This window comes from Ixodes scapularis, unplaced genomic scaffold, assembly GCF_016920785.2.
Source record: "Ixodes scapularis isolate PalLabHiFi unplaced genomic scaffold, ASM1692078v2 PGA_scaffold13__105_contigs__length_92229423, whole genome shotgun sequence".
Classification (NCBI taxonomy): domain Eukaryota; kingdom Metazoa; phylum Arthropoda; class Arachnida; order Ixodida; family Ixodidae; genus Ixodes; species Ixodes scapularis.
Window position 1 is genome coordinate 1,972,092 of NW_024609839.1, and position 144,179 is coordinate 2,116,270.

A 144,179-nucleotide genomic window follows, 5' to 3' on the forward strand; every position below is an offset into this window, starting at 1 on the left:
CAAATGCGCACTGGTGAGCCCCTTCTTTTTAGGGTACCATTTTGTGGTACCAATATGGTAGCACAGAATCGGCTCCAGATTACATAGCCATTTTTTTCGGCCGCAAGTTGAAGAGGTAAATGCGGCTCATACTTAAAAGAACCCCGAGTGTTTGTCCCTTCCTTTTTTTTTGTCTCGGTTTTTCTTAAGTATGAACGTTCACCAGTTAGCCTGCGCCACAACCCTTAATTCTGCAATACGGCTCGTTCTTATCGAGCTTTTTCCGTGACTTCCACTGCGCAGAAAAACATTAACAACCTAACGCGTGTTTTATAGACCTACACACTGTTGACAAAAAAGTTAATATTTTGCCAAAACCAGGTTGCTGTCTGCTTCAATATGCAACAGCGCCTGAACCTATAGCGAATATTGTAATATATCCATGCTGTAAACGAAAGGCATAGCATACCAGACACTGTCTCCTCGCCAGCTTTTTGTTTTTTGTATTCGCTTCTGCAGAACTTTTTTTCTTCGCTTACTCTCTATTTGTTGATTTGTTTGCTGGCGTGCTTGCCAATTTGTTGTTTTGTCGCAAATTTTATATTATGTCATTATTTTTATACCTAATGTCATATGAACTTTTTTCGAATCATACGCATATGTTCGATGTATGTTTTATATTTTATTCGCCTTTTTGGTATTGTCTTCGCCCTACAATAATGCCCGGGTAAGGGAGATGTAGATAATGGAATAAATCAATCAATCGCCGATCTTTGCGACCAATTAACCTAAATTTAGCAACGTCATGTTTTGTCGGGAAGAAACGTTTCTGATTTCATGGAACAACTCGCAGCAGAAACGGACTCGCTGGAAAATATTATCACATGTGAAGAGGCGGAAATTTTAGAGTACGACGTGAAACAAAGCTACAATCGATGCTATGAGAAAGTCCCGCATCGCCCAAAAAAAAAATGGCAAGACAAGAACTATGAACGAGACAAAAGAGGAAAAGGGCGGCGCTGCTGAAGGGCTGTGCCGGAGCTGCAGCATTGTTTCTAACGAAAAAACATTTTGCGTATCGTTGTGCACCCCCCCCCCCCCCACACACACACACACATTTCTTCTTGTTTTTTTAACCGCGAAAACGAATTATGAACGAAAACGAACTATTCTACGCCCAGATGTAGCGCTAGGGGTATGAACTGGTTTGAACCAGGTGTCAGCGTTTCAGAACTCCGCGACAACTCTTTCGAAATTTATTACTAACGAGAACCAGCGCAAAAAAGCGACGGAGGACAGTTAAAATGAGGGGACGCTTCTCGTGTCCATCTGTTGGTTCGGACCGCTAGGGTTACACCTGAGCGGAGAGTGAGTGTTCAGCCACGCGTTGTTTAACAGCCACGCCTCGTAAGTCATGACCAGGAGGTTCCTTTACAGCGCAGACAGATGCGGCTCCAGAGGCCCCTGCCTAAACACATCTCTCGTTTCCATACTCTGGAACAATGTTCATTAGGCTTCGAGTAAGTCGGCGCCAACGGTGCGCAGTTGGGGAGTTTAAGCCGCTCTCACACTGCTCATACGTCATAGAACCGACGCGGGCTGCAGACACGATTTCGCTGCGTTCACGCCTAAATCAGGTTTCAAGCGTGTGTGCTTCGTGCATATGTATGCTTTTAGCATGTCTAAAATGGGTTTTTATATGAGCAGTGTGACTGGACCCTCATATACAAGGAAGGCCTCAGAGGGTGTCTGCAGCGTCTCTTTCGTAAGATGTATAGGGAGTGGGACCGCCGGTTCAGAGTTAGACCTTGGCGGTATTTCCGGGAGAGCCACTGCAAGCGAATTGTGTTCTCTAGAAGTGGTATTTTATTTCCAAAGTTTGCAGAGAGAAGTCACGAAGAGAGAAATTCACAGAGCGTATAGTAAATCACAACATCCACGTGATCTAGTGCTTTTATTGTTTTTGCACCGAAGCAGAGATTAGAAATTAGATACCTTTGGATTTAAAAGCGCCCGTGCAGAAACCATAGTCGTAGTCCCTGATCTTCATCTCCACCTTCTCGTAGATGTACTTGTAGGACTCTTCGTTGTCTTTGATGTGCCAAGTAATACCGAGGACCTTTATTGGCGAAGGGGAGGTGAATTTACGTCCATTAAGGTTTGCCTCGTTGCATTCCTTGAACCACCAGCCACCACTTAGTCTTGCGGAGCACTTGTCTCTGTCGGGTGTCTGTGTCATGCTCTTCTTGATGGTGAACTTCTCTCCGTTGTGGTAGGACAACGCGTCGTAACCTGTGCATGCCAAATACCGGCGTGAATCAAGCAAGGTTATTGACCGCTCTCGCACTACATTATGCTCACAAGCGGCAAATATAAAATATGTTCTCTTAAAGGCAGACATGTATAAACGTTTTACTGCGCCAGTAGATGCAACATGCTTTCCTTCGCTTCCAAAGTGGCAAAGCTTCCAATTTTGCCTCAAAATTGGTTCAACACATCAATTGACACGACCGAACTAGTAGTCTAAATTACGAGTCTCATTAATTGTTTGTAGAGGTATCGAAATTTTAAAATTTGGTCTGAAAGGCTCTATAGCAACACTGACAACACTTAAACCGTGACGTGAAAATTATGACGCTAGTTGCAGCAGGCTACCGCCCGTTGCAAAGGTATACGACCGTTACCATCCATCCATTCATCCATTGCTGTTATATGGGGGCAGCACAGTTTGTTCCCGTTCGGTAATGTTGAATGAATTCTGCAAAAACTCACGCCGGCAAACAAAAAAAAATAAAACGCTTAAAGCAGTGTGTCGTTTTAGACTGTCTGCTCGACTTCCAAGTTATATGTGACATCGCATTGCTGGACATCGCATTGCGTGAAAATTTTAATGTTGGCTTTTGCACAACCGTCATTTGCTGGTCTTTCAATAGCCAATCTAAATTGAGAGATAATAAATAGCCTGCTCAGAAGACTAAACTCTGGTTATTCCGAAAAGGCGTTTAGTCTGGCTAGGTCAAAAACCACTTAAAGCGTCAATAATTTACGTCCAGAATCGAAGTGGAGCTTCGCTGTACCAGCCACTATGAATGTCTGTGGTTGAACGGAATGGCAAACACAATCTGGAAGGAATCAACAGCCAAGACTTAACATTATAGCAAAGGAGTGCCCAAACTGCGGCTCGCGACTCCCTGATAAGCCTGGTGCCCCCCCCCCCCCCTCCCCTTTTCTCCTCATGTGTCCCCGCATCAAAAAAAAAAAAGTTCTGCAATTTAAAAAAAAGAAAACCTCATTGTCTTGGCAGTCTTGTACTACTCTGCCTACATACAGTTGGACTGCTTTTTGACACACAGATATGTCCAGCGACCCTGTTTTTTTTTATTGTTCTAGAAAAAAAATCGAATACGAATAACGGGCGTCGGGGGCAGCGGCTGATTGCTTTAGCAACCGTAAAGCAAAAATGACTGCACGGTTTAGTATTGCAAAGGGGTTGAAGAAAGGTACTGCTGCCTGGTGTTATTGGTTGTAGTCGACTATTATAATTGGCCCCTTTCGAAAGGGCTGTTTTCTCGATATCATCATCATCATCAATGTTTATTCACGTAAAGATGTGCAAAGAAATGTCTGATTAGTCATCTGGATCCATAGCCTAGATGGCTAGTAATGGATCCATTAAAAAAACATTCACATTTAAAACAATCCTATAGGCATTCACACAATCTATACATAGCTGTTTTCTGTTAAAAGTAGCCCCCGTTTCTTTTTCTTTTTTTTGCAGCTCTCTGAACTTTTGCAGTGTTGTCTGCATCTCTATCCCCATGTCACTCTGGCCACCTGTGTCATAGCACACTTTTTTTTACGATTTCACAAAAGGTAGAATATGCCTGCGTGTTTCACGGAACAACGGCGAAATTGTTCATGCGAAACTGCGTGTGACACAGAAGAGTTTGATGACGTACTGGTCTCTTTAAAGGGTGCACCCAAAATAATTATTAACGTCTGTGATAACCAGGTTCCTAATTATTTTTAGGTAATTAAATTTCAAACTATCAAATTTAAACATTGCTTCAATTAGAGAATTGCTAAGCATCGTCTGAAATCACAAAATCAGCCCGCTTAAAGAGCTAGATAGCACGCGCAGATTTTACCGCCTTTCAAAAACACACAGTTTGGACTCGTTTCCAGTTTTCGGTTTCCTGTCGGCAGAGCCGAAGAAGTCCTGCTCACAGCGGACAAAGCGCTCACTAACAAATGGAATCGCACATTCTTGGCATGATATGTTGAAAGAGGCAAGCCGGCAAAACCGATACCTACCGTCAGGACCCTCGTATTCGCCGATGGTCAGCTTGTACTTCTCCTCTTTGGAGCCAACATGAAATTTGTGATAGAGCACAACTGTCGGTTTTTTTTCTCCTGTTCTTGTCAGTTCGATTCTGAGAGATTGTTGGTTGTTCGGAAAACTTGTAAGTGCATGAAGATTTTTGTTGCCTTTAGCGGAAGGTAAAAATGCGTTTAGAATTAAAACATGAACGCCATCTCCAAAGTTAAGACTGAGTCATAAATTCTCCATGACGTGAGGCTTCACTCCTAACATGAGCTGCAGGAATGAGCATTGCGCTGACTAAAACCATAGGTGAAAGCGACCTAACGATAGTAAATTCAGAACATGAAATTCATAGAAGAGATAGCGATTCACATTTTTCGTTTCGCAATACTATCTAATCACATGGTTTAATAACATAGGGTAAAATAGTTTATTATTATAATTGTTTTCAGGAGCAAGCTGAAATGCTGGCAAAATACCATTACTTGTGAGAGCTTGTTTCGAATGGTGAGTATCAGTGCTAATCGCAAAGCAAATAAATACATATAGGCTACGTCACCTGAGGGTTCCTTTATTGACTGGTTTTATTTTACGGGTGGACCAAAATTAATATTCTTACTACAGGTGTTTTTTGTTTAACGCGAAAATGTGTTTTTTGTGTGTCTTTTCTTGTTTTGGTTTGAGGAAGATTTTAAAAGGAGATTTAACCTCACTCGCAGAAGTGCGTGGCGCACTGTGCATGTAGACCCACTAAAGTTTCCGGGAAAGTTTACCATGTGACGTGACGTTGCCACGTGACGTGATGCCAAGGTGTCACGTGACACGAGCGACGCCAGCTGTTTATAGGTGGCGCCATTCGTTTATCGAAATAGCGGGTATAGTGAGGGTCGGAGATACGTGATGGGTGTACCAGTTGCTGGGCCTGTCTCCTGGTGTGCTGGCTTCACTGAGCTACACGAATTATTCCCGCTTCTACGAGGAAGCTGGAGTAGTACGCAAGCAGGTCAAACTTTCCCCCCAAAACAACAAATATGTTTAGCGTAATATTGACTCCTTGATTCAGTTCTTTTTTTTTTTTTTTAAGAATGAAGCAAAGCAGAAATCAAATTTATAAAGCAGGCGAGCTCGTTAAGGTTACACTTGACTCTAAACCGGAGACGAACAGACGACAAGGGGACAGACACACACGTCTCAAAGCTCATCACTTTGCTTCAGTCAGGAAGATTGAGACGTGTGTGTTTGTCCCCTTGTCCGTTTGTCTTCGGTTTAGTATCGTGTGTACCCAAACTAACTTCTGTTTTGGAGTCAACGCATCTGTATAGACGTTTATGTCGGTTTCACTCCTGCCGACACATGTGCCTCACAACGTAGTTAGTAAGTTAAATAAAAATTTCAGGCACTAAAAGATGTGATTTTGAGAGCCATGTTCCATTCGATGGGTTAAACGGGTAGATTATTCTTGAAATTAAATGCTCGTACGCTACTTAGGAGACACATCAAGTTTCGCTATTTTTAGAGCTCTAATTCTACTAAAAACACAGTTTGACGTTTCGTCATTTAGATTATGAAAGTGGGAATCTATCTAGATTCTATCTGGATTTCATGTTTTCAAAAATTATTTGCTTGGCATCACGCTGCGGACACTTGACTACTTTATGGCCACCTTTCGGGCACGGCAACTACGCCGCTTGCTTTTCAAGCACTGTGACAGGTGAGGCCGTCCTAGAGGTATAGGACGACATCTAGGATGACCGCAAGGACGACGCCAAGGTAATGGCACAAGCAGGGTCGCCCGTTGAGCGACGCAAGACACTGAATTGTATTTTTATTGGTTTATATGATGCTTTTTTGCTGAATGGATCAAGTAAGGTTTTCGCCTTAAAGCATGCTTTACGAATGCCGTTATTAAATATTCTAAAAATGTCGTTTACAAAGCTTCCAAATTTCAATTTCTGAGCTATCGGAAAATTGCGACCATAGCTCTATGCAAGACATCTTGAAGTGGTCACCGACCACCACTCTTTGTTCTGGCTTGCTTCCCTCAAGGACCTAACCGTACTTCTCGGGCAATGGGCGCTAAACCTTCAGGAGTATGATTTTAATATCGTCTATAAAGGTGGTCATAAACATCAAGACGCTGGTGGCCTCTCTCGATGTCCACTTCTCCTTAACTCTACTACATTTGCTCCTTACAAAGACACCAGATATTCAATAGCTCCTATTTCCCGTGAGGCTTTACCTTCCGAGCGGCGTGCAAATCCGTGGATAAATCAGATAACAGCTTCCTCTTGAATGGCAGAAATCCGCCCAAAAATGAACGCTTTATCATACAACTCAACAGTTTTCCAGTATTGATAGGATTCTGATGTTAGCCTGAGACTGAGGCAGGAAAAGAGGAATTTTCAAAGTAGAAGAAAAAGGAACAGTCGAGGATACGTCTCTATCCTCGACTCGAATAGAGACGTATCCTCGACTGTTCCTTTTTCTTCTACTTTGAAAATTCCTCTTTTCCTGCCTCAGACTCAGGCTAACATCAGAATGGTTAATTTCCACCAGCTCGCCTGCGCACTCACTACAATATCATTGATAGGATGTTGTTTGGTCGAAGTTATGATCCACGAGGCAAGCGTTTGTACGTTTCTTGTCATATCTCAACATTTCCGACAATAAATATTACAACATTTACAAGACGACCCCACTGCCGGCCATCTCAGATTACGATTGAAAAGGTTTACTCCGATTTAACATAACAAATTAATAACAAAAGGTACAGACGTTCCGCCACCTATGCAGGTGGCATCTTCAGTGTACACTGACGCAAATGAGGTGAGGTCGACCAGTCTACTTATCACATACGTCCCCGTAAACGTCCGGCAGGGGGCCACGGTTGGTGTTGCACACCGATGCGTCACGGCGAATGAACCAGGACTCGACGGATTTTCTTTGCCCCCACCTTTGTTCTCGGGCCAGCGTCGTCGCATTGTCCAGGTCGAAACTGTGTCCTGTCGTCCAGCAGTGTTCGACAAGTTCCGTCTTGGACCGCGTGGCATGGGTGGCCTTGGCAACGTCCCTTATGTGTTCATTCAATCTCGTTGCCCTCTTTCTGCCCGTTTCGCCGGTGTAGGTCGCGTCACACTCCCCGCACTGCACTTTGTATACGACCCCACTCTGACGGTCTGCAGAGGTGCGGTCCTTCGGTTTCGGGAACACATTCGCCAAGGTATAATCTGGTTTAAAAACAGTTTGTACGCTTAGCGGGCGCAAAGCTCTCCGAGTAGCATCTGACACGCCCTGGACATAGGGAATAGATACAATAGACGTTGCCCGCATCGTGACTCACTCCCCCTTCCCGTCTGCATTCGCCTCTGGGTATCGTTAATAAACGTCCTGGGATAATGGCGCCGCTCTAACGCACCAACCGCATTTTCTACCCCTTGCAACCGTAGCTGCTTGTTAGAGCACACTGCATCACAACGTGATAAAAAGGTTCTTACAACGGACCGTTTGTGTTCGGTCGGGTGATGCGAATCAAAGGACAAACATTTTCCGGTGTCACACTGCTTACGGTACACCGTCGTTTCCACACTGCCATTACTGGCTCGGCGTACCAGCACATCCAAAAAAAGGCAACACATTATTTCTCTCTGTTTCGTACGTGAACTGAATGGCGTGGTGTACGCTGTTCAGCGCCACGTGGAAAGCATCCAGGTTAATTCTTTTCAAAATTACAAAAGTGTCATCTACGTACCTACAATACATTTTCACCGGAAAGGGTACTGAGTTTAGCACCCGTGTTTCGACGTGCTCCATCATTAAGTTTGCTACGGTAACAGAAATAGGACTTCCCATAGGGCACCCTTCGATTTGATGGTAAATCGTGTTGGCGAAACTGAAGTACGTTTGATTCAAGCAAAACCCCTACGGCCGCACGCTCGCACGGAACTTCAGCACAACTGCCTGAAAGCCAGAATACAGGATAACCAGCAACAAATACAGCAAGTAAGACGTCGTGTGTACGCGGCGGAAACCTGTCTCCGCTCTAGGCTTTGTCCCAATGATGTCCACGACATCATCAGGGCGCGCAAACAAGCTGAAGATTTGGAAAGAGGCAAGTGCACCGAAGTCCATCGCCAGAAGTTGTTCCGGTTGTTACCTTGCCATCGGCCAGAACAGGATAGTTTAGAAGCAGTGCTTAACTTTTCCTCGAAACGTCTATCGGACAACCACATGAGCTTATTGTCGAAGGGCCTGAATTTCGCAATCGCCCCACGGAAAGTGCCATCATCAACTTCCGGCGGCTAGGCACGACATACACTCTTCTCCTCACGGTAGAAGGCCCTACGATCCCGAGGTACGCCATATTTTCCTCCAGCGTCTACAAGCTTTACCCTCCGAAACCACTGAACAAGCTATGTCTTTACTGCTTTAGCCTGCAACATCGCTCAGATGTGTGCCCAAACCGAACTGAATATGTGTGCTGCGCCAATTGCTGCCAAAAGTTTCCACCCTCCCAGAACCCGTCCGAGACCCCCCACGAGTGTGACACCAAGTGCATAAACTCTCAGGGTGAACACGCTGCCACAGACCCTCGATGCCCTCGCGGAACAGAAATTAACAATAACGCGGGGCGGAGAGCTGAACCACGCCGATTACAGCCACCCCGGCCACCCCCCCCCCCCCCCCAGCGTGACTCATTGACAGACTGGCCGGACCTGCCCACAAGCAATCGCTACGCACTGCTGGCATCTCACCATCGGAGCAGAAGCAGGAGTCGGAGCTTCAGTCGCAATCGCAGCCAGAGCAGGACCAGCGGTGTGCAAGACAGGCATACCCCCAAGAAAAAGATACCACCACTTTTAAAACCTAAAGTTACGTTCGCCGAAGCCATGAATCTATCCTGGGAAAAACCAGCCGCCCGGGTGGCGTCGGCACCATTCCGGCGTACCCGCAACAACTCTCAAGAATCAGTAACGGAGACCCCAATATTTGAAACTTTGCGGAAGGAATGGCCACCCCTGTCGGTCATCGAATCTCATTCGTCGCAGTCAACAGCGACAGATCCTGTGAGTGGTCCGGCTCTCCCACCTCTCAACCCAATACCCACTCCCTCCCACCCACCCACCTCCATCTCTTCTCTACTCTGAAACTTTCACCGCCCAGCTCAAACAGATAATCCAGCAAACAGTAGAGCAGACTCTTGAACGCATAATCAGGGAGCAGCTTACACATGTCATAAGCACAACACTTGCCCCTTACACTCAACAATTTGAGGCACTTCAAAGTCGTATACAGGCCCTAGAAGAGAAGGCGCAACCACACAAAAGCCCCGAGATACATCCCGTAGAACACCAGAATGACAACTAACCCTACACAAGCGACACCACCTCAGCACACAACAGTACCACAGACACTCATAATCTGGCAATGGAACTGCAGAGGCTTGCGTCGAAAGAAGGAGCTCTTGCTACAACACATGATTATCACGGCGACTGAGCCCGATATCATCGTACGCCAGGAAACTAAGGGAATTTTCCCAATACGTGGCTACAACCACTTTGTGGAACCAAGTATCCATCAAAAGCAAAGAGGCACAATCGTACCCAACATCCTAACCATGACAACCACATACGTGAGAAAATCCATTCCAACCATCCAAATAGAGACGGCACACATCAATACCCACACCGCGGAGCTCGTTGCCACATGGTCAGACATCGGTCAACACACGCTAGATTTTGTCAACTGTTACTGGATTCCAAATCAACAGGACTTCACCGTGGCACAACTGAGATCTATATATGCCAGGCCCAGCAGGCAGCGTTCCACACTTCTGTTGGGGGACTTTAACAGCCACCACGTCGCATGGGGATATACTCAAACAACTTCACTAGGCCGTAAATTAGACAACCTCACAAGCAATCGGCACTTCACGCTACTGAACGATACTACCCAAGCTACAAGAATTTGCACGGCAGAAGAACAAGATACAATACCCGATCTCACGTGGATCAGGAGCCATCTCCCGGCGACATGGGAAAACACCCAAGATTCTCTGGGAAGTGACCATTATATCCTGGAGATCCAAATGCAACTGCGTAAGAAACGCGGAGCACCGAGTGCCAAGTACAACCGGACAAAAATCGTGAACTGGCCCAAAGCCCGCAGGGAACTTGAGGACTGCAATGATCCCGTCGACGACCCGGAGGAATGGACGCGACTTATCCACACTACTATCCAGAAACATACGAAGACGATATGCAAAACTGAAGACCACCCCCATGTCGACAACTATCTTCTAGCCCTTTGGACTAAACGACGATGCTTAGTCCAACGTTGGAAAAAGAACAAGCATAACCAAAACATACAGCTAAGAAAGTCAACAATACGCAGAGCATTTAGCAATGCAATATTGGAACCAATTATGTGACGAAATGAACGGGCAACTGCATACCGCAAGGGTGTGGCACATGTTTCGAGCATTGCTTGGCCAACCGAAGCCACGACACGCCCTGCAACGCTACCGGCTACAAACAGGCTGTACGATGAAAGATTTGATCAAGAAGATCCGGGACACTTTCTATCCTGCTTTTGACCCACAGCCCATCGACATTCCAGCTGCGAATACTTCAGAGGACACGGGCATAAACTCTTCATTTACCCAAGCGGAACTTCAAATGGCCCTACAGCTGCTACGGCGCAACACTGCCCCGGGACCTGACAAAATCAAATATGGCATCCTACGCAATCTACCGGGCAACCACCAAACAGAACTTCTAAAGATCTTGAACCAAGTATGGGAGACTGGCCAAATACCGCTTGCATGGAAGGAAGCGCATGCAACCATGCTGCTCAAGCCGGGAAAAACGCTCAACAACCCAGGGAACTTACGCCCCATCTCCATGACGTCATGCGGAGGCAAACTCATGAAAAAAATGGTCCTCACAAGACTAGAATGGCATCTCGAGAACACGGATCAACTGGCTCACACTCTCATAGGCTTTCGGAAACACGTCAGTACCCAGGACGTGGCCCTGATGATACACGAAGAAGTCTATGCTACACCCAGCGCGGTACAACTCCGGACCATAGTAGGGGTAGATATCAAAAAGGCCTTCGACAACGTTCTTCACAACGCCATCTTACAAAATTTGGCAGAGACTACCCCCGGATCGCGAATGCTTCATTACGTCAAAAATTTTCTCTCTGACAGAACTATCCGCATTCTGGGGCCGGACAACCAACCATCCGATGCGTTTCCAGTACATCGCGGGACACCCCAGGTTGCGGTACTCTCGCCGACGCTCTTTAATCTCGCAATGAAGAACCTTCCTAACAAGCTCAATCAGGTCTCAAACCTTCGCCATGCTATCTACGCGGACGACATCACTCTCTGGTGTACCAAAGGAAACGCCGGGGAGCAAGAATCGACCGTGCAAGAGGGCCTCGACATCATTTCAGCACATGCACGAAGTATTGGCCTACATTGCTCCCCGGAGAAATCCGAATGCGTTGTAGTCCTCAACTCCTACCACAAGATGGCTGAATCCACCAGAAACCTCATCAAGCTACATCTTGACGGACTTGACATCCCACGGAGACGTGTCATAAAAATTCTAGGTTTTTATTGGCAACAAGATGGAGGCAGTACAGAATGGATGAAGCGCACTACGCAGCAGGTACACCAGATCGTACACATGATAAACAGAATCACTAAGCGCAAGTCGGGCCTTAAAGAATACGAAATCGGCAAAATCATGGAGGCAACTATTTACTCGAGAATCATGTCCGCATACCCCTACATTCGCCTCAATAAAACGCAGCAGAAGAAACTCGAAGCCATGGTACCTAGATGCGAGCGAGTACAGCTCGGAGTCCCACCGTATGCCAAAAACACAGATATTGAAGCAGCCGCGATGCAAAACACGCTAGACGAAAAGACTACCACCCATAATGAAGCTCAACACCATCGATTAACAATGTCTACTCAAGGCCGGGCCATTCTACGAGATCTGGGATACGACATTAAGCACCTACCAGACATTCCGCCAGTACCCCCGCCCTGGGATTCTATCCCGAACATAAAGGTTTTACCTGTACCCAAGAATATGAATGTGGACAGTTACCCAGGCAGACGACAAGCACGTGCTAACCATCTAGTCACGCCTGACAACGACACCTACTATGTGGACGCCGCACATACTTCAGAGAAGATCACCACAGCTGTTGTGGGACCGAGGAACGAGATTATCCGCAGTCACGCAGCAGTACCTTCTCCTATCGACGCCGAGATACAGGCCATTACAGAAGCCGCTTGCCTACATACACACAACACTGACACCATCACAATACGCACAGATTGTCAGGGAGCGCTACGAGCTTTCACACAAAACATACTCCCAGATCACACTCGCACAACACTCACTAAATACATGCACAAACATCCTACGCCTCATGTCCTCCTCTAGTGGATCCCGGGTCACAGGGGATAGAGGGCAATGAACGAGCTCATGCCCTAGCTCGCGACCATTTAACACCGAGCAACCCACTAGGTGGCCAGAGACCTACTGTCCCAGAGAGGCCAGAGCCGAACACCGGAAACAACGCCGCTCCCGGCTCAAAGAAGCCAAAGTTAACAGGCTTCTTCTTCCTTCACCATCCCACACACACACTAGAGAGGACGCAGCCCTAATCCGTGTGGCACAGACACTTACGCTACCCGACGACGCCATACAGCACCACATTGAAAACAGGTCGGGCAAACCGGCGTGTCAGGTATGCGGCGGTTACCCCAACGCCTTACACACTTACTGGGAATGTCCTAGAGCCCTTTCTTTCCCCCACATTCTTACCCGATCTCACATCCCACCTTCCATCCCCTATTCCTGGGAGAGCTGGACCGTTCCACCCCAGGAACTCCGCCCGACCCTGTGGCCATTGCTGGCGGTCCACATCAAACACATAAGAGGATCCTGTCAACCGGACCCAGCACCACAGCCAGGGGTCCAGCCAGGCTCCTTAGGTAGCGACGACTCGGGCTAAGAGTATGTTTTAGAATAAAGTATTTCTCTCTCTCTCTTAAAGATGACCTACAGATGCAGCAGCACTGGCATCAAGTTTTAATATGGTGGCCCCCTTCGGAGCGCCGTAAATTGTGAGGAGGGTGCATGGGAAGTGGCGGCACCTTCCCCCCTCCCCCCTCCAACCCCCGGCCCCTCCCCCCTCCCCTTCTCCTCGAGTCACGCATGTGCGCGCCCGCTGGCTGGGAGCAGGCCCTACTTGAACCAAGGGGAACGGATCTGATTCACTCATCACCTCGCGGTTCCAGTCAGTTGCGTCTCACTGGGTCCTCCTGGTTACACCCAGAACTGCGCGGTACCAGATCGGATTCGCGCGGATCTGAACTGTCCACAAGTTTAGAACCGCGCTGCTCCGCGCGGATTCAAACTGGAACCACTCCGATCCGACATTTTCGTCCGGGAAAGCTCTCGTTCTCAACGCCCTCACCAAGGAAATAAAAAAAAATTACGAAACGTATTGCTACATATTACAACGAACTAGATTTCAGCAGTGTCCTTTGAGTGGTCCACTCATAATGTCATGCTTAAAACGAGGAAAGCTCTTGCGTGTACAGTGTCATCAATTTTCTTTTGTGTATGCTGTATGCGACCGAGACCACCGGGACGCGGGGACGCCGGCGTCCCCGCGTCCCGGTGGTCCCGGTGGCAACGACGGCGGTGGCGGAAGATATAACTCGGCCGCAACGCATGGCACCGCCATGTTGTAAAAGATTAACTTCGCACCGGTCCAAAGCGAAGATTTTGGGCTCAAACCACGGCTCTCGCAAAGTTCTGAAACGTCACGTTGACGTCAGCGACAACTTCGACAAATGAGGTTCCTAATTACTTTTTTTTTACACCAACTTTGAAGGAATTTGGAGCGTCAACAGGTAGCCTAGGGACAATCTACAAAGCATTAAGTTGAGCTTGGCGTGGGTATGTAGGGAGAAACGGGCCCTACGTCATCGGCGCAGCCGTTCAATCAGCGAGCCTCGATAAGTTGGCTACATTCTGCCGATTTTGGAGAAAAGAGCGTTGTAATGATTGAGACCTCGCTCGGTGCGACGTCAGCGTCGCGAGAGTCCAATTAGCGTATTCCGCAAACTTCGGGCCCAACTTTGTGTTCGACAGGTTTAGCGACCCCGGAGATAAGAAGTTAAAGTTGACGTTTAGTTTTTATGCAACGTGAGGTCGGTCTGCCAGGATGGGGCGACACTGGTCTATACTGTAAATGAGCAATTTTGCCAGTGCAGTACAACTGCTAACCTGAGCTCTTTAACATGCTCACGCAGTAGTGATACACGACCAGACGCCGGTACGATGCTCATCCAGATTGGAACGGCAGGGGTGGGGCTCGAACCTAGGTCCCCTGGGTTCTGCAGCGCGAGCTTTCGCTCCACGCGCATCGAGCCGGGTGTGCGCTTTAGCCCACTCGGCCTTTATTGGAGAGAGAGGGGCTTTAGGCACTTGATGCTGTTGTCGCCATCTCATCGAACTTATTGAAAATAAGTCTGGCCTGTCAAGTTTATTTACACAAATACGCAAATGTTACACTGTTAGCAAGTACCGAGTATTTAGCGAATATTTGGGGTGAAAAACACGCAAGTTACACAAATTACCATAAATATACACGTTGAGTAACGGATCATTCGTTCAAAAATCATGCGAGGTTGTAAAAAACGTGTTTTGGTTCGGTCACACACGCATAGCCGTGTAGCCGACCTCGAAAACACGCATCACCCCCACGACGACCGCCGCACTGCCGGCTATCCAAGCACCGGAATGCTTGGGGACACACCTAGAAAGGACCGTTGAGACAAGTGCCGCCGAAAGAAACATGTCTCGGAGACAGATATGCACCGGAAACAATTACGCCATATCGCGGGACGTGGCGAACCCCGCGCTCAACGCGCTCGCTGCCATTCCTGCCATTGATTCTGGTCGATGGCAATGCGGCTTCCCTCTGTCGCCCATGTTTGTATTTATTTTAGGGGTCTTGATTATAGTTTCTTACATACGACAAATAAAATTATGGACCTAATTACTCGTTCTAAAAGTGAAAATGGATATAAAAAACGTGCCCTCGATCTGAACACGTGATATTGCAGTTGGTTTCGTTTTGGCTTCAACCCTTCAACTGCAAGCGAAGGTGCCGCCGCTTCTTATGCAATCTCCTCAGCATTTACGGCGCTCCGTGGTGGCCGCCGAATTAAAAATGTATACCAGTTGCTGCATCTGTAGGTCACGTTTAAGTTAGAGCTAACAGAGAACATCTGGCCACTGCGCAACACCGATGTACGCTGGAAGCTAGAGCCGGTTTGCTTTCGTTACTTTTGTTTGGTCGGTAAAAATATGGCAACAACGCACGTTTAGCTTGACCAGTGTTGCCAGGTCTACTGATTTATCAGTAGATCTACTGATTTCGTTCCGGGTCTACTGATTCACTGAAAAAGAAGAAAATCTACTAACTTTTTTTTAGTAAACATATTAAAAATATATTATATGGCCCCTTCAGTTCCCAGTATCGCCCATCAAAGGAAACTCATAATGTTCCAGAATTAAATACGAAGCACTGGCTAGATGGCCCAGAAGCCCGTCCTATTCGAGTGACGTAGCCATATATTCATCTATCTATTCACTCAGAGCAGGTTCGGCAGGTTCGACGGTGAAATCCGGGCGAGAGCCATATATGGAGAGAGTTTGGCTAGTCTATGATCTCGCCGTAACGTCCCTCTCCCGAGTGAGCCAATCAGCCCGCGGCGCAGAGCGAGAGGTGTTTGCGCATGCGCCTGAACTCTCGGCTGCTCCGATACTATCTACTAGAAAAGCTCCGACTTGAGCGGAGAGAGCCGCAATTTTGATTCATTCGTTCGGCGGAATGCATGGGATCGACATCCAAATTTCAGTTATTTTCTTTTATTTGGCAGGCTGTGGCAAGAAAATGATATAATTCTATTCCTCGGTGGCTTAAGAAGCTAACGAATGAAGTTTCTCCACGTTTGAACGCAAACTTTGGGTCAGGCGAAAAAGAAATAAGCCCGTAGCAGACGACGGGTAGCCTCAACAGTGCTCCGGACCAACAGCGTTGCTTCAAAAACCTTCCACAGCCCAGTAAGGAAAGATGGCAGCATGCAGAGGACTTCCATTGGATATGTTCGCGCGCACTTGCCGGAGCGTCTCGTTTCGGTTTCGTTTCAATAATAGCGACAGGTGAACGTCGCACTGTCGCCTTCATCTGTGATCCCAAAAGTGCCTCAGTCTCGCTTTTAAAGAATAATGCTCGAAATAGTCAATAATGACTAAAACAAAAACATTTATGGTGCCATTTTAATCTGTCCTTCATATAAAGTTACTCGAGAACTGGTCTTGTTTTTTTCTTTCATTTTTATTTGTGTTTATTACCATGTTATTTGTTACTCTATACTATTTCTTCGAAGTGTGTATTAATGGAGATAGCAAAACATGGCAAAACACATATTTCGTGGAATCTACTGATTTTTGTGCAAATCTACTGACTTTTTGGGGATCAATCTGCTGACTTTTTTTTTCTCCATCTGGCAACACTGAGCTTGACTCCGGTATTGTTTTGGTTCGTCAGGACGCTAGAAGCTCGTATGTTTGCAAGCACATGTAGCCAAGACGTGACCGGAGAGGTGCCCCTGTGATGTTCCCACAAGACGGAAAGTATCAATCGTAATCGTCGTGTGCGCTTTGAAAGCGAAGGGAGCCACAGGGCACACGAGTGCGCAACCACAAGCCAAGGTTCACGACAGCGCAGCGTTGACTTCGGCGATCTCGTCCTGTTTGGTGCAACATGGCGATGCGAAAAAGAGCTGAAACGTCCGTTGTGTGTGGTGCGGTGCTTGGAGGTAGAAACGCACACTGACACGGAGCGCAAATTGGTTGTTGCGAGGTGGAGGTGCAACGGGTTCAGTCCCGTTGTCGCCAGCTGATCCGGTCCAGGTGGTTCGGGACGACGCAACGAGCGTTTTTAAAAGTTAATCTTCCTTCGTTCCGTTTCAAACTGTGGAAGTATCCCGACACATACCGTGAGTAAGAAGCAGCGGGCGTTTTCAACAAAATTACGTCGTTTTCACTGAATAATGCAATCCGGATTGTTGTCCTAATTCTGACGTTTTTATGCTTCGTGTTGGACTGCGTTTGCACAGCGACGTACACCACTCGAGTAGATGATTCGGTCCTGCAACGAGTTTGTTGCGCCCATCATGCGGCGTGAATAAATTAGGGCAAGGTTTCCGACCTGCCCACAGATGCATGTACTGAGACCGTTTTTTATGTAGTGAACGTTGTGCTTTTTCTTTATTTTGGGAAGAGGCACTTGAGAGTTGAGAAATTGGAGAGCGAGCAAGCTTTCCCAACTTTGTCTCTTTCTCTCTGGCACTGCCCGGTTTTAGTTTCAGTAGGCATATATACTAGCAAGTACAAACTGCTCTAAAGCAGGTAAAAAACGGGAAGCTTAGGACGGTGCGGACTCAGTGTTTCGCACTTTTTGCAAGGTGTCGGAGTCAATGCTTTTGTGAGGTATGCGGAATATGCAAGCGATTTTGTTAGGCCCGTCGTTTGTCTCTCTGCAGCAAAACGAATAAGATGATCTACAAAGGCGCAATCACAATCCGAGATTTACGATAGCAGTGTGCTTGCTTCGGTGATCCGTGTAGTTGTATTTTACCCTGCTCTCTGCAACACCGTGTCATGACGAAGAGCTGGAACGGTCACGGTTTGTGCTGGCCTCCCGGTTAACAGAAACCCGCGTCGCCCGCATTGGCACCTAGTGCGCTTGGGCTGTTGATGCACAAGCCTTTCATCCGCGGCTTGTCGCCAGCTGATCCTGCTGCTCAACGGTAAGGAAGCGGCGAGAGTAACCTCTGAAGTGAATGTAATCCTCGTTCATTCAGTTATCCGGTGTCAAAGTGTGGCAGATGTCCAACGTGTACTGAGGTCGGGAACTGCGAGCGTTTTGCCTTTTTTTTATAACCGAAACCGGACCAACGAAATAAGTGCCTTGCGTACTTTAAAATGACGGAAGCAATAAGTTTCAACAGGTCGAGTACGTCACCGGGGATGTAGGCAAGACGGTACACACTGTTTAAACGCTTGCATTATCCACGAGTGGTACCAGGAAAGCGACGTCAACAGAGAAGGAGCTCGCAATTCAGCATAATGCAGTGCTACGGGCCCGTGTACCTTCAAAGTTCGGGGTGGTGGCAGTATAAAAAAAACGACGCATCAGCGCCACACCAGTGATCACAAATAACACCGGTCACAAACTCCTGAGCCCCACCGCTCCACTCGACACCGACACGACATACGACAATAGACTGCATCAAAACGTCCCAGAAGTAAAGGCGTCTGCTCCCGTACTGCAACTAGCGGAAGTGAAGTGTTGGGCACAAAAATATATAAAAAATGATTTGCGCAAGGATCATTTTCGTTTATTATTGTATACGTAATGACAAAATCCCAATAATTAGTTTTCCTATCTGATTCAAGCTAGTCGGAGTGCTCATAACACTGGACAAGCAAAAAAAAAAAAATTTGAACTTTTTCATGACCGGTTCAACGGACTAACATTATAGATTTTGCCTCCATACTTTTTAAATGCAAACAGTTCTAACACACGGCTGTCCGTTTCGCCGTGTTTTGTGTCTTCTTTATAAATATGTAATTGTCAGCGACCAAAGAGCTCACCCGCACATGTCAAGCTTATATGCGCCGCGGGGAGAAATGAATACTGAGTAGGAAGTGTCGGGCGTAGTGTCGGTTGTTGTGTTCGTGTTCATGTCGGTGCTGTGTAGTACGTGGTACTGGTGTTGCTTGCGTTGTATGTAGGGTTGCTGTCTGGTCGTGGTCGTTCGCAGTGTGTTAACAGACTCGTCTTTTTCTTTTAAATATAGACTGCTAGAAATGTCGATAGGTGGCGCAAGTTACCGCCCAATTCTAAATAGTATGCTCAAGTTATTTATCTATGTAAGTTCGGCACTTGTTTTTTGTGTTTTTTTTTTTTTTTTGTCTAGCGGTTTTGTTGAAGCTACCGACGCCGCCGACGACGCACGTACAGTCGGCCGCAAAATTTTGCGGGACATGGGAGCGCCAGCCAAACTGCATTGCCGCGCCGTCTCGTGGCCCGCTGCCTGGTGTCAAGACCCGCGCATTGCGCATGCGCAGTCTTTCATACTAGGAGGCTTGTCCTGTTCCCTGGCTTCCGTCCGACGCGCTCCCGATTACTGCGACCGGCGCAAGGTGCCGCTTCGCAACCGCTATGCATAGAGTTCCTGTATATGCTACCTTCGGTAGCATTCCAGCGAAATGTTATCTGGGCTTCTAAACTCGTCATGCACAAAGTTGGGGCCGAAGTTGACGGAGCGCACCGATGGGCTCATCACGACGATGACTTCGCGCTTTTTGCGCCGACGTCCAATGGGCGCGCTCCGCGAACTTTGGGCTCATACTTTGTGTTTGACGAGTTTAGGGCCCTTAGAAAGTGCACCGCGACGCGAAGAGGGTTCAAGCGAGCTTGGCTGCCCGTCGCGCCGGCTGAAGCAGACTCGCTGCACAGCGGTTGCGAAGCGGCATCTTGCGCCGGTCGCAGTAATCGGGAGCGCGTCGGACGGAAGCCAGTGAACAGGACAATCCTCCTAGTATGAAAGGCCGCGCATGCGCAATGCGCTGGTCTTGACACCAGGCAGCAGGCCACGAGACGGCGCGGCAAGGCAGTTTGGCTGGCGCTCCCATGTCCCGCAAAATTTTGCGGCCGACTGTACGTACTGTACCTTTGCACGTAGCTACGTCCGCCGCTTGGAGACTGTTTACTGTGCGTAAAAGACATCGAACGAGAACTAACGCGCCCTGTGTGCTTTCCATTCGGCTGAAAGGCGCGCGGCTCCCTGGGCTCGTCTCTCGCCCGTTCTCGGCCGCTGGCCGCCATGTTTCTTAAGGAACACGCTCGAAACGTGTTTTGTGGAAGGCAGACACGGTGTAGCGTGTTACATTTACACAGCACCTCATGTGTAGACGAATAACGCAGATGGCTCCGTGTAAAACGTACACGTTTCGACACGTCCACTATGGGACAACGGTTTACACGTGTGGGCGTGTTAATTTTGCTAACAGTGTACAATATATAGCCTTCTCACCTATTGAAAATTCCATCAAGCTACGTAATTTGGGACACTGACTGCCAGTCAGCAGCGTTGGTGGAACGTGATGGAGCATCAGACGTCATCTGATGGTCCATCAGATGACGTCTGACTGCCACTGCCAAGGGAATTTCATCAACAAGGGCAGCATTTATATAAGAGTAAAGCTATACGCACTCATAAATATCGCCAAATGCCTCGGCAGAGCCCGGGCAGGATCGACAGGTTGGAGCGAGCGGGCAAACAAAACGAGTCGAGAGCGATCGTTCATGGAAGCTCGGCGAACCCTCTATGGGCGAAGCGAAGTGCGAAGTGTCGTGTTCGACGCTTCGGCGGGCTTCTGATCAAGGTTGTCGGTCGGTTGCGTGTCACATCTCTAACGTCAGCGGTTTTATGGGCTCACGTCCCGAAATCGTTTTCTCGTGCATAGATTACTTTTCGTATTCATAGATTTGACGAAATAGTGGTATCCGAACGAACTTTACGTCCTTTGACCGTACTTCTGTCTGCACGTCAAAGCTTTCTGACGTACTGTCAGAGACAATCGATGTACAGTCAGAATCACCACCAGGACATCCTGATGGCATTTCGCGGCGGCCAACTGCCACCAGGAAACCATCAAAAGCCGACAAGCGGGGTCTGACTGGAGTTTGACTGTCGGTCAGAGTAACTTGTTGCCCAATCAGACATGCTTGACGTACAGTCAGGCACAGTCAGCGGTCCACTAGAAAACATTGACTGCCAAACAGCGTTACACTGATGGATTTTTCCTTCGGGTCACCATGGTCTTAAAACTAAGGTTCGAGAAACCTCTAGTATCCCGAAGGAAAAATCCATCAATGTAACCCTGTTCGGCAGTCAATGTTTTCTCGTGGACCGCTGACTGTACCTGACAGTACGTCAAACATGTCTGATTGGCCATCAAGTTACTCTGACCGACAGTCAAACTCCAGTCAGACCCCGCTTGTCGGCTTTCTGATGGTTTCCTGGTGGCAGTCGGCCGCCGCGAAATGCCATCAGGATATCTTGGTGGTGATTGTGACTGTACATCGATTGTCTCTGACTGTACGTCAGAGAGCTTTGACGTGCAGACAGAAGTACGGTCAAAGGACGTAAAGTTCGTTCGGATACCACTATTTTGTCAAATCTATGAATACGAAAAGTAATCTATGCACGAGAAAACGATTTTGGGACGTGAGCCCATAAAACCGCTGACGTTAGAGATATGACACGCAACCGACCGACAACCTTGATCAGAAGCCCGCCGAAGCACCGAACACGACACTTCGCACTTCGCTTCGCCTATAGAGGCTTCGCCGAGCTTTCATGAACGATCGCTCTCGACTCGTTTTGTTTGCCCGCTCGCTCCAACCTGTCGATCCTGCCCGGGCTCTACCATGTCTTATGTTTTAGTAGAATTTCTACTCGACAAGACCCAGCCTGTTGTGAGTTCCGACGATGTAAGGGACTTTAGCGGTGTAGCTGAGGGCGACAGGGTGTACCAGGTCTACTGGGCCGGTGATGCGCGAACAAAAGGATCGTTCTACGACGCGAAAGTAGTCTACATGGCAGGTGAGTAGAACTGAAGTACGGCGAGTGATGGACGAGTGCTTTGCATAACATGCTGACGGCTTAACTGCATTTGCAGGCAAAGCATTTCGTATAAAAAGAATAGTCAAATCGAATTTCTCTAGCGGAGGGGTAGCATAGCGGTTAAGGTTTCCGGTTTGTATGCATGTGGTCGCGGGATCAATGCGCGGTGGTGCTGCTTTTTTTTTTTTTCTCGAACATTTTGTTTTATCGAGGCATTTGGCGATATTTATGAGTGCGTATAGCTTTACTCTTATATAAATGCTGCCCTTGTTGATGAAATTCCCTTGGCAGTGGCAGTCAGACGTCATCTGATGGACCATCAGATGACGTCTGATGGTCCATCACGTTCCACCAACGCTGCTGACTGGCAGTCAGTGTCCCAAATTACGTAGCTTGATGGAATTTTCAATAGGGGTCTTCGTAATGAACCTCCGAAAGAATCAACACTCTCGTGCATTCCTGGAACCCAGGTTTGTGTAGCGAAATTCGCCCATTTAGTGACGAGCGGGTGATCCTACTTAAGGGTGAACGGAGTATAGCGTGATCGCTAGAGCGCTTCGTGTTCCTACCTCGAGAGGGCGAGCAAGGAGCTGGAGTAACGAGTCCAAATGCCCGCATGAGCGTTTACACCTGCGAATGCCAGTCGCGCAACACACTAGTGACACGTGACAAGCGAGAACCGACGTTCACACGGCAGGCGATCGGCGAGCCGCTTCCGTGAGTTGCTCCTCGGGAACTCTCGGGAGCCGCCGTCGATACCGCCCTGTCCACTACAACTCCCCTATCCGCAACTTCCTATGACAGTGCGCCCTGGAGCCTGTGAAAATGGCCGTCATTTGGATGATCATCGTAGAAGAGCAGCACATCATCAGTCTGCGACGTCTAAGTAAGTCTAGTTTTGCTATATACGAGCAGTATTAGAGGCTCCCTAGTGAAAAAGCCATTTGTATGAGAAATTCCTTGTGTCCAATAACATATAAGAACCATATAAATCATATGTAGAGCATATAAGAACCATATAAGAACTGTATAAGATATATAAGTACTATACAAGAACCATATAAGAAACTTCTCAGAAGTTTCTTTAACGGATCTTATATTATTAATATTATCATTATTGTTATTACTATTATTATTATTTAATCATAATTATCTCATATATTTCTTGTATGTTCTCATATAATCTTATTTGATCCTAGACGTTTAATGGACATAGAAATCTTTAACATATAATATTTTTTTTACTAGGGGTAGAAAATTATTATTATTAAGGGATCCTGTCCAAATGTCAGGTCATGTTATTGATACGGGATCTTGATAAGGCACATGGAACCCATACCCACACAGGGGAGCCTGTATAAATATACCCGTTCCTTAACCACATAAAGGATCTTGTATAGGTATACAGGGCCCACATACCTCCTAAAGGATCCTGCAGACAGGGTGTCGAACCGGAACCGAACCGAACCAAAAACCGGAACAGAACCGTTATTTTAAGCCGAACCGGAACTGAACCGAACCGAAATCTTCGCCGCCATCTTGCAACTGAACCGGAACCGAACCAAAAAAAATATAACTGTAACCGGTTCAAAACGGTTCAAGGTAATATTTCTTTTTTTTTTCTTTTTTGTTAGTATCACAAAATGGACATGTGGGAATAAAAAATTGGCGGCTGTATTTTTATCTATGGATCAAATCGTCATATACAGAATTGAAAAGTATGGTAAGTTGTGGGTTTTCATGGCAATATGATTAACCATGTGTCACGTTGTCACGTGACATCATGGTGTCAATACATGTTGTCACGTGACCTCGTGACGTCACGTGACTCACTGCGTCAACTCGATTTAATTTGAGGAAGTCACTAAATGTATTAACATTGTTGACAGCATGACGTAACATGACACCACAATTTCGCACAGAGAGTCACGTGACACCGTGACGTAAGCGATTTACATAACCCCTGGTCGAGTGCTCGGGTTCATGACAATGAGCACCGCCAAACATTCGGGTAACGGCTCATGTCAATTACATATGATAATAGCCCAACTCTAACAGTATCTCAAGCTCAGCGCAAGCTTTTGCTTTCGAAACCCTAGCCGCCTAGAACATGACTGTGATGAACACTGGCGGTATCAGATCACGTGGCCGCTTGTTTATAGTGCGAGTTGAGGAGATATCGAGAGCTGGTCTCTTTCCTTTATTTTTTCTGCATCTGCTATTAGGGGGAAACTAATCGATGTTTCCGCAAGCTATCAACGTTAGGGGTTATTTCTTAACACTATTTATTGAAAGTACAAGAAAAATTGTTGCAAGACCCATTTTACATTATTGAGCACCCAAATATTTTTTCGTTGTTGCTGAACTGCATCCAAAAGATGTCTCTGAGAATAGAAGTACTGAAATTACTAAATGCGACTTATTAATATGACGTTACATAGAACTACATGTGTGTACGGGAGGAGTACTAAAAAAAAAGATATTTTAGTGACCTCAGACAGACAGCCGAACGTCGGCGGTCGCTGTAAGTCTCACACGAGCGTCGTTCTCAAGGTATTGCCCAAGTTTAGACTCCCTCTGTACTTTGCTTAAAGGAGCTATAAAAATATTTCTATACATCACTAAATACTATTCAGGATCACTCCCGAACGTTAATAACTGCTTGAACTTGGCTTTGCTCTTTTTTGTAGGCAATGGCAGTCGCCAAAAAATTCGAGAAATATGAGCATCGTTCATCCCCTCAACTCGGAGCCAAAAGCGGCCATGTGGCCTGGTGCCTATCTTATGCCGCCAACGTTAATCATACCCCCGCGCTTGGGTTTTAAACGAACAAAACGCGTGCTTAGCTCCAGGCATTGTTAAAGTTCGGCTATTCTCATCACCGCACTGGTTGGACACGAACCACTACCCAAGTGTCTGCCAAGACATTGATTGTTACGAGCCGATGTACGATGCTCACGCAGTCCTCCTGTCCAATTCATGAGCCGTGCTCGACTGTCGTCAGGCAGGTGGTTTTGATCCTACAATTGCTACATCAATCTTTGGGAAGGCAAGACTAAAAGACATAGTCTCATTTGATCCTCGCAATTTCACCGCCACAAAGAAGCTTCTGAATTAGTGGCGGTCTGTGCGAGTAAACTTGGGCCAGACTAGGATCAATACGCCTCGGAAGAGTCATGAACATTCCAACCCGATGTCGTTTTATGACCCATCTAAACTTCACGGGGTGCAAAATAAAAGCAATGAAGGGTTGCCGTTAACAAGTGTCAAATAAAATTGTCGAATCAACACACACCAACGGAGGAGGCAACACGTCAGGAATGCTTTCAGCCTTTCCACTCTGGTGAAGAAGGAAGACCAGCGAAGCTGTATTATGGTGGAAATGAAGTAATGGCCGGCCGCAAGTCGGCAAGTCAGAGTGGAAAGTCTGGAGAGCTTGCCGCCATCTATGCGCGACGGCGGCAACCAGACAACCGGCAAGCCGGTTGTCTGGTAGTCGTCGTCATTTATAGATGGCGGTAGCTGTCCAGAGTTTAGTGTCATCATTTGTTTGCTGACGGACATGACACTGGGGAAACTAGCCCTTAGCAGCTCCGCTGTATAAAGAAGTGCGCGTGTGTGTGGGGGGGGGGGGGGGGGGGACGGGGGAGGGGGGAGGGGGAGGGGGGAGTTTCAAAAACATACTGTGTTGTAAAGGTTCCTCTTCCCTGCATCTTTGGCGCAGACCAAAAAGCGTGACTCCGGAAACTACTTTGCTTGCAAAAACGCTCTTACCAAAAAGCACGTTTTCGTCGTGTCAGACGCTCGCGCCGTTCCTAGTGAAAAGCATCTGACTCGCAACTAAAGGGTCGTGGGTTCGAAACCCCCCTAAAGTTCTTAATTTTTTTCCTTTAAGGCAAAATAATTACTTTTAAAAGTGAAATCATTTGAGACATACGGTGACCTTTAATTCGCATTACATGTCATGTTTTAATCACTCTCATTCCACGCGTTATGTCGCGTTTCACGTGAGCATTGTGGGTTGCTTGAACTTCTTGCGCGAGGGTATGTAGCTCTGACGTATGAACCTATCGACCAATCAGGATTTTCCAGTCACGCCACTGACATCGGCTATTCTGCGACAAGAGTTCCTTAACGCTATCGAGTAAAAATCATCAGTTAGCAACGGTGATGCTCATTTGCAAATTAAATTGACCGGCATCTTGTCAAGAACAAACCTCAACAGCCAGACTATGCCAGCTTATTCTGCATAAGAAAATGTTCACTTGGGCAAGCGCTATTTTCGGCCAGATTCGATCTGAGTGCGAAGGTGCATATAGATTAGAGTGAACAATTGCGACTACTTCTTGCTGCATGATTAGTGGCATGCATGCGGTGCTGAGTGTAAACAATGTTGGGTTAGAACAACAAGCTTTTGAATTGCCGCTCGGTGTCTCGATAAAAAATAGACTGAAAGGAATTATCCTAAAACTTTTGTTAAATTCTGAAAATTTCATTGCTTTAGCTCAGTTGTGTCATCATCATAAACATATATATTGTGAAGTGTATTTCGTAAACCTTATTTCATAATTAGCATGAGCACCGAGGAGCTCACTTCATAATTTTATGTGATGTAATTAATTCCTTAGTTCAAGGACACAATCACGATTTCATTTTTAACACTGCGACACAAAGTTGTACCAAACACGGGTATTTTAGGCGACCTACCACACTTTGCGACAACATTTTATACCGTGTAAATAGATCAGCTTGAATTTTAGAATTTTACTTAAACACGAAGAAAGCACAATAAAACACAGTATAGTTCTAAATTTGAAGCTGATCTAATTACAGGTATTTACCAACCAGCTCAACTCTTTACTCTTGTACTTAAACATTTTGATTCAGGTAAAATATATGTTACTGGTAAACAAAGGGATGTGGAGTCGTATGAACACGACGTTATGTATGTTAAAGTAAATTTTTTTTTACCTTTGCGTCAAAATTATAGCTGAATTTAATATTTTTGGTACCTAAGAAACAAAAGTAAATTGCACAGACGATCGAAGAAACTATATAGTTCATCGTTTCACGGCGTAAATTGTGTATATTGCCAGAAGAACGCGAAAAATATATTCTCAATTTAGCGGTTCCAACCGGTTCGAACCGGTTCGAACCGGTTTGAACCGTTATTTTTTGCTTCCCGGAACTGAACTGGAACCGAACCGAAAGCCGTGAACCCGAACCGGAACCGAACCGATAAAATTTTCGGTTCGACACTCTGCCTGCAGAGGCATACGGGGCCCATAACAGCGATAGCCGTCATGGGCTCTTCCCCCCAGTGGAAATGACATCCGTCGTTGATGTATCACCTGTCGGTACTGATGTTGCAGTTGGCGGTGTAAGGCGTCCGTCGTCCATGTTGCCAAATCATTGAAAGGAATCGTCCGCCACAGCGTTAATAACCCGCTCTGTACTTCGAACTTGTTAGTGCCGGGTGCCCACTCAAAACGAAGTGAATTGGAGCTTTGTATGTATATATGTGAAAATAGGCTAGGGCTTATTTTATAGAGGCTAAGATTGTGCTTCTAATGGCTGTTACAAGAACTACCATTCAGTACCAGTTTGAATGCCCGTAAGAAGGCATACAGGAATTAGCTACCCATTTCGGATTCCTATAGGCAAGTGTATAGAAAATACTTTCCTGTAAGGCTTCCTGTATTAAAACCAAACAGGAAGTTCCTTCCTGGAAGACGTCCTGTATAAAAATTTACAGAAAATGAGTTCCTGTGTGACTTCCCACAAAAATGTATGCAGGAAATGGCTTCCCGTATGCCTTCCCACAAAAGGGTATACAGGAAATGCCTTTTTGTAAAATTTTCTGTATGAATGTAAATGGAAATTTCCAATGGGGTCGGGTTCCTGTTTCGCGGCTTTCTAATTTTTGTTGTCGCACACCTCCTCGTGCGTAATTCTCGTCCAAGAGAAAAAAAAATTGAGATATTGGCCTGGATCTTTCGGAATTAAGCGTACAATGAAAGAACAACCGCTACATTGGGGCTCACTCACTCGAGATTTTGCGATACAATATTACCTACGAAGTCGAAAGTCACAGATTTGCTATCAAACCGGGTTCATTTTGGGCGCTCGTTCAGACAGGAATGCTTCTTTGCATAGAGGAATGAATACAATCTAATAGCGTCGATCAGATCCACCGTAGAGAATTCCGTGGCTCTTTCTCCATGGCCTCTGCCGCGAACCGACGTTACTTATAGCAGATCTAGTAAGGGTGCCGCGAATGAACGGGCATGTATGTTGCAACACCCACAGAAGTGCCAGATGTCCCAGGCGCCGCTGACTAGTTCAGTTGCCAGGTGACTCTGCGACCGATCCGAAATATTGTCTGAAAACGACTGCCCCGAACCGTTCGCTTGTGTGACAAAAAGCTGTCGCGCGACCGTTCAAATTTGCAAGAGCGCCATTTAAATGCACTTGTTTTGTGCTCCAGATGCGGGTTGCCTTCTCTGAGAGGTAAATACACTAGGATGCATATACTTGTACTTGCCTATCCAGTAACTGCTCCCGCTTGCTCCAAATCTAAGCTCATAATCTCGTTCGTGTTTCTCGAAGTTGTTGTCGTTGACTTCATATTTGGTTCGTTGTTGAATCACCTGTAAGTCGATAGATGAGTCAGCGCGAAGGAAGTGAGAATGTACCCGCTTTTGTCCCGCCGGTTTTGGGCACCAGCTATTCTCCGTTTCACTAAAACCGTGCAGTACATGGAGAGAGTGTATCCTGACCTGGCCAAGAGGAGAGAAAGGAGGGACGGAGGAATCCGAGCTCTCCTCTACCGCTCCTCCTTTCCCTTCTCTTGAACAGAATGGCATACGCTCTCTTCCTTTAGCCGTGGCTGTACTGCACGGTTTTAGTAAGACAGAGTATACACACGTTTTACGGTAAATTGGCAGACGAAGAAGACTACGGTCCCGGTGAGCCAATTAACGTCTAAGAGAGAGACACGTGACTGAGCTCAATCCCCTTAGACTCGCAGTAACACCAAAAAGAAAGAAAAAACGGAAGTTTTGCGCATTGTTCACACGTCGCGCAAAGTTTTTACAAGATTTGATTGTTAGAGGCAGAAGCGACGCTTTTGGTGCTTAAAACGTTCACGTCTGGATAAGATAATATACATATATTCTTAAAGGCGTCTCCATATACCGTAACTCTCCACAATAGGGGCAAATGCAGAATGTTCCGGGACGAGCTGGAATTTTTGTTTTGTTTTACTATGGGGTGTTTTTAAGTCAGATAGTACAATGATGGTCTGGCTCATATTTGTTACGTTTGCGAAAAAAGAAAAAAATGATATATATATATATATATACATATATATATATATATATATATATATATATATATATATATATATATATGAAAGCCATATGTTCTTGGTAAGCGCATTCAGATTTGTGCGACCACCGTAGCTAATTTTCTTCCGGAGATACAGAATTCCGAAGCTCGAGGTATGGGGAAGGTTTCGCTACGATATATTGCACAGCCGTCAACTTCACACCGAAGCATGCACGTAGTTATAATTCTTTCAATTTCTTTTATGAAAGGTTTACGATGTGTGCACTGAGTAGTAAAAGTTACAATAAAAGTGAACCACAAAAAAAAAAGTTACGAAACACATCTAATAAACAGGTTTCAGAGACACGTCCTCAAATTATTTACAAACGAAGTACTACGGGTAAAATGACGCACAATATAACAAAGTGATTACCTTTAAATGCGTGTCACGAGTATATAAGAACAATATGGTTAGCAGTCCTTTTAGTTTTGTTATTAATACATAAACTCTGCTAATTTCACTAGATGTGGCACAATTGTGCTTCAATAATAATTAAAAAAAGACTCCAGTTTGTACTTTTTTAAACTCAGATTACAATGACTTAAACTCAATAGTGATGGCAAAACATTTAAAGGGTAACTGCAAAAAAAAAACATTAAACAGCCTAATTGGGAAAAGCATGTCACAAAACAAATGTTCCTCAAAAAAATAAATTTCTTTGGCAATATTTACGCCACAGGACGTAAATTAGTCGGAGTCAGAACCTCAGCACATTTGAAACTCCCGCTCTTTCAACCCGCGCGGAGGAGTAGTACGCCCCGCCCCTCACTCTTGCATTTTCTCTTGGATTGACTTGGCTGCGGAGTTGAACGACGCAGCGTCTCGACTTCGGGTAGGATCTGGCAGCAACGCACGTTGAACATGGCTCCGGTATTGTTTTGGTTTGACGGGACGCGAGAAGCTCTGCGGTTTCCGAGCACATGTAGCGAAGACGTGACCGGAGAAGTGTCCCTGTGATGTTCCCGTAAGACAGAAAGTATCATTCGTAATCGTCGTGTGTCCTTTGAAAGCGAAGGGTCCACGAGTGCGCAACCACTAGCCAAGGTTCACGACAGCGCTGCGTTGACTTCGGCGATCTCGTTCTGTTTGGTGCAACACGGCGATGCGACCGAGCTGAAACGTTCGTGGTGTGTGGTGTGGTGCCCTTGGAGGTAGAAACCCACACTAACACGGAGCGCAAATTGGTTGTTGTGGGGTTGAGGTTCAACGGGTTCAATCCCGTCGTCGTTAGCTGACCCAGTCAAGCTGGTCCGGGAGGACGCAGCGAGCGTTTTTAAAAGTAAATCTTCGTTCGTTCCCTTTCAAAATGTGGATGATTCGTGACGTTTACCCTGAGTAAAAAGCTGCGGACATTTTCAACAAAATTACGTCGTTTTAATTGAATAATGATCTCCAAATTGTTGTCGTAAATCTGCCCTTTTTATGCTTCGCGTTGTTGGACTGCGTTTGCACAGCTACGTGTTTGCACAGGGACGCACACCACTGGAGTAGATGATTCCGTTTGCAAACGACCGGTTATACCGAATCTCAGGGAAACACCACCCATATTTTCTTCGAAATCTCGTGCGAGTTTGTTGCGCTCATTATGCGGTGTGAATAAATTTGGGAAATATTTCCTACCCGCCCACATATGCATGAACTGAGACAATTTTTTACGTAGTGCTTTTCATTCTGAGAAAAGGCGTTGGTGCATTTATTAAAGTACAATTACTTGAAAGAAAAGAAATTGGGGAGGGCGAGCAAGCTTTCCCAACTTTGTCTCTTTGCTCTCCGGCACTGCCCCTAGTTTCAGGTTCCAGTTTCAGTAGGCATACCTACTAGCAGGTACAAACTGCTCTAGGGCAGGTAAAAGACTGGAAAGCCGGGACGGTGCGGACTCCGTGTTTCGCGCTTTTCGCAAGGTGACTGGGGAAGTGCTTTTGCAAGGTGTGTGAAATATGCAACTGAATTTGTTATGCCCGTCGTTGGCGAAGCCGCTATAACAAGGCAAGATTTACGATAAGAGTTCACATTCATTCAAACAACTTTACGTAAGATGGTTTGGAAGCCGAGAAAAAAAAACATCTGGCGGCTAATGCAGAATTCGGATGTCCGAAGGCGCCTGCGGTTAGCTGTTACGAATTAATCTGGCTGTGCCAGGTTTTTTACGTAATGGTAGTGCCTCAGTCGCGGACGTTCGGTGCACCCGGCGCGTATTTCAAAGGCCTCCGGAGCGAAATGGCGAAAACATGTTTGTCGCGACGTGAACGCCTGATTGCCTCCAGCCAAATAGCATTTCCTTTCGGGGCGACATGGTTGCTGGAATGCTCGCTGTCGCGATCACTCATCTGGCAGCAGTTTACAGAACAACGGCGCCGCTTTACAGGAGGTGACATCTCCAAAAAGTCAGCATTTGCACGCGCAAGCAAAGAAAAAAAAATAAACACGCTAAGAAAGCAAAGGGAAACACGAAAGTAACAGACCGCGCTATGAAAGCCAGAACCTCGCGCCCATTCCTATCGCTAACACCTGAAACAGTGGCTAAACACATGCTTCTTCACTTCAGAGTCTCACTCAAGCACCTGGGTCGAAACGAAACACTGATCACTTCGGCGAAACGACTAGTCGAGGTAGGCGAGACAGGCGGGAGCAGAGACTTCGGCGGCCATGAAAGAATGGCGAAGCTTTTGTTTGTTATGGTATGAATCCAAACGGAAGTGCCCGTCTTGTAAACCTTTTGTAAGGAATAATAACTCTCATCACATGGGTTATTCCTTAAACGTAGAAATATTCCGCTCAAAAGAAAATTACAACATATAACAAAAGTTTAACAACCAAGAACTAGGCTGTCAATCATACTCTTAGCCAATGAGAAGTATCGCAGCCAATTGTTGCTAAACGTCCCGGAACACCAACTTTGTGGCGCGCGATATAAAACGAACGAAAGAACCGCAAACTTAAATCAGTCTCACGCAATAATTATTGCTGTAATTTTGTTTTCTCGCAGAAAAATTGTTTTTGGACATGCTTGTCCAAATTAGCAGGTTTAAAAAAAAAAAGATTTTTTTTTTTTTATAGTTGCCATTTAAGGGAAAAACGACACGTTCACTCAAATTGAGGTATTTGTATTCGTTAAAGAGGCTTTGTCGCAAGACGTCGGCTCCAATGACACATTTTCTAGAACCGACAGAGGCTGTACAGCGGCTGCGCTCTATCGTGCGCCGTAGAAGATTATGGTGTCCCTCGTGCACCTTTATATTTTTCTTTCCTTGCGTTACCTTCTAAGACCTTCCCCCTTTTCAGAAGACGGCCAAGTTGTGTGGTTTTCATGGAGCGCCGTAAAAGGCTTTACATGCCTTATCTCTATAATTTGGGTGGATTTAATATATTTCATTTCAATAATGCTCACTATGTTTCTAATTAAAATACCTTTCAATTTATAAATTATAAGGTAAGTTATAAAAATTACACATTAACATAATAATATCCAACGCTTATCCCCCCCCCCCCCCCCCCTGAATTTGCTATTTGGCAGGAACCTACATCAATCCTTTTTCTGTGCAATGAGTACTTTTCACAGAAACGAGTTGGCACGCGTTTCGTGAAACATCTTATATGTATGTAAAGAATAAAGAAATACGCCAACCAAAAAGTCGAAAAATTCTCCCAACGTTTCGAAACAGTTGCTGATGTCAACATCAGCATACCCTACACAAAAGGGATAAGTGAAACACTATCCAGGATTTTTGCAAAAGAACACGTCACCGTGGCCCATAAACCTGTGACCACACTCGGGCGTTTTCTACCTCGGCCAAAAAGTCGTCTGCCCAAGGAAAGGGCCCAGGGTGTAATTTACCAAATATCCTGCACCCAGTGCCCCGCCTCCTACATTGGAGAAACTAAAAACTTCCAAGAACGGCTCCGTCAACACAAAAATGACGTACGCAACTTCGACCGCGAACGCAGTGCTCTGGCGGAGAACTGTGAAGTTAATGACCACCGTATCGGATTTGAAGATGCAAGCATTCTGGGTACTGAGACGAACCTACGCAGAAGACAGCTGATAGAATCCTGGCATATTCAAAACACCGCAAATAACATCAATAGGTCTCTAGGCACCTTACCCAGTTTATATGTTCATGGGTTACGAGATACAATCAAGACGGCGCAGGCGAAACGAAGACAACCAGCAATCGACAATGAAGAAGAAGAGATAGCCAGTTCAAAGAAAGACAAAGAAGCTATTATCCCGTTTAGTCGCCCCTGAGGAAGAAACCAACTGTTTCGAAACGTTGGGACAATTTTTCGACTTTTTGGTTGGCGTATTTCTTTATTCTTTACATTTAAATTCACCCAACCAGGCAGATATCTGCCGAACATGTTTACCTTCAAATCTTATATGTATAGCTGAATGCTTTTTCCAAGGACCTGACTTTCATATAGTATATATTTTACTGAAATATACAAGATATGATCCGGACCATAGTATTTCAACAGACATGGAAACACCCAAGAACAAACTTCAAAGCCCTGGTGGTTATCGGCTTCCGCTGTATTTAGTTGTACGTTACGCATCGCCACTTAGGAAAGGTCAGATGGTTTGTTTGTCGTCACGCAATCTTGAACACGACTCTCCAGATACTACTTCCCTTGTCTTGTTTTCGCGGCGATAGACCTTCCTGAGAGTTTGGACTTCACGGTAATGTGCTGTGCACACAGTTCTCAACTGCCGGCAGCAGTGGCTTCCGCCAACAGTTCTTCGTGAGCAAATGATCCGGGGAAAAGGAGGGCAGAGGGGAACTTAGAAGGCAACGCAACACAAACACATAACTAACTGAAGAACATGACTTTTTTAACCCTACGCGACAGACCAGCACCGCTGTGCAGCCTTTGTCTGTTGTAAAAAATGGCTCCATGGAACCAACTTCGTGCGGCACGAAGACAAGCTAGGTCAGTTCGTTGTCGTTTTTATCTTAAGGAGTCATATGTTACTTAATGTTTTTCCATTGCAAGTTAGTTCAAGTCACTCTAGACAGCTAAGGAGAAGGAAAACAAAAAGAGGATTAGTAAGAGGTGAGAGGGCAGGCTGGTTGGCTCGGAAACGACATGCTTGTAAGCCCCGAGATGAGGAAAATAATAATAATAAAAAGACGGACGAATACAACGTTTCGGCCGGAGGCCGGCCTTCATAAGGAAAGCTGACGTTGACCGGACACCGGCCGAGACGTCGAAAAAATGAACCGTCCGTCGTTGCTGCTTTTACCAGGGGTTTATATAGATATAATATATGGGTGATTCAATCTCAAATCGTGTAGGGAGAAATGATGGCTCCTAAAAGATTCTGGAAAAATAATGTTCTTTGAAAATATGTTACTAGAAAAACACTGCAAATTAGAACTGCAGAATTTGTTCTTTGTTCAGATTTTGATTTTGAAAGGGCAGAAGGTAAGTCTTGCGATTTTATGTTTTCACTAGTGACATATTTTAGAGTCTCGCAACGTTTAGGTTATCTTTTTCGCAACACTGGTAATTTTTTTTACAGCTTTAATACTTTATATAGAAGGGTTAAAGTACACTGGAATTGTGTATTTTTATTTTATTTTATAAAATAAGGATTCCTGAATCATGCATCTTTGACAATAATGGACCAAGTTTGAATCGAGCTAGCTCTCGATGTACCATTATTTAGACACAAAAACATATCCATTGGAAGGTTCTATCTAAAAGCGCTGTTAGGGCGCAGACGCTTCCCGTCAGGGGAATCTGGTTCCTGCGCACGCGGTGTGCCCACACCTCGTGAGGGCTTCTTTGTAAACAGCGCGTTGACCGATAGAGCCTATCAATCATATAAACAACATCATCCATAACAACCATATGGACCATACAAACCAAATCAGCCGTACCAACCGTACGACCCGTCTGAACCATATGACCTCTACGACCCGTACCAACCGTTTGACCCGTACCCCATATTGCTATACGAAAATTCGCATGAAAAATGCAGGGACGCTTTACACATGCGACAGATTAGAACCGCCATTGCTGGCCTTCCCTTATCTTATCGAGATACCGAGCCACTAAAACGGGCTTTGACCAGCCTCCCCAAAGGTCAATGCTGGGGAGAAGGACACGCTCGAATCTAGAATTGCAATAACTTGCTCTGCGGTGGTAATGATGGAGCGAAGTGATCAAAATAAGACGAAACACAAAATGAAGGTCGGTTATGGCGGCACCCATGAACAGCTGCTGCAAAGCGTTTGTAGGGATCGCTTGAGAATTTTGTTGTTTCCTGGAAACTGAGTGAATCGACCTTCAACCGTTCGGATGGGGGCACCCCGACGGCTCGCCCCGAGGATAGGGGGATGAGCGGCTTGAGCCCTTTTTAATCTATGGCCCGGGAAGGAGACAGACATTCTTGCGTGTCTCCGCGAGGTAGTGGCACCCTCCCCGGCTTTGCCGTCACGGCGCATTCCCAGTGACGGCTTGTCTGGTCGGGAGACTGCTACAGCAAGGTTTTAGCAATGAGGGGCGCCGGCCTGGGTCCACTTGGACTCTATTACGCTTTACTCGCTAATTTCGAAGGACACGGCGTTAATTTGTTTTGACGCAGCGAAGTGGAGGGTGTTTTCTCCGTAAAGTAGTAAAGTATCGCCCCGATTGGAGAGTTCCCCAAGGGGTTTAGCATTGTTTCTCTTCTTAGAAAAGGGAAATAACGAGTTCCGTGGCCTCTCTGTGATTGGTGGAGGACCCGCCGGCACTGGGGCCAATAGAATTGTATAGTCGTCCTGATTGGACAGGCCCTGTGTCAGCGGGAGTTTTCTCGTCCGCGCTGGCGAGAAAACGTTGAGTTTGAACAAGCCCGTGCGCGGAGCAAGTTATCTCCCGCGGTCCGCCGGTCCGTGTAGCTTTGTCGCGAGCGACGAGCAGTTTCTTTGGGCCTCACCGTGCGCGGTGGGCACTTTGCGCCGAGGCGCGGTTTTTTGGTATTTCTACTGCCTTGAGCGGACAGTAGAGTCCTGTAACCAAGTTTACTGTTGACGTTTTAATACATTTGTTTTTTTCAACCGTTGGTCCCGACTTTGAGCGTCTTTCTTCGAGGCTCCGCCACCACCAACGAGCAAGAAGCGACCATCCAGCGCGGCTGTCCACGATCGCCCGGCCCTGACCTACGACTTCTAGGCAGGACCGGGACAAAACAACCTGTGACCCTCAGGGAGGGGCATTCTTTACTGCGTCTATACGCTGTTTTTTTTTTTTAATAGGGACTATTTAGAAACTGTAATATTCTTAATTTAAGTATAGTTTAAATAAAAGACACAACACTGTAAACATGAAAGGAAAAGCTAAAACTACAACATTGAACGTCATTTTAAAAAAATACGGGTTTTCATATATGAGAAGCTTTTTATGTGGTTTCATAAATGCAATAAAATTTATTTGAGATATATTATTTTGTCATATTAAGCAGTGCGTTTGAAAAGACATATTTGCACCTGCATTCTACGATGCTTACCTCCGTCATTTCGTTGTTCACTTAAGTATTAGTTATTTTTGTAACATGATCATAGTTTTTATTGATTCTCGAGTCCACACACAGTTCACCAAAACTTATGCATCGATAGTATTCATAGTATAAAACGGTAAGGGGTTTTTCCGCACAGTCAGTTTGTTAACTTAGTAATCTAGAGAACTCTAAATCATATATAGGACGTTTAAAACGTTTTCCGTTAACTAAAGGCCCCCGAAAGGAAACCAAAATTCAAACAATCTGGTTAAGACACGCCTGTCAAACAATACATTTGACGTGATAAAGAAATTTAGAGCAATATTGACGGCGAGAGGTTTATTCGTAATTCTGCGTGCGAAGTTCATGACGTCACTGGTCCTTCCGGAATGACCATCTCGGTCGCGAAGGCGAATCCGCTCCACCGCTCTTCCCCGCGCCCGGAATGCCGAGAGAGAAAAAAAAGTGGAAAGGAGGTGACTGCCGACTAAATCGCGCCTGACGCCGTCGATATTGCTGTCATTTTTCTTTTTTCGTTTAAAATTTATTTCTTGATACGCGTGTCCCAACCGGACTGTTTAAAAAATATATTTTTTCAAGGGAGGGGGCGGGGGGCGGGTGAGGGCCCTTTAGTCGAGCACTTGTGGGGAAAAACCTTTCGTAGTAGGCGTTGCCGGAGGGAAGGCGGGGAGGGGGGGGGGGGGGGGGGGGGGCGGCTGCAGCAGCTACACGAGAGCGCGCGCTCGGCCGCCGCTTTCGTGTCAGGCGTTGCGGAAGGGGGTGGGGGCTGCGGCCACTTCTGCCCCTCTCGGCACCGAGGAACATGGCGGCGCCTCAGGCATCTATTTCGCCAGCGACCTCAACCTCGGCACTTGCGAAACGTGGCCGACCACGGCCAGTACACTGCATACGAACTGAGGGAACGGGAGATAACATTTATGCTTTCGCATTCCGAACTGATAAGAAATGCTTAGGTGTCCTCGGAATGATATTTCTTCTCTCTCTTCTTTTTCCCGGGTTTCTTCTTCATACCGAAGGTTTTTTTTTCCTTCTTCCGAGGGATTTTGGGTTGTGGGAAAAAACGGCTGAGGCATTGAAAATGGCTTCGGTGGCATCATTAAATGTCGGTTGCTAGTTGAAAGAACTCTACTACAGTGAACTATAGGTCACTATAACTGTACTGTCTGTCCTCGCGCCCACATGTTTTATTGTTTCGTGCTTTTCAAATCATCTTTACCAACCCGCTCAACATTAATTTTCGTTCTCTGGTGGTCTCGAGGATTCCGCGTCGGATTAAAACACTTTCAAAGCTCCGGTTTGGTAGTGTTCGAACAACACAATCTGTCGGTTTCGAAGATGTCGGCGGCCGGGAGTCAACTTCTGACGAGGAGAGGTGTAAACACGCGCTTTTATGGGTTCGTTACGAAAGCAGAAAAAAGGGGATGGTTTTGTTGACGTCGGGTTTACGATAGCACAACAGGGCTCCCCTATCAAGAGTGATGTAAATAAAGATATTATTATTATTATTATTAAGCTCCACTTAGTGAATATTGATGGCGAAGAAAGGTTTTTGGCACATTTACTCAAATTCAAGCTTTAAACTCAGCAGATAATTGCGAAACGTGCTCATTCGTCGCAACGACGTTTGAACAGTATTTGGTTAGTCCGCCAGAGTATGGCAAAATTGTTACACGCCGTAGATGAGAAATATGTCCAGTGGAGTACGAATGCTAACCTGCAGTTTTTAGGGTGAGCCACGCAGTGCATAGCAATACACGAACTCGTGAAGATATATGATGATGATCCAGTTTGAACGGGCTGACGTGGAGACTAAATCAAGGATCCCGGGGTTCTGCAGCTGGAGCCTCCAATTCACGTGCTCTTAGTTGTGGTACATTAACACAATCGACTACTGACACCCCTTAAAATTGTTACACTGCCCCTTTTGAACGATCTTGCCTGTTCATCAAAATAAAAAGGGTAAAGATATCTTTAAAAGTGCAATTTGTATTCTCTCCTCTATGAGGAGATACTTACTGTCCATCCGCCGCCATCGGACTCCATGTCACACCTAACATTTACTGGGTCGTTGCGAGGATAAATTACATAATCATCGCTCCTGCTGCGTTTCTTCATTTGTATCTGGGAACAGCTTACCGTTCGATTTGCCGCTAAAAAATAAAGGTGCGTAAAGCAGACATTACTTATCAAAGTTTCAAGGAGAGGGACTTCGCAAAAATCTGCCGGTGGTTCGGCCAGCGGTGCGGTACATCGGTTGTTAATTTATCACAAAAGGTCAGACATGCGAAGTAAGCGACGCAGGAGAACTTTGCTAAAATTGCAAACATAAAAAACCCGGGTCTTGTATATTATTTCGCATAGGAAACAAACGCGCGCGTACACACAGACTAAACCCTGGAAACAAAGTTGTACGAAATACTCAATAACAGTATTTAAGTTACCAAATACCTGCTTCATAAAGTATTTAAACTGCTACTGAAGTTACGTACACTGTAAAGCATATGGAGTAGAGTACAAACACTTGAAGATACATCCGCGTTGCGTAATTTGTATCGACGTCTATGACAAACACAATTATACAGTTGAGAAAATCTTGTTTACCAGAATGATTTATTTGCACGCGACAGCACAAAACGACAAAAACAAATCGTAGGGCTATTCTATGCAGTCCAACTATAAGGAGCAGGAAATCACTGATACAAGTTACACAACATTTATGGGAGAAAAAAAAGGTCGCTTTAGCTATAGTGGCGTTGCTGAATACCACGTCTTGTGGCGCCCATTAGACCCATCGTTTGAGGGGACACTACCACTCCCCAACGTTTTTTAATAGTTTGCCAGGGGATTAATATAGTGTCAGGAAACTACAGAAACAATATTTTTCAACAGCGTCATATATTTTTAATGAAGTCAAAATACGCAACTGCTCAAAACCGAAACTGGACTGGAAGGAAGAAGAAATATAGAGGAGAAAGTTACCGAAAAGCACGTGGATGTGCAACTTTTTTTTTTTCAATCAACTTGTTTACAGTCTTTTAGAAGCTACAAAAAATGGGCATCATATTTTTGTCAACTCTTTGTATTGATTGAGTGCCTTGGATGAGCCATAAATTTGATTATCTGGTGGTTCTGTCAAAACCATAGAAAACAGCAGGTGTCCAAGAAGAAGAGACTAAGGGGGAATCAAACCGGCCACTTCTCGATCGGCGGTTTTCGGGTGGAAAGATAATTACTTTCGAGCCGCAAATTGTGTTTTGTGTAATTGAGGTTTTATATGTCATGAAAAAATAACAAATAAAAACCTTCGCCACCTTAAATACCCTGTCAGTGTTCCTTTAACTACAATTCATAATCCCTAAATGGGGAGTTCACTATAAACGAACACGGGATACGGAAATGAGTGAATGAAAAACAAAGAGAGCCCACATATTGTCACGAATGACAAGTGATGAGGCGGCGAATAACAGAGTAAACTGAACGTTTAATCGGGCGAACTTGTGCCCAAGAAGTAAAAGCAGAAACAAAGATAACAACAGAGCGTCGCGGGCGTCGAAGGCGGCGAAGCAGCAAGATCGAACGCTGAGGCGAAACTGACTCGACAAGGTCGCGGGCGGCCTCTTATCTAGAGTGCGTCGCTATCTCGAAGATTCGGCGAAAGCGGCTCGAGCGTCGCGTGATCGGGCGAGAATGAACACGCACTTTCTAGAAAACAAAAGCAGGAATAAATGATAGAAGTTACGTGCGGTACATGAATAAACAAGAACTTTCTGGAGATCCGTGACCGAGCGTTGCTTTCTCAGCCCTGAGCGCGGCATTATCCCCCCCTTTAAAAGTGCATCGTCCCGATGCAGCACAAAAACGGAAAACAAAAAACAAAAGGACAGCAGAATTGCTAGCCGGAGTTCACAGTCCACAGTTCACTCGTCGACGAGAGTGGAGAGTCCTATCGTTCGTAATACGGCTTCAGCCGGACGACATGCACCACCTCGGGTCGCGGCTGACGTCTTGCAGATGGGCGCGTTCCGTCGGGTAGAACTTCGTAGTTCAGATCGCCGAGGCGTCGGATGATCTTGTAGGGCCCAAAGTAGCGCTTCAGGAGTTTTTCGCTGAGACCGCGACGACGAATCGGCGTCCACACCCAAACTCTGTCTCCGGGCTGGAAGTGGACGTCGCGGCGACGAAGATTATACCGGCGAGCGTCGACATGTTGCTGGTCTTGAATTCGTAGTCTGGCTAGCTGGCGCACCTCTTCTGCCCGTTGAGCAACCACCTGGGCGTCATCGCTCCCGTCGTCGACTGACTCGTGCGGCAACATAGAGTCTAGCATAGTCGTCACCGCCCGGCCATACACCAGCTGGAAGGGCGTCACTCCTGTGGTCTCTTGCACAGCTGTGTTGTAGGCGAACGTGACGTAGGGCAGCACTTCGTCCCAGGTCTTGTGCTCCACGTCGACGTACATAGAGACCATGTCGGCGATTGTTTTGTTGAGCCGCTCCGTCAACCCGTTGGTCTGCGGATGGTATGCCGTTGTTCGACGGTGTTCCGTGTGGCTTAAACGCAGGATCTCTTGGGTCAACTGTGCCATAAACGATGACCCTCGGTCTGTGATCAGTACTTCGGGGGCGCCATGGCGGAGGACGATGGACTCGATGAAGAACCTGGCGACTTCGACAGCAGTCCCCGAAGGAAGCGCTTTCGTCTCGGCGTAACGAGTAAGATAATCGGTGGCGACGATTATCCAGCGGTTCCCCATCGTCGACGGTGGAAAAGGACCCAGCAAATCCATTCCAATTTGCTGGAAGGGCTTGGTTGGCGGGGTAATCGGCTGAAGGAGACCTGCTGGCTTTGACGGTGGTTTCTTGCGTCGCTGGCACTCATGGCACGATCGTGTGTAGAGATGGACGGTCTTCGGAAGCTTTGGCCAGTAGTACTTGTCACGAATCCGGGCAAGGGTCCTGCTGTAGCCGAGATGTCCGGCCGTTGGGTCGTCGTGGCACGCTTGAAAAATTTCTTCTCGGAGGCTGGCGGGGACAACCAGTAGCCAGGGGGTTTCGCTGGTTCCGAAATTCTTTCTGAAGAGCACGCCTCGTCGCAGGACAAAGCTCGGTAGGTCCCGAGAAAAGACCCGTGGGACAGAGCCTCCTCGACCTTCGAGGTTGTCGATCACGGAGCTAAGTTCCGCGTCGTCGCGTTGCAGTGCCCTCATGTCGGTTGCGTTAACTGCGCCTAGAAAACGGGCGTCGTCATCGTCGTCCGCGCCGGAGATTGGAGGTTCGACTGGAGCCCTAGACAAACAGTCAGCGTCATTATGCTTGCGGCCGGACTTATGCACAATTGTTAAGTCGAATTCCTGCAGTCGAAGGCTCCAGCGGGCGAGGCGTCCGGACGGATCCTTGAGGTTTGCTAGCCAGCAGAGGGCGTGGTGGTCTGTGACCACGCGAAACGGGATCCCGTACAAGTACGGGCGGAACTTGGTTATCGCCCAGACGACAGCAAGACATTCTTTGTCGGTCGTTGAATAATTTTGTTCTGCCTTAGACAGCGCCCGGCTTGCGTAAGCGATTACTCTCTCTGCCCCTTCTTGTCGCTGAACGAGTACCGCGCCGAGACCGGTATTGCTGGCGTCCGTGTGGATTTCAGTCTCCGCCGACTGGTCAAAATGTCCGAGGATAGGGGGCGACTGGAGCCTTCGCTTGAGTTCGTCGAACGCTTGCTCTTGCTCCTCTCCCCACTGGAACTGCACGTCGTCTTTCGTCAGATGCGTCAGCGGTGCAGAAATTTGCGCAAAGTCACGAACGAAACGTCTGTAATAGGCGCACAGCCCAAGGAATCTTCGAACGGTCTTCTTGTCTGATGGCTTCGGGAACTCGGCGACAGCGGACGTCTTGGCGGGATCAGGGCTTACACCCTGAGCACTCACGACGTGGCCCAAGAATTTCAGCTCACCATAGGCGAACCGACACTTGGAAGGCTTGAGGGTCAGCCCAGCGGCTTTGAAGGCCTGTAGCACGGCTCGCAGTCGTCTCAGGTGCTCGTCGAATTCGCTTGCGAAGACCACAACATCGTCGAGGTAGACGAGACAGCTTTGCCATTTCAAGCCGGCAAGGACGGTGTCCATAACGCGCTGGAAGGTTGCCGGCGCTGTGCACAGCCCGAACGGCATTACTTTAAACTCATACAGTCCGTCCGGCGTGACGAAGGCCGTCTTCTCACGATCTCGTTCGTCGACCTCAATCTGCCAGTACCCGCTCTTCAAGTCCATCGACGAAAAGTATCGGGCGTGGCGTAGCCGGTCCAGGGTGTCGTCGATGCGTGGCAGCGGGTAGACGTCCTTTTTTGTTACGGCGTTCAGTCGGCGATAGTCCACGCAGAACCGAAGAGTCCCGTCTTTCTTTTTCACCAGGACTACCGGTGAAGCCCACGGACTGCTTGAGGGCTGGACAATGTCGTCGTCAAGCATTTCTTGTACCTGCTGCTGGATGGCTTCCCTTTCTTTCACGGAGACCCTGTACGGCGGCCGATGCACAGGGAGTGCGTCGTCATCAGTAATTATCCGATGTTTCGCAACCGTCGTTTGGCGCACTTTCGACGACGCGGAGAAGCACTCACTGAACTCGGCGAGAAGGTCACGAAGTTGTCATCGTTGTGGGGCTGGGAGGGATGGGTCGATGTCGAGCTCTGAGGACGTGATTGTCTTGTTCTGCGTCGGAGAGGCGTCTTCTGAGATCACGGCGATCGCGGCTGAGTCTTCAATTTCCTCGACGTAGCCCACAGCTGTGCCCTTTGTAAGGTGCTGCGACTCTTGCCGGAAGTTGGTGACAAGGGCTACTGTACGCCCGTCCTGGAGCTCGGTTACGCCTCTTGCAATGCCAATCCCTCGTCCAAAAAGAAGTTGGACGCTTCCTTCCAGCAGTGCTACACCGCAGGTGGCTCCTTCGGTCCCGACGGGCACAAAGACACTAGACAGCGGCGGCAGGTTTACGTGGCTGGCGAGGACTCGCACTGCAGCTAACGTCGGTTTGGTATTTTCCACCGATGGGACAGGCTTCCGAAGCGTCAGCTTGTTCTCTGCAAGGTCGATGATGGCGCCGTATTCACACAGGAAGTCCATTCCGAGAATGACGTCCCTCGAACAGTCTTGCAGAACGACGAACTTCACAGGGCATGTTTCGTCGTGAATCTCGACGCGAGCGGTGCATCTCCCGACTGGTGTAATCAGGTGTCCTCCGGCGGTTCTTATTTGTGGTCCATCCCACGGCGTCATGACTTTTCGAAGGCGGCGAGAGAGCCTCCCACTCATGACTGAGTAGTCTGCTCCGGTGTCCACGAGTGCCGATGAGTCGAGGCCGTCGATAACAACGTTTAGGTTGTTGGACACCGAAGCAGGAGCGTCGTTGTGGTGCGTAGCGTCGCAAGAGTGGGAGCGCTCCGTCGTTCTTGGAGGTTCTTTACGTCGGTCGTCTTCGGCAACTCCACCTCCAGGGGTTGCCGCGCCTAGTTTCCCCGGCGAGGAGCGAGGGGCGACAGGCTTTCACGTCGGGGTCGGTGCATCGGCGAAGCCGGACGTCGTGGCGATGGCGACCGGTACTCTCGGCGGGAGGCAGGCTCGGGGGACTGAGGTCGTCGAAGGTACTCGTCGATCTCCCGAGGGCGTTCACCGTAACGGGGGCGTGGGTCATTCGGGTGGAACCCCCGCAGCCCGAGTCGCCGGTATGGGCATTGGCGGTAGGTGTGGTTCGCTTCCCCGCAGTGGAAACACAAAGGACGTCGGTCGGGTGTTCGCCACACGTCGGTCTTCCGAGGTGCGCGGGGCTCTTGGGCGGCGTACTGAACCTGGTCGTCGCGGCGGCAGTCGTGCTGCAGCGCTGGAGAACGACGTCGGGGCGGCGCAACATAGGTTGGAGGAGGAGGCGGTGGCTGTCGGGCCACTGCGGCGTAGGTCAGGGCGGGCTCTTTGGGTGGTGCTACGCTGGCAGGAGCCTCCGGTTGAATTGCCCGCTGGACTTCTTCGCGCACCACTTCGGCTATCGACAGCTCAGCCGGCTGATTGGCAGCAGGCAGCAGCTTCCGGAGCTCCTCCCGGACGATGTCGCGGACAATTGCACGAATATTGTCAGCACGGGCGCCGCCCTCGTCGAATCGGGAAGGTGTCAGCGTCGACGCAACAGGCGTGCCGGCGAGTCGGTTGTAGTGGCTGGCTCGGATTGACAGGGCACGCTCGATGTTGGTTGCCTCGGTAACGAATTCCCCGACAGTTGTTGGTGGGTTGCGAACAAGGCCGCCGAAGATGTCACTCCTCACTCCTCTCATCAGCACGCGCAGCTTCTTCTCCTCGGTGGACTGAGGGTCGGCGCGGTTGCTGAGACGGAGGACGTCTTCAACGAAGCTGGTGACCGTTTCGTTGGGCCCTTGGGTTCGCACTTGGAGGAGGTCTTCCGCTCGCTGTCGTCGTGTCTGGTTCGTAAATGTCTCTTTCAGGCCGGCGACACAGGTGTCCCACGACGTAAGCGACGCCTCGTGGTTCTCGAACCACTGCCTTGCGGTACCCTCCAAAGAGAAGTAGAGGTTTTGGAGGCGCTGCTCAGTGGTCCATCCATTATGGCGTGCTACACGTTCGTAGTGCTGCAGCCAGTCTTCTACGTCCTCGTAAATTTCACCGTGGAACGGCGTCGGCACACGGGGAACCACAGGCAGGAAAACGTAGGACGGTGCTGCTTGGGGGTTTTTCGTCGGCTGGGCCATGGAGTCCATCGTCGGCTTCGGTGGCTTCCTGGGGTTGTCCGGCAGTGGACCAAGCTCTGGTGGTTGTCCTCGGAGACGCTGGCTTGCCCGGGGCCCTGTCTCTTCTTCAAAAGGTCGTCTTGGAGTGGGGCTTGCCGAACGGGTCCTCGGAGGGGTACGGCGAAGAGGCATAAGGTGCTACCCCGCACCTCCACCAAAATGTCACGAATGACAAGTGATGAGGCGGCGAATAACAGAGTAAACTGAACGTTTAATCGGGCGAACTTGTGCCCAAGAAGTAAAAGCAGAAACAAAGATAACAACAGAGCGTCGCGGGCGTCGAAGGCGGCGAAGCAGCAAGATCGAACGCTGAGGCGAAACTGACTCGACAAGGTCGCGGGCGGCCTCTTATCTAGAGTGCGTCGCTATCTCGAAGATTCGGCGAAAGCGGCTCGAGCGTCGCGTGATCGGGCGAGAATGAACACGCACTTTCTAGAAAACAAAAGCAGGAATAAATGATAGAAGTTACGTGCGGTACATGAATAAACAAGAACTTTCTGGAGATCCGTGACCGAGCGTTGCTTTCTCAGCCCTGAGCGCGGCAATATAATAGCCATGACACTGGTCACACCTTCTTCAAGTCGGTTGCGTTTAGACAGAAAGGCACTCAACGTTAGGGGATGCTTTGCTGGCATTTTGAGAGGTCATCCTGCTCGCAGTTCGTTTCCTCCTGTTTTCTGCTTATCAATGTTCGCTCACAGACTGTTCGCGAGAGCAATAGGTGCAAGACTGACGGCAAAAAGAAAATAAATAACAAATAAAAAACACTGACGTTTTTCTGTAGCGGGGTCAAATATACAAAAAAACAGTGTCTTCTTTTTGTCTCCGTAGTATGAAAGAGTTGCAGTGTAAAAACGCACTGTACATCAATACGTTATTTTTTTTTTTTTTGCATTAGGCTATAGAGGGCAGCATCTGCAATCAGCGAAACATGGAGAAATATGTCACACCTTCTGTTATTTAAACAATAAAGATTAAATCTAGCACTTTCAGCGTCAAATAATTAAGAATCAATAGCAAGAAAACGTCAAGGGATTGAACTCCATTGGCATGGGGTGGGAAGTCTTTATATTATAGGTAGCAAAATATAACGATACCGAAAACCAGCAGGCTGTTTTGACGCTGTGCTAATTTGGCAAGTGCTCTTCTGTCACTGTGTTGTTTGAACGCCGTTTTGTTCTGACGCCGTGCTGTTGAGACGCGTACTGTTTTGACGCGTCCTGTTCTGTCGCTGCGCACTTTTGATGCCGTACTGTTTTGACCTTGCTGTTTGCTGTTTTGTCGCGTGCTGTTTTGTCGTGTGCTGTTCTGTCGCGTTCCAGATTTTTCGGGAAACCTGGACGTCGGCGCACACGTTTTACAGCGGCGAGGACCCGAAACATGGTTTTCAAGCCTGGCAAGAAAAGAAGCGGCAGCTCGAGGAAAGCGAGGAGCACGAGCGGACATTCCATCGCTCGGGAGAAGTGTGTTTGGGCGTCTCGCCGCAGCGAGGCGCCTGTCACGTGGCTTTCCTCTCACCCGCTGTCTGCTGGCCTACCTTTTCAATTTCGGCGGCCGCTTCTCATGGCTATCTGCCAGGCTTTGTCAGTATAGAGGAGGATATGCTTTGAAACAGGGACTTTTAGCGCGAGAGCTCTATCTGCAGAAGAGCGCTTCAAAACAGCGACCTTGAGCTCTCGTGCTTTTGTTATTGGCTGCAGTCTAAACTTAAGGGTGAACGGATCGTAGAGAGTATTCATCGGCGGCCATAGTTGTATGCGCGACTGCTGAGCGCGTGCTGACGGCGAGCTTCCGCAGTTCTTTTGCAACTTGAATTCTGCATCATCAAGATTGCCGTTCTTAGCAGCCTATTATTGTGAGCTCGTTCTCAGCATGCCCTCCTAACATCGCACTCAAATATGTCGCCCAGCGAAGTCAGTCAGCACCGCCGAGAAGAGCTCATGTTGACGCGCGTCGTGATTCTTTCTTTCCGGTTATAATCGGCCACTGCCGCAAGATACCTTTCCACAAAATCCCAGGAGACCTTGCAACGAGGAGAATTGTGGGGCTGTTCGGACGTACGCCCGTGCCGGACTCGAACGCTTCGCATATCCTGGTGGCGGACCGATTCATTCTATCTTCTCATTAAAAGCTCACAACACACACAAAAAAAAAAAAATAAAGCGAAGGCAAAAGAATGTTATCACATATTCTGTCTTGCATTGAGAAGAAGAAGCTGCCGACGAGAACGGACGTGTTTTTGGCGTTCCCGATATGCTCGGCTCCAAGGAACGTTCAGGACTGCCTAATTCAGTTCTAAACTCAACGTGAATTGTCGGGGAGGCAAACTCGGAGAACCCGAATCTGGTGAGCGGCACTTCCAGCGTTTTTTAGACAAACCCCCGGCAATCTAAAGAGATGGACATGAACGCCGGTTGTCAAGACGGGCTCACCGCCACTGCCGCGGAGATTCCGACGAGTCAAACGGTGGGTATGGCCACCATTCTCAAGCCCCCGACGTTTCAAGTACCAGAATACTCTGTTTTTATTGAGTCCACACAACCAACTCTAAACCAGCCAGGCTCCGATGAGCAAGTTTTAAAGACGATCCTCTCGAGTATATCAAAAAAACATATCATTGAAATTCTGAAAAATATCCTCGGAGACTCGCATAATTCCGTGCCCCCCCCTCCCCCCCCCCCCAAAAAAAAAATAAATAAATAAAAAAAAAGCGGGCCGGGCTGCGTAAAAGGCACTTCAAAAAGAAATCGAAGCCAAGATGATGACAGATCTCCTGGAAAAGCACAGAGAAACGAAGTGCGATTCTAGCGCCGTCGCGGTGGCTGCGGAAAGCAGAACGTCACTCTTCAAGAACGCAGAGTCGGGGAGTGGCGCTCTGGCGACCCTATCGAAGAGAAAGAAGACAAGTGGAAGACAACCATGAGCAAGAGGAAAAGAAAGTGTCTCCGCCGAGATTCAGCTCAGCTTCAAGCACCTTCGAGACCCAAAACTCCGAAGAAGTGGCAGTACGAGTACAAGATCCGCCTGACGCGATCTAGAGTCTCAGTGAAGCCGCTCCTACAAAAACTGGAGATACATCTGCCAGGCACACAAATAGCCACTGCATTCTCTATGCACCTCATCGAAAAGGCCAACACGATCTCGGTTCGCGTGGACTCGAAAGAATCGACCGAATGACTTGAAAAGTTTAAGGTGGTCACCATCAAGGAACAGAAAATTCCCGTCCAGGTGTTTAGAACCTATGGCCCTACCTACAGCAAGGGTGTTATCTATGATGTCTACCCCCTCCAAGAAGACCATCAAGATGACACGCTGAATATCGAGATGGAATGCGAGAAGATCCACGTAGTCGCGGCTCGCCGACTCGGAAAATCATACTGCAATCCTCACCTTTGACGGTGGGAAACTACCATGATCCGTGGTCTACGGGAAGAGGTTCATGCGACTGTCCCCCTTCAAGCCAAAAGCGGTTACATCCAGCATCTGCCACAGCACCGGCCACAAGGCCGAGATCTGCCCCAACGATTCTGTGTGCTCGCGCTGCGGAACTCAAAACCCAGCCCCGACCAGCACTACGCAGGAACCTGCGTGCCGACTCTACCCCTTTCTGCCAAGGGTGCAAGAAGAAGGGCTATCTTGGGACGAACCGCCAATGTCCGACGGGGCAAGGAATCAACAAGAAGATGAGAGAGGAAGTTGATAGCTACCGAGAGCAGCACAAGCTCCAGCAACAACAGCAACAGCTTCAACAGCGGCAACACCAGAAGCCGCTCCAGCAACAACAAGCTGAAGCCGAGCTCAGGGCAAACAGAGTCCCGATCTCCCCAAGCGGCTCCTTGTGGATCAACAAAGCGAAGCAAGGCACAATGCCGTCACCGCCATCCAACTTGACGGCCAAAATTCAAGAACTACGCAACAAGTTCAACTTCCCGAAGGCTGAGCTGGACAAGGTCCGACGCGGCGCTCAAGGCACAGCAAGAGGAAAACAAGAAACACTAGTCGATCTGGACTCAGGCCAGATCACCCTGCAGCCTGTCCCCACAATAGGATGATAAGGGTTCTCAAGTAGAACTGCCGGAGTCTCGGCCAGCGAGCAGCTGAGCTACGACTAAAACTACTGGACGTACCCGACGAGCGCCCTGATGTTCTTTTACTTCAAGAAGTTCACTCCATACAAATCAAAGTTTGGCGGTATTTATGCTACCCGCGCCCTACGATCACCCCAGTGACAAGACAGACATACCCGTCATCCCCATCCAAACCAGGTTATGCAGTCGCCTACGTGCGCAGCGACTGGCCTCAGCACCAAATTGAACTCGGGCAGTTTTGCACTGAAAATCAAGAAGTCATCGTGGTGCGAACCTCGGTCCATAAGCACCACAACATCATTTTCGTATCGGTCTACTACAGGCCGGGCATCAAGAAGGTCGACCACGGGTGGATCGCTCACCTACACGATTTGTACCCGAGAGACCAGAAGCTGTACGGCGGAGATTTTAATCTCCAACACACTGCTTGGGGCTACAATTACCAGACGCAAAGAGGGGACGATCTTCTGGGCGGAATGCAGACATTCCGACTTCATCTCGTTAATAAGCAAGGCGCGAAGACCAGGATGGCAGCGAGAGCCGGGCAAAAGTACACCTCGCCGGACCTGACTTTAACTTCGAACACGTTCACGCATCATCGCAAATGGAAATGCCTCCCGGACAACTTGTGTAGTGGCCACTTCATGGTAGCAATCAAGTTCCCGCCAAGTCGTTAATTGAAGGACGGCACGATAAAGATGACAAATATCCTGCACTGGGATAAATTCAGTGAAATTCCTACAGGAGATGACTTCGTAGACTCCGGCTTTGAAGATCTCCTGCACAGCGCGCTCCAGGGAGCCATCATAGAATACAGCGTCGAAGAAGACGCCCCTAGACCCGACCTTAATCTTCGCAAGATCTGGGCTAAGCGGCTTCAGTCGGTACAAAAGTACTGCAAGGGTCGGAAGATCCCTGCAGCTCGCCTTGATATCACGAGGGCTACGGTGGAGGCTAAAGGAAATTCCTCCGTAATTCCCATTCCCAAGCCAGGGAATGCCAAGGGAAACATCGGCAATTACAGACCCATCTCGATGACTTCCTGCGTTTGCAAAACCATGGAAAGGATGGTACTCACTTGCATGAAATGGTTTCTGGAGTCTACCAGCGCCTTCCACCCTGCGTAGAAGGGCTTTCGCCCCAGCGTAGGCACACAGAAAAGCCTGATTCTCATTTCGGCCGGCATCATCCGAAGCAAAGAAAGCAAGCTCAAACACTCAGACGCGATCGTTGCTCCACATCAAAAGCATTCGACTCTGTACCCCATGAATCGATCAATCGAGAAGCAAGGAGACCGGGACTAACAAGCAGAACCTTGAATTTCATCAAAAGTTTCTTAGAATGGAGAACATACTCGATCGTTTGTGGCCTTCCCGAGAGGGTTAACACGCGAGTGAACCGGATCGGAGTCCCTCAAGGTTCTGCAGTCTCTCCGACCTTATTCAACATAGTCATGGCCACCCTGCGGCACGAACTCGTCAAGATCAAAGACCTAGGATTTACGGTGTATGCCGACGACGTTACCATCCTGTCGAAGAATCACATGAGCATAGCTGCGCAGCAAGAATCTCTACAAAACGTAGTGGACGTGATTGAAGCTTATCTGGCCCGAATCGGGATGAATGCTTCATTAGAAAAGACCAACTACATCGTCATAGCGCCGAAAGCACTTCAAGACAATAAGGTGGCAGAGCAGATGAACCTCCGTACTTGCGCGGAATAAAATCCAGCCATCTCCCTCGATCAATATATTAGGAATCACGATCGAGGAGAACGCATCTGCCTACGCTTGGCTAAAATACACCATCAAACACTGCAACTCGGCACTTTATGCCATTAGGCGAATATGCAGTGCCCGAGGAGGTGCAACAGAAGCCATGGCCGAAGGGATGTACACGGCCCTCGTAGTATCGCGAGTGTGCTATGGCGCCAGGCACTTCTGGCTCAGGAAGGGACAGTGGCAAAGACTGGAAACCCTTAACAACCAGCCAAGACGGGAGATCACGGGTCTGCCGAAGTTTACCCCCCGGGGTGAGCTCCGGACTTTTGCCAGCATCAATGATCTGTACGACGTTGTCAAGGCTCGCATGGATGACCAGGACGAAAGGCTCGAGTTCACAACCCAAGGCAGGGCCATCGTTGAACTTCTAAGAAAGACTATTGATTACCTTCCAAACTCTCCGCTAGCCTTCCTTCTTGAGAAGACCTGACGGAGGTCACCTACAGTAAGCCCTTACCCCGCGGGGGAGACGCCGAGCAAGTTGCAAGACGAGCCAATGCGCACATCAAGGTAGTTGAAAGCTAGGACCGGAACCACACTGTTGCTGCCTAAACGGACATGGCAAGCGTCGAGGGACCGATACCCCGAAAGTAGGTCGGAGTCTATTTCCCGCCACTAAACAGAAATCACCAAAATATTCTAGTCAAGTCCTCTACAAAGCAAGGAGAACTACACGCTACTACATGCTGTTCGATTGGCACTTGTAAATGCATCATTAACTCTGAAAGCATACCAGCGAATCTTTGGATATTCTCGGATTCACAGGATGCCGTCAAGGAGTGCAAAACCAGAAACAGTCCTTTCAGACTTATCTGCCATATCAAGCATCTTTTCTTGCAACTTGCAAATAGAGGTGTACAAGCAAGAATTGGATGGGCCCCCGGCCATGCGGGAATCCCAGAAAATGAAGGAGCAGATCGAATTGCCCCTGCCGTGCTTTTTAACTCCGGGAAAGTAGAGCTGTTTCCAGTACAACACAACCACGGGTAATTAACGGCTTGTGACCAAGTACCGACCCCAATCGACTACGAAGGCGAGTACGATCCCGGAGAAGCCATGATCCGAATAAAGGAAGAATTCAGAACCAAACTAAAATTCCCGCAGACACCGATCCCCTTCCCGGGAAAGATTTCGGTCGAAGGGCGAGAGTACTTCTACTAAGAATAAGGGCTAAAGCGACAACAGACCCGGCCAGAATCGCGAGCTGGGGAAAAAGGTAGAAATCAGACCTTTGCAACAGGTGCGACAAGGGACTGAAGCACGGCGTGGCCCACATACTGTGCGACCGCCCTGCACACGAGGAAGCAAGGAATAAACATCGACCCCAAGACATCGCTACCCTTAAAGCTTGGACCCACCCTCCCGGACAAGAACAAGACAAAGGACGGGTGTTACGAAGCCTCCTAGACGTTGTTTTCGAGTTCAAGCAGGACATCCATATAAAATTGCATAACTCCTTAATCCTTAGGCCAGCGCCCAGACCTCGCAGTCACCGGCGCACTCTTCCTTACCCTAACCCTCTATTTACTATTAAACGCTTTCCAAACCAAACCATGTTTTGCTTTCCGTCTGGCTTCTCTGCGATCTGCAATCACGAACTGTTAAACCAACGTAAACTTTGTCTTCGCTTCTTGGATGATTTCCCCTGCCGTACATCCGAGCGTCACAATGCGTAAAGCAGACGCTGAGGCCAATATATATTTCCGGAAAGTTACCTTACATTGACTCTTGGGCGATAACAGATGTTCGGGACTCTTCCGTCACACCCTCCATCCAAGCAGTCAATATAGTGAACTGGTCTGAATGGGACGAGTACATTACGGTGACTGCTTGGACGCTAAATCAAGATTAGAGCTTACAGACCCAGGTTGGACTGGGCACCCCTCTATATTACTACGGTGCCTGATGTGTTTCGCGTCCTATCCTGCCCATTCATCGAAAATGGACCTGAAATGGCAATACATGGCGCCAGAGAAGCGGGAGTGCTATGCTGTCGGAGGTCGCGATCCTTGCGGTTGGCCTTTTAAATGCTGGCGAAAAGTACAAGCATACGCGAGTGCCACTGTCTTCGCGGCGTCCCAACTCGTGGCTGCCGAAGCTTCCGTGGTCTGTCACCAGCCGCAGAACAGGAGTCTGCCACATACGCCACCGCTGCTGAGACGCCGTAAGGATCACGACCGGTGACAGCATGACACTTAAATGACGTCATCAGGCATAAACCAAGGGACCACTTTTTTTACGCGAAAACCAACTCCCGCCCAGCTTTTTTTTAGTCTGTGTTGTCACGTGACTTGACCCGCCGTAGTAATTTGGATCCATTGGGGTGAGATTTGGAACAGAGTCAGGAGGTGACAGTGGGTGACAGTTAAACGAGTGCTGTCCTCACCATTGACCTATTAGCCTAGGTGAACATTAGATAAGCAAATACTCATGGTGGAAGTTAGCTAATAAACTAAACTATGTTAATTAACCTTTTTTTTTTTGCTATTACGGGTCAGGTTGTACTTGCATTATTGACATCAATTAATATTAGAGGGCAATCCAACAAAAAAACTGAAAAAAATGTAATGCTTTCCGCTATTATAATCAATAAAGTTTCACGTGCTCTAATACGATTTAAAACATGCGCGTCAAAAGCACTCCGCAAGCCCTGCCCCCAACGGCGCTTAAAAGAGTGACGCAGTCGTTTCAATGATGTCGCCAGAATATCGGCAGCATGTCCTTAGTGGGAGCGCAGACGACAAAAGCGACGATGTGTCTAAAATGACTGCGGGATTTTTGTTTATTGTGTGAAATTTGCACAGAATTTTTAAATCAGCGTAAAAACGTAAATATGAATTAAATAATATTGAAAATGCATTACCGTTTTGGCATTTTTTTTAATTGGTTTCACCTCTAATTGTATTCTCGCCCATACAGCAATCGCAACATGACCAAACCAATAACACAAATATATAACTAACATATTTGAGCTATTCACTCAACTTACCATGACGATTATCCTCTCATCTAATGTGCGCCGTGACAACACCTCCTAGATAAGAAAGCCTAAGTGTTTTCCTGGGTCAGCAAAGAAGGCCACCAGAGGCCAGAAATCGGACACGACTACGGCGTCACCGTTCGGCTCACAGTCGGGTTCTCATTGATTGGACACGAGTTCCAGATGAATGCTGACGCCGTACTCGTGTTCAACCTCTGGCCTAAAGTGGCCTCCTTTACTGACGCAGGAAAGCACTTAAGCTTTCTTATATAGGAGGTGCTGGCCGTGCCTGATAAATAGTGAAGACGACACTCGTTTAAACTTCACTGATTTTTGTTTTGTTTCTTGGAGTTAAATCTAAACCCCCTGTATGAAACTCATTTCAGATACTAATAATATGACGACAGCAAATTTAAATGCAAGTAAATTATACTGTCAATAAAAAACGGTCATAGATGAGTTGTCTATAAACTATAAAGACCTCAGGGGCTGCTTGTTTATACACTCTTGTTGACGGTTGTATTAAAAAAGTGAAAGCCGTTTACAACTCCCTGTAACCCCGAATTGGAGCGCAGCTCTTGAGGAGGAGGAGGGAAGGGTACTCCTCCCCTCATTCTTTAATATTCTCCGGGGGGTCACCTGACCTAGGGGGGAGGGGGTCAGGTGACCTCGGGGGGGGGGGGGGTGTCGCGTGACTTCGGGGGGGGGGAGGGCGGTCACGTGACCTCGGGGGGGGGGGGGGGCACGTGACCTTGGGGGTCACCTTGGTGGTCACGTGACCTTGAGGTGACCTTGAAAGGGGTCATGTGACCTCGGAGGGTCACGTGACTTTGGGAGGGGTCACGTGACGTGGGGGTGACCTTGAGGGTTCACGTGGGGTCATCCTGGGGTCACGTGACCTTGAGGTGACCTCGGGGTCACATGACCTTGGGGTGACCTGGGGTCACGTGACCTTGGACGACCTTGGTAGGGGTCGCGTGACCTTGGGTTGACCTTGGGGGTCACGTGACCTTGGGGTGACCTTAGTTACGCCGACGGCGACGGCGACGCCGCTCAAGCCGGAAACGGGCGCCTAAGAGCTGCACTCTAAAAATGAAAGCCGTTTACAACGTAACTCCCTGTAACGCCGAATTAGAGTGCAGCTCTTGAGGAGGAGCAGGAAAGGGTACTGAATGTCCCCTGTTCTCGGGGGGGGTCACGTATGGGGTCACGTGACATTGGGGTAGGGGGTCCACGTGGGGGTCACGTGACCCCCCCCCCCCCCGAGGGCCCGTGACCCCCCCCACCTGACCTCGGGGAGGGGGGTCACGTGACCTCGGGGGGGGGGGGGGTCACGTTACCTGGAGGTCACGTGACCCCCAGAGAAATTTCCCCGCTAGATTTAGCGGGGAAATTTTTCCGCTAGATTTAGCAGGGAAATGTTTCCGCTAGATTTTGCGGGGAAATTTTTCCGCTAGATTTAGGGAAATTTTTTCCGCTAGATTTAGCGGCAAATTTTTCTGCTAGATTTAGCGGGAAAATGTTTCCGTTAGATTTAGCGGAAAATTTTTCCGATAGATTTAGCGGGAAAATGTTTCCGTTAGATTTAGCGGGGAAATTTACCCATAATGCACCGCGCGGTTACGCCGACGGCGACGCCACTCAAGCCGGGAACGGGCGGCTAAGATCTGCGCTCTAAAAAATTTAAGAGTACATTTGGTGTTATGATTTTTTTAAGCCTATGGTGTTTGTGTGTGTGCGTGTTTTACGCAGGCTGAGTAGGTTGTTGAGGTCTCGAGCTCGGTCACGACATGTTATTAGACAGTTTTAGTATAGCGTTGCTGGCTCTTACGTACGCAATACGCAATAGTATAGCGTACGATAAAAATGACCTGCTCGGACCGAATTAAGTTGTGCGTTACGTGTTCGAGTGAACACTGCGCATGATCTTGGTTAGATTTGCTAGAGCTGCGGAATTCCGCGTGCTTATTGCGCAACCATGCTCCTGGAAAGTAATATTGAAAATGAAAACGTGTCCAATCTATTTATTTCAAATCAAACCAAGCCGCAGCTGCCTCGTCATGCGCGCGTTTCTGCGGGGTACATAGTTTACGAGTAAAGGCCGGTTCAGACACTTACGTTTGAGTGCGTTTGACTGCGTTGCGTCGATAACCGTAAGCGAGTCACCGGCACATCTGTGCTTCGTGTGAAGCGTGCAATCCAATTCAAAGAATCATCTTAGCACGCGATATAAGTAGCAGGGATGTCCTGGTTTCTCGCTGCCGCAACGCAGTCAAACGCAGTCAAAAGAAACTGTTTGAACCAGGCTTAAGAGTGCGTAGCCAAATTCGATCACGGAGCCTCCGTCAATCTTCCTTTTGAAACGGCACCTTTCATCAATGCTATCGTGGAATGAAATTCATGACCTACTGATGTCCAGTACATAGCGAGAACTTCGGCGATTTCTTTTGGAGTCGCTCGTCTGTCGGCGATGAACTGTGCGAATAGGCTTAGCGTTGAGCAGATCGCAGCGTTGACGCACATTCCAAGCGGTGAACATTTTCACTGTGCACTCCTTCAGCTGCACCGCGATCTGATTCGACCGCCGTAGGTCCCGGAAAGAATTGCCGAGCTGAACACCACGCAATTTCACGTAACACAGAACTTCGAAAACACCACGTCGCCTTTGCTGCGCCAGTCGAGGTAACCGCCATCTTGAAACTGGCGCTCTCGTTGGGTCCGAGATCTCTCGAGAACGTCCCGCAGAGCCCGCTAGCCCGCCACGCAAAATCCCCAGCGTTGCGTGCGTACGCAATACGCTAGCTCCTCTATTGCGTTCTGCGCACGCGCACTCCTGACCCGCAATTTTATTGCAAGGCTTTAGCGTACGATCCACTAAAACTGTCTATTGTTGAAGGGGTAAAGGCTCTTTCACACACTCGCCTTTGAGTGTGCTTGACCGCGTTGAGTTCCCATGTAACGAGATAACACAGAGCCTGTGGTACAGAGAGGGTTTCACTGCGCGACGGGGGTCACGTGGTTTCTGGGTCGTTTTTTGGTCAATGCCCCGCATGCGCACTTGAGACCGATCTCCGCGAGAAACGACCGCCATGAAATTTCGAGCTCTTCCCTTGGTCTGAGATGACACCCCCTTTCCCAGTGGAGGGGTGGGGTGGGGGGTGCAGGGGGGGACAGGGGTGCAGAGGGGACTGTGATGTCTTGACTAGGTGTGCGGAGGGGGAGAAAGGGAGTCAAGATGCATGTGTAATCATAAAGTCGGCTGGATTCCGGGTTGAGGGGGAAAGGGTCTCAAACGCAATAAGCCTCCCCTCTGGCACGCCCCCCCCCCCCCCCCCCCCCCCCGTTATCTTTCGAATTGTTCCGACGCCTCTGAGGGCATCTTGGGAAAACATTCTTGGTCGCACTGGAGTGTTCGTTGGCAGGTGTGGAATGATTCCCGTGGAGCAGCGGATCAGCATTACCGACCTCGACGAGCTCTGACTTCAGAATCCCAAAGATCGGAAGATTGAAATGTTCGAGGCGTGTCTAGTCACTCTCTAACAAATTCATTGTTCAGAGGGAACGCGAAGATGCATCAATCAGTCCGTTTTTTTCTTTGTATTCTTGTTTTTCTTAAAAAAATGTTTTTAGCTGGGAGGGCTAATTTAGTGCGCTCAGTGGCGTCACTGATGGTGTGGGGGAGACGAGCAGCCACGTGTGCAGCGGTCAGGAGGTGCAGCTGGGCAGTAAATGGGGGGGGGGGGGGGGGGGTGCCACGGTGGCCCAGCGCCGCGACACCCCCTGACAGCGGAATGTTGTCGCTGATTCTAGCGACCCCGCTCTATGCTCTCGTTTGTTTTAGAAGGAAAGCACAATTACATGGATGCACAAGGAAAATAGCGAGCCTGAAATATATCTAAAAGGATATCGAGCATTATATAGTATGTACCCGGTGTTTGTGAAAAATACGCACCCAGATTTCCGCTTGTGAGATATGCCAGCTGAACGAAGGAAGAAATATACAAGACAGAGAGAGAGAGACACAAGGTACATACACATGCACTCCTCTGGACTCTACCATTTACTGAATAACGACTTTTCTTTCGTTGACTTTCATTTAATAAATAACTTCTTTTCCTTTGTCGACTTTGATTATTGCCTAAATGAAATATTCATTATATTCATCACTTCAGTTTAGAAAAACCTTGATTCCCCAGAGGTAACGTCTTCTGTGGGCTCATTCAGGCTATTTTACACAGGGGGCGCTTCCTGCAAATACTTCTTTTCTTTTGTATGTAGTACAATGAAGGCAGTGCTTACGCACTCGTCCTCCTCGATGGCTATACTATGTTTCACCTTATGTTGTACCCGAGGGGTGGGGGATCGGTGGCCGAGTGCTCTAGCACACACCAGCTCAGAGCACGTGGAGCGAAAGCTCGCGCTGCAGAACCGAGAGGTCCTGGGCTCAATTCCCACCTCTGCCCGTTTCGATCCGGATAAGCATCGTACCGGCGTGCGGTCGTGTATCACTACTGCGTGGCGCACGTTAAAGACCCCTGGCAAGCAGTCGTACTGCATTGGTTAAATTGCTTATCTACAGTGGGAACAACGTCGCCATGTTCTGGCAGACTAAACTCCTGCTGTATAAACAACTAACAACTAATTTGTTTGTTTGTTTTGTACCCCAGGAAAGGTTGTAAGCGCAAGCTCCTTGCTCTGGGGCGGATCTCGGCGGCACAAGCTCTCGTGCAGTAAGGGCAGCTGTCGACGCTATGAGCTCGCGCTTTCAGCCTTCGCTGTGGTACAAGATAAGGTGAAACAGAGTATAGATTTTCTCTTGCGATCTGGTTTTTGTGTCTAGCCATGATGGTGATGTTTGAGAAAACGGGAGCACACTGGCATTGGCGACATTGCGCCAGAAAATGGCCCGCTGCTGCAGTATTGTGAGTACGGAGGCGGCGTGTTCTTCTTTTGTGGCCATTGACACAGCGCCCAGTTTGTCCGGTTTAACATTCCCCACATGACAGCGGAATGTTGGGGGCGGAACAACAGCGCTTTCACATGGGCAACACCTCTAGTGGTGTTGCCCTACTCCACGGGGTTGCAAATCGCCTGAAAAAGATCGCTGGCCGGCATGGAATACAAGTCATTTTCTCAGCTCCCAACAAGTCATATGCCATGTGCCGGAAGGTTATCAGTGAGGCCTACAACAACAAAAAGACCACGTGCGGCACCGCTCACAGGACTCAACACGCCCCATGTGAAAGCGCTGTTGTTTACAACATTCCGCTGTCATGTGGGAAATGTTACATCGGACAAACTGGGCGCTGTGTCGGTGACCCCACCAGAGAACACGCCGCCTCCGTGCGCACAATTGCAGCAGCGGGCCATCTTCCAGCGCATTGTCGTCAATGCCAATGTGCTCCCTCTTTCTGAAACATCACCATCATGGCTAGATACAAAAAAAAAATCGCAAGGGAAATTCAAGTGTCCCTAGCCATCGAGGAGAAGAAGGGCGAGTGTGTAAGCACTGCCTCCACAAAAGAAAGGAAGTATTTGCAGGAACCGTCCCGTGTGTAATTCCATAGAGTTGTGTTTTTAATTTCCTCACAGATATCGGCCTCCTACACCGACTGTGATTTTACTTTCTATCCTAAATTCATTGGCATATTGTTTACATTTATACACACTCATGTTCATGGTTTTATCATATATTTCGCTACTATAGTTCTTTCCTCTTCTTAAACACGAATTACAATAGTCTAAGCTTGGCGCAATATAGCCTTAGTTGCTGATGCGCCATCAACCCCCAATCAATCAATCAAGTCCCGTGTGTAAAATAGCCTGAATGAGCCCACAGAAGGCGTTACCTCTGGGGAAGCAAGGTTTTTTAAACTGAACTGATGAATACGATGGAGAATATTTCATCTAAGCAATAATTAAAGTCGACGAAAAAAAAAAGTTATCCGTTAAATGAAAGTCGACGATGGAAAAGACGTTATTCAGTAAATGGTTGTTAGTCCAGCGGAGTGCATGTGTATGTTCCTTGCGTCTCTCTCCTGTCTTGTATATTTCTTCCTTCGTTCAGCTGGCATATCTCATAAGCATGAATAACCAAACTGCTCAGCTTCAGGCAATCACAACGGATTTCCGCACCGCAAAAATAAACTAGACTTTGCGGAGAGCTCAACCTCCTTCAGAACGTAGCCGTAGCCGTTCGAGCAAGATGCCAAAGTTGCAGCATCAACTCTTATATTATTCATAAGTTATAAGCGATTTTCTGAAAATTTCACTAGAAAAATGGCGGCCCACGGAGCTCTCGAATACATGGAGCTCTACGGCGCCAGAAACCGAAAGTGGGCGAAAATGGGCCCATCTTTTCATTGAAATTTTGAAACATCACTTGTAACTTTTAAATGAGATAACGGTTGGTGCTGAAACTTTGGCATGGTGCTCCAACGGCTGGGGCTACATTCTGAATGAGTTTGAGCTCCCCGAGATGTCTAGTTTATTTTTGCGGTGCGAAAAGTTGGGTTCGGATCTCTCGCAAACACCCGTTATATCAAGGCACAATGCGCGTAGCACTGAAAAGCAATCCCCGTTTTTTTTCTCCCACTTCTCTTAAAATCTAGAGGCTGTCATAAAAAACTGCTGGGATGGCGGAAAGTGCTCACCTTGGAATGTAACCTAGCCCGTTAAATTTCGAGCTCGACAGTAACCTTTAGAAATACAACTAAAGAAAATTAATTGTAGATTTCGCGTTCGAGCTAACACTAGGGAGTTTTCGTGGATCTTTTTTGCTGTCCCGCAAAGTTCCCCGACACCCGCTGCGAGGTCCGAGACTCTGAAAGGAAAGGATGGCTCCGTGCATGCGCTGTAGTGGCGTCTCCGTTCGGCAGAGCGTAGCGGAGGTACTGAAAGGGTCTACGAAAACTCCATGGTGTTGCCCCGTGTACAGTGGCCCAATGTTTTAACAATAGAGAGTTTTAGTAGATCGTTTCTAGTTTCCGCTCCGCTCGGAGGGTGTCAAACTGCGCATGCGCTGCCTGCTTCGGCGAAATGGAAAGGGGAGGTCTTAAAACGCGTTTTAGTGGACGGTTATTTTTCAGCGTAAAAGCGTTTTGAGAGCGTTCAAAAAATTCGCTTGCGTAGCCCCACAAGTTGACGTTCTTGTAACACAGAAACAACAAAATATTAACACCAAGAGAGTGAGAGGGAGCGTACTTGTAGAGGTAGTAAAAACGAAGGCGAAAATTCGCAACTTTCACGACCTATAGGGGGCGCACTGGTGTCAGTCAAAATGGCTGTCATCTGGATGATTGTCATAGAACAGCGGGACAAGGCTGCGTCTGCGACGCGTAAGTAATTCTTGTTTTGCTATAGACGAGCAGAATTATAGCCTTACGTTATTGTTTTACGCCAGGAAGGTGTACGCAACTCCATTTTATATGAGGCCAATCATCCAGGAGCTAGGGAGCGCGATTCTCACACCGCGGTACCACCATCGCTAAAAGTTGCTAATAATAAACACAAAAGAGTAGGCACACACCCGAAGAATAATGAGCTATAAAATATAAATATAATAGTTCCACCTTGTGTGCGAGTGAACCCGAAGGTATAAGCATGAGCATGTTTAGGGTGCCTCAATGTCCTTCTGTTAAGGGTGATGCTACCCTTTGTAGTACCCGATGCCGACAGCACGCGCTCATGGGTAACATACAAAGAAATCGACGAAAACGCGTGCAGGGACACGCTCTTTCACGCGCTTCTGAACAAAAAACAAAAATAAAAGTGTGGGACAATTGCCAGATGTCTCCACCCTCAACAAAGCGCGCATATGAAGGCACCCTAATGGCGAATTCGGGTGGTCAATCGCCGGCGAGCTCACGCCGGCGGCACAGGCAACGAAAACCGCGCCAGCGGCGCACCACGTGACCCTCTCCACCCGAACACAAAGCGCCTGCAACTGGCGTTTTCGTCTGCCTGGGTCGCTCGTGAACTTCGTTAACTTCTTCCACGATTATTTTATGATACAATAGGCACGCTCTAGGCATCAGCAACATATATTCGGACTCTGAGATGTGTGTAAACAAATTGTAATATATTTTGTTTAGATTCTCGAGGAACTGTTGCCATCTTACAAGGATCCTAGAAGGCTCACCAGCGTCGCCATTTTATATTCCATTTTCTTGTTATTACCTTTTTGCTGGAATCCTCAGCATTTTGATTAGACCCAGCCCTCTAAAATAGTAATGCGCGTTCAAGTGTCGAGCTGCAGCACTATCAATACATTTTTTACAGCGGTGTAATAACACGCTTTGTCCCATAGGAAACTGATCTTGCGGAAGTTTCCTTTAAAATATTTTATCTTTATCTCTGTTGTTTTTGCTGTCTTTCTCGGACCACAGAGGGGTGTCTGTTGTAGTTGTAGAAAAGAACTCTTGGGCTCCGTGGAGCTTCACGCAGTCAGCACACGGCATGCAGGATACACCGAGGTGCGCGTGAATGGTCATCTTTCCGAGTTCAAAATTGACTCGGGTGCGGAGGTCACCGTTGTTTCACCCTCTCTTCCGGGGCTTCCTATTGTCCTGGACGAAGCCGACGGCGAGGTGTCGGGTCCCGGCAACCTACGTCTGAACGTTCTGGGGACTTTCAAGGCTACCTTGGAGTGGCGTGGCAAGTTCACGGTCCAGCGTCTCTACGTCGTGGAAAATCAGCACACGTCTCTTCTCGGACTGCCTGCCATTGAAGCTCTGAGCGTTATTCAGTTCCTGGACTCGACGGAATACGCTCCATCAACTCAAGCCAAGATTTTTCAAGGCTTGGGGGAACTCCAAGAGGAGTATCACATCCGTCTCCAGCTGAATGTTCGTCCATTTTCTCTTAGCGTTCCAAGACAGATTCCAATCCCTCTGCTAGGTGTCGTGAAAAAGGAACTGGATGACATGGAGGCCCAAGGTGTCATTCGAAAAATCGACACGCCAACTCAGTGGTGTTCCGGTCTAGTCGTTGTTCCCAAACCATCAGGCGGGTACAGACCGTGCGTGGACTTGACAAAGCTGAATCAAGTGATTCAGCGAGAACCTTACGTCTTGCCCACTGTCGAATACATACTGCGTCTGTTGGGTGAAGCTCAGATATTTTCCAAGCTCGATGCTAGGTCCAGCTTCCATCAGGTGAAACTTAGTCGTGACAGTGAAGAGCCCACGACGTTCATCACTCCTTTCGGCCGGTATTGCTACAAGCGTCTTCCATTTGGCAGCGCATCGGCACCGGAGTACTTTCAACGCCTGATGTCAAGACTTCTTGAAGGTCTCTTGGGTGTCGTCAACATGATTGACGACATTCTAATCTTTGGGAGGGATCGTCGCGAACACGATCAACGTCTGGCCGATGTCTTGAGTCGCCTGGAACAAGCGGGGGTTACACTGAACGAGAAAAAGTGTGCATTCCGCGTCACCTCTGTCAAGTTCCTGGCGTTGTAGTGGATGCCGAAGGAATTTCGCCAGATCCAGACAAAATCAAAGCCATCAAGAATTTGATGCCACCAGAAGATATCAGCGGTGTACGCCGGTTGCTTGGGATGGCTAATCACATCGGACGGTTCATTCCACACCTTGCTGACGTTACCACACCAATTCGCTCTCTGTTAAACAAGAACAGCGTCTGGATGTGGGGTCCTAGCCAAGAGGAGGCTTTCGCCCGCCTCAAGTCACTGCTTAGCTCTGAAACATGCATGGCAAAGTACCACCCGCGCTACCCTACCGTAGTATCTGCAGATGCCAGTTCTTATGGTTTGGGAGCCGTGCTGCTTCAAGTGCAACCTTCGGGGACTCGGCGGGCTGTCGCCTTTGCTTCCAGATCCCTCACTCCCACGGAGGGTCGCTACAGTCAAACGGAGAAGGAGTCTCTAGCCGTAACGTGGGCCGTCTTACGGTTCGACCAGTATATTCGTGGTCTGAACTTCAAGGTCGAGACAGATCATCTTCCTCTTGTCGCCCTTCTCGGAGGAAAGGACCTGGAGCTTTTGCCACCGCGGGTGCAACGCATGCGAATCAAGCTGATGTGTTATCAGTACAACATGAAGTATGTACCGGGAAAGCACTTGGCGACTGCCGACACACTCTCACGAGCACCTTGTGACGCGCCAGCTTCGAAAGAAGTAGGGAGTGTGGAACTCTTCATTGGCGCAGTCTTCAAAGACCTGCCGCCAGCGGTGGCGAGTCAACTGGAAGACGTCCGCCAGCATCAAACGCAAGATGGGGAGTGTTCCATGGCAGTAACTTACTGTGGAAGAGGTTGGCCCAGCAAAAACAAAGTGCCAGCTCACATTGCTCCGTATTGGAAGGAGAGAGAACGATTGAGCGTCTACAAAGGCGTACTACTTCTAGATCGCCGCATAGTCATTCCGTCCGCTCTCCGACAGAGTATCCTGGCCTTACTGCACGAATGGCACCAGGGCGTTCGCCGCTGTCAAGAACGCGCCAGAGAAAGCGTTTGGTGGCCGAACTGCAATTTACACATCGAACATCTTGTAGCCGAGTGTGCCAAATGCGCCGAAACTCGTGTGGTACACTCTGAGCCGATGATGCAGACTCCAACGCCAGAAAGACCGTGGCAGCGCCTCGGGATAGACCTTTTCCAGCTAAAAGGACGTGATTACATTCTGATTGTAGACTCTCTCGGATCTACATCTGCGCAAGCAGTCGTCTCGGCTGTCAAGAGTTGCATGGCTCGCTATGGGATCCCGGGCATCGTGCGGTCAGATAACGGACCGCAGTTTGCATCTCACGAGTTTGCAAACTTTGCTCAGGCGTACGGATTTCGCCATGAGACTAGCAGCCCGCGGTACCCCCAGAGTAACGGCGAAGTAGAGCGTATGGTGCGTACCGTGAAGGACTTGTTCGCAAAAAGTTCTGATCCGTACCTGGCCCTCCTAGCGTACCGAGACACACCTGGTGTCAATGGCGTGTCTCCTGCACAGTTGTTAAGGGGCAGAAAACTCCAAACTCGACTTCTTGGTTTACCCGAACGACTTGAGCCAGCATTGCCCAGCCATCAGAACTTTAAGGCGAGAGATGCCGCAAACAAGTTACAGCAGGCAAAGAACTACAATCGCCGGCATAGTTCAAGTCCTCTGACTCCCTTGAAGTTGGGGGAGGACGTGTGGGTTAAGGACGTCAATTGCCGAGGCCGTATACTCAGCCCCGCTCAGCGACCACGGTCATATGTGGTGGAAACGCCCAGGGACACTCTGCAGCGAAACCGTCAGCATCTTGTCCCCTTCTCAAACGGCCAAGCAGAAGAAGAACCGTCGGCTCGTTCACAGCAGTCTATGCCTTTTGAGGGTCAACGAGTATCATCGCAAGAGCCTCAGCAAGAAGGACTTCGGCTGGGACGCACACGTTGCGGTCGTGAGATTCGACCGCCGAGTCGATTGGACTTATAGATCTTAAGAGGGGAGATGTAGTGGGCGCTACTGAAGTGATGGTGTTTTTTCTTATAACTCACCAGAGGACACCATCATTTATAGAGGATTATATAAGGAGCGGCGCGTGAGATTAAAGGGCTTTTTTGGTTGTGGTCACGAGCGGAGCTGCTGTCACTTGGCCGTCGTCCGTTCCGAACGTCCCGAACATCTGTCTCAGTGGCTTCGTTTTCTACTAGAACACGCTCTCGGCGACCATTGTTTCGTTTGGTTCCCTTTCCCGATTCGGATATGACGATACCGGATACAGTCTGGCAGACAAGCTGCCCGACCTCTTGGAGCTCGGGCAAAAATTGTGCCGGTAAATTGCCACCACACGCCTGAGAACTGCCACCCGAACGGCGCGCACTCGCCAGCCTTTGACCACGCGAACGCCCTTTAAGCATGCTGCTCTACACGGTACTTGCACTGCACGAGCGCGCGTGCTGGTCAAGGACGTTGAAAGGCCGGCACTCGCTCTCGTAGCTTCTGCTCCACTCTAATTAAGAATGAAACGGCTTTACGTATTCGAAGTAGAAAAAGGAAGGAACAGGACGAAGTTTGCGCAGTGCGAGTACGAGTTATACAGTGTTCCACAAGGCTAGCAAGGCACCTGCACGATGAATCCCCTGCTGTCCTCATGAAGGGAGACTTCTACTAACGAAATTAAGCTGGCGAGACATCGAGTCTGTGATTTGTAATACTCATACCAAGAAGTGCCGAAGCTTCCTTTCCGAACGCGGTCTGCTGGACATTGCCAACGTAGAAGGCAAACCATTTAGGAAGCAATCCCGCTTCCAGAAGGACCTGGCTACTCTGCAAGTGGGCCTCCAAATCCCAGCACCCGACAGATCAGCGCAGGGTGTTGCCGATCTCGCAAGAGCTTTGCATGGTTCTTTGTCGAGTGGCCTATCCCAACCGTCTGTTCTAACTTGAATGAGCGTTTGGACGGAACTCGTCGGTGTTCTCCAGTATTGTGAACCTCATCGTGGGTCACATCAACGAGAGCTTCGGCCACCTGCTCGCTGACATGAACAAACATAAGTGGTTGACCCTCGCAAAAACCGGAGCTGTTCTCACAAGTGAGACCCAGCATAATTTGAGGAAATTTCGCGTTTCTATTGTTTATAGCACACCTGAACTGTCTGGTAAAAAGTCACTCTTTTTGATACGCCAATAATTTACGTCTTTACCTTTGTTTCGGCACGAGAAAACAACAAGGTATTCATGGGCAGTGTCAGGACAAGTCACGACAGAGCGCGTTTGTAATTTGTGAGTTTTAGTAGGCCACTTTTATGAGCCCTCTATGCTCTACTTTCCGCTTTGCAAGAAGCATCGTCCGCACCGCCCATGCGTGGCCCGCTCTGAGTTGGAGCGATTAGTTAGCGGAGTGAGCGTGCGCTCCGCTTCACAAGTTGCAGAGCGGACTGCCCTCAGCGTCCTTAGCGTGATCGCTGAGATCTCAAGATGGCTGTTACTCAAAACGCGTCGATGTTTTTCACCATGACCTTAGCCTGAAAGAGGCCGAGTCAACAAGTAAAGCGTACGCTTTAGTGGCGCCCGGCACGTGCCTCGAGCATTTCTACAACAATGAATGGCGCCATTTTTCCCAGGATAGAGGGGCTTTAACTTTACCGACACCGTATTGGTTGCAAGCGATAATCGTTCACTTCCTTCGATTATGCTTTTTTTTTTTTACATAGAACTCAAATGGAATGGTTCACTTTTCACGCGTGGGGCACGCGTGAAAAGTGAACCATTCCATTTGAGTTTTATGTAAAACAAAAGAGCATAATCGAAGGAAGTGAACGAGTATCGCTTGCAACCAACACAGTGTCGGTAAAGTTAAAGCCCTTCTATCCTGGGAAAAGTGGCGCCATTCATTGTTGTAGAAATGCTCGAGGCACGTGCCGCGTGCCACTTCCAGGAAGTGAATGGTGTCAGAAATCTAGCTCAGTCTTGCGCTGTACCGCCATGATTTTCCCAAGGGCTGCACGTTGCACGTCCCTCGAGCATGGACGGACATTGCGCTACTTTTGAAACATGAAGGGGCGTTGGGTAAAGTCGTCGCGTTTTTGTGATCCTTCTATGGCTATGCAGTCAGATGTACGGGAACGCGTGCTTGAACGCCAATTACACCTGTGCACGCGCCCTCCTGTCGAAAATGCCACTGAAAGTTACCCACAAGCATAGCGCTCGCAAGCCGCACCAAACAAACCGTTCCTCTCAAGTTTATTTATTCACATTTGCACCAAATGTTTAAATTGTTTAAGTTGCGTCTGAAAATGTTCGCCTTGGATTTCCTTGGTAAGTTTAGAAAATAATGGACTTGAATACAGCCTTTCTAAAAGTGCTGCCACTATTCTTCGATGACGCCTTCTTTTGGCCAAGCGTCAAGGGAGCAAGAGAGCTGCGTCATTGTTTGTCACGGATGCGAGTCTAAATGTATTAGACGCAAATGCTGCGTCGATGCTGGATGTGAACTTGGTTCTAGTCATGCGTCTCGCACTAAAAGCGATGCCCAAATAATGGCGGCCGAATATGTTACCCGGCGGTGTTTTGAAAAAAGTTACCAAGAACGGTTGAAAGAATACTCCACGTCAAGATTTTGTCTGATGAAAACCAGACAGGCATAAACAATGCAAGCATTAGCAAACACGACGCTGGACTTCACAGCAATAACAGTAGATTAAAAGGCTTTTCAGAAGTTTCGTTTCGAAGTCCGGCGTAGCGCACCTCGCATGCACAGTTTGACAGCTTAGCGGAATTAAGGAACAACTAAATATTTTTTTTTTAATTTACAAGACACATTTTTTACAACCCTACCATGGAAATAAGCTTTATCTTATATGAGTAAAGTCTCATATCAGATGTTTTGGTAGTGTTTAAATGCTGCCGTGTTGTAAGAGTGCCTTTTTGTTCTTTTTATTAGGCCGTCAAAGACAAGGGAGAACCCCGGGACAACTGTTGAGGTTTCGTTGAGCGCACAGCACGCCCATATGCCGCCCATCAAAGAATCAGAAGCCATATTTTTCTGGTCACATTAGGGTGCTCGTCGTGAAGTACCAGACAGTGAGTCGGCATAATTTGTCAGCTGGACAAACCCCACGAAGACCTTGGGCGTGATGCAGATGGTCTAACATATTTCTTTTTTTTTTCTTGGGGGGAGGGGTCAATATCGGAATGCATAAAATGATCCCAGTGAATGACATCAAATATTTTGTTCTTAGCGAAATACTTGTCCAACTATAGGCTGAAAGGCATCTAGAAATATTTTCATAAAAGAACATTTACTAATATCTGCCATTTTACTTCTCAGGTGTGAATGTGAATATTGAATCTAATCAAATTACAATGTTACTGTTGGCTTCAGTAGTGTAAATGTAGACCTGCATTGGGGGTCGTAGCCTTCTATTGCAGCTCTAGAAAACAAAGCAGCACAAGTGAGGCTGAAACTAGGCAGGAGCTCGAGCCGAAAAATGTACTTTCAAAAAACAATTGAAAAAAAAAGACGAAAAAGAAGCAAAGTGGTTTTATGTCATTTCCCAAGGCAGATACGTACACTGCGCTCCACTCTTAATACGAACACGATAAAATCGCTTTTATTTGCAGTTTATTTCTTTGACAGTTATTGAGGGTGCTAAAAGTTTTTTTTGCTCAGATTAGTGCCCCTAACGAGCGCTTTATTCGACACCCATAGGTGATGCCAACCCCTCGAATTTAAGGTGAAAAATAAAAACAGGATATTTTGGTTGTTTCCGCTAACGGTGTTGCGCAGTGCACATAAACACCAAGGTACCCGTTCACAAACCGAAGCAAACGAAGAAGAAAAAACTAATTTCATTGTATACATAATTAAACAGCGCACAAGGAGAGGGACAGAAAAGGAAGACAGAACAGGCAAGCGCTGACTCGCAACTGACGATTTACTATGAAAAGGAGAAGGAAGAAAACTACACACATGAACATATATCGGAAAAGAGAAAGATGTGAAAAAGCTAATAAATTAAATAAAATTACACCTAAAATAATTATAGCTGAAAAGGAAAACAAAATAAAATGAAAATCAATCTCTCAAAGTCCTAGGCATGTCCAGTGCCGGCACTCCGAAGCCTTGACCATACACCTATTTGTGCGCAGCTGCCCCCATAAACTCATACTCGCTGTCTTGTAGTGTTAATGATGGCTGGCTCACACATTTGGATTCGAGCTTTCTTATCCAAAAGGCTTCCACTATTTCTCTTGTTGTTTTTTCTTTATGGGAAGCTAGAACAGTTGTTGCACAAAAATCTGGATCACATCCACAGGTTCTGCAGTGGATGGCTAGGTGGCTTCCAGTGGTGGTTTGAAGAGACTGTTTATGTTCCCTCAAGCGGTCGTTGAGGCAACGCCCAGTCTGTCCGACATAGGTTTTCCCGCAGGACAGAGGAAGATGGTAAACCACTTGTAGAATGCAAGACACAAAGTGCACCTTGTGGTTTTTCATGCAGCAAGCCCTGCTGTCATTGTTCTTGTCCAAAAGCGTGCAAATTCTACCCAGTTTGTTTGGGGCTGAAAACACCATGGGCACGTTGTATCTATTGGCAACATTTTTTAAGTTGTGCGACGTCTTGTGGATGTATGGTATAACTAGTGGTCGGATATTGGCAAGGTCTTTGCTTTTTTTTCTTTTGGTCGATCCTTTACAGGTTTGTATCAGAGTGCCCGCAACTTCACTTAACATGGCTGATGGAAAGCCGGATCTTGAGAGTTTGTTTACTTGAGTGCTGAAACTCTGTTCGATGGTGTGGTGACAGGATTTTTTCAAAGCTGAATACATGCACGAACTGGCTATCCCTCTTTTTATTAATTTTGAATGGGCAGATTGGTAATTAAGAATTTCTTTTTTGGAGCGTGGTAGGTAGGACCAACAAATGTGGTGATCTGAGATTTTTATAGATAGGTCCAGGAACTGCAGCACATTTAGAATAGGTTGTTCATACGTAAAACTCAGACCTTTACCGCTTCTGGAGAAAACACTCAGGATTGTATCTATTAAGTCTTCTGTTTGTTCTTCTTGGAGGATAATAAGAAAGTCATCAACGTACCTGAAGACTTTTATAATAGACATAGTGCTCAAAAGCGGTGCGAGGATCATGTCTACGCCTCCCAGAAAGATGTCGCTTAAGATGGGAGCAACACATGACCCAATGCACACTCCAGACCGCTGTAGGTATGAAGAATCTTGCCATTTTACAAACAAGGCTTTCAGATAAAAGTCTAGTAGCTCCATGAAGCTTTCCGTTGAAGTACCACTCGAATTCTGAAACTTGATTTCTCCTGATTGTTCAATAGTTGATTTGACTGAAGCCAGGAGAGCATCCTGTGGAATTAAGTAATACAGGTCCACCACGTCTACGCTGAAGGCTCCTCTCTTCTGATTGGTGTCACTCTTCAAAAAATCAATTACCTCCTCGGAGTTGTGTATGAGGAACGGGTCAACTATGTTGAGGCTAGAGAGGTGAGTCTGGAGATAGAGGGCGATCTGTTTCTGCCAAGTACCTCTTTCTGATACAATGGCCCTGAAGGGACATGCATCTTTGTGGGTTTTTGCACTAAAAAATATATCCAGGTGCAAGCCCTCAGCTTTCTTTATTTTTACCGCCAGCTGATTGAGACTTAGCTTTTGACAGGTGGCATATGCTCTTTCCTTGATCTTTTTCAGTACTATGTCTACAGGCTTGAAATTTTTCATTACAGCAGCGTTAGCCTTTTCATTGTACATACCCTCGGGCATGACGACAAAGCCTCCTTCTTTATCTGAGAGCAGAAGTTTCTGGGAGTTTTGCTCTAAATATCTGACCACGGGTCTGACTCGAATGGGCTGTCTTCCTTTCTTGATGGAGCTTGTGATGACGTTCACACATTCTGAGATGCATCGGGGACGATCTGCTTCTGGAACTTTGAAGGCTACCTTCCTTGCCAAGGTTAGTAAAGCAGGTGGCTGTAAGGTGGGTTCCAGGGAAAATTTAGGGCCTAGGTCTAAAGTCTTCCTTACAGGAGAAGGAATACTAACGTCGCCCAAGATGATTGTTGTCCCTTTGACGGCAGTCAAGTTTCTCTTTTTGCAGAGCAGTTCGGGAAGAATCCCCCGCCAGAGAAATTCAGCAACTTTCACATCTTTCTCTTTTCCGATATATGTTCATGTGTGTAGTTTTCTTCCTTCTCCTTTTCATAGTAAATCGTCAGTTGCGAGTCAGCGCTTGCCTGTTCTGTCTTCCTTTTCTGTCCCTCTCCTTGTGCGCTGTTTAATTATGTATAGCAACCACCAACTAGCCCAAGTATCCACCATTTTGAAGTTCATTTCTAGTACATCGGGCCTCTATCCTCCTCTCACATGTAAATATGCCCCTTTCAGTAACATTTTTCATCTGGTCAACCTCGCGGCCCAGTGCATGTTTAGTGCCAGAGTGGCCTCCTGGCACATCAAGAAGGGCCTCTGTCCAGTGGAACTCCATGGATTGTGTGGTATGCTACAACCGTCAGCAGGCCATGCAAGAAGACTGTGTCGGATTCTTCGCTCCGAGTACTGGCGGCAAGAAAGGTATTTCAAGGAATGCCTTAGAGTGGCTTGTGCTGCTCGTGGAGGCACCGAGAACCAACAACGAAGGCTGTTCTACAACATGAGCAATTCGGAGAGACAAGTTGCTGAATTTCTCTGGCGGGGGATTCTTCCCCAACTGCTCTGCAAAAAGAGAAACTTGACTGCCGTCAAAAGGACAACAACCATCTTGGGCGACGTTAGTATTCCTTCTCCTGTAAGGAAGACTTTAGACCTAGGCCCTAAATTTTCCCTGGAACCCACCTTACAGCCACCTGCTTTACTAACCTTGGCAAGGAAGGTAGCCTTCAAAGTTCCAGAAGCAGATCGTCCCCGATGCATCTCAGAATGTGTGAACGTCATCACAAGCTCCATCAAGAAAGGAAGACAGCCCATTCGAGTCAGACCCGTGGTCAGATATTTAGAGCAAAACTCCCAGAAACTTCTGCTCTCAGATAAAGAAGGAGGCTTTGTCGTCATGCCCGAGGGTATGTACAATGAAAAGGCTAACGCTGCTGTAATGAAATATTTCAAGCCTGTAGACATAGTACTGAAAAAGATCAAGGAAAGAGCATATGCCACCTGTCAAAAGCTAAGTTTCAATCAGCTGGCGGTAAAAATAAAGAAAGCTGAGGGCTTGCACCTGGATATATTTTTTAGTGCAAAAACCCACAAAGATGCATGTCCCTTCAGGGCCATTGTATCAGAAAGAGGTACTTGGCAGAAACAGATCGCCCTCTATCTCCAGACTCACCTCTCTAGCCTCAACATAGTTGACCCGTTCCTCATACACAACTCCGAGGAGGTAATTGATTTTTTGAAGAGTGACACCAATCAGAAGAGAGGAGCCTTCAGCGTAGACGTGGTGGACCTGTATTACTCCATTCCACAGGATGCTCTCCTGGCTTCAGTCAAATCAACTATTGAACAATCAGGAGAAATCAAGTTTCAGAATTCGAGTGGTACTTCAACGGAAAGCTTCATGGAGCTACTAGACTTTTATCTGAAAGCCTTGTTTGTAAAATGGCAAGATTCTTCATACCTACAGCGGTCTGGAGTGTGCATTGGGTCATGTGTTGCTCCCATCTTAAGCGACATCTTTCTGGGAGGCGTAGACATGATCCTCGCACCGCTTTTGAGCACTATGTCTATTATAAAAGTCTTCAGGTACGTTGATGACTTTCTTATTATCCTCCAAGAAGAACAAACAGAAGACTTAATAGATACAATCCTGAGTGTTTTCTCCAGAAGCGGTAAAGGTCTGAGTTTTACGTATGAACAACCTATTCTAAATGTGCTGCAGTTCCTGGACCTATCTATAAAAATCTCAGATCACCACATTTGTTGGTCCTACCTACCACGCTCCAAAAAAGAAATTCTTAATTACCAATCTGCCCATTCAAAATTAATAAAAAGAGGGATAGCCAGTTCGTGCATGTATTCAGCTTTGAAAAAAATCCTGTCACCACACCATCGAACAGAGTTTCAGCACTCAAGTAAACAAACTCTCAAGATCCGGCTTTCCATCAGCCATGTTAAGTGAAGTTGCGGGCACTCTGATACAAACCTGTAAAGGATCGACCAAAAGAAAAAAGAGCAAAGACCTTACCAATATCCGACCACTAGTTATACCATACATCCACAAGACGTCGCACAACTTAAAAAATGTTGCCAATAGATACAACGTGCCCATGGTGTTTTCAGCCCCAAACAAACTGGGTAGAATTTGCACGCTTTTGGACAAGAACAATGACAGCAGGGCTTGCTGCATGAAAAACCACAAGGTGCACTTTGTGTCTTGCATTCTACAAGTGGTTTACCATCTTCCTCTGTCCTGCGGGAAAACCTATGTCGGACAGACTGGGCGTTGCCTCAACGACCGCTTGAGGGAACATAAACAGTCTCTTCAAACCACCACTGGAAGCCACCTAGCCATCCACTGCAGAACCTGTGGATGTGATCCAGATTTTTGTGCAACAACTGTTCTAGCTTCCCATAAAGAAAAAACAACAAGAGAAATAGTGGAAGCCTTTTGGATAAGAAAGCTCGAATCCAAATGTGTGAGCCAGCCATCATTAACACTACAAGACAGCGAGTATGAGTTTATGGGGGCAGCTGCGCACAAATAGGTGTATGGTCAAGGCTTCGGAGTGCCGGCACTGGACATGCCTAGGACTTTGAGAGATTGATTTTCATTTTATTTTGTTTTCCTTTTCAGCTATAATTATTTTAGGTGTAATTTTATTTAATTTATTAGCTTTTTCACATCTTTCTCTTTTCCGACATCTGTTCATGTGTGTAGTTTTCTTCCTTCTCCTTTTCATAGTAAATCGTCAGTTGCGAGTCAGCGCTTGCCTGTTCTGTCTTCCTTTTCTGTCCCTCTCCTTGTGCGCTGTTTAATTATGTATAGCAACCACCAACTAGCCCAAGTATCCACCATTTTAATTTCATTGGGACAACAGAAGAGTAGGGATATAAATGGAGCAATCACTTTAGCTAATTTGCACTGTCTTGCTGCCCAAAATAACCTAACAAAATATCTGCTCGTTTGCCGACTGCTCGCATTAAAAAAGTCGAGCCCGCTAACTTAGACAAGGCAGCATCTGTTTCCACCGGTCAGGGGCCGTAAAACGATTGTGACCAGCGGTTTCCCGAAGCAGCCAGAGGTTCTCGAACACCAGTCAGTCAGTCAGAGTTTCGAGAGCAAGGAAATCAAATAAAGTGTTGCTGAGCCGGAGGCTCAATATGTCACCTTTTCTCGAACACCATGAAACGTTTTGTAGCGTGAGCTACACTGGCCGACGTTGAGCAGTTTTGCGTGGCTCGCATAATGAGCCGTGCTCCGTGCTGCGCATGAGCTAAGAGCAGTGACGCCACACGGCGCACAGCTCGCACGCCGGAGACCCCGCCGCCGCGCGCGCCTCGCTGGTTTTCGCATGCGCGAGGAGCAGTGACGTCACACGACGCACAGCTGGCGCGCCGGAGCCGCCGCCGCCGCGCGCTCCGCTGCCACCGCGTGCCTCGCCGGTCTGCACATTCCAGAGGAGTGGCTTCGTAGCCGGGGCAGACGCACTGGCGGCGCCGTGTGCCCAGCTGTGAGCCTCCGTTGCGCAGTAGCCAAGTCTGACGCTGCACCGGAGCCGCTTGGTAGCGCCTCTCATTTTGTGCGCATAACCTCACGCTACGTATATCCTGGCATAGCCGAACTAAGCCACCGCAATTTTTTTTCTTGAGGACGCCGTTTCAAACAAAGTCTGCGCAGCCATCTTAGTGCAGCGAGGTTCAAAACGGTCGTGCATGCTCCCAAGCATGCTTTCAAGTGGCGAGCACCCATTTCGAATTCCCTTTTAGAAAAACACCCTCTACTGAAGCTTTACTGAGAGTGGAACGCGCTTACTAAAATGACGGGGAAAGCGGAGCTGACGCTTCACGCTCAAATCCCAGAGCAGGTCGCGCGCGCGCGATGGCGACCCCGCTTTCCATAGAGCGGACCGAGAAAGCGAAAACGGTCGACTAAAACTCTCTGATATCAAGCGAGCGTCGACCGCCGGGCCGACCAGTGCCGTGTCGCGGAGGCTTGCGGCTATGCGGGAGAAATTAAGCGCGTTCGCACAAAGCCCTTTCGAGTGCGAGCGTGGTCTGCTAGGCTATTCCGTTGATCGCACTCAGCCCCCGCTCCGTAGCAAGGGAGAGCAGGGCGCTCGCAATGTCGAAGTGCATCGCCGATGAACGCCTTCCTCTTGAAATGCGTTCAAAATCCTATTGACGTTACCTTGTGTAACCCGGACTGTTATTGCGATACCCCTTTGAGTCATGCTGCCCATCGACACTCTCACAACACGTTCCCGTGTTTCTATAGGCACTCGAGGTGCCATAAAAATGTGCGCACGCCCGCTGGTCAAAAAAAAGTGTGACTACCCGGCTACATAGGCTAGATGACGAGAGCAACAACGCAGTCGATAATAAGGAATATCTAGCGAAAACCCTGTCTATACTCCGTTTTACGTTGTGTTGTACAGCAGCCGACGCTACGAGTTATCTTGGCCAGTCCATCGTTAACTCGTGGCCTTCCCGTTGGGTACAACTGCGCGTGGAAGCACAATGTCACACGGCAGGGTGAAATCACTGGATTGGTTTTGATGGCTTGTAGCATTGGCTGCGTTATATAGTTTAATGGTCCCCACGTCCAGGGCCCCGCAGGCTACTACTATTTTTCTGGCCCGAGCGATCAGCTCTCGCTGTTGTTCAGGGCCCTAGCCGAGTAGGGCAGTCTCCCAGGAGGATGTGGAAGGATTTAGTAGGGGTTGAATCCCTTCTCCGAGTGGAGTCGGACAAGGCCAGGTACAGTGATAGAGTGTGGGGGTCGGGGAATTGCAGCCCGGGCATGTGCCTCGATAGCTGCCAAGAAAGAAGAGGTGAATGTGGTGTAGATTTGGAAAAGTCTGTGTTTGTATGCGCCTCCATTCGGTAGCTTCGCGTCTGCTTAAGTCTTTGTGTGGAGGTGGATATGTCCTTCGCCCAGAACGGTAATATTCTGTAACCTGATTAGAGGTTTCGAGTTGCGGACTTTGTGTGGGGCGTTCTTCGGTTTCGTCGTCTGACTGTTGACGGTTGCTGACGGGTCTAGTCGAGTTGCTCTCGACCAACTCCTCTTCCCCATGCCGGGCTGCTCGGAAGGTCAGTCCTTGAGCGAGAGAGTTTGCACTCTCATTACCCTGAAGAAGAGTGTGGCCGGGTGTCCACAGTGTGTGAATCAAAGGGAGTTCTTCGTGGGTTAGGTGGGCTAGGATTCTTCTACTCCATTCAGAAACGAGTCCTCCTGCCCAGGCCCTGCAATCAGCCTGAGAGTCGGCGAGTATGGTAACCATTTCGTTTGGATCGCATCTCCTTGTGTGTTGGGTGCTAGTTATAGCTAAGGCCATTGCCGCTTCCTCCGCTTCTGCGACGGACGGTGATCCGAGCAAAGAGGCAGCTGTTCGCCTCTCACCGTTCGGGCGGCACACCGCGATGCACCTGCCCGAAATGGGAGTAGAGCACGAGGCCGCGTCCGCATAGAGCACGTCCGGGTCTTCCTGACAGCGTCTGCGAAAGTCCTGACTCCGGCCAGTCTCCTTCCTGCTTGTTCTGCCTGCGAGTTGAGGGGGTGAACCGGTGCTCGTTTTTCTTTAATTTCTTTTTCTGGAACTTGCATTGTGTGGGGTGATAAACGGTCATTATTATCAGGGATCCGTTTTAAGCGGTATTTGCGCAAAGTACAAAAATTGTTGCATCGGCACTTTAACTATGCCAGCAGATAATCAACAGGGTCTGTGTGTGGTCAAAGGAACAGCCTAGCAGACGGCGCTCGTAAAGGAAAGAGCTTTGTGCGCACGCGCATAATCTCTCGCGTGTCGCCGCATCCCACCGCGGCACAGCGCTGGCCATCCCGGCGGTCGACGCTCGCGTGATATTATTAAAATATTGGCCCACTGTACATTGCACCCGATATGTCGCTATTAACGAACATAATGATATCCCCGAAACATTGTTCGGTCTACGTGGATGGATGGAAAAAGTGGTCTCACGTTTGTTCGCGTTGCAGGGGTCAAATATCATGTAGGTTTTCGTCGGCGTATGCTGTCTTTCGGTTATTTCCGGAACACGCCGAATACTGCTTTCCATAAAGACGTTCCCAGCCACAAGAGGTATGAAGAGGGATACTACGAACATCTTGAGATCTTTGTCGATGGTAAAAATATTCTCATAAGTCGTAACAAATGCTCCTCTCTCTTTATCTCTCCTCCTATTTATAGCATGAGGACATCACGTGTATGATTCGAATGAGCACCTGCAACAAAAACGAAATTTGCGCTATGATTTTTTTTGTTGATGTAGGCTGAGGGGAACAGATTGACCGGGGAGCTTTCTTCTTTAGGAAAACAATTGTGTTTCAGTTGAATTACCTTTTAAAAACATCTTCTGCGGAAATTTTCTTACTTTTTGTTATTTTTCTCTGCACAAGTAATTGACCCTATTCAAAAGTCAAAGACATTATAGAATAGAATAGTTTAGTTCAGGCACACATGTGTTACATATGTGTCTGGGTGGCTGCAGCAACAGAAGGCAAAAAGCCTTCTGATGTGTCTCCCCCCCCCTCCCCCGCCCCAATAATTAAGGAACAAAATTAAAATAAACCTAGACATCTGTGAACTATTAAGATCAATTTTATTCATATAAACAAATGAACATAAGCAATGCGCCACAATAAAAACCAAAGAATTGAAACAAACAAAACAAGCAAATTATAAAACAAAGACAAGAGAAAACTGCATTTATTTACATTGACATTGTCGTTATCTACAATATCATCCAACACCCGTCTGGCATCAACATATCATAACACTTTCTAACACCATGGAAAAAAAGACATATTGAAGTCATTTTATTTGCCATATGCAAACGTAAAAGTTACATTTTATAACAATAATCTAAGGTAAGCAATTAGCTTCAAGGAAAACATGTTTTACTTTTTTCCTGGACCTGCGGCTTTTTTCTACACTGCTGTGCTTTTCGTACAGTGTTTGGGTGTTTATTTAGTAGGTTAGGAAATCGGTAATCTGGTTTTTGAGTTCCACAGTTAGTTCTAACGTTTGGTTTTGTAAAAGCGGTGCGCCTGAAATTATAATCCGCAGGTTTATAAAGATAAGTATCAAAGAACTATGTCACATCGTGCTTTATCTGATCAAGAATGAGGATCGGCAATTTGTGTGAGAGGACATATTTTATTTGTAATAACCTGTATTTTTTAATGAGGCTGCTGTATGTTCGATGTACCCTAAATTTTCAATAATTCTTACAGCCTTCTTTTGTAAAAGGAATATTTTTTTCAGTGCGTATTTTTGTGGTTCTGCCCCACACTAATAGAGAATATTGTAAGCGAGAATTTACAAGAGCGTAGTGCAACTGTAGCTCGAGCCAGTTTGGTAGTAATCCCCTTAGTTTGCGCAGCAATTCAATTGAACGTGAGATGTTACATCTTATGTTATTTACATGCTTTGTCTAACTTAAAAATTCCTCAATCCATACTCCAAGAATGTGTGTGCCGTAGTAAACTCTATTGTCTAATTTAGAAAGTGAATATGTGGTTTATACTCCAGCGGTTTGTTCTTTGATCTGAATATAACATATTTTTTTCTTTGTGCTTAACACTAGCTGAGTAGACTCTAACCATAGATATAGTTCTACAAACAAGCTCTTTGCAGTTACTTGAAGCTCTTGTAGATGATCTTATAAAAAGAACACGTTAGTATCATGAGCATACAATATCGTAGGCTCATGATACAAGCGGCCCGTTAACAATATCGTTTATATATATTAGGAATCGAAAGGCAATCTAATCAGCTCCAATACTACCGCTCTAACAGTGCATTTACTCTGGCTCTCGAATCGCAACCGCGAAGCGGATCCGCTCACTTTCATCATGGAACAAACGTGCAATTGTGTCGCATCTTTGAGCAACCGCGTTCGCAGCCGCTTTGCGAACGCGGTTCAACCGCCAGTGTGAATACGGCGTAATGGTCGCGAAAAGAAAGCAACCTCTCCTATATCATGCACTCTCGACCTCATTATTTTTTTATTTTTTTATTATTTTTTTATTTAGGAATTCTGCGGGCCAATTGCGGCCCAAGCAGGATTGGGGGTTACAAAAGTGGAGTCAAAAAGCGCAACACCAGGTAATCCGTAAAATGGGAGAGGGGAACAGGGGAAAATTATGCAAAAATTGTAATAAAGCACATGTAACAGCTCACAACAAAGTTGGGAGGGGTGGCGGTAGTGGGGAACAGGAAAATAAAACACAATGCAAAGAGTTACACATCAAACAAACGCTCAATCGACTCCAAAACATTGTCAGATATTAATATGTGATGAGGTAGGTTGTTCCACTCTGTTATGAATTCGAAGGCGGCGTCAACGGCAAACTTGCTAAAATAGACCCATCTTACTAAGTGTTCGGTGCATGCGTGACGCCGCCACAACATTATTTGACACGAGGTATGACGGCCGTGCATGCGAGGGCTCGTACCGTCTCGTTACAGTGTAGTCTCGTGCTCCACACGCGCAGAGCTCCAGCGGGTCTTTCGCACGTGCAGAAAGCCTAAAGCCCCCTCGATGCATTGCGGTAGTGGTAGTGAAGTCAAACTGCCTGGTGAAATCGGTCAATTAATTTCTCGTTTTCAGCTCTTTGCTTTTAGAAAACGTTCGCATTTTCCAGTGTGGAGAAGCTGTGTAGAGGTCCTTGTCTATAGATTTGTATCCAAGGAAAATTACGACATATACTTTACGGCATGAGTTATTCCTTCAGGAGAGAATTCGCACAAATTACGGGTCACAGAAATTGAGCTTTTTGATTCCGGAATATTTAAACAAATTTTCAGAAGTATTAGATTTTATAAATTGCTGTTCTTCTTTGCGGAGCTTTAAAAAGGAAATAAATGAGTACATTTTTACGCTCTCGGCTTAAATATTGGGCCACTGCTTCTTGCTCTCCAGATTCAGATGATTACTATTTTATGCATTCATTTATGAATCGATTTAAGGCAAACCATCTCAGTTTGTGTCTGGTTTGTGTTTAGTTTGTGTTTAATTTGTGTTTTGTTTGTGTTTAATTTATGTCAAAACCGTTTCTGTGAAAATATTTTCACCTTGAATTTTATTACGACTTCCACACTGCTGCTGCGACTGCTGTAGCGCCGAAAAGGGGAATGGAGCCTCGTCAGGTAGCTTCGGCAACCTTTGCTCCTCCCTCCCCGGCATTTCATATGTCAAATAAACTTCAAAAACTTCAATGTGTCTTGCATTCATAAAAAAGATGTCACCGTGACGCTTTGCCCAGATTAAAGACAAAACCATCAAGGCGCGCCATCATCTGGTAATTCTCAGTCTTTTCCTGGTCCTTTAATCTGGTCTACTGTAAGACTTTTAAAAGTTAGATTAGCTGTGGAGAATGCGGGCCTTGAACACTGGGGCTAACCGGATGAGGAAATTCATGATTTTTGCAATGCTTCAAGCTAAAACGATCACCCTAGCGACAAATCAAGTCGTATAGGTAGCACCAGCAGCCTGTGCTGTAGTCCTGCATGAAGTCCTCTTGATATGAAGAACGATGCCACGGCAGGACGCCATGGGCAGCACAGTCAAGAAAAATGTCGAGGTGGTCGCGAACACCGAAGAGTCTCGATAATGCCAAGAGCAGCTGGAGGACATGAAGATGGAGATGGTCACGTACAGCGAAAACCTGTTCATTTTATCATTCAAGTGTCCCGTACTTTCGCCTGTCTCCTGTAGCCCCGTGTGGGGCGCATCGGCGGGACACTTCGCCCTGGTGAACAGATTAGAACGCACGCTTTATAATTAGTGTTTATTTTAACCCAAAAGTATGACTGCTCTTCCGATCGTTTTCTCTTTTCACGCGAGCTGGTCTTGGCGCAAGGTGGAATACTTTTAAAAGTAATTAGCGCTATTAAAGATGCTTAGTCACAGATAGAGACCGGTGAAAAAGCATGAAAATGTTTTGTTATTTTCTCTTCTTTTTGTAATTCTAGGATATTTTAAGACCCGATTATCACTTCGGCTAGGATAGTGTTACTTATGGGGTTTTATATCTCTCTACAAATGGTTGGCGGTGGTTCTGAGATAATTAAATCGATGGATTTTAAAATGCTAGTTTATTTTCCTATTGAGTGTGGTAGGTCTTCGCAGTGACGCGGAAATCGTCTTTAGAAGACCGTGATTTTCCTATGCAGAGTTTGATAATAGCTTCAGTAATGAAGACTAGCTGTTGATTTGATTAAACATGAGAAATCTACAAAAGGGGGTTGGGGGGGGGGGGCGAGAGGCGGGAAGATGTGGGGATTTGGACATGTATGGATAACTTAGTCAAAGATGCGGCGGGCGTGCAGGATGCGATCGCGGTGCAAGGCACGGGGCACGAGGCGCGTGAAGAAACACGACAGTTCAGCCATGACAGTGCACTCCGTCGAAGTCCAGGCTCCAAATGTCAAGTCTCAACCAAAACTCGGCCCCTTTCTCCTGACAAGCGGTGAGCGAAAATTCCACAAACTTAGGTCATGTTTATGTTGTTTGTGAAGAACTATGGCCGCTTTCCACACGCGCCAAATTCCAGCGGCCACTTGCTGACCTTCAATTATCTTTCCCAGATTCCGAGCCACTAAAGCGGGCGTTTGCCAGCCTCCGCAAAGGTCAGTGCTGCGGAGAACGACACAGCAGAACCTGAAATGGCAATAACCTGCCCTGCTGTGCTAATGATGAGGTAGAGTAAATGTAATAAGAGGAAAGAAAAAAAAACTGATGGTCGGTTACGGCGGCACCCATGCACAGCTGCTGCAAAGCGTGTATAGCGTAACCAATAAGGAGTATTCACTGGGCGCCATATTTGTGGGTGCTGTTTAGAGCGCATGCTTAGGACGAGCCCCCATTTACAGGCTGCTAAGACCGGCCATTTTGACGGTGTGGAATGCATGTTGCAAACGAACCCTGGAAGCTAGCCATCAGCACTCGCTCAGCAGTCGCGCACACAGCTATGGCCGCCAGTGAATACTCCCTATAGGGAGGCTCAAACTCTCGTTTACTCGGCTACTTTCCAATTTCTGAAAATGCTTATAAAGCTAAAAGTATTTTGATTATGGTGTCTTGTTAAAAAGATATGTAATAGCAAAAGTGCTCGAGGGCTTTTTTTTATGTATGTTCTTTCTTTTCTTTTTCTTCTTTTTGAATGTTCTTCTTGTACAGCTCCTTAAAGGCGCGTTCACACTCTTGCAACCGAGTACGACCGAGAAAGACTTCTTGGGACCGGATGCACTGAGCGGAGCTGGTCCTAAGAGATCGCAAGAGGCTTAAAAACCGGTTTGGTCTCTCTCGGTCGCACTCGGTTGCAAGAGTGTGAACGGGCCTTAAATGGTAACCTTATGTCACAAATGTTTAGCCCGAACATTTTCCTGATTATACTATTGGATTGTATTATTGAATTAAGCCTGCAGTTATTGTAATTGTTTATATTCATGAAAATGTTCAAAAGCAAGCGTGATGTTGGTTAAATACTCTGCTCCAAACATAGCAATATTTTATGTTCTAGACAAAAGATGGGAGTTCTAAGATTGCTTAACAGGTAATTAAACTACAGTAAAATATTTGGTAAGGTGTTAAATCACAAAGACACGCAAAAATATACATAAATACTTTTGGCAACGTATTCATCTAAAGTGGACTTGCCGCTTTAGATTAATACTTTAGCAGCCTATCAGACCTTATTGTTTTAGACGCATCTGCTTTATGAAAGTATAGAATTAATGGCACCTAATAAATCGGTTTGTAATAAACAGGCTTGCATTAAGACTCGCTCACACAGTTGTGTTTGATAACGTCAAGAATGCTTGCATCGAGCTGTTGCTATGGCGACCCTTACGACGAGCCAATGGGAAGGCTTTGTGCCGGACGACGCAACGCAGCGCAACGCAGTCGACGCAACTGCGTGAACGAGCCTTTACTCTATATTAAACTTCCTTTGTGTTTGGCACCCGATTTATTCTATTCTATAGGGACTAGATAATCTAAAAAAATGTTTTGATGCATTGTTGCGCTAGCTGGTGGGAGACCGACAAACTGCCGATTCCTTACGTTCAACAAATCGTCGGGAGCGGCGCTGAAGCCTCTATCATCATCATTGTAATCTGTTGCCTTTTTTAGCTCGGCAAGCACAAAATGCGCGCACGGTTTACTGATAACTGATTGCTTCACGTACTGAGTCTGGTCGATAAATTTGATATATGTGTATGAGTATTTATTGGTGTTAGTAATCATAGTCCCTGTAAAATGGACACAACACATCATGTTTTAGTTCCCTAACCCTACTTTGATCACGATAACGGTTACAAGCTACGAGTTTCGAGGAGTCATGTAGCTTCATCAGCTTCATTTGTTTGGATTAGCAGTGCATCTTAAATTTGTCTAACCACCAAGTCCTCAGACAACTAACGGAATGTGCTTTCTTAGGTTTATTATGATGGGCTGGAAGGGGAGGTGAGGAGGTCTCTTGCTTTCCTAGTGGCTGAGGGCGGTCACGCGCTTCATGCCTCATATGTCACTATTACCATACGGTGCATTCGATAAGATGGCAAAAACACCCTAGCGGCAAAGACCAGGTAATTAATCGGAAATTTAGTTCTAAATAAAATAAAGCGGGCAAAAATATTCAAACATCGAAACCGGTCATGTTTTCCTTTACGGCTAAACAATACCTCTACAGAGAGGAACGCTCAATCTGCCGATACTCAATAGAATTTTCTTCTATTCTAGCCTTGGAATGCAAGGTGACGCTGCTTCCAGCAGGCCACTTTTGCTGGCCTTTGTGGGCAACTGAACGACAAACCTGCCTTTTTCCCCCTCTCCAATCGTCCATAAACAAAATTAAGCTCAGAAATATTTACGGTGCGGGGTTCCAATATGAGACTGGGTTTCATACCTGCTTGTAACTACGACAGTGATAAAAACTCTTAATGATTCTTTCATTTCCAACAAGACCACAAATAGCGAAAGAACTGGATAGAAACATCAGGTATAAGTCTGTTACGGAGCTCTTTTTATCAAGTACTGAGGCCTCTTCTTTACATTTATAACTTTTTTAAACGCGTGCTGACCTGCACTTCGACAATGATACACACCGCGTCGTCGTCGTAATTTATATCAGCATTACGTTTCACCCTTCTCGCCCCTACGGGCAGGCGTTCGCGTGCTTGCGCACCTGAAGGGTTGATCAATGCTGTACATGGGCGGTGATAGCTTCTGAAATCTCACAGAAGCATGATCCCGAGAAAGGAAGTTTAGTCGTTCATCACCCAACTATTTCAAAACAACTGCCAGCTCCATAAGAAAGAACCACTGATCCCACGATGCCATTGTACCATCTGCTATCAAGGCCAAACCGGCTGTAAAGGTTTATTACAAACTTTGACGGGCTCCATATATCACTAATATATTTAGATATTGAGAAGATATAATGATTACAAAGATTATTCACCGTATTATCAGACAAGTTCTAACCTGCCGTCGAGCACCCATGAATTTGTGCATAACAACAGCCCAAGCAATGGGTTGTTTCGAGCACGGAACCATGTTGTGACGTCATCATTTACGGGATAAATTTGTTTTGCGACTGTCAGGGCGTGGAGAAAAAAACGAAAGCGTGTTTTGTAAGTTAAAAATGTCAAGGAATAATTCTAAGTGGTATTTACTGAAAGTAAAATAAATTGTTGCATCGCCCCTTGAACTTTGCCGTACGGCAGGAGTATGACGTTTGGGGCGAAACAGTCGATGGAAAGTGCATTTTATTTTAGCGTGCGGCAACTGCATCTATTGTTCTGTAGCACACGGAAACATTTATTGAACTTAGCTGGAAATGTGTTTCACTAAAAACTGACCTCTCGGTAGTAGATTGCCTTGACACACGGCAAACTTTAATGCCAATTCTATTGAAGCGCATTTCAACTACGATTGATGTGAAGAGAGACCCTTCGTAGATCGTTCACCTTCGCTAGCGGGAGCTCGTGCGGCCACTTCGAGCGCAGATTGAGTACGCGACTTCACTGCTCTAAATTCTTTGCATACCGATCTGCGAAAAGTCCCTAAGCTTGCACTCTGCGTAACCCTACCACACTCATTATTTTTAGGGCCTTTAACTTCACGGTTTTTGGCCAATTCACAAGAGTAAACTACTTGAGGTCCGCATAAAGAAAAGGGAACGCGTTTTAAAAGTTGACAAAGCTTCCAACATAATCAAATGTAACTGTCCACAGGTTTTACTGTTGAAGGTACCAGTACTACTTCCGCATTACAAAGTTAAAGGGACGATGCAACGATAATAATTTAGAATATCTGTTCCCCTCACTAATGCTACCCAAGTATGCTCGCACGTAAAGCCGCTGACTAAGAAACTTTTTTGCTGCGGTGTAATTTCAAAGATAAAAGCGAGCGTTTTCTTTCAATCCCTCTTTCGCAAAGCTTTATGAGGTAGCTTGGAGATCGCACTCTTAGCAGCAAGGTTTGTTGGCAATTTCCCAAATGACGATATTTGAATGCGGCTCATAGGTTAGACCCAAACATATCGTTAGGATTGGATTTGTGTTCTTAAAACCAAGCTCCGCAAACATTGGGGTATTCCAGGGGCGGATTTATGGGTGAGCCTTAGGGTGGCTTGGGTCTGCATATTAAGTACTTTCATAGGCAAGAACTGGTGCAGCAGGCTTTCGCTTCGTCTTACCCCACTTAGATCAGAAACTATGAGTGTTTTTACGCACGCCACTGTGCACTATTTTCAGATCGACCGTTAGAGGGCGTAAATTTTTGAGAATTTATTACAGCTTCCACATGATTACTTTGTTAAACCTTTCCGAACTCACTTATTGCCTACAGCTTGGATACTCAAACCAAACAACAACAGCAAATAACTTGATCTTGCCTATCAAATTTTTGTCCAATCCCGTTTGTAAGTGGCAAAAACACACTCAGAATAACAACGATCTTTTCTTCTTTTAAAGTTTACGTTTAAAGCACAATTACTGGACCTTGGGACCAGATATCCTGCGTGGATATTAAGAATTTGTGCGCAATTTTAACTATGTTCAATCATTACCAACTCGCCCAACTAACCACTTTACAACAAGCATCATTATCGCTCGCTCTGCAGAAACTGAACAGAATATACCAAACAAACTATAACAAGGCTATTGAATACAAACAGCTCATCTCTCCTACTACTATGGCTTCCGTTCTGGTTTGTCAACTTAGGATATCCTTCTTCGTCTCAAAGAAACTGTCATGTAAACCGCTTTCCCACACTCCAGGATCGTGGTGGGAGTGGATATCGGAAGAGCCTTTGACGGTGTTCCTCATGACGCGGTCCTAGCCAAAGCTCGCGATCTCGGACAGAAAGGAAAGATCGACAACTTCACTGTTGCCTTCCTAAAGAATATATCATTTTAAGTCCAAATTGGGCAAAAAACCAGCAACACTCACCATAACGGGGTCGGGATCCCCCAGAGATCTGTGATAGCCACCCCGTTGTTTAACATATCAATGTCCCAAATACCGGAAGGGATTCCGAACATCGAACACACCATATACAAATACGATGTCTCCTTGTGGACCCACACGGGATGCTTAGGCAAACAAGAAAAAGCCCTCCAAGCGGCGCTTGATACAATACATGCATACTTAATCGAAGTGGGTTTGGCTACGACACCGGACACAACGGAGTCCTTCGTGGTTCATGGAAGCAGAGATACCGAAGCCAGGGAAGCCGACAAAGAAAGCATCAGCTTATCAAGCGGAGAGCAGCCCACCGCTCTCTAGGACTCCATGCGACCGCTCGGGATGCTCATCGACGAAAACGGCACAGCAAACTCCTGTCCCAACCGTAGTGCCGCAACCACTAAACACATTTTACACGTCCTGCGCAGAATTTCAAACCGTACCGGGGGGGGGGGCTAGGGTAGAAGACCGGGAACTTCGCCAGTTTGTCTCGTCCTTTATTTACGCTAGAGTATTTATCCTTTCCCATACCACCCGTCACCTGGACGCATCCTCAGGCCCTAGAGCGTCTCAACCACGAGGCAAGGCGAATAATCATTGGGATCTCTCGTTACACACCACTAGCAGCTCTGAAAATTTGCAGTGGAATTAATGACCTCACAAAGCTCCTTGAGAGAAACATTTACACTGAAGAGGTCTGCCTTGGATTCAGCCACGCGGGAAGGCACACACTAGGCATGCGTGGACATGAAATTACCAAGCTTCCAGCCCTCGCACAACTATCGCGGCCCTGACAGCCCATCATGTTCACCGATCCTATACCGCCGCCGCAGTATATGCCCCCGAGCAAGTATAAACAAGACGAACATTCGTCAAGAAACATATCAAGTGGACCGAAACCGCCTGTCTGGAAGACTATATCCGCATCGTTTACACGAACGCAGCTGTCTGCAAGAGAGAAGAGACTTTGCCACGGCTTGGGTTGACACCACTACATGAACTCAGGGGCGACTCCTTCCTGCCACAATGGAACCGGTCCACATAACACAAGCAGAAATGCACTCTAGTATTGATTAAGTTCGACATACCAACGATTCCTCCAACAACAGCAACGCCAAGACGGATTTCCACCTTTTTACAGATTCTCAAGCTGCACATCGGGCTTGTGCGGATGTTAGGCAGTTCTCCGGTTCAAACTCGCCGTGCAAAGCTTACGGGCTTTCGGGCGCGACCTCACAATACACTGCGTACTCGGACATTCCGGAATAGCGAGGATCAAGAAAGCTCACCTCTTTGCACGCGCGCTTTTACTATCCTTGCAGGCCAGGGCAAGATTCCAAAATACAACCTGCCTTCCTTGCGAATAATTAGAGTCCCGCGCACTACCACCCGACCCAGGGGAACACATATTGAAGACACGGCACTATCGCAGAGCCTACCATTTCGGCTACCGCCAATACCCTCCTTGCACCTTTGTCTCCATCTCTCCTCTTTTCTCGCCGGCAGTTTGTCACACCCCGCCATATTCAGACCGGGACCATCCTCGTCCCTTATCTGCTACAGCGGCTCCGTCAACACAGCAGCAGCCACCACGAAAGGGAGAGTGGTGCTGCTACCACGGCCTTTTTGGTACTTGCGGATTGTGCGAGAAAAACGCTGATCCGAAGCAGCAGCTCTGGGATTGCCCGCTATACTCGGAGCAACGGACCCGCACCCTAGCTACCATCCAGCAGGGTTTCAGTCCTACCTCACTGCATGCCTGGGCCTGCCAGGACCCTTCATCCCCCAAAGCGACTGCTATCGAGCTCTGGCGATCGCTGTTCGAGTACCTCCTTGACCACGCAGCTCCCCCTGTCGGTACGTGGCTTCAAGGCCCTCAGCTCTCCATCACCCAGCCCAGACACAAGACGAAGCCTGAAACTACCGCACAATTATCCTCTGACGCCGTTGCAGCAAATAAGAATGATGGCCCTTTTTCCCCGCCACCATAGCCTAAACCCTTTCATCGCAGCTTTTTGTAAGTCAAAAAAGTGAAATAGTCTTTCTTATTACTACTAGCTAAAGAGACAGACGCTGAGTGTCTGTCGCCGACATTGAAATAAGCCAAACGCAGAGGAGATAATGTGGCGACGTCGCATGCCTCCCGAAATAAATCAGAGTGGGTGATTCGAACTTCTTCAAAAACCAACTCGGTAGGAATTTATGCAGTAGCGAAGTCGGCCTTGGAAGTGCAGAATGCATTAAAAAAGTTAGAAGGCCAGCCACCTCTCATCAGCAATCGGCACACTGACGCCTCATATAAACTCCGTTTAAGCTTTTTAGTTATTGTTTCTCCCGTCACACTTCCAGACATTGTGTGCTGCTCCTGCCGACAAAAAGTGTGCTTGCGATATTGAGTGTCTCCAGTAGTAAAGAAATAGCTGAGATTTTATAAGCCATAAGAGATTTCAAACAAGAAGTGCAAGCGAAAATACGATCCCCTCGTTTAAGTGTCGACGCTTGTGTAACTGCTAGGTGACTTTAAGGCGGCACTTGACGAAATAAAACACCTACGTACAGATGTTAACAGCCTTCAAGATGTCGTGGCAAGCTAAAAAATTAAAAACACTTGCTAAGGGAGTAGCTATTCAACACTTAGAAAGAAGTCCAAAACCTTTATCGGCACAGCAGAAGGACCAACGCAGAGATAAAGGGGATTTCCAAAGGAAACAGCGCCCATGCGTTTCAATCATCTTGGCTTAAAACAGCGCGAAAAGACAAAGACAAAATAAAGACGAGACAGACAACAGTGCTATCAACTGAAAGTTTATTTCCACTGCTCCCTGTATATATACACATGACCAACAGCCAAATAAGCAGTGTGAAAAAAAAAGGCACAAAAAGACACGCACGCACCTTATAACTTAGGATATACACCTTTGCAAGTGGAATCCCGGCTTAACCTCGAACCGTTCGCCGAGGTAAGCCGGAACCACTCTCCGGCCAGGACGTTCGCTGCTTGTCGTACAATGTTGCCATGCGTCTCTTGCTGGAGCATACAACACTTGGCGCAGAAAGAAAGAAAAAAATAGTTATAAAACATACAGGTGGTTGTCTTCGACTGCGAAAGAGCATAAACAATTAAATAAAATACTTCTCAAAGCGCTCATCAGAATTCGGCGGAAGCCGCGAGGCCATTGCATTAACGATTGTACAAGGATCATGTGGCTGGCCAGTTGGTTATACGTTACGAAATTAAAAGTAGCGCTAAAGACGGGGACAAGTAGAAGACACAGACACGGACAGGCGCTGTCCGTGTCTGCTGCGATTGCGGCAGCTCTGGTTTCCACGACGTGCTGGAACAGGCGCTGCGATCGAGCTACAACTCTTAAAGGGGCGCGAAACGAATTGACTTGAGCCCGCGACCTTGCTACTCCTCGCTTCAAAGTTGGCCTGCGAGAAGCGCAATGCGTATCGCGCTCGAGACGTCAATAGTTCTCGCACGGCCGCTTGGTGGCGTCATCGCGAGAAAATCTCGCCTAATGATAATATCCGAGGACTGTACGCCCTATGGCCTGTACATTGCTTGCCCGTAACATCATTTGCGGCCACGCCAGTATTTTATGTGCCACGAGCATTCGCTTCGCCGTGTTAATTTCACACCGCAGAGGTGGTGACTCGTGGGAACCAATATGTAGAAACATCTGTCAGTACGCAGCAATGGCGTATAGTTGTCCTCAGAGACACTAAATGAGCTGCGCTTAGAGCATCGGCGCTCTGTTCCCCGACAATGGTGTGGGCGCCGCCATTTTGGTGCTTGTGCAAAGCATCTTGGGTTGCCAAAAGCATGGTAGCGCTTTTTAGACGAGGACAAAAGAGAAAAGACAAGACAGACACGAGCTCGTGTCTGTCTGTTCTTTCTTCTGTTCGTGTCTGTCTTGTCTTTCTTTCTTTTGTCCTCGTCTAAAAAGCGCTACCACGCCTTTGGCTACCCAAGACCAATACCAACTAGCCCAGCATTCAGCATTGATATGTGCAAAGCAGACGCAACTGCCGATCGTCATGATTCAAAAATGCGAATTCCTCAGCATTAGTTTCGGTGTTAGGAAGCTCATGTAATATTGTTTTGCTTTGTCGCGAACTATTCAAACATTTGTGGTGGGCGGCAAAGCGTTTCCTGTGATTTCAGATAAAGCTCCAGATAACTGACAACCTTGAGTTTAAGCCAAAATATGTGCAAGTGTCGTTAAGCTTATTTAGTATCGCTAGTTGAACTGACAGAGGTCCCCGCATCCTCAGATCAAGCTCCTACCTAACGTCTGCAAAGAACGGCGATCTCGACGGTGTGGAATGCACGTTGCAGAAGCACTGGGGAGTTGAGACTGCAGCCAATGCCACAACCACGAGAACTTCAGGTCGCTGCTTTGAAGCGTTGTTCCGCCCAGAACGATCGAGCGCTTCCCCTAGAAATCCATGTCTCAAAGCCAGGAGGGCGTGCTAGCTCGCGCTTGTGGTTTATGTTGCAGTCTCAACTTATGAGTGTTCTCCGCCAAGTCACATTCAGTACTAAGTAACTCCACGAGAAAGTTATAATTCCGCTAAGTGCCGCTGCTTCTTAGGAACCCATGACGTGACGGCATTACAACGGTGCTTCACAGACCACCACCAGACGCAATTTTGAAATCTGTTGATTCGTTTTAAATTAGTTTTATTGACTTCTCTGCGTGCAGTCCAGAACCACTCGACCAGGTTAGTGTTTTTTGGCGGTCGGAAAACAAGAACCGCATCTAGACAAAGAAATAAAATTTCAAACATTTCATTTCCACGCTCTTGTAAAAGGGAACTCCGGCGATTTTTTCATGGTCGCTGATTTGCCTCAAAATTAGCTCAACGCACCGATAGACACGGCTCTACGAGTTCCCCGAGTATTGTGTGAAAAGATGTGTGAAAATAAAAAGAATTCGCGAAGTTGTTGAATTTTCGAATTTCGTTTTCATCGTGTTTCTCAAACCGGGAGCCCCTACTGGCAACATTGAAGTGTGACGACACAAAATGGTACAAAGTGGGCAGTAAGCCATGTTCCCAACTGATTACAAGACGTTTGATGGTGGGAAAAGAATGTTTGGTAACTGATTCACTGAGAAGCTCGCAAAAAACACTCGACATACTCTGTTTAAGACTACATGCACGACCTGAAAGTCTGTACCATGTGTGACGTCACAGCACTGAAGAGCGCGCGAAAATTTGAATGCTGGTTTCGGCATCATCTTAATTTACGGTTTTCTCAATCGCTGTTTTGAATTTCGAGAAAATAAATAGCATACCATGACGACTGAAGTCCGGCTAGTCAGAAAATGCAATTTGTTTAGGTAGCTCAACAAACGGCCGGAGTACCCCTTTAAAGATTTTGCGTTCTACGATTATGTGTGAATACCTCCTCTTGCGTTCCGAGACAGTAAGTGTGTCGCTAACGTTGGCCGTCGGCGATACACCAGACACCGCCATCTTCTCATCGCGCACCCAAAAGGCGTGCCCCTGACGCACTGCAACATGGTGGAAACGTTACGCGGCGCTAGCATCGCTCAAAATGGCAGCACGCAGGAGTCTTTCCTACAAACGTGTGTATACGGTCCTGTGTCATAGTCGATCCCTACCATGCACCAGTCAGGAAACAAATTTCCTTATCAGACAGACAGAAGGCAGTGCATGATGACACATTCGTGTTTGAGTGTTTGTTTTGTAGGCTTCTATTATCCGAGTTTGTCACCGTTCATTTTTTAGTATTTTCCTTTTTTGGTGCTCGGAAGTACATCCACAGTAACGACAATGAATTCCCAGATGACCGGAGATTTGTTTTATTACATTATACTGACGTTCCTTTAATCGGTCCTTAATACACCGTCCAGTCTGCCCGACGTAGCACCTGACACGCGACAGAGGAATAGAATACACTGCATTCTCGACAGTTAACAAAAAGCAGACGGTGCTTTTTTGTGCACTGTTTCCTCTCTTCACCGATTTTATTCACTTTCCTTCACAAGACAGAGAAAAGCTCTGGAGCAGAAAAAACAACTTCAAGTTCTGCTCTTTTTTCTATTCTCTTTAAATTGTGGAGAATCTTGTGCAACAACACAATGACGGACACTTTTTTTGCTACGGGTTCTGGGGCATTCGTTACTTGGACGTTTTTTTTTTTTTTCAAGTTTCTTCGAAATTTTTCGGCGACTGAAGTTAGAAGCTTCTGTGAATAGCCGGCATTCGCAAGTTTGTCTATTTGTTTTAGAAAGCCGTGCGACCTGCGGTGGTGACACGATTTACAATATGCGAAATGAAAGCATGAATTCACAATTCCTCTTTTTATAATCTTTTAATGCGCACAGCTGAGCAAGAGGCTCGGCTTGTTACTTCTGGGATCAAAGGCCCAGCATGCATGTCCGGCTGACAAATACAGACCTACAGTCCGTTCCAACTCATGAAGGTATGGCGTGGGTAAGACGGGCCGGGGAGGAGGAAGCAGACGCAACGCTATGGAGAGAAGGAGGTTTCCTCCTTTCCTTCTTGGGTTGCAGCGGACTTTAGGTCTAAAAATATTTTAAAATTGTCGACTGTCAATTCGTGCGTCAGTTGCAAGGCTGCAAGTCGGTCTTTCGAAATGGCCAAAGTGCGAGTGAATTCGGATCCAACTTATAATTTCTCGCACTATTTGAACACATAAAATTCATCTACAAATCTAAAAACATTTTACTAGTTTGGTGTCTTGTAGACAATCCGCAATTAGCCAGGCAACATTGGCTAAAAAAATGTCACTCGCCATTGGGGTGATGCAGGAGCCAATGCATACTCTTTGTCTTTGAATAAAAATGTCGTTGTCCCAATCCGCGAAAATCGAGTTGAGATAGACATGAAGTAATTCTAAAACGCTCTCTGTGGGGATACACCTTTCGTTTTTTAACTTCACCGTCCCTCTTTTTTCAGTGCCTTCATTAACGCTGTGCATTAGTTCGTTCTCGGGAATAGAATAGTACGGAACTTTTATGACGACGGAAAATGCTTAAAGGCCCCTATTTGAATTTTCACTTAAAACTTTTATGACATCTTTCGAGTGCCTGACCATAAACGGGTCGTCATTGTTAAGTAAGTTCATGTTTTCTTGTAAAAACACTGCGCTAGGGACTTCTGCCGGTTAGGTTTCATTTTCGGACCCTATTACCCGTTACGGGCAAATTAATTTATATGTTTTTGCCGAAAAGAACATATCTAAACACAGGTATTTTTATTCTGCATCCATCGCTCCCAATATCTGGTACAGATTCAAGCTTTAACATAGCCCTTTAATATCCCTTCTATAATTGACCAACGACAAGTCGCCACAGCTTTCCAAGAATGATTAGACTCAGAAACTTTCCACACTACAAATTCGCCTTTTTTGTCTGCTGGCAACAATGTAAATGAACTCTCTCTCTCTCTCTTAGGTACTCTACTTTGCGTTTAGAGGTTTGTCTCGTCTTTAACTTGTCCTTGTCGCGCAGTTTTAAACCACGATGCTCATCAACCAACTAGCCCATACATAGCGTTTAGCAAGCTCCTGAGATCGCCAGAAGTATATTGGCGCTTTTGTGCACGTCCCGCTCGAAGATGCCCACATCGACGTCCTTAGAGCTGTTCCTTTTTGCGAAAACAAGAACATAATATTGCCACGCGCGTCGGCGAGCAAGCGCTTGCGTGGCCGAGTCTACGCGGACGACGTTGCGGTCTTCTGCGTCGATCAGGACAGCGTGCGTGAGGCGGTCCGTGTTGCTTCTTCATTTTGCAAGAATACGGGGAGTGTTATTAACTGGGGGAAATGCGCCGGTTTCTGGCACGGAAACTGGGACTCCAAGCCGGAGGTTTTTTTAAACGTTCAGTGGGTAGCCATGCCCGCAAAGTATCTTGGTGTGCCGCTCGAGCACTACCGGGACTGCACGCTACTGTGGAGTGAAGAAACGGAAAGAGTGAAGGCCAAAGTGGAGGGTTGGAAGGGTAGAGACTTGTCTATGTTTGCGCGCGCTACAGTTTGTAATTTATTTTTGATCGCTAAAATTTGGTATATGTTGCAAGTACTGTCAATGTCGCGCCTTAACGTGCAGAGGCTGCACAGAGTATTCGCCGTTTTTATTTGGAGTTCATGCTGGGAGCGTTCGGCTCGCACGAATTTGTTCCGGTCTGTTCGCAATGGAGGTCTGGGATTGTCGCACCTGTTTATGCGGCAAATAGTGTCTCGTTTTGTGTTTTTCCGTGACCAGCAAGACTCCTTTTTGCGTGCAGTCATGCAGGTGCGACTGCGAAATGCACTACCTGAGTACGTAGTGTCAACCAGTGACGCTTACTGCGTTAGTATTCAAGGTTTTCTCCGTGAAGTGGTACTTTCTGTTCGTTTTCTAGCGGTACGCTTTTCTATGGAGTATCTGAGTTCCGTGCCTCGAAAACGACTCTACAAAGATCTAGCAGACGTTTTGCTGCCCATCCCTCTCTACAGGTCATTGTACGGGTGGGGCCCAGGGCAGGATGTGCTTAAAAGGGTAAAGAGTATGCCGGTCAAACCATCGACGAAAACTTTTTTCTTTAAACTACACTGTGGCACGCTCCCAGTCAAACCGTGGCTCAAAGCGAAAGGTATTTTTGTGCCGTGGTCTGTAAATTGTTTTCTTTGTAAGGTTCCCGAGTCTATAGAGCATGTGTTCATCGACTGCTGGGACGCTGTGTTCCTGTGGGATGTTCTTCAGCGCACGTTGAAGAAAGACATGCCTCTAACTGCGTATGGGATTCGTTTCTTGCCGCTAGAGAACGAAGGTGGCATCCCGTACGACATGTTTATGCTCCTCGGCCTCCACAGCCTGTGGAGGACTAGGACGGGTGTGCATAACGCTGATGTAAATGTGCGCCCTGCGAGAGATTATTTCATTGAAAACGTTTCCTATATTCGCGAGGTATTCCGCGCGCTGCCTGAACCGCCTGAATGGTTGCGAATACTTGATGATTTGGTCTCGTTGAAGCGCTTTTAAATGTACTCGCGGCAGCTGCGCTTGGCTGGCGCGTTTTACCTTTGTGTGCATATGTATGTGGTTGCGTCCCTTGTGTTGGCTTATGTCAAAGCAGGCAATAAAGAAAAAAAAAAAAAAAAAAAAGCTTGCGTGGCCGAGTGGTTACCGCGTTGAACTTCCGCGCGGTAGGTGTAGGTTCGATTCCAGTCAGCGGACTGTCATTTATTCATTCTTTCAATTTGGCCTTCTCGTAAGTTCGAGAACATTCTCGTCTGATCTAGTTCCGAATATTCTACGCACCGAAATTCCTACACCGAATTATCCAGAAACGGAGGAGGGTACATAAGGGACTCCGCAAGGCTAGCGGGGTCAGTCTCGCCCCAGCGCTCGATCCTGCGGTTTCGCCGACATCGACGCCCGCGACGCTGTGCAGTTATCTTTTGTTTCCTTTTTTTTATTTTTGGGCACAAGTTCGCCTCAACTGAACGTTTAACGGGGCGAGATTGTGCACAAAAATAAAAAAAGGAAACACCTCGTCCCATGTCTTGTGCTCCACGTCGACGTACATGGATATTGTGTGGGCGATAATCTTGTTCAGTCTTTCCGTCAGCCCGTTGATCTGCGGGTGGTACGCCGTTGTGCGACGATGGCTGGTGTGGCTGAGACGAAGGACTTCCTGTGTCAGCTGGGCCATGAACGAGGATCCACGGTTTGAGATCAAGACTTCGGGGGCGCCGTGCCGGAAGACAACGGACTCGATAAAAAAAACTTGGCGACTTCAACAGCCGTTCCTGATGGAAGCGCTTTTGTCTTGGCGTACCGTGTGAGATAATAGGTTGCGACGATTATCCATCGGTTCCCTTGCGTCAATGGTGGAAATGGGCCAAGTAAGTCCATTCCGATTTGCTGGAATGGGGCGGATGGTGGCGCAATAGGCTGAAGAAGTCCTGACGGTCTCGTTGGTGTTTTTTTCCGTCGCTGACACTCGTGGCAATATTGCAGATGGGTTCAAGACACAAAAGTGTTGCTTGCTGCGTCCCCAAGCCGAGAATTAGCACCAGAGCGATTGGATTCATAGGCGCTGAAATCAAACTGGTATTCGTGAACGATCATTCAATATAAACTGAAAAGCACTTGTTTTGCGCAGATGTTATTCGAGAGTTATGCCTATTATGCCTATTATACCTGAACTCGCACATGTTCATCATCCTAACAAGATATAATTCACAATATTGACAACAAGCTCTTCACAATTGGTTTGACTTTTGATCATCATAAAGACTTAGATTCCATCAAACATGGAATACTTTTTTTTCAAAAATTAGAGCATATGGTGTATGAGGAACTTCCCATAAACTTTTAACAACTTATCTTACATCTAGCATGCAATACACAGTCTATAATGGCAAAAATCATTTGCCGTTTTTATAAAATATGGCGTTCCTCAAGGTTCAATACGGGAACCTGTGCTGTTCTTATTTATACTAATGACATACCTAACATCAGGCTGGAGGATTTATATAAGGCCAGTTTAACTACGATGATTTAAAATGACACTGACACCGCAAAATATTTTTGGTTGGGCGATTTAATATGGTGTCGGAGGACTACCCAATCAATATTTTGCTACAGCGTCAGTTATATCTTTAATGAAGTTAAAAAAAAAAAGAAAACTGCGGGAAACCATAACCGAAAGTGAACTAGAGAGAAAGCAGAAATGCAGGTACAAATACTTGAAAGGATGAAATTGTTGCTTAGTGAAAAAAAGTCCTGCTTCAAGTCCCTGTCCTCGATGTTTAATCATTTCAAGTATTCGTACTTATTCACCGACACGCTCGTTTTCAATTATTAAGAAATGTAGAGAGGGCATATTTGCCGGAAGTCATGTGAATGCACACGACCGCGTATTTTTTTCTACCCTTTTTTCCTCCTTTTTTGGTTTTTCTGTCGGTGCAAAGCAGGCGAGAGAAAAAAACGCACGTCGCACGAAAAACTTAAAAGTCATGCAAGTCGCGCTTGGCGTTTGCGCGTGTTTAAACTCTTACTAATTTGTGCTTGTAAGACCAGAGTTTCCCTCAGCCAGAAGAAGGTGCGACGACTCCACGATGTCTTTGTGCGAATCAGCGTGGTGGTCGGGAGTGTCGCATGAAATAAATCCTATTTGTTTCGATCGGTAAGCGATTTCTCTTTCAAAGCCAGACAGACTCGCCAGTACCGCGAACAACAGTTCTGAAGTTGAGGTCGCAAGCTCGTTCCCCGCCGCCATCGCTTAGTCCACCTCGTTCAGCCGTCCACACCGTGACCCCCGCATTACGATGCCATGTTGAGAATTACGGAGAGAATGCACAGAGTGCTTCGGCCAAGAAGCGCTTGTCCAGCAAGTTCGACCAGCAGCCATGGCCTGCAGAGTCCTGGAATGAGGACATCATCCCTCGACCGCAAGAGTGATGACCTCGAGTTTTCAAATAAATGCTTCTCTTCTCTCTCCCTCTCCCTCTCTGGTTTTATGTACAAATGTTTTGTTTCAATCAACGTATTTCCAAGGTTTCTAAAAGTCACAAAAAATTGGTATCATTTTTTTTAAACATTGAAGTATGTTTTTGATGACCCACTACTTTGATTGTATTTGGTGTGTGTGTCTAAACCATAGGTTACGGCACGTGACCATGGAGAAGAGAGTGAGCGCGGCTCAATTAGCCATTTCCTAATCTGCGGTTTTCGGGCGGAAAGCAAACAAATTTCGAGCTGTAAGTTATGTTCTGCGCAATTGGGTTCTTACATGTCATATGCGAATGAAAACCTTGGCAAGCATATTTACCCTGTCACCGTCGCTTTAAATGAAACCTTCCCGCAAAAATAATTCCAATTTTTTTGTTATTATTTGCCGTCTCTCTACCATTTGAGGCTTCCTATATGTATGTGTTCTTTTTTTCTGAAATAAAGAAAATCGCAAGCAAGAAAGATTGGCATCTGGCTGAATACGAGCAAAAGTCACTGCTCTCATGAGCAAATCGGATCATGAGTTTCCTTTCGACCTTTCACTTGTTTTGTCAGTTACGCAACGTCCTGTAGGGTGTTTTCACGTGATGCCAATCCGCCATGTCGTTGTTAGGTGTCCGCACTATAAAATTCATAGGCCTTCTGCATTAGCTACTCGATGGTGTCGGATGCGTCTTTGGAATGCTTGCCTCGGGCACGCCGCGCCAGACGGCTTACATCAACAAAAACGGTGGACATCATGACGTGAATACAAACACCCTATTGCAATCAAATTGTATCGGGAAAAAACAAAAACTGGAAAAAGTAAGGTCTGATCGCAAGGAAATCAGAGCGAGAACAAAAACTAACAAAACAATCAAGCTGTTTTTGCTCCAGAATGGCTGAGGATATAGACCATTCCATTTAGCTCTTTCTGGGCAGCACCATTTTGTTCGACAGCAGCGCCCGCTCCATACATCCGGGAAATTCAGCGGGTTCTGCGGGGCAAAACGAGAGAGAGAGCGCGCGCCCGACTCCGCTAGCAGACGACAAACCGGGAGGTTGCCATTTTCCATCTTTAGGCTGTACCGGCGGGCTGTACGGAACATCGAACTCTCGCTCGTAGCTGCCGTTGTGAAGTGGTTCGCGTTTTTAGAATAGTTACGGCTACTCCAAAATCAACCTGTAGCTCTCTTTTTGTTCTATTTCGGTAAATGATCAACTAGCATATCTTTTTTTTTTCCGTTACTTAAATAGCAGTTGAGTCAGCCGGCAGTACTACCCTCAACTACTGCGTGTATTGCGGCAGGAGAGCACGTTTTTATTTATTATTTCAGACTATCACTCATGGTCGCTAAAGGCCTACACCAGCGCAAACTTTGCATAGTAAAAAAAAGGTACAGCAACCGGATTTACTTATCGCCGAAGAGACCGGCCAATCTGACGCAGTTTTCCCTATTTCGTTTTTTTTATTTGCACGCAGGTAACAGCGCAATTGGACCCTGTTAGTCTTTTTATCTAGCATAGTATTACACGATAACTGCCATATCAAAATCTGCGCATCTGCGCTTGAAATTCCCAAAATGACGCGATTTTAAACAGAGTTTGTGCGCCAGCCGGATGCTAAGTACAGCCCACTCGGCGGAGCAGACGACATGCGGGTGAGAAGGGGGGGCATTTTTTTCTCTCTATTACCCTCTCTGCTATGACCCTAATGGAACGGTCTATCGCCATAGAAGGTAGGTAATTAAACCGTAGTTTAAATTTACAATATTTCTTTCTTCTGCAATGCTATCAGTGGTCGGATTGATGGACCAATGTGACATGTTTAAGAATACACATAGTAATAAAGAGCCGCTATTTTCTAGCTATAGTAATTTAAATCAAATTAATCTGTCTGTCTGTCTGTCTGAAAAACTTTATTAGAGGTATATCATGAGGGAGGTAGTATTTGGATCCAGGTTTTTCGATATATGTCAAATGAATCTAATTTAAATTATTTTTTTATTTATTATTGTTTTCACCTGGCTATCATACTATACGTACTGAACATTGATATTTTATGTATACGACACAAGTGCATGCAATCTTAGTTAGAAATTAATGTGAATAAATAGTTATTTCCAATCTTATCCTGGCTCTCAGAAAATGGGTTATCAGTAAATTTGAAAAAAAGAATTCCGTTTTTATTCAGTAAAGTGTTTTATTACAACAAGAATCGCACTCAAATTTGAAAGGGTCTGCAGTTTATGGTTTAATTAAGCACAAGCTTGTCGGAATGCGGTTTAAACAATTAGAGGACGATGGGAGGCGTGATGGAGTTTAGACAGCGGCAGCTGTGCTGCTCAATCGACGATATGACGAAGACGATCATCATATCGTCGCTAAATACTGCAGCTAAATTTAGCAGGGAAACGTACCTGGTGCATATCTCAAGTTACGTCAATTTTTCCGCTAAATTAAGAGGGGAACCTGAATTTGTCTGGAGGTCCCGTGGTGTCAAGTTACGTGACTTCAATTTTTCCGCCAAATTTTGCGGAGAAACCGAACTGGTACATAGGTCACGTGACGTCAAGTTTTCCGTTGAATTTAGCGGGTAAACTGAATTAGTGAATAGGACGCATGAGGTCAATTTGTCCGCTAAATTTAGTGGGGAAACGGAATTGGTGTGGAGGCTTTTCTGCCAAATTTTCCAGGGAGCCTTTCGTTTACGCTCACGTCGTCGCGAAACCGAAGGGGATGGGCACGTAACGACCAGAGAAACAGTATAGGCTCTGCTTGCAGAGACCGAGTATCGCGTTCCTTTTCTTTGCGCCGCCAACTCCGTATTGGCGAAGAAGCGGTCACGAGCGCCGTACTGGGTCTAACCCAAGCCTCCTCTATACTCAAAAAGTCGGGCAGTTCGATGACGAAGCTACTGGGTGCCCGGTCGCAGATTTAGACCGCGAGGATCTGGTAGCACGGAGCATTTCTCGGGAGTCCGGTATTCAGCGCACAGCCTTTGCAGCGGCGAGGACCCGAAACGTGGTTTTCGAACCCGAGGAGAAAAGAAGCGGCAACGCAAGGAACGCGAGGAGCACGAGCGGATATTCCATCGCTCGGGACCAGTGTGTTTCTGCGTCTCGCCGCAGCGGGGCGCCCGTTACATGACTCTTGTCTGCCGCTCTACCGTTTCACTTTCGTTAAACATATCTACCGTTTCACTTTCGGCGGCCGCGTCACGTGACGATCTGCCAGGCTCTGTCAGTATAGAAGAGGCTATGGTTCTACCGATGGTATAGAGAAAAAAGCAGGAGACGAATGACGAGATGACGGCGGAAGCGCGGCGTGTCGCAGCACTATAGCTTCTCTGCTGCGCACGCCCCCGCACGCCGCCTCCCAGCCACGCCGTCCGCGCCTCCGAATCTCCTGAAAAAACGACGGTCGCTACCCGCAGTGCGGCCTTGGATCCAACATGGCCGCCCTGGGAGCACCATTGGGATTGTGGTTAAAACATTCATGGGCTTAAACAATAGTAAAACGTGTGATATTGATGGCCTCCAATATAAACCGATTAAATATATTCTTGATATTATTACGCCATATCTTGTACACATCTTCAATCTATGCTTGTCATGCGGAGATCTTCCTAGGAAAACGAAACGTGCAAAAGCGTCAGTACTGTATAATGGTGGTAAAAATAATTATAAATCTAATTATAGACCTATATCGGTCCTGCCTATTCTTTCCAAAGTGCTCGAAAAGATTATTTTGTGTCGTTGATATAGTTTTTTTTTTTGTTTTTTTTTTTGTTAAACACTCAGTACTTTCTGAGACTCTGTTCGGTTTTCGAGTGGGAAAGTCGACGGAGTCTGCACTCCTCTTACAAAAGGAAATTATTGTTCATAACATTGAAAACAATCTTTTGACATTAGGAATATTTATAGATTTTAGCAAAGCTTTCGATTGTATTACTCACAAAATACTTGTTGACAACTTATGTCACTGCGGAATTCGTGGTTCCTCATTTTCACTTTTGAGTTCGTATCTAGAAGATGGTATGCAGTGTGTCTGCACTGATGGACATTTATAATATTTGAAGCCGATCAGATATGGTGCCACAAGGTGGCCATATTGGGGCCCTTACTCTTTAATATTTATATAAATGCTTTTCAGATTTGCTGTGTGGTCAAAGTCAAAAGGGTTAAATATAAATGAAACAAAAACCCAAGCAATATTATTTAGGTCAACCAATAAACATGCAGCTCTGAACAAAACTCTCCATTTTAATTTTAAGCCAGTTGAGCTAGTGAAAAGTCATAAAACATTGGGTGCTACATTTTCAGATAATTTGTCTTGGGATGAACATACAAAACCTATTACCTGCAAATTATGCAATATCGTCGGTAATAATGCTCGGTGTCGTTTCATTATTCCCGAAAATAGAAAATTACAAATAGAGCCTGCGTTATTTAAATCTCAAATAACGTATTGTGATCTTATTTAGAGTACGACGACAAAATCAAATCTAAATAAAATAATATTGCCTCCAAAGGGAGTGTTACGCTTTCTTGGAAACATTCGGTGTTTACTCCACACTGAATCATTATTTCAAAGATACAAAATTGTCAATATATCTCAATTTTATGAATACCTCCCGAGTAGGTCATTTTGTTTTTATTCACCAGAACCGATTCTTTTTTAGTCATAAATTCAATTTCACCAGAAATGTAAACACCAATCCTGCACCCCCTGCTCGGAGGAATGGAGGGTGTCGCATTATTCAACAATTATGGCTTACAGTCACTTTATTATAACCTACCCACATTACTCAATAAATACTCCACGAATAATCTTGAAATTTATTGTTTCGATTGTAAACCACTATATCTAATTTATGTATAATATGTATTAAGTTATGTTAACCATATAGCTAACGTATTTCCTGCATATCTGTAACTCAGATATTGTTTCCGGCATTTCTTTCACCATCAGCCAAGCACTCGTGGCCCGGACCTCGTCAAGCAAGCAAAGATTGGCTTTTTGTCCGTAGCTCCGGCAACTCTCCTTGCAGATGCGAATAAATGATTTGATTTAATTTGATACTCTGCTCCGCAGGCGGAGCCTATGCAGTTACTCTAGTGACAGCTGCCGCTGTAAAACACATAAACTAGACGCACCGTGTGAGCACAATACAAACATAAATTTCTATATTCGTAGGCATGCCTTACTCTATAAAACCTTTAGTACCGGGACTAAAGTATCAACTTTACTATTATCTCGTATACACCGAGGTATATTATTGCCTTTTTGCCTGGGATCAGATAGCGAAAGCAAGTTTATCATGGCTACACCCACTACAAAAACGAAAGCTGTTCGCCTGAGAAACAATTTCGACTATAACGCTAATACGTCTCCCCTTTTCGAGCAACATAAAAGTTCGAGCTTTCAAGAAGTATGAACATATAAACTTTCGATCTACGTTTACCACGACAGAAAACTTCTGGCACAATGTTACCCATCATCCTGAATTAAACCTGAACATCATTATAACACTCGTCAAGATAAGTGTATGTACTCCCTACAAACGGGACAAATATGGACACAATCATATTAACACCTGTAGACCCGCTGCTATATGAAGAGGTGAGGGAAAGAAGGAAACTGGAAACCGGTTTTCTGCCCTGCAGAAAACAATTACGTACGTCGGCCTTTAAGTGTGCGCTCTCTCTGAGTACGCACCAACTCAACTCTGCTAAGTTACACCGCGGCGTAGCGTGTCGGGCGCACTTCCGCTCTGGGGCTGTGGAAGCTACCATGCGGGATGAACATTCCTGTGTTGTATTGGAAGCAACCATACTAAAATTGGCATTCTCGTCAAAACCTTGCGACTGGGGCTGTACCAAAAGAGTCGGCAAAGGTTTGAAGACTATTTTCCACGCGTTTTCTGTATGCTCGGCTATCCCGAAAGCGTGGATAGGTGCTGTGAAAAGGGAAACCAGACACCGTCGGAACACGATTGCTCGAGCGCGAAGCACTTTGGGATAAATCCACGGTTATTTGTGGTCGTTAGATCTATTTGTTTTGTTCTAACATGAACCCGAAAAAAAACAAAAAAACGTCAAGTTGTCCGGACCACTCGCAGACCACGTTCAGTGCGACTTCACGGTTAAACGACCGTGGTATTGTTCAAGCTATCGTATTCTCTTTCAAACTCGTTCAAACTGTCGCCTGCCCGTTCAAACCGCAGGTGACAGTAGTGCAAACGTTGCGATAAGAAGTCATGCCTCAAATTACTTTTAAGCTTGAAGGTGGTTTCGGATAAGTAGGCTCGGCCTAAACAGTAGATACAGTGAGATGTTGATTAATTTTACCAGTTTCAACCACCGACTTGTTACGCCTGATTCACTGAAATCGATTCTGCTTGCGTTCTTTAGTATCGACGTCGAGCATCGCAGTTACCGTACGCACTTTCGCAGCCCGAGTGACGTCGCGACTGAAAATTGCGAGCAGAATCTTATTTTGTAAATATGGCTTTAACGTACATTCTGCGGCGTTCACGCTGAATGAATCGACGCACGTCACGCTATTTAGACAAAATTTTTGCGGTGTAATGAGCCTGGCTAATTTCGTTCAGGCTACTAGAGTGGTATGACAGTGCTGGGAAGACGTGGAATCAGCACTTCCAACGCGAAAACGTGTATGCAGACTGACACCGAAGCCGACGAATCAGATTTGCATGATTTGTTGATCCGGGTCGTGGCGTTTTCGCTTACACCCCATCGCGCATGCGCGGCGTTAGTACCGTACCCTTGGGGGCGCTCTGGTTGTTTTGTAAACGTCAGCGGGGCCGAGGCACTCAAATGTGGCATCCGGTGAATGCCCCCTGTTGAACCTCGTCCTTTCGAAAAAAAAGCTCGAACCTTCTCCTGAAAATAAAAGTTTCTTGACGTCAATTTTTTTTTTCTTTTTTGAGTGCACCCGCATTTTTTTTCAAAGCTGTTTTTGTATAAAAGATAGTGACGGAAAAGCATTTACGCAAAAGGAAAGGGGCACGTGTTCATTCCTCGGCTCATTGAGGAGGTAACATGGCTAAAAGTTTTCAGTTTTCTCTCCTCCTTCTCCTCTTTCTGGTGAGTGTGAAATTGCGTGAAATTTATATGCCAATTACTAAATAATTATGGATATACTAGAGTCACCAGTTAAGGCATCTTACTGCATAAAATCCTTGTTGCCACTTAACTCGTACTCTATTACAAAATTTAAAAAAAAACACCTTTTCGTTCACTAGAACATTTTAGAGCGATGACCTTGTGTGTTCGCAGAAATATTTAAAGAAGGAAGAAGTAGCATTTATTTTTGCAAATTTGGTAAGTTGAGAAATATTGTCACATCTGTGTGTTTCACACAGATGTGTCAATGTCACTCAACTCGCCTGATTGAGGTGCTATGGTGAGAAGCAAACACATTTCTCTGTCAAACTCGAAATGCACGCGATGTCCAAGCCACGCAATCGATTATTAATTTGAGCATTTTTTTTTCTCTGCAGTGTACCGTTCAGCAAAGTAAGTACGCTCCTTTCAGGCACTTCACACATATTTTATTGTTTGTTACTGTTATGCCATTTGTTTCTGTTTCCCCCAGTCAATACCACCTAGAAGACAAGGCCTGCATCTTCCTCCGCAGACGTCATCAAAAGTGGCCCCACGCTTAGCTTGCTTAGCGTCACCGTCAGCGCGTCTCACTGCGTCTCACAACGAGCGCAACGCTTGAACGCGGCGACGCCAAGATGGACGCGTCTGCCACTTTGCGTCGACTCTCGTAAAGCTTCAGCGTGTTGCACGCTTCAGGTGGGTTGGGGATCCACTCATGATGACGTCACGAGCAGGCCTTCTCTTTTAGGCGGAATTGACTGAACCGACTACCAGGTGAGTGGACGAATTTTCGCTTCCAGGCACGGTGTCGCGGTGTCCCTGGGCTAGGGAGAAATATTGTGCTGGATCAATAGGTTGGAGTTAAGGGCCTCACCTCCGACAGCGAGGGAACGGGGCCCATTTATTCTAACGTGCCTAATATACGAGACCTAATATAATGAGATTTGGATCGCCACGTATGCACCTGTTATTTCTGCTGCAAGTTTCGGGACGAGTGCATATCGTGCAAAGGCCAATCTTTTTTCAAAGTTGAGCGGAAACATTTTCGTTTACGAAAGGACGAAAGTGAGAAACGCTTTACGCGCTAAAGGCTGTTAGTGATGAAGCATTTGAGCTGCACTTGTATATCTGTTCGAACGCCGGGGTTTGATGTGCGCTCCCTTTTTTTATTCTGAACTGCCAGACTTTCTTCACCACGCTCTACCTTTCTGATATAAATAGTGGAAAAGAAAACGTCCATCTACACGAAAACAGCGTCGAACACCGACACTCTGTCGCGATATTGCTGGACCACACTAATTTTCGACGCCATTTGCACATATATTTCTTTTTAGAATAACTGGGAGGGGGCAGGTGCTTACTATTTCAGGGCCTCTACAATTCTTGATCCGTCCCCGGAGAAATGTCTGGTGTTAGGCATGGTGCTCAAATTGTATGGGAGGAGCCTAGTAGCGACTCCACCATTTGTGGTTGAGGGGTTCTCAATCGCGGCAGCTCAAGAAGCGAGAGAAGACAATGTTAGGTCTGAGATACCTGTATAGTTACTGCTTATGCACACGGCAATCTGAAATGTTCTCCTTTTTTTTTTTACGTGGCAGCTACAGTGCTCATGCATCATACACAAATTTCAGGAAGTCTCTTAAGCTTCGCCTTTAAGAGTGGAACCCGATGGCCAAATATAAGACCCGCTCGTTCTCAAGCCGTTCAAGTGTTTCTGCGTGTCCCGGAGAGCGAAGAAGACGCAGTTTCGAATGACTGCATTTTTACATGTGCCTTGACTACGCGTATCTTGCATATGGGACATGTTCAAAAAGAGATTACAGATTGGAAATCGAACGCCCGGGCACTATCATGTTCGAAAAAAGGTGACAAATCGAAGACTCTTTTAAATACGTTATAAACGTTTACGAACTTGAAAGTAACGATCCCGGTGCATTCACAGAATAAATAAACATGGCTAAAACACAACTCCAGCGATACGATGCCGAGAAACATCGAGGCGCAGATATTTGATCGCCCTATTAAACATTTCTACTTTGAGAGACACCCGGGCGGAGATCCCTGAAAGATGTGCGAAGATATGCTTTAAATGAAGGAATATTTGAAATTGAACATAATGATATTATCCGAATAGATACGTCAAACATTTCAGCAGCCTTTGTTGATTATTACACTGACCTTTTGGGGAAAGACATACCAATTGAAAAATAAACAAAAAATACAGTTATAGAACAGCTTGCAAACCTCTTGCCATTGTTATCAAATGACAAAAAAGAAATAGTCGAGGGCCTTCTGACCTTTCAAGAAATTTAAAATGTCAGAAAACTTCTTCCTTCAAACAAGATACCTGAACCTAATGTCCTAAGCGCTGAATTCTACACAATATTTTTTGATCTGTTGAGTCTATTACTACTTGAGGTCCTAAAAGCCGCAACAAGAGACACTACCGACAATTTTTTATAGTGGCCACACTGTATTAATTCTTAAAACAGAAGACACAATAGCTTCAAAAAGGTTGAAGCTTATCGATCTATATCACTTTGTAATGTGGACTATAAGATATTCGCATAAGTTTTAAAGGAACGCTTACACCTCGTAATACATCATCTAATCGGAGAACCCCAAGCTTGTGGTACACAAGGGATAAACATTCAAACTTACACATAGCAAGATCTGTGATAGACTGTATCCGATGAGCAAGGTCAAGTGGCAATAGTTTAACTTCACTTGTCCAAAGCGTTCGAATGAGAAAGCCATTCTTTCTTATTCAACATACTTTCTTGTCCAAACATAGGAGCCATGCTATTCGAGGGCATTCATCTCTTTTAAAAAAACAGCAGCACAATGCTAATTTTAAACAACTCCCTTTCTGTATCTATTCTTTTCCAATCTTTAGTAAGGCAAGGTTGTCCACTATCACTACTAATTTTTGTCTTTGAACTTGAACGTAATAATGTTTCGCATTATTACGAATGATAATATCCGAGGTTATACCCTTTGCTTCGCAGAGGTGAAGTTAATAACGTGTGCTGATCAGGTGCCGCTTTTCTGTTCGAATGAGAAGAGGGTAGAAAAAGGCCTTCAAATAACAGGAGAACTGCGACCCAACTGGAGGGAAAATGAACACAGGAAAATCTAATGGCTTCAGCATAGGCGCTTCCGAAACCGTGCCAGGACAGTTTGCTGAGTTGTCATGGAAGTGCTGTCCCTTCATGTATTTCGGCGTTGCTCTAGATCAGGGGTCTCCCGCCGGCCCGCGGCTTGCCACGGTCCTTCCAATGATGCCCTCCCGAGGCCCGCTTCCAGCAAGCCTGCTGCTATCGACGCAAAAATAAGCTCGTTTTAATTAAACGCCGCCACGACACGCAGCAAACGCGCACATGAAGATAGCAGAAAGGACGAGAACTAATAGTTTTCTATACTTTAAATTTTCATACTTATATTCCGTCCCTCGAAACTGCGACCGTCATCCCAATACGGCCGCTTAGCCAAAACGTGTAAAGATCAAACAGGATTCAATAATCTATATTTAAATTCCGTTGTAACTGAGATTAAGCAAAAAATCATTAGCATGGAGGGCACTATAAATTTCAATCTTCGCAAATGCAGCGGTGTGCAAGATTTGTTTAAACTATCTGAACTACTGAATGTCTTAAAGATATGACACCGCTACCGTCCAAAGGTACAAGCTTTCCATAGAACATTTGGGACCTTTATTTGGAGCTCATCTTGGGAACGGATGAAACGCGATTACTTATTCATTTCGTTGCAAGCTGGTGGCTTAGGTCTGGCACATTTATTAGTCCGCCAAATCGTTTCGCGACTTTTTTTTTTTTAATTTATCCGATCCTTTCCTGCTTAAGATCGTTAAAACAAAAGCTGACACATCACTTGCCCTCCTTTGTTGATTCGACAACGAATTCTGCTCCCGGACAACGCTGAGGTTTTTAGAAAGAGGTAGTTAATACCTTTATGTTTTTAAAATTCCGCTTTTCATTAGAATACCTACTTGAAGTATCAAGAAAACGGCTATCACAATTTCTGATTAAAAGTCTCTTTCCTATTCCACTATCAACGGACACGGTTTAGTGACTGTAAATGACAACATGTATTAAAACGAGCAAAGCGAATGTGTATATTTCAGAGCACTTAACAACGTTTTTCTGTCAGTTAGAGACATCAACGCTTCTATAACATCGTGGCTCCAAGAGTGTGGGATTTTGTACCATGGTCAATTGATTGTCGATTGTGTCACCCACCGGAAACAATAGAGCACTGCTTCATCTACTGTAAAAATACCGTTTTCGTCTCGAATGTCTTCCAACAACCTCTTAAAAAGGATACAGACTTTATAAAGAACATAGTATTCGTTTTTTACACATACCTAGTGAGGCAAACATTTCCTATAATTTATTTATGCTGATAGGCCTCCACAGCATCTGGAAATGCCGGATAATTGATAGGAACGCTAACGTATTACGCACCAGAAAATCTATTTTTCTATGAGATATTTCGAAAGTATGAAGTGTTTACGAAGCTCAACCACCAATACCTGAATGGTTTGTACTCTTCGATGCGTGTTTAAGACTTCCTGACTTTTCAGGTTACAGTCTGCTTAGAACTGTGGCGTTTGTTTGTAAAAGAGCGCTATAGGACTGCCGTTTAGGCAGACATTCCGTTCAACTTTTCACCTTATGTCTAACACTTTGTACATAATCATCTTTTCAGCTTTTAATCTTGTAGCCTTAATTTTTAACCTAACTTTCCATGTAATAAAGACAATCAAAAAAATGTCTGCGTGGCATATTGGGTATCGAGTCTGGTTTGCATAGGAAAGGTCGTGAATTCAATCCCGATCCGACTAATATGCTTCGAGGTTGTTTTTTTTTCTTCAAGGCTAATTAATTGTTTATCGAGCAATCAGAATTTTCCCGTTCCACTAACGCCGACGTCGACACCGACGCCGGTTTTTCTGCGTCACGCGCTCCTAAACGCTATCGCGTTAACAAAAACAAAAAGGCACGATGCTCTGTTTTGAGGCGCACACTGTTGTGATGTGTAAGCAGTGCGACCATGCGTTAGGCGTAATGGCGGCTCCTTTCGAATTCGAACCCAGATCTCCCTATCATGCCTTTTTTCTCCAATATAATAGTTCCCGGGTATTTAGCATTTTTGCAATCCTTGGGAGGTATATGTCTAGCTGTTTAATATATACATATACATACTTTCTTCTTCTAGGCAGCGGCACCCTATTTGACCTCGAAGATGTTATTTACCAAATCCTCCTGCGAAATTGCTCTTACGATAAAAGGCTGGCAACTTTTGATGTCACTGCAGATAACAAAACCCGAGGTCCCATTGAAAACCTCGTCAAGTACGTTATGCTACTATTAATTCCGAAAAAAATAAATTACAGAACAAACTAAGGTCGATTTAAATTGAAATCAGTTATGTTAACAAGTTTCAACGCCAAACTACAGATCGCTATTTATGACCACTAAAAATGTGTTTCAAATATTCCTGTGCGCGAATTTGTTTGTACCGTGTCATCTACTTATCCTTGCTAGTACTACCGAAAAGCAATAAGTGAATTCAACAAAAAAAACTGCTTTTATCATTTGCATTTGTCAGTAGACATTTTGTCACTTCACTAAGGTGCATAACAGTGAAAAACGCTCGCCGCTGGTGACTTCGTTGATGTTAGAAAAGCAACTCAAGTAACACAACGTGGAAACCCCGAGAGAAGCCACAACTGCCAAGAATTCTTAAGGTTCGCTTCGTTTCTTCGCCATTTCTTCAGCAAACCGGTAATTTTCTGTCTTACTTTTTTTTTTCAGAAAATGCTAAATTGTTTAACAACTGAATCTTACAAAATCCGAGACCATTCAATAAATAAGCGTTGCATTTATTAATTATTGTTTAGTTTAAATTAAATCCTATCTTAAAATGTACCTCTGTTCTCTACAAAGATCTAGTCGTAAAATAACAGTTCGGCGTTCTTTGGCTGGTTCATATTTAGTGCCCTAAGAAGTTATTTAAAAGACGGCCTAAAAGAGTTATTCGTGAAAAATCTATAAGGGGTTCTTAAGCTCCTCTTTTGTTGCGAAAGAGTTCTTCGTCGCCCAGTTGACATTCTAGCACGTCAGAGTGCGAGAGTATTTGAGGGGAGACTTTCTTGAAGACCTGAAAGAGGTCTTGACGCGTCGAAGGACCTTTGAAAAACCGATTTTGTTTGTAGAGTGTATTGCATAGATTACCCAAGGACGTTCTCGGATCATTTGGACGGTCCTTGCGACATGTGCGAATCAGCATGGTATAATTCACAGACTAAAGCCGGGTCACACTGCTCATACATCCTTCAAAGACAGTTTGCAAACACGAGTCATCGCAATAACCTTGGTTCGAATGCCGCCTGCCAAGTTTTACTCTTGAACTCTTTGCCATGCGGCATTCGAGGCACGGATTCGCGGTGACGAGCGTTTGGATCTGTATGCACGCTGTCTTTTGTCTGAAGTATAAGCTGTGTGACCACGGCTCAAAGAATAACTCTGGTCGAAAACGAAAGAAGGATAAGTGACTGGTATCACTTTAGTAGCATGAATATGATCACAGCCGAAATATTACCTTAAAGGGTCGATGCAAAAATTGTTTGTACTTTGCGCAAGTATGGCTTAGAACGGATCCCTGACGTTAATGACCTATGAAACACGCGTTCGTTTATAACCCCACGCCGCAATAGAAGTCCCAGAAAAAAATTAAAGAAAACGAGCAGCGTTCACCCCCTCAATTCGCAGCCAGAACAAGCGGCCGCGTGATCTGGAGCCGATAATATGCCGCCAGTGTTGATCATAGTCACGCGCTGGGGTTGGCAAAGCACAGGACACCCGGTGAGTTCCAGACATTGTTATGGCTCGGCTGTTGTCGTCGTCGCAGCGATTGGACGCGGGTCACTACCGAATGCTCCTCGAGCTATTAATTATCACGAGCCCAAATCGAGTGCCCACGCCATGCTCGGGGCCAATCTATGAGCCGCATTCAAATATCGTCATTGGGGTGCATTGCGATCCCCATGTTACGTCATCAAATTTTGCAAAGGAGAGATTAAATGAAAGTGATCGCTTTTGTACTTGAAACTACACCGCAACAAAGGACTTTCTGGGCCAGTGGCGTTGCCTGCGAGTATCCTCGAGTCGCACTAGTGCCAATAAGCTTGTGCAAAGTGAAAAACATTCCAAGCGAATATCGTTGCACCGCTCCTTTAAAGTGATGCCGCGTACCCCACAAAACCCAATTTCAAAGATGCCACCAGCTGCTCTTTAGCTGGCGGCAAGCGCGTTAGCTTTTAGTCAAGGAGCACCGGCGCAGCACATTTGTGACGTCCTGTCGCAGTAGAGCTGCGGTCGCTTGGTTGTGCCCAACGTTACTAGATTAGCTCAGTTGTGGAACTCCCGCGGAAGGGGGTACCCCCCCTCACTCACTTCAATCCGCCTGCCGTCGTTCGAAGCGCCATCTAAAGTTTCGTCTCACAGCTGTGCGTTCCATACAGCAGAGCTGAAACACCATCTAGACGCCGTGCTTCGAAACGCACGTATCGCATAGAATGCACTGCAGTTACCAAAGCAGCCGTCCGGCGCGTCAAGCGAAGGCAGGCGAGTCGTGGTGAGTGAGGGGGGGGGGGGGGGGGGGTGGCACTGCTCGTGGCTTGCAGCATCTATGAGCAGGTCCGTAACTTAGCTAATCTAGTAATGTTGGTTGTACCCGTTGTAGCACGTACCGCAGCCCCCTTTTGACATCACGTAGCGGCCGGGTGGATGGATAAACGTTAAAGAGGCCCTCCGGAGCGTTCTGCGATGGTCTATTTATGGCGGTAACTCAATCTACAGGCCCTAAGGATCCTAAAAATCATAAAATTACGGTCATGCGCGGCGGATTTCCCAATTAAAATTGCTATCAAAGTCCTTGGCACGTCCCTCTTTCTGATATGACCCCGGAAAACGGGAGGGGCATCTCTTTACGTGTCAGCCAATAAGCGAAGGATTCCGGCGTCACTGTGCGCCACCAACGCGGCCGACCGCCGACCCGCGGAGGAATCTCTCCGGACTTTGTGCTCGGCAGTCGTCGTTCGTCGCACCGCACCGTCGCGCTGCTACTGCAATACGCAGTCGCATTCCACAGATGACAAGGAAAACTTTGACTCGTTGACGTGGAAGGCTCGCAAAGCTGGCTTCGGAGTCGGGATCCACGAGAAGAAGGAACACGTGTCCCGCAAACGCACGCCTGCAGACGCCCCGGGAGGCAGACTAGCCGACGCGCCGACGCATCACCCCCTAGCAACAAGCTTGCGGGGAGAAAACATAGTTCGCTGGCTTTGGAGCGATAATTGCGGACTATGTTTCCCGCACCACAATCAGTTTGCGTTTTTCTCAAACTATACTTTACAACAAGCTTAAAAAGTGTTGCAATAATAACGTTCGCATTCAGCGCGTGATGCAGCTTTTCGATTGGTCAAGTTTTAGCGAGGGGCAGGGAATGGGGGATTGTCTTCCAAGAGAAAATAGTCCCGATGTGTTTCTTCTGCCATCTGCTTAATAAACGGTTTTGTAATCTAAAACTTTGCATACATATTAATTTGCACTTACTACGCAATATAACCAGATAAACAGACGATCGCAGAAAGCTCCGGAGGGCCCCTTTAATGGCTCTACCCTCTGTAACGGGTTGTAGCTTGGGCCACCTAGTCGGAGTCTAAAAGGGCGAAGATAGGATTCTTCTAGACCTTCTAAGCCAGTTTTATCCTTCTGATTTTTCGTGCATTCTTACCTCTCACATTTTTCTTCCTGCCTCTTTCACTCCCTCTCCCACTGGAAAAGTCTGCTCCGCCCCATCATTAGTGTGTAGGTATTTAAATGAAATCTTTCGGTTTTCGGGTACGGCAACAGTGATCATCAACCGTGCGGCTGATGATCAGTGTTGCCATTTCTTCAGCAGATAGTTTCGGTTTTTGCCGTAGACACCCGAAACCAAACTTGGAGTCGTGATATTTATAAAACTAGACACACTATCCTGAAAAAAACATTAGACATTTTAATTAAGGGACATCGCTTTAATTGAAAACATTCGTAATCTCATATACAAAAATAGTGACCTGAGACTCAAGGCATGGCGAATGCCGCTCATCTGATTATCCCGCGTCAGCCAAAGAGATCGCGACATTTTACCAATAAGAATTCCGAAGGACCAATCAGAACATCCGAAGTCAGGCTTTAAGCTGTCATCGACAATGCGGGCCGAAACCGGTGACAAGAAGGAGACCAGAGCACGGCAAGGACGTAAGAACACCGAGTCGGAACTATTTGTGAGTACACAAAGAAAAAAAAAATGTGCGTTCTCAAAAAGCGGTTTTCGAATCTCCAAGAACTCTTTTAGTTCCTAAAGAACGGTTTCGCGTCAAGCACTATCGCCCCCTGGCACACTAGAAAGGCAAGGTGGGGATGAAGGACTCTTTCGCATCAAAAAATGAGCTAAAAAAAGACACGAATAGGTTTATAAAGAAAACCCCTTAAGGGGCTGCTTAAATTAACTTTTTGTGGTACAAAATATGGACAAGCCGAAGAAACGCTAAACGTTTCCTTTTTTCTTTTTTTTTACGACCAGATTTCTTCTAAAGTGGAAGCTAGGCAGATGCCTTTGTGACTACTATAACTGTCGGCCGCGTTCGAACGGAAACGCCGTTCCGCGCGTTTTGCGAGTGCAGTAGAGACGGAGGCGGCTAGCTTCGCGTCTACCCACTATTCCTCCCAATCAGAGCTCGGCGTCCGGATGTCCCCGCGCGTTCTCGTCTCCTATTCTTCCCCGGTTCTAGCACGTGGATAGACCTTTGCATCGCTCCTCACCCGTGAGAAAAATGCCAAGTCACTTAGCTGTGCAGGCATGACGCAGCGTCTAATATACCGCTAGGCAAAGCAACAGCGCATGCCCGCAAGGCATTCCACAGCCCAGCATACAAAGGTGGAAGCGCGCAGGAGGCAAGTTTTGCAAAGGTCTATAAAACAGCTTAAGTTCAAATCTTTCTTTTAGTAAGCTTGAGATGCACGATGAGTGCGACTGCTACCAACGCTAACGATCCGAGGGGGCCAATCAGGGATCGGCAAGAAGTGCTTCGTCACGGTGCACGGCGTTTTTTGTGGGTTTGCGGATGGTGGTTCGCGAGCGACACCCGTTCAGGCTTACCGAAAAGCAGTCGGCGGTATCTCGGCGATCACGCGTGAGTCTGTCGACTTCTGTTTGGCAACTTTCGTCTACAGTTTTAAAGAAACGCTACCTTAACCTACGATCCAAAGGCTAAATGTCCCTTTTTGGTACGGAATCATTTTTTCTTCGGGCTCTTCGCACGCATCTTGAGTGCAGGCAGAACAATCCACGTGGACCAGCGAAATGTGCACGCCGGTGATATTCCCCACGCTCGCCCAGGAGCAAAGCCCAGATAAGCACACCTTACTCCTCCTGGTTGGGTGGAGAAGGATGCCCTCCGACCCAAGTTATATTCGCAAAAATATGCAGATACGTTTTTTTTCGCGAATGAAGTAACGGCGTAGTTTTAAGAAAATGAAACGACTAACACGTTGTTGTTTCATTGCGGTGAAGTAACGCGTAGCGGTTTCTGGTTACTTCAGAGACAGAACGTGTACTACACGAGAACCCTGCGTAGTTCTCTCCCCAGCTCGCGCCTGTGATTGGCGTAACCAGAAAACTCTACATAGGCCACGGAAGCGATCTGCACAAGGTGTGCCTGTATAGCCAAAGTCATCCCTCAACGAACGCCTTACAAGGCGAGCAATTGTTAACGGCGGCAAGCATTGGAACCGGCTGCTGCTTCACAAAAACGACACGTTAAGAGGAACCAGGAAATGACGCATTACTTTCAAGTCAGGGGTAACGCGTTCTTTGTGAATTACAGTACCGAGTAACGTTATCAGTTTCTATTTTAGTAAGTAACGAGTAGTGGTGGTTAATTACTTGAATTTACTAACGTGTACATGTTCTAACAGTGCTCTGTAATCTGTGCGAAGTGCTAAGAAAAGTGCCTCCACATACATCAAGGCTTCTACTTTCTTAGCTTACTATTATTACCCAATGAAAAAATATATATATTTATTATTGTGTTATGTTTACTGGATAAATATTCATGGCAGAACTTTTGGGTATTTCATATCAGTTTCATATGTCCCGTATCAGTTTCAGCTAGGCTAGGTGGCGCTAAGTACCGTGCAGTTCAAGTGCTATAAAAATTATTTTTATGTCCTCACACCACCATTACACTTCGGGCCCCCATACACACATGTAGATACATTTCTCATGTCACTAGCATCAGCTGAACATGTACATTGAGAGCCTACACATTGACGGCACAGCAAACATGAATAAAAGAGCACACCCGATAGCTGCTTCTGAGCTCTGCGCCTCCGCCTTTTATATTGATCGCTTTGAAGGTACGGATTTTTTTTGGTGACCACCTAAGCAATCGATAATATTCCCAGTATGGTGATTTTTGTTTCAGTAATGTTTTGAGAATATTTTGAACTGCACAAAAGATGAATCTTCTAGTAATAAAATGAACACTCATACCGTAATTATTCGAAAGCCAAGAAATCAAGCCGCCGCACCACTGCGGTTCCAAGCCACGTGTCTACTTCCCCGCGCGGCACGTCGTATACTGAAAATAAATTAGATGAAGTTACTTCTGATTGGTTTACCGGACACATTTTTATATCAAAACTTATAGGATATGAAAACATATAACAACTGATATGACTGAAATTATGTATTGAAATGGAGTGATGGGCTAGCAGGCAAGTACATTAAGACGAATATTGTGCAAAAAACAGAAACAAGTAGGAGAAGTGGGAAAAAGAAATATGACTTTAAAATATTATGCATGATGTGGACGTCGTATCAGTTCTCGTTTAAGCAGCGTATATATTCTACATTCTCATTTCAATTTTCCATAAGTTGTCATTTAAATAACATATGAACTTGTATACTGCACATCAGTTGGCATATGTTGTATATCAGTTCTTTTATGTCGCATATTCGTTTTCGGGTATTTCGTATCAGTTTCATATGTCGCATATCAGTTTTTGGATATTTCGCATCCGTTTCATATGTCGCATATCAGTTTTTGGATATTTCGTATCAGTTCTTATGTAGATTCATATACTTTTCTTTCAGAAGGGTAACTTTACCACTTTTTCTGTTGTCTTTGTTTGCTGCTGCACTTTCTTTTGTGTGTGGTAAAAGTACGTCGGATTTGTGGACTCTATTTGCCTTCACTATTTTGCGTTATTTTTTATTTTTCTATTTTTTTAGAGTGAGCGAGCACATAAATTGCATGTTGTTCCTGGACGCTATAAAAATCGCATTGATGCGTGGGAGAAATGGATTGCACGCTCTTTAAACGGACCACCAAATTCGGTTTCCTAACTTATTTCGCTGGGGTTTAGTGCAGAAGGTGCCTGAAGTTGGTGGAAGCTTTCACCGAAATTGTGAAAAGATCGGGTCACCTGAGTAAATCAAGAAAAATCAAAACCTATGTTTTCCTTATACTTTGCATATACAGTAAAACTATTATATGTTACCCTTCCGTTTATTTAGGCTAAATTATGTGAAGAATAGGTAAGGAAATTCTATTTTGTTTACATTTCAAATTGTTTTCATTAATAGTATACGTCAGAATATCCCACAACGAGTTGCTGATGATTTTGAGATAAAAAGGCTGAGCCATAATTTTTCCGTAGACAAAACAAGTTTTTCTTTTGTTTTTGTTTCACTGCGGAGGTTTTATGTATTTATACTTTCATTTGGTGAATACACCAGCTTCGAGCACCTCTGTAGTAAATTCAAGCGCGATAAGATAAGAAACCGGTTTATGCGGTCAGTTTAAAGTGCGTTCAATTCATTTCACCCACGCGGTCATTATGAATGTAATTATTTACTACTAATTAAGGTTTCCATCTGTGAAATAAAGTATCATCTGACGAACGGTATTACAGTAACTGATAAAAACTATCGCTTATGCTAGCTTTAATAGCGTCGGCGGCACTACGGAGATTAATCTTATCAACGGCGACGGGTAGCAGTAGCCGTGCCTTGAAGTGTTATCGCGATGCAGATTAAAGCTACAGCTTTAATCTGCATAGCTTTAGCTTTAATCTGCTCGATTAAAGCTAAAGCTACAGAGGGCGCTGTGGTCGCTGAAAACATGGTGAAAGAATTATCTGCGGGATCTTTTCAAGCATACTCGAAGAATGTCTGCTTCGCACTTATGCAAAACATGTCCGCCAACAGTTTGATTAGGGCCCGTGTCACAGTACCGCCATTCAAAAAAGAGAGCCTTAGACTGTGTCTCCAGATATTGTTTTATACGCGGCGTGAGCGCAGCTTAACGATACAGTTTTTTTTGATGCAGGTATCCACCAGTCAAGATCAAAGTCGGCCCAGTGGTCTACCTCGCCGCCAAAGTACAGTCTTTGAAGCTGTCTGCTGTATACGTGCAGATATTTCACAACAACCAGTCTGGCGAGGAGGGTAAGGCGTACATATCGGAGCAAGTAGAACACGAAGACGAGTACTCGTGGACCGTCACCAAGGGGGCTGATTTCACCGTTAAAGCCAAGTTCAGTATAAACGTGCCACTAATTTATCAGTTCTCGACAGAATTTTCGACAACACTCAAGACAAGCTCTGGATCCACCAGGGTGGAAACACGTACTACGCGACAACTGATTAAACAAGATATAAAAATACCCCCCGGAGCCACTATCGAAGCCAAGTGGTACGTCAACGAAGCACAAGTGGTGCGTACGAGTCGGTATTTTTTGTTGATATTTCGCTTAAAGGTTGGTCAAATATCACACTGTGTCTATAACTACACCGTTTTTTTTTTTTTAGCCTCCTTTCTGGGGAATGACGGTGATAAAGTCAGAACAAATCTGTGAACGCGCAATAAAAGAATTATAATTGCTTGCACATCGAGACGCCACGTGGAACCAACTTTTCGCAAATATTCTCCCAATTTATGTTAATGAGCGGCGAACCCTTTTTTTCTATGGGGAAATATTATCAAAGACACAGACAATCAGAACCGAAATGTTTAGTCTACATACAAACAACTTTAGAAGGATTGTCCTGTGAAAACCGGAAGTTACTCAGTTTTCGGGCTGGTCACGTAGAGAGGGCCTAAGCATAGTAAATTGTGATATTTATTTAATTAAAAACCCATATTTGTTAAATAAATTATTAACATCAATATGAAACGTGACGCCAAATTTCGCAAGTGTGCATGAGTTCTCGTCTCGTGACTTGACATCAGGCATGGTAATGTCAAAGCCGCCGACGTAGACTTATTTCTGGTTTTGATCAACATGGTGGATTATGCGTACAAAGATCGTTGTCAGAAAATATTGAGCTTCCCTCCATACCATAAATATTGTCTTTCTTAGGAGTAAGTTATTTTACTGAGTCAGCAGTCAAGAGCTGCCGTGGCTCTCTCGCCGTGATGTTGCGTCAGAGCTTCCGCATTGGCCAACAAAAAACGGTGTGCGTTTCGCGGGTGCATTCTGAGCATTTGGGTGCTGTATAAAATTGAACTACTTGTGCGGTAAAGTATGAAAAATTCGGATATTGTTACCATGATATTCCTATAAGCAATGACAATATAAACATTTGACCGGAAAACTCCTCGAAGTAAAGTTTTATGGAGATAGTTCAACCTTTCTGGCTACCTAAAATAAACCATCACGTAGCTCTCAGCGTAAAACAAAACGGCCCCAGTCTAACACTAGCCTCACAAAAAAAAAAGTCAACTGAATGCACACGCGCAGTAAGAAGGCTTGTAACCAGGATAATATGTAGGTTTTTTCCGCGTCGGTAATGTTTCCCGGCACTATAACGGATTGTCCAGGACAGAAAGACCACCGCCAGGTTTAGCTATGAGGCTGCTGATAGCGGTGCAGAGCTGGTGGTTTCATAATCGCCTTTCAGATTTCTCGAGTTCGATTTTCCAGAGAACGCTACTTTTTTTGCGTAGCTTTTGTGATCTCGCAGAAAATGTGTTTCCTTCAGGTACTTTTTTGCCCTCGCATTCTTGGCGTATTTTGATCTGAACTACCCAAAAGAGTTTAGGTAGAATAGACGAATATATGCGTGGGTTCTCGAAGACTTGCTTTGGATGTGTAAAGCCTGGGTCCCACTGCTCATACAAAAGACAATCTGCAAATACGAGTCACTGTGACATCCGGGGTTCGAATGCCACGTGCAAAGCTTCCTCCTTGAAATCGTTGCCATTCGGAATTCAATGCACGGATCTCGCGGCGACTCGCGTTGGAATCTCTATGCAGACTCTCTTTTGTCTGATGTAGGAGCAGTGCGACTCTGACTTGACACATCATTCAAAGGACAGTGTGCAGGCACTGTCTGAGGCTTATGAGGGACACATCGGGCGCACGAAACCTGCCTGGACATGTACGAAGCAAATATGCTCCCTACATGATTCAGGTGTACCTTCAGGTCATCATGTCATCATGTGACAGCGAACAGCCTTAATTTTGTGATATGTACGACCATGTCTTAACAAGGCTCGACGTATTTGCCGCATAACCGGAGGCTCGTCTGCGGAGTCCAGTTTTCATGCAGAAAGTAAGTCATTGTGGGGTGGGCAAGAGTCGTTTAGGCCGGGGCAGCGCAAAGGCACGTAGGAAACCCCGTCTGTGTGAAAAAGTGCATTTTGCGCATATTTATTTGTTTTGCCGGCTCGATTCCTTCCCCATCGTTCATATCACGCCACTCGAACTTCTGGTAACCCGCCGCGAACAAAGCGCCCACAATACAACATATAACGTCACGTTTACAGTGTTGCCAGTAAAATCTTCTAAGCCGGGATCACACTGCTTATACATGGTACAAAAAACTGTCTGCACACAGATTCGAACGCGAGTCACCGCGAGAACCATGCTTTGAATGCCGTATGGCTATAAGTTCAAGGAGGAACCTGAGGACGCGGCATTCGAACCAGGGATATTGCGGTGACTCGTGTTTGCAGAATGTATTTTGTATGAGCCGTGTGACCCCGACTTTATCCTCTAGGAACAAACTTAAAAGATACAACAAGTTAACAATACAAAAATTATTGCGACTCGTAATTTGTATTACCTGTTTAGATCTATATATTAACGTGTTGCATTGATTTTGAGGAAAATCAGCGACAATTCATATTTTGCCTTACTTCGCTGACGATTTAATTGAAACTTGGGTGACACCATATGTCTGTGTCTTCAATATGTTGCATCTTTACAGGTGGTGCCATGGGTAGCCGACATCTTGATGGAGGGATACGTTGCAGCATTATTTGAAACGCCCGACAAGAAACTAACATGGAGGTACTTAAACGTGCGAGATTTCGAACACGACCACCTAACAAAATACGGGAAAGGCGTCACGTTTCAGGCATTGGGGCTGTTCCAAGCGAACGTAGCACAGAGCTACCACCTCTCTACCACCGAGAGAAAAATAGCGCAGCGCACCACAAGCATGGCCAAATATACTTTTGAGCAAGAAACCTCATGAACCACGACCGAGTGGATGGAAACAAGTTTTCGAAATAATAATAAAAAAACCAATGAAAGCCGTTCTAATCTTCACTTTTTTTGCCGGTAAGCGGGAAAAGAAACTGTGAAAAAGTTTTGTTGATCCCTTGAAGGTTATTCCGGTCTTTAAGTCTGGAGAACTATTGCTTGCTAATAACTACCGTCCAATTTCTCTAACAAGCATACCCTGCAAACTTCTGGAACATGTGATCTACACCCACCTCGCTAATTACCTTTTAGGTACTAACTTCTTTTTCCCGAACCAGCACGGTATCCGAAAGAAACGATCTTGCGAAACTCAAGTATTTGAATTCATTACCGATATACATGAGAACATTCACTCACGGGTGCAGACGGACGCTATTTTTGTCGACTTCACAAAGGCGCTTGACTGAGTCCCGCACCAACGCCTATTACACAAAAATAGAAACATTAAACATTCACCAGACTCTTGGTAACTGGATCAGGGAATTTCTCTCCCTTAGAACTCAATCCGTTTCACTGTCCAACGTCTCTCTCACGAAATTTCGGTGGAATCTGGAGTCCTTTGGGGATCGGTCCTTGGTCCGCTGCTTTTCTTAATTTATGTAAATGATCTTCCTAACTCTATATGTTAGAAAATTAGACATTTTGCGGACGATTTCGTAATATATAGGCGTATCGTCTCAACAGAGGACAGCCTCACCCTGCAGCGTGATCTAGATTCTCTATCCCCGTGATGTGAGAAATGGCAAATGACCGTCAATATCTCGAAAACTAAATTTCTTACCTTTTGTACGAAAAAAACGACAATTACCAACAGCTACAAAATAAGCGGCTATAGTCTTGAAAAGGCTACGAATTATAAATACCTCGGTGTTACAGTAACTGAAAATCTGGATTGGAAAATGCATATCGATTCTATCGTTAGTAAAGCAAATCGTACCTTCGGTTATTTCAGAAGAAATTTGTATATGGCATCCTCTGATGTATGTTTGCTGGCCTACAAGTCTTTTATTCGTTCGACGGTCGAATAAGCTGGAATATTTTGGAATCTCTGGGAAGACTACTTAAATAAGAAACTCAAATCTGTGCAAAAGAGAGCCGTTCGTTTCATTTTTAGAGACTGCTGTTTTTCGTCAAGCGTGGCAGCTCTCAAGTCCAAAGCTTGCCTTACATCACTATGCTCTAGGCGCAAAGCATCACGCCTCCCATTTCTCCACCGAGTTTCCTACCATAATCCGTATCTTAAAAATGTGATTCTACTACCCCTCTACCGATTTTTTTTCTCGGTCGAAGAAAATCAGGTTGCCATCAAGTCGCACAAAAATGTATTTCGAATCTCCTTTAAACCTAGTTATTGGCGAGTGGAATAACCTACCTGAAAGCGCGGTGAGCAGTCCTGTTTGCGCTTTATTTACAAATGCTTGTGAAGAATCATTCTGCTAAACTTGTTTGTAGACATGCAATTTTAATGGGTAGATATCCTTTACTTCTTAGGTTTGTGTAATCCAATTTTTGTTTTATTTTTGCGTATTTTATTTATTACAAATGTGTTTCGCGCTCCTGAGCAGTCCTGTTTGCGTTGTTTTTTATTTTTTAGAAATGCTTGCGAAGAACTATTTTGCTAATTTTGTTTTTATACATGCAATTTGAAAGAGCAGTTACCCTTTACTTTTTATAGTTTTATGTAATCCCAATTTTCGATTTTCTTATTCTTGCGTATTTTGTGTAATACAACGTGTTTGCACTTTTTTCTTCCCCTCGTGTAATGCCATCGGGCGATTTGAGGTAATTAAATGAAATGAAATAGGCGCTGCCACCGTGAACATAGGCAGTGGTTACAATGCGAGTTTCCGAAGTGGTAGCGAAACTTAGTGGTAAGATGTCTGCCTCATACGTAGCAGACCTGGGTTTTATCCACGGTGTGGACTGACTTTTTTTTTTTCGAATTTTTTGTTTTGTCGAGGCTTTTGGCGATATATACGACGTCTCTTTTTTACGATTAACACTGAAAAAGAAATGAAAGTTGTCGACGAAACATTTGTGAACTAAATCGCATGGGACTCTATTTAGTGATGTGCATGGGGGACAGCGGGGCTTGGGTTGCCGGCGGCGAAGCGGCGTGTACTGGGGTAGAAGGGGGGGCTAAGGGGGTTAATAGTTTGCAATTAGCAGCCGCACACAGTCGCCATCAAGCGGAGTGAACGCAGGCGCGGGGGGGGGGGGGGGGGTAACGCGCTTCGAGTGATACACACGCCGTCCGAATCCGAAATTTAAGGTCCCGCGCGTTGCCGAGCAGCCCGTCCGGCGTGAGCGTCATTGCTAGGGAGTCTATCACCTCCGCCTTAAAAGTTAGCGGTGGACCGAATCTCCCGAACTTCAGATTCGGCGAAGTGCCTCGCATGCCGAAGTTTAGAAGGAAAGTTCGGCAAAAATTCGACAAAAATTCGGCAAATGTCTGCGCACGCGCACGGACGGGACGGGGCCACGGATCGCAACTGGACGCCGAGCAGTCGCGCGATTACCATGGTACAGTTTAGAACAGCCAAAGGTTCCTGGGAGGTGTGGAGTAGGCGACAGGGTAACTGTGCGTTTGTGACCTTTTGAGTATGGTTCTCTTCAATATTTTCGGCCTCGAGAACAGAAGATCGACCGGTAATTCACGCAGTCCACTGCGCAAGCGAGAAATGATGCGGTGCATTCTGGATAACGGGATTTTCATTTGACCTTTCCTTTGATGAAACGAGGTAGTTGAAACATTGACTGACAACTTACTACTACGCTCAGTGTTCGCAGCCCACTGCCGTCATACGGGGCAGAGTCACGAGAGCTTGCCAGAATGTATGAGATGCAGCTGGCATCCTCGACATAATGCGATACATGTTTTCCCCCTTCTTTTCTTCCATTTTTACGCACTTTCTGTAGTGTGTATATTCTGTACATTTATATATCGGTTTTGTTTTTTCACATGTGGCGGCGGGCTGGAAGGCGCTCTGCCTAAGGGTTTTCACCTATCTGCCTAGCCCCGCACACCACCACATGGGCTCCTTCCAGGATGAGCAGATAGAATTATTATTATTATTATTATTATTATTATTATTATTATTATTATTGAAGTGAAGAAGATGTCGCCGGGATTGGTCGTTCTTTTTGATCATAGTGAATATTTCTCTTTACGTTCATGGGTATCGTCGATGTAAGAAAATTGGTGAGGTCTTACAATCTGCACAAGGCGGAGCAAGTTCCTGGATCTGTGGCCCGACGCTCTTTCAAATAATGGCGAATTCACTGGTCGTTTTGGAGCGCGCCGGGATCGACTTTTCTGGAGAGAGCCTATTTCACTGGGCTATCGGGATCGAGACCGACGTGTTTCACTGGTCGCTTTGGATTAGCTCCCGCTCCAGATCTCGATCTGGATCCGAGAAAAGTCGCTCCCACGATTTCGGCGGATTCAACTGGAAGCCAACCGGGCCACCCCTCGGCGCACACACGTGACTTCCTTTCTCGTGGGGCATCTCGCCTGATCTCGCCCATCTCGCCTCAAAACAAGAAGCACGTCGCGGGCTGGGCTGCTGGATTGTCTCGACATCAGAAGAATTCGTAATGGCCACTTGCTTACCCCTTGGCTCGACAGCCGGTTCGTTTTCCAGGAAGCAGAAGAGAAGGTATTTGGCCGCGCTACGGGCATTCCGGCAATCTTTGCTAGAAGCGCCTGAGCCATTCCTGCCGCTCGTGCGTCGAACACGTGTTAGCGCCGCGATTGCGAAAACGTTTTCGAAACGACCGCGGCGGCCGCGGAAAGGGGATTCCCGGGGAAGGCGTCAGCCGATCCCGGAGCAGTGGTCATGTTCCATTTTGATCCGTAGGCGGCGCGACCCCGTTCGGATCGTGTGCTCCACTCCGGATCTGGTCAACTGATCCCGGCGCGCTCCTAAACGCCCAGTGGAATTCGCCATAAAGCAGCCGACAATATCGTCTGGGGCAACCGCTCGACCACGTCCATGCTCGCCATCTTGATCGCCATCTTGATCGTCATCCTAGTTCGACGGCCGGCCTTGTCCTTTTGAGGGTACTTCAGCGCTGGGCTTGCAGCCGGGCCTTTGGATACACCTACTCGGCGCAAACGTCAACGCAAACTTCAGCGCAGGGTCTTAAGTGCCCTCCTGATTCTATGCAACGTGGTGTGTTTGTACTCTACGGTTACGTTCGGTGAGCCGGCGTTTTCTTTACTGGATCTTTTGGCTGCCCTTCCTTATTGTGGCCACAGAGAAATGTCCGCTTCGCAACGCGGTATGGCTTCCCCCTAGCAAGCAATTCGTCTTTATGCTACGCTTGTCAAAAGGCTGTGCCTTCAGACGGACGAGTTTTGAGCTGTTCTGAGTGTCACGGTGCCTATCATCTTGCACCAACGTGCACGGGGGTTGTGGACGCTACGTTCAATACCATGGGCAAGGCAAAAAGGGAGAGTTGGGTGTGTCCCAAATGCCGCGCTACGAAATACAAAAAGAACAGCAGCTTTGGTGGTGTGGGTACAAGTACGATGATCAACGAAGACAAGCTGACTCTCCAACTGAGTGCGATCGATGACAAGCTGCATGCGCTCTTCCCTTTGAAAGAAAAGGTTAATGGGTTCACGCAACTTCCAGCAAAAATGAACGATTTATAATAAAAGCAATATTTACACATAAGAGTGCAAGTGGTTGTCGAAGCGTTAAATGAGACGATGAGGGGCCTCGAGAAGTCGTTGGAGTTCTCCGGGCAATGCGATTCATTGCTGGCACAGGTAAAAGTCAATGTTAGTGAAATAAAAGATCTGAAAAGTGAGGTACGCGTTCTGACATCAGCAGTAACCGAGCAGAGGTCCGAAATACGCCGATTACAGGCAGAGCTGACTGACTCCGATAAGTACAGCCGATTAAGCAACATGGAAATCCACCGACTACCTTACAAACCAACCGAGAACGTCAGGGGTCTGGTTGACAACTTGGCTTCTAGCCTAAACATTAAGGACTTTCAACCCTCTGACATAATGACGGTTCATCGCCTGCCTCCGAAGAAGGATTCTAATCTCGCTCCTCCAGTGGTTCTAAGGTTTAATTCCGTCACCAACAAAGGGACCTGGATAGCATCGCGGGGCAAACTGAGATCTCTGCCCGGCTTCCCTATGCTATACTTTAACGAAAACCTCACTTGAATTAACAAGGAACTTTTTGGAAGGCTAGATCTAGAGGCAAGACGAAGCAATATCAGTTCGTGTGGGCAAAAAAACGCAAAGATTTTTGCAAAGCAGAAGGACGGATCTCCGGTCATTCGCATTAATAGCCTAAGTGACATTGACAAGATGGGCTAGAGTGATGGAAGAACGGTTTTTTAAATGTCCCGACTTGTCATCTTTTCGTGAACTGTTATGTCCTCATTCTGGTGAGACGATTACCTTATGGCATGTAGATATCAGAAGTCTAATAAAATAGTGGGATCCGTTTTCAGCACTCGTTAAAAATAGTTGCAAAGATTGTGATGCCTTGGTTTTAACTGAAATTAACGTCGATGACAACCTGTTTTATACTTTTTTTTCTTTCTGGGCACAAAAGTTTCTTTCGCACGCGACAAGGCGCCAGGGGTGGTGGAATCATGTCCATATTTCACTTTTGAATTGTTAAAACATGTTTCTGACCAATTTGTTTTTATCCTTCTTTGCTGAAACAAATTATCGTGGAATATTTGATCGATCCTCTTTTTTTATTGTTTCTCAATTGTATAGAATTTTATAGGTTCTTTTCTCTAATTTTCGTGTTCAAAAATCTATGTACCCCGCACTGCTGTGTTAGAACTGTAAAGGGAACAGAGACCTCGTCAGGCATCACGCCTTTAGTCTCTGCCCACCTCCCGGTCAATCCGGAAAGAGAGAAAGAAAGAAAGAAAGAAAGAATAGGAATTCTAGTTAGGGAAGTTTTGCTTAGTGAGGGTTCCGATATTTATTTTGCTCATTCAGAGTCACTTTCTCTGAACCTGAGTAACAAAAACTCCTCCTGGTCTCTGTTGGCGTTTTACAGGCCGCCTTCCAGAAATCCTACTATTTTCGTAAACGAGCTAAAAACAGTACTGCGGGACTCTCATCAGTAAAAAAGACTTGCCTTGTAGGGGATTTTAATATCGATTCTTTGAAAACATCAAGTTCAATTGTCTGCGACTATCTCAATGTCCTATTCAACGTAGGATTTGTGAACGTCATCAACTGGTCAACACGGGAAGAATACATGACAGATAAATTAGTATCATCATGCATAGATCATATACATTTGCGTGCGTCATCTTGACAAGTCCTACAATAAAGCAGGTCGAGGTTGTAGATAAAAAAAATGGACACACTGGTTTCGGCTTACCAGTGGCAAGATTTATTACGGAACGTAAACTACGACGATGTCTGCTCTAATTTACATTTAAGTTGGAATTCTTTTATTGAAGATTCCGAAAAGAGTTCTTACAATTCGACAACGCCGTGAGGAGTATGTTTGGTTGAATGCAGATATTCTACGAGCCATTCAAGATAATGATATTTTGTGGAGAAAATGCAGGCGTTCTCCCCAAAATGCACGACTGAAAACAATATCATTGCGCACGTAATCGTGCAAATGCGCTCCTCCGGGCCACCAAAAGGAGACACTTTTAAAAAACTTGGTCTCTACTCAACCAAGTCCGTGGAAAGAAGCCTTCAAATTCAGTAGATGAGGAGCTTGAAAAAGCCTTTGGCCCAATTACATGCTCAGTTGTTGACAAATTTAACGCAACTTTTGCACAGTTTTCGGGCGTTCCGCAGAATGATGCTGCCTATTCAATTCACTCGAGGGATTCGAACATGACGTCAGCTTTCCTTCCTGAGTTATCAGAATGCGATCTGTTTAGTTTTAAACCTAGAAAATCACCGGTAGTTGATCATATCAGAGCAAATGACCTCATCCTCAATTTTTATGCAATTAGACATGTCCTTTTGCATATGTTAAATGGTTTCATTGCACAAAGAAAAATTCATAACAACCTCAAAAATGCAAAGGTTAGGCCTCTTCATAAAGGAGGATATCGTCGTAAGGTCGAAAATTATCGTCCCATCTCGATTTTGTCTTGTATAAGTCAAATTTTAGAGAAGCATTTAAAGCAAATAATGAGTCAGTTTCTTGAAACGTTCGAAATCATATCCAATAATCAATATGGTTTTGTCACCGGACGTGGTACACAGCCATTACTTGAAGATTTTGCAGATGAATTACATTACGCATTCAAAGAAAATGAGGTCGTATGTGCTCTTTTTGTTGATGTTTCAAAGGCATTCGACAGAGTTAACCACAGCATTCCATTCCAGAAGCTTTATCATATTGGCTTCCGAGGTCCATTTCTGGAGCTACTAAAAGATTACTTAACTGGACGATCTCAACAAGCTCACATAGGTGCCAAAAAAAGTTCAGAGCTCGCCTTGAGATCCGGAGTTGCGCAAGGATCCATCTTGTCTCCGTTACTTTTTAATGTCTTTGTCAATGATATGTCAAATTCAATAGTTAGCTGCAAACTATATCAGTATGCTGACGACACTGTACTGTTGTTGCGCCATATAGAATACGAAAAATCAATTTTCTTCTCCAACGTAAAACCACACATTTGATTGAATGGTTTCAGCAAAATGACCTACAAATTAAAAACACAAAGACACGTCTGGTGTGTTTCCGGAGTTAGTTAAAAGTTGTTATCCCATATACTCCACTATTTTTACATTCATCAATTTTTCCCTCGTATAAATGCACTCCAGTGGGTTATGTGGACCATGTAACATATATACACTCTAAAAAAAGGGTATCACCTTACACCCTTTTGTCCCATATAATACACCCCAAAACTTCATTTCGACGTACAGCGCCCTATAGTCGAACAGACGGGCCCAAATTTTGCGAGGGGCTTGATAACGGTGCGATATAACTTATTAAATTGCTAAAGTACGTATCAAAAACCAAAGAAAGAAAACATGGAGTTTTTGCAGTAGGGCCAAGAAAAATCCGATAATCTTTTTTGTAGTCAATAATACCTACATTAGCTATCTTAATCAGTTGTACCACACGGCTATCAAGCCCCTGGTAAAATTTGGGGCCGTTTGTTCGATTATAGGGCGCTGTACGTCGAATTGAAATTTTGGGTTGTATTATATGGGACAAAGGGTGTAATAATACACCCTTTTTTCTGAGAGTGTAGGTATTGAATTTATCTAGGTGACCTTTTATGGAATGCGCACATGGGAACTGTTTGTAAAAAGCTTAGACGTGTTTCCTGTCTACTTTACAATATGAGATTACTTGTTCCACAATATGTTAAAATGATGGTCATTAATGCTTTGGCTTAGAGTGTTCTTCGCTATGGAATAACCATTTATGGTGGCTGTTCTACTTTATGGCAAAACAACATTGACAATATTTTGACTGGAATTTTTAGAAGTATTATATACGCCTCGCAAGTGGGCTCATTTTCGTCTTCTGCGCATGAGAAAGGGAGTAGCGGTGACGTCAGAACGCCGAGCCCTGATTGGCTGATCGCGACCCCCTATCTGAGCGTCGTCTGCTCCTTTGCAACGTCGTCTGCTCGCAACGTCGTCTGCGCCTGTCTTACCTTTCCTGCGACTTTCGGAAGTCGAGCGAGCTCGACTTGACCTTTCAGAGAGGGCAGACGAAATAACTCGAGCGTTACGTTGTTTTTTGTCTAACAACTAGCAGACGCGCATCAAGGAGGGAAGTCAAAGGACTCACTGGCGAGGTGTCCCGAGGCGCCGAGGTTTGTTTGCTAAGAACCGAGAGGTGAGCGTGTTAGTGTCCGCAAGTTCCCTCCCAAATACTTTTTCCCTCCTTTCGTGTGCGGCGAGACCCCTCATTCTTTAACGGCGTCGGCGGATTGGCGCAGTTAACGTCGTCTGCTTTACGTCTGCTAGTCAAAGCGATGGCTGCTTTACCTTTCCTGCGTCTGTCGGAGATTCACCGCTTTTTCACCGGCGAGAGTCACCGTTGCCTCGGGAAACAAGGAGATAACAAGAGGAAGAAATTGACCTCTTAATCTAAAACCGAGGTCAGCGATCAAAGTATAACACGGGAAGGGTTCACAAGGGTCGCGCGGGCATATTCCATTCACCACGCCAGCCGGTCGTGGGCAGACGGTCGCCGAGTGCCTGCTAGGCCTAACTGCCGTGCTCGCTTGGTCGCGTTCGGTGGATTCGTTGCCGTTGGAGCTTTTCCCGGGTGTTTGTGGATCCAGCGTTCTTGTTCGTCGTGGTCTGTTTCAAGTACTTTTTACTTTTTTCTTGCTACTTGAAGTCGGGACGCGTGAGAAGCGCCCGTAGAAAAATAAACGTCCGTGGGTCGTCGCGACCGTGACGCTGTCGGCCATGCTGATTTGATCGTAAGAAGTGTGTAAGACACCTTCGGAGCTGTCGTAGGATTTCGTCGTAACCTGCGCAAAGCTTACGAAAATTTCGTTTCGTGAATACGAACTTGTTCTCAAGTTTTGTCTTACGCACATTTTTGGCGTAAGATCATTTCGTGAATCTGGCCTGTGCACTTTCGAAAGTCGCAGGAAAGGTAAGACAGACGCAGACGACGTTGCGAGCAGACGACGTTGCAAAGGAGCAGACGACGCTCAGATAGGGGGGTCGCGATCAGCCAATCAGGGCTCGGCGTTCTGACGTCACCGCTACCCCCTGCGCAAGGAGCAGACGAACTTGCCCTCCGCATACGGTACTGATACCGAAACAGAACTAGAAAAAAATTGATCATATTAATCTTCCATTATGTCATGCTCTGTTTACTGAGACGGTTGTTTTAAGACATTTTTGGGATGACAGTTTTAAAGTTCCCCACATTGCACCCTCGGGCACTCAGACATACCACTCGTTTTGAGGTGCCGAGAATGTCAACGAGGTATGGCAGAAGACAACGAATATATTATGTACCGGACATTTTCAACAGTCTCCCTGAAAGAGTGTGGGACCTGGATTCGAAAAAAAAAAGTTGAAACAAGCCCTACGAGACCTAATTTAAATCAAGTGTGCCTGCACGGACCAGATTCATCTTCTGGACGTCTTAAACTGTGCTCTAAATTTTTTTTTCTTAGGCCAGTGATGGGAGTTTTATTACAACTCAAGTACCGTGGCCACTTGACATGACCTGCGCTTCATTTTTTTAATATTTTGATGTCTGTGTGTGTGTTCATGTAATGCGACTATCCACATACCATCAACTCTGGACTCTAACTTTACCAATGCTTCAATGTTATTTTTTCTTAAAACTTGCGTGTGTGTGTTTGTGTGTCTTATGTGCTGATGCACTCTTCACAATGTTGAAATTAATTGATTTATAACTTTACAACTGGTGGTTGAGCCATACAAGCCAATTCTGGCTTCGGCAGACCCAAATCATAGTTTGTCGCATTCGAAAATAAACCATAAACCGTTATTATTATTGTTACAACTAGGTGGCTGGTGCGCGACCAGAAAAAATCCTCTTGGTTCGGATATCGGTTCCGGGTTCCATACCCGGACCAGGCGTATTTTTTCGGTCGCGCATCAGTCACCTAGCTGTGTTCCGAGATTTGTTTTTGTCCTTTGTCGCTCTTGTTCCCCTTCTCCAGGGATTATTTTCGTCAAAATTATTGTTGTCACAATAATGTCGGACCTCCAGGAAAGTGTGCAAAGCGATTTGAGTAGTACGTAAGCAGCGGGAATTCAACGGATAAAACGTCGAATGAATTCGTTCCCTACGAAACTGTAATATTTCTGGCAAGGGTACGTTGCATCTCTTAAGTCATAAGAAAAAACTCCCGATTCTGTAATATTTTTGTTTATTTAAACACAAAGACGCAGGCTGAGAGTTGCACAAAAGTAGATGAAATTCAGCGAGGCGGCTTGAGGATCGCCGAGGCGTCTTAACGGCCACAAATGTCCCTCCAAAGGATTCACATCGGGAAAGCGAAGATCGAGAAAGGCGAGGGAACACACCTGTAAAGCCGGCAAAAAAGCTGCGTCACCTGCAACATGAAGAAAAGGTTTCAGGACAGGGAATTGTACGTAACGAGTGACTTGTACCTTTGTACTTTTTTTCGGAAGCGAAGTAACGACTTAGTTATTTTTGAGGAGAAAGCCCGAGTAGCATAATTTTGTTACTGCTTAATGAAGTAACAAGTGACGATGTTTAGTTGGCGAGGGGGACGTCTACAACACAGTGTCCAACCTAGTTCTCACCCCGGCTGGGGCCTGTAATTTGCACGACGAGATTACGCTTGATAGATTATTAAAAAATGTGCACCATGATATGTCGGTGTTGCAACGGTTATCTCTGAATGAGCGCGTTCACACGCAAGAAATCATAATGACAGGAAGCTGATGCTGTTTCATAAACACAACAGATTCCGAGTAACCAGAAAATAGCGCATTACCTTCGAGCTGAGACAAGGCGTTTCTTTTGAATCGCAGTAACGAGTAGTGTACTTAGTTTCTTTTCAAGGAAGTAATGAGTAAGGGAATTTAGTTGCTCTATTTCAGCCACGTGTCTGGCAGAGACATTAAATTTCCCGGTTCCTTGCCGTGCGTCGCACATGAACTGCCGCGACACAACTGAGGTGCTGCACAGCTTGCTGCACACAGCCGCCAAATTTCGAGGACAACTTTTTTCGCTAAATTTATTGGAAAGGTTTCTACGTTCAGTCAGTAAATAGTACGTGCACTCCCACGATAAAAATTCCAGAAAATCTTCTTCACTATATTTAGCTGCAAACAAATTTTTCGACAAACGACTCGGATCCAAGTGACGTCATCTGACACGTTGAGGTCATGTAACTTTGTGACGGCACGTGCCACGACGACTCTACATGGTTCACATCCAGGGAATCTGCTGCGAAACAACGCCGATAACGGCTGCAAGGGCGGAATTAAGCGAAAAGGCAAAAAGGAGGGGAAAAGGAAAAACAACGGCCCCCCCATTTTTGTATTTTTTTTTTGTCAGGTGATTTATTTGTGTTAGAAGACTACCGAATCAATAATTTCCTACAGCGCCACATATACTTTTAACAAAATAAAAAAAAAACTCCTTGCTCGAAACCAAAGCGTCAACTGTACTGAGGAGCAAGAAGAAATATCGAGGACAGAATTGGCGGAAATCACGTGGCTGTGCAACTTCTTTTTGTTTTTTTCAATCAACTTATTTAGAGCTTCTTAGAAGCCACAAAAAATGTGTATCATATTTCTCTTCTATTGTTAATATTGTGTGTGTGCCTTCGATGACCTAAGACTTTGATTATATTTGGTGGTTGTGTCGAAACCATAGAAAACGGCTCGTAACCGCGGAGAAGAGAGTGAGCGCGACTCAAACCGGCCAGTTCTCGATCGGCGGTTTTCGGGTGCAAAGAAAACGAATTTCGAGCCGCAAACTGTTTTTTTTTTCGGTATTTGGGATCTCAGATGTCATGTACAAATAAAACCTTGGCGAGCAAAAATACCCTGCCAATGCCCCTTAAAAAGGGAGCTGAAAAGGTTTTTGAATTCGAACAAACAGTAAATGTTGAGGTTATGTCTTAAATTTTATTCCGAACTTATAAGTAGCAGGGTCGTACTAGCAAATTGAAATTTCGACGTCAACCCGCCCGTTTCGGCGCGTCTACAGTAAAGGCTCTGTTATACTCCGACGTAACGCACGCGGAAGCGAACGCTGGCCGAAGTCGGCTACGTCACGCCAGTCACGCCGCGCGCGTCAAAAATTCGACCTCTCTAGACTCCGGCGGCCCTGGCGACTTCTGCGGCGCGCGTCGGTGGGCCGCCAGCGCGGCGCATGCGCAGAATCTGGCTACGAGGACGCGTTTCCTGCGAGAATGCGCCATTTCCGGTTCCTTTTCGTTTCGAATAGCAGACGAGAATTCTCGCGCTTCTTCAGCGCAAAGGACGTACCTTGCACGACGAAAACTCGCGCTTGCACTGTTGGTGCACCACCTGCGCCGCAAGCGTTGGCGGTCAATGTGCATACGGTGCATCTTTGACAAGCGCCCTTTCTACGGCACTCAAGCTTCCTCGTGTCGTAGACACACGGGTGAGGACGAATCCCCTCGATGAGCTTCTCGACGACCGAGTCCGATTCTTCAAAGATGACGCCACACGGAGTGGTGCTCCCGTCGTCTGCTATTGCTCGTATTCGCCGCGCTTCCCGCGCGTGGGCTGCCGGGAGCCAGCGCGTGATGCATCCTGGTCCGGCGTCGCTGGCGCGGCCGGCGCGGAATAGGGCATGCTCCATTTTGGCGTCGATGCGGTCAGTCTGCGTCGAACGCCGCCGGTCGCGTCGGTAACGCCACGACGCCGGAGTATAGAGCGTCGAGTTTTCGCCGACGTGACGTCGCTGTGACGCGCTCGCACGCGCGCACGCGTTACGTCGGAGTATAACAGAGCCTTAAGAAAGCGCTAAACTGGAGAGGAAACCATGCCAAAGTTACGTCATTAGCAAGGTCAGTTAAACCTTGCTCACCACTAACCTGACTCTGGGATGCCTTCAATGACGTCACGACGCTCTGGACAGATAACAGGCGGAAGGGACGGAACCCGCATTTATTTTGTTATTTATTTATTTGCACACCTACATCGCCTGAAGAGGCATTATAGTGGGGAAGGGCACATACATAAAATTTGTACACTACAAACACAAGGTGAAACACAATTATTCAAGACGTAATGAACTGCGGTATTTAGAGGTAACATTGAATATTTTTAAAAAAACAGCTCTGACAATGCCGTTTCAACAATGTTCCTTGGCAGGTTATTCCAATCTTCAATGGAAAGCGGGAAAAGGGAACATTCGCAAACACCAGATCTGCTGCGAAATGGACAAAGTTTTCTTGAATTATTTCTTCTTTCTGATACATAGGACGGCTCAAAACCAACCATACTTGGACCTACTAATTGCGCTATGGTTGTAACCAAACCAACAACGCGCGGTAGTTAAGGCAAAAATTCCCCATGGCTTCATTAAACTGTCGCTTAGGGTAGTGAAGAAGAACCTGTCTTTTAATTAATTTTTCCTCTAAATCTAACAGGCAAACTATAGCGCAAAAGTCACGTGAAGTCAATTTTCCTTAAAAAGTTAGCAGGAAACTAAATTGGTTTATAGGTCACGTGACATAAATTCTCTCGCTAAACTTAGCAGAGAAAATTAATTTCTGTGTCGGTTTCGTGACGTCGGGTCACGTGACAACAATTTTTTTTCCAAATTATAATAGGAACATTAAATTGGTGTCTGAGTGACGCCACATAAATTTCCAGTTAAATTTAATGGGAGAGGTACGGACGGACGGAGAAAACGTTTGGATTGAGGATTTCGTCAAAATGCATTTCATGCAGGGTGGAAATATTTAGGTAAATCAGATTTACTTGATTTGCATCAGATAATTTGGACAGGGTGTTAATACCGGCCGAGGTTCTTATTTGAACATGGCCTGAGAGCCCACCTGCCCGGAACACGATTTGTGGTTCAAAATTGTTTTTCTTTCCGCCCGGAAGCAGTCGCTCGAGAATTGGCAGGTTTCAGTCGCGCTCACTCTCTTTTCTGTGGTCACGTGGCGGTAAAACTATGCGCACCAAATATATTCAGAGTCGAGGGTCATCTAAGGCAGACATTCAATATTAAGAATGTAAAAGTACGTGAACTCCTTTTTCGTGGCCTCCAAAAAACTGCAAATGCGTTGATAACAAAAAAAAAAATATTAACAGATAACAGGAAGTGGGGGGAGTTCCTGAGAAACAAGGACCGTGTTTTTCGGCTCCGGTAAATAAACAAAGCATCGCAGAAAGCTCTAACTTCGTGAGAATGTGACGCTAGCGGTTAGAATAGAACGCGAAAGTTTCAGAACATTACGCCACGTAGTTCAAAAGATAATTAAGAAAAATAAATCTTCTCTATGAGCCGACGTCCAGCTAAGCCTAATATCGTCAAAACAAGAAACCACACTGTGGGCGCGTGTAGTATCTAATTCAATGGAAACACAAATTGTCAGCAGCAAAGAAAACAACATCCTCTTTCTAGCTGAAAACATTTCTTCCTTTTTTTTTTTTCACTGAAATAAATGCGATATGCTCTCACCGTGTCATTTCTTGTTTTTACGATATTAGGCATAGGTAGACGTCGGCTCATATCGAAAATTTGCTTTTCTTTATTATATTTTGATCGAGACAAGGCCTTGTTATAAAACTTTTGCTTTCTATCTCAAATTTCATCGTCACATTTCCACAGAATATTAGACTTCCTGGGATGCATACTTTGTCTGCCCTGGCCGAAAAAATATGGCTTGCGTTCCTCGGAAACTCTCTGTACTACATGTACACCTCATTCTTCCCCACCCCTGCTTTTATCAATCTGTATGAGCATCGAAGGTAAACATGTTTGAGAAAATTCTCTCTGGTTGGGTAAATAATAAAGAGATAAGATAATCCGCCAACCAAAAATTGAAATAGTAGCGACCCTACGTTTCGAAACCGTTCGTTTCTTCTTCAGGGGGATGAATGAAGGACAGCAGCTTCTTCTTCTTCTAGATGTTCAGCGACTTCTTTTTCTTTTTCATTGGTCTTAGTTGGCTGGTCGTGCCGTGCCGTGCGGCACGACCAGCCTACTAAGACCAATGAACCGGAAACGCAAAAGATTTTCTATTCAACAAATCAACTAAACATACACTATTCATCTATAAAGTATATAAAACTAAGAAAAATAAGGTAATTTGCATTAGTTACGAAATAATAATGTCCTTTTCTTTTTTTTTTTAGTTTTTCAAAAAAGTCTGGTTCTCGACTACCGAAACCGAAACCACTGGAAGACAGAAGTTCAGACAGCTATTTAGACAGGAAGTCAGTTAGAAGGCGGAACATTAGACATGACCCCTGTCCATTAATACTGAACCCGTGCGTGGACAATAACGTATCTCAACTTCTTTAAGTATCGTGAATAAACTAAATTATTTATGTATTGGCCTAGAAGACGTTTCTTTGAGAGGGATAAAACGGCGTTGCTAGGGAGCTATTTTCTTTGACGGCGTAGGCATTTCAAGCGGCGCTTTACGCTTGTGGGTGGAGCTCCAGCTTTTTTCTTAACCTGTAACCGACTATAGTGTTGTCCATACCTGTCTTTGTCCAGTTTTTTTACGTTCAGCTCAAGCTTTGGGTGATGTTTTTTTTTTCTTATCTAACTTTGTAGTGCTGTGTGCAATTTACTTTAAACGCCTTGATTTTATTGTAGAACTGATCGGATAATAAAGCGATACAAAGGCCGATGGATATTTTAGAACCGGCACTAGTTGCCACACTGTGGCGCATCTAATCTGATTTTAAAATAACTGAGCGGATTTATTAATCTGGCCAAAATTAAAGTCTAGGGCCGGGAAGGAAAGGGGGGATTCAATTAACAGTTACAGCTACAGAAAACAGCGAACAGCTTCGATCTCCGGTAGCAGAAATATCAAGGACCAAAACGTTTTCTCCTCAGGAACACAAACTTGAATACGCACAGGTCTTCTGAGCATTGCTTTCTTTCCAGCTTCCAAGTGCGTTTTTGTGTTTTGTTTCTTTTAACCAACGGCGGGAGGCCGACGCGGGCCAGGCGAGTTGCCGCTACTCTGTCCACACTCTCAGGAGCGTTCAGACACATGACGACTCTCGTTGGTTATGCTCAGCTTCAACCTAATATAAACAGCGGCCAATCCTTCGTGCCATCCTCGAAATTCAGCGCTATGATTGGACAAAGAGACTTCACGATCCGCGCGTCGCTGCTCAACCGGGAATATAGGCTCTTAGCACTGGATATGCTAGGCGAGCTGCTAGCGTTCGCTGCAGTCCACCTTAGCGAGAAATTCTGTGCCAATGTTTTTCTACTTGCTTTTCTGCGAAGCCCTCGGCTCGGCGGTTCGGCTGGTTCGCGTTGAAGCTAGGGTTGAAGAAAACAGTGATTGATTGTCCAACGCGGTGGATGCCCACGCAGCATATGCTCACCAGGCTACTTGAACTAAGAGGTTTCGCTGGATGGTTCCTCTAAAAATAAGAAAGCTCCTGGTTGGCTGAAGGCGTATGGGCGGAAGTCGAAATGCTCGCAGTATCGCGTCTCTCGTCAGAAGTGGTGACGAAGACATTGCAGAAGGAACAGCTCACTGTAGAAGATTTATACGGGGCATGGCTGAGATGTTCCATGGACACTTCCAAGATATTGTCGCCGTTAGCAAAGGAATTGGTTCATTCAATGAAAAAGACGGAGCGACAACTTCTGACAAGGATATCTTTTGTGCAGCAGTGTACATGGATCCCCGCTACCGCCTTCTTCTCATCCATGAGCAAAAGTACCGAGCCACGTTGCACCTGAAAAAGACTTGGAGGCGAATCACAGCTCTGCAATGCGAGCAAGATCGTACCGTTTCTTCTGGATGTGCGGCGGCTCCAGATTATTCGGAAAACGCCCTGGAAACGCTCCTCAAGGAAAGAGAAGATGAGGCTGGCGCCGGCGGCTTTCAACGGGCGCTAAACCGTTGCACTTTTGGGCGGGGAGAAGAGAACACCATCCAGAGTTCTACGCATCGGCGCAAAGTAGTTGTGGGAGTGCCTACGACCCAGGTAAGCGTGGAGCGAGCCCTTTGTGCACTGAAGTTCATTTAATCCTCTCAGAGGAGCCGTCTTTCCCCGAATATCCGTGACGACGTCCTGCTTCTTCAATCAGCTGACTGACACTAAATTGTGCTATCACTCACGTCCCGAGGTGCCCCAGCACTAGCTCGTTCGTTCCACTCAGTAATGTGAGCGTTTTCTTTTTATATGCAACATTTAAAAAAAATTAGTAGTTTATCTTTTGGTGCCGTCAACTGCTTTTGTAGCATATGAGTACGAACCGGTTTGAACCTTTATTTTTTCACTCCTGAGTTGAAACGGAGCTGAACCGTTTTATCTGAGCCGGAACGAAAACCGGAACGAAAAACATTTCGGTTCGACACCCTGGCAATAATCGTACTGGAAAATGAGCCACGGCCCACACGTGTACGAGAACCGTGAGAGACATATAAAAAAAGAGAAAACCGCTCGTGCAACTAATTGTTCCACGAGCAGTTCCACGCAATCGGTTCCCGGGCTTGTCCGCGGAACACAGAGGGCTCGAAAAAAGGCAGAATTTCATCGCGTTCAAAAACCCCATAATCGTGGTCCGACAGGTCCGCGAACATATTCTGTGACGTTCGCCCACGTGATACGCAAGATACATCAGGTCCGAGGACATGTTGTTCAGGTCTGTGGACATGTCCATTGGTTGCCTGCTGTTTTCGCCAGAAACATGGCCGATTTCATACCCCAGAAGGGGTGACGTCACGCCTTTCGTTGGAACTAGTCCGCGGACAAAGTCCTTCGTGTGAACACACCTTTAAAAACAAGTCCGCTTCGGGTGCGCAGAAACCAGAATCGAGTGAAGTGAACCGTCGCGTGCGCTGTTCCGACAGCAGCGCCACACCAGGGGTGAGCCGTCAGGGACGCGTGTTGGTACAGGCTTGTGGACCTCATATCTTTTTGCTAGAACATTGCCATGGCACAGGTCCCCCAAAAAGAAGGGGGGTTGTTGTGAACTTACGTCGAATATGAGCTTATTCAAGTCTTCCGCCGGAGCGGGTGTGCTGTCGTCGTCGCCGATACAGTAAGGAGGGTCACATACGGTGCCAGTGGGGCAGCAGTGCTGATTGTCCGAGCAACAGACTGCATCCTTCAGGGGACAGCAGCCGGCATCGCATTGCGTTTGGGAGCCAGGGCATGATCCGCCACCGGGGCGAAGTTGGCTCAAGGCCGTCGGGGCAAGTTTTATTTCTGTATCAGCCACGTATCTTGGTTACTGATACTAGACGTCGTTTGCTATTATGAACAAATAAAAAAAATCGCCTAACATAGACATTAGTGCCATGAACACTTGGGCATCGCAGTTCTTTGGGACAAAAATGGGCTTTTCGCCTGAGCATTTAGTGCCTTGAAATGCCCGAAGAAGCCAAGGTAGAACCACAAGTGACCTTTTCGGCCCAGTCTGGGTATTGAATCAAAATCGCCTATCAGGAGCCAGAGTTTGTTCTGGTTGTTGCAAAACGTGGGCCAAGTTAGGTGTTTGTTTCTCTAGTTACTGCTTATGTATGCGATAGCACATGGTGGGGTTTCCAATGAGTAGCGTTTTTATATAAGAATGCTATGCAATGTGACATGCGGCGAAGAGATTGCGAATGTATGGGGTGTTTGTGAGGAGATCCGAACCCTGCTTTCCCACCGCGAAAATAAAGTAGACATCGCGGAGAGCTCGAACTCTGTCAGAACGCAGCCCCAACCTTTTGAGCAAAATGCCAAGGTTTAACCACCAACCGTTATCTTACTCATCTTACTAAAAACTATAAGTGATTTTCTTTAAGGCTTTCAATGGGAAAATGGGGCCCATTTTCGCCCGTTTTCGTTTTCTGGCGCCACAGAGCTCCATGTATACGGGAGCTCCATGGCGCTCAGTATGAAACACTGGGAGTCACGCTGGGGGCGAGGATGACGAAAGTTGGGTGGCGCTGCGTGTACCCACTAGTGATGACGTTTGGAAAGGAAAAGGTCTTGTCTTCTAGGTGGTATTGGTTAACACCCTCCTCTCCCGATCATGGCGCTACACCATTATACACCGTTTCACGATAACTTGGTGAACTGTGGAAGCTGCGGCTCCCGCGACCCAATAAGAGCGCCGGAGAAAGGCACGTCATAACACTCCATGGTCGAGGACACGGGGGACTTGTTACCGCCACAGCAATAGACCCTTTCCGGAATTCAGTGCCATCTGGTGACTCAAATGGCAGTTTATCTTTTACTATACTAATGACGGCAATGAACCTGTGGTCTGCAGTATTTTATAGGGCACCGTCACTTTTAAAGGTCTACAATAAACGAGGCTGTGCACTTCACTACAATTATTTTTCAATCTCTCTTAGTGTCGATGGCGAAACAAATGCAGCCAGTCGGAACGAAGCGCCAACCCACATAGACGCCTTGATAGAGGTATATTCATCAAGGGGCTTTGAAGCCGAGTGAGTGCTACTTACAGACTGACTGGGACCGAGTTAGAAATGAACGCTTACGCAGCTTTTGCGTCCAATTCTTGCTTCACGCTGCGCTAACATCTAGAATGTATTGGCCTCGTATCACCTGCTTAGGAGCATCTTCAACTTCTTCCTTCATCAGTAAACAGAGGGCCGCCATTAGTATAGCACATATGGCGTTTTCAGATGATGATGACAGTGATCAAAGTGGCCAGACTGAATTCCGGAAAGGGTCTATAGCGCCTCCCACGACAAAGAGTAGTTCTAGGCTTCTTTTTCTTTTAACGGCAATTGACCTCGCGCGATTCCATTCCTAACTAGACGATACGAAGAATACTGAATAAACGATCACAAATTTATGAGTTTTAATTATATTTGAAGCAAGCAAGTGACGCCACATCCGTACATCCGTATCCGCTCTCGATTTTTTTTTCCTTCTTGTAGTGCCGTGGCCGTTGGCGATCGCAGCCGTGCATAAGTTGTTTCCACTCAAAACATCGCATTGCACCCTGGCATTAGCACCCGACACAAATTCGCGGCTAAATTGAGCGTATGGTTGTCTCATGAACTGTTCCCGAAGTGCTCGTTATTCTAGCGGACGGAAATGTTGCTGCGGTGGACGTTTATCCGAAGTTAGTTGGTTTCGGAGCAGACGACTCTTGGCTAGCAGACGACAGCCGGTTCCTCCGGGCCACGCGCCTCGCATTTGGCGTAGTGACAAAAATTCTCCCGTTACGTCGAGTAATGTGCATCTCTCGAAAGTTCTTATTGGGCCGCTGAGCCCTAGCCTCCACAGACCGCCAAGTTATCATAAAACAAAGTGTAGTCGCGCACGCTATGTCGTCTTAACAAAGTGCTTCCCTCTGTTGCTGATACTCTCTCCCATGGCCTTGCTACGGTGCGACCAAAAAGAGCGAGCAAGGACCGGGTTGATTCGCATATCAGGCAATCGCATTTAACAGTTTGCATGTGATTAAAACAAAAAGGGGGGATGTCTTAGTTGGAATGGCTTGTATACACCACTAACACCCTTTTCAAATGTGGATCTTAATCATTTTGAAAACACGTTCTGCGCTGACACCAGGGAGTT

At 46.2% G+C, this 144,179-nt stretch overlaps 2 protein-coding genes across 2 annotated transcripts; one reads left to right on the plus strand and one right to left on the minus strand.

Moving 5' to 3' along the window:
- Positions 1-1,966: 1,966 nt before the first annotated feature.
- Positions 1,967-78,367, minus strand: LOC115320305 (ficolin-1-like). Its single transcript, XM_040217300.1, has 6 exons — positions 78,223-78,367; positions 39,020-39,153; positions 28,654-28,759; positions 4,294-4,467; positions 3,484-3,489; positions 1,967-2,271 (listed from the first exon to the last, which is right to left on the minus strand). The coding sequence occupies exons 1-6, from the start codon at positions 78,365-78,367 to the stop codon at positions 1,967-1,969; spliced, it is 870 nt and encodes a 289-aa protein (XP_040073234.1).
- A 27,916-nt stretch (positions 78,368-106,283) lies between these two features.
- Positions 106,284-122,969, plus strand: LOC115331623. Its single transcript, XM_040217299.1, has 4 exons — positions 106,284-106,344; positions 111,588-111,723; positions 119,815-120,202; positions 122,700-122,969. The coding sequence occupies exons 1-4, from the start codon at positions 106,284-106,286 to the stop codon at positions 122,967-122,969; spliced, it is 855 nt and encodes a 284-aa protein (XP_040073233.1).
- The last annotated feature ends 21,210 nt before the right edge of the window (positions 122,970-144,179 follow it).

What these genes read in the sequence shown, in the direction of transcription:
- LOC115320305 (XM_040217300.1), bottom strand. Translation starts at nt 78,367, where the DNA reads ATGTTCGTAGTATCCCTCTTCATACCTCTTGTGGCTGGGAACGTCTTT. An exon ending in CCCCTGCAACGCGAACAAAC is followed by an intron (nt 39,154 to 78,222) that starts GTGAGACCACTT and finishes TTTATTTTTTAG; the next exon opens with CGGCAAATCGAACGGTAAGC. An exon ending in CGGGAGCAGTTACTGGATAG is followed by an intron (nt 4,468 to 28,653) that starts GCAAGTACAAGT and finishes CTTCCGCTAAAG; the next exon opens with GCAACAAAAATCTTCATGCA.
- LOC115331623 (XM_040217299.1), top strand. Translation starts at nt 106,284, where the DNA reads ATGGCTAAAAGTTTTCAGTTTTCTCTCCTCCTTCTCCTCTTTCTGGTG. An exon ending in TCTGGTGAGTGTGAAATTGC is followed by an intron (nt 106,345 to 111,587) that starts GTGAAATTTATA and finishes TTCTTCTTCTAG; the next exon opens with GCAGCGGCACCCTATTTGAC. An exon ending in CCCATTGAAAACCTCGTCAA is followed by an intron (nt 111,724 to 119,814) that starts GTACGTTATGCT and finishes TTTTTGATGCAG; the next exon opens with GTATCCACCAGTCAAGATCA.